The sequence below is a fragment of the Pongo pygmaeus genome, chromosome 5 (genome assembly GCF_028885625.2).
Source record: "Pongo pygmaeus isolate AG05252 chromosome 5, NHGRI_mPonPyg2-v2.0_pri, whole genome shotgun sequence".
NCBI lineage: Eukaryota > Metazoa > Chordata > Mammalia > Primates > Hominidae > Pongo > Pongo pygmaeus.
The window spans coordinates 27008895-27143908 of NC_072378.2; the positions used below are offsets into that span (position 1 = coordinate 27008895).

General features: G+C 41.8%; 5 protein-coding genes, 10 non-coding genes and 1 pseudogene across 19 annotated transcripts; 8 read left to right on the forward strand and 8 right to left on the reverse strand.

Moving 5' to 3' along the window:
- Positions 1-4751: 4751 nt before the first annotated feature.
- TRNAS-GCU (transfer RNA serine (anticodon GCU)) lies at positions 4752-4833 on the forward strand. The gene has a single exon. It is a non-coding gene; the product is annotated as a tRNA-Ser (tRNA).
- Positions 4834-16655: 11822 nt separating this feature from the next.
- On the reverse strand, positions 16656-16847 carry LOC129039831 (U2 spliceosomal RNA). Its single transcript, XR_008503516.1, has one exon. It is a non-coding gene; the product is annotated as a U2 spliceosomal RNA (small nuclear RNA).
- Positions 16848-26042: 9195 nt separating this feature from the next.
- On the reverse strand, positions 26043-32739 carry LOC129038067 (histone H2B type 1-J-like). Of its 5 annotated transcripts, none has more exons than XR_010126606.1 (3): positions 32311-32739; positions 27233-27362; positions 26043-26429 (listed from the first exon to the last, which is right to left on the reverse strand). XR_010126606.1 is itself a non-coding variant. In XM_054490609.2 (2 exons), the coding sequence occupies exon 1, from the start codon at positions 32692-32694 to the stop codon at positions 32314-32316; it is 381 nt and encodes a 126-aa protein (XP_054346584.1). In that variant the 5' UTR covers positions 32695-32739; the 3' UTR covers positions 26043-26429; positions 32311-32313. The 5 variants fall into 5 exon arrangements, 2 of the variants coding, with proteins under 2 accessions (XP_054346584.1, XP_063521971.1); XR_008503067.2 differs by adding an exon at positions 31894-32113 and having other exon boundaries at positions 26043-27362; XR_008503066.2 differs by lacking the exons at positions 26043-26429; positions 27233-27362 and adding exons at positions 27383-30482; positions 31894-32113 and having other exon boundaries at positions 32311-32725.
- Positions 32740-32976: 237 nt separating this feature from the next.
- Positions 32977-35747, forward strand: LOC129038064 (histone H2A type 1-like). The gene has a single exon (XM_054490606.2). It carries the CDS (start codon positions 33007-33009, stop codon positions 33397-33399), a length of 393 nt encoding a protein of 130 aa, XP_054346581.1. The 5' UTR covers positions 32977-33006; the 3' UTR covers positions 33400-35747.
- Positions 35748-38256: 2509 nt separating this feature from the next.
- Positions 38257-46623, reverse strand: LOC129038066 (histone H2B type 1-K). The gene is made up of 2 exons (XM_054490608.2): positions 46169-46623; positions 38257-38647 (listed from the first exon to the last, which is right to left on the reverse strand). The coding sequence occupies exon 1, from the start codon at positions 46556-46558 to the stop codon at positions 46178-46180; it is 381 nt and encodes a 126-aa protein (XP_054346583.1). The 5' UTR covers positions 46559-46623; the 3' UTR covers positions 38257-38647; positions 46169-46177.
- On the forward strand, positions 38895-42128 carry LOC129038073 (histone H4). The gene has a single exon (XM_054490617.1). It carries the CDS (start codon positions 39274-39276, stop codon positions 39583-39585), a length of 312 nt encoding a protein of 103 aa, XP_054346592.1. The 5' UTR covers positions 38895-39273; the 3' UTR covers positions 39586-42128.
- A 241-nt stretch (positions 46624-46864) lies between the features above and the next one.
- LOC129038065 (histone H2A type 1-H) lies at positions 46865-47337 on the forward strand. The gene has a single exon (XM_054490607.2). It carries the CDS (start codon positions 46898-46900, stop codon positions 47282-47284), a length of 387 nt encoding a protein of 128 aa, XP_054346582.1. The 5' UTR covers positions 46865-46897; the 3' UTR covers positions 47285-47337.
- A 10427-nt stretch (positions 47338-57764) lies between these two features.
- On the forward strand, positions 57765-57836 carry TRNAH-GUG (transfer RNA histidin (anticodon GUG)). Its single transcript has one exon. It is a non-coding gene; the product is annotated as a tRNA-His (tRNA).
- Positions 57837-61891: 4055 nt separating this feature from the next.
- TRNAT-AGU (transfer RNA threonine (anticodon AGU)) lies at positions 61892-61965 on the forward strand. Its single transcript has one exon. It is a non-coding gene; the product is annotated as a tRNA-Thr (tRNA).
- A 3982-nt stretch (positions 61966-65947) lies between these two features.
- Positions 65948-66021, reverse strand: TRNAI-AAU (transfer RNA isoleucine (anticodon AAU)). Its single transcript has one exon. It is a non-coding gene; the product is annotated as a tRNA-Ile (tRNA).
- Positions 66022-94730: 28709 nt separating this feature from the next.
- Positions 94731-94803, reverse strand: TRNAV-CAC (transfer RNA valine (anticodon CAC)). The gene has a single exon. It is a non-coding gene; the product is annotated as a tRNA-Val (tRNA).
- A 5055-nt stretch (positions 94804-99858) lies between these two features.
- Positions 99859-100304, forward strand: LOC129038060 (large ribosomal subunit protein uL16-like; annotated as a pseudogene).
- A 2312-nt stretch (positions 100305-102616) lies between these two features.
- TRNAR-ACG (transfer RNA arginine (anticodon ACG)) lies at positions 102617-102689 on the reverse strand. The gene has a single exon. It is a non-coding gene; the product is annotated as a tRNA-Arg (tRNA).
- Positions 102690-103980: 1291 nt separating this feature from the next.
- TRNAR-ACG (transfer RNA arginine (anticodon ACG)) lies at positions 103981-104053 on the forward strand. The gene has a single exon. It is a non-coding gene; the product is annotated as a tRNA-Arg (tRNA).
- A 15250-nt stretch (positions 104054-119303) lies between these two features.
- Positions 119304-119386, reverse strand: TRNAL-UAA (transfer RNA leucine (anticodon UAA)). Its single transcript has one exon. It is a non-coding gene; the product is annotated as a tRNA-Leu (tRNA).
- Positions 119387-130756: 11370 nt separating this feature from the next.
- Positions 130757-130830, reverse strand: TRNAI-AAU (transfer RNA isoleucine (anticodon AAU)). Its single transcript has one exon. It is a non-coding gene; the product is annotated as a tRNA-Ile (tRNA).
- Positions 130831-135014: the final 4184 nt, after the last annotated feature.

The window sequence follows — 135014 nt, forward strand, 5'->3', positions numbered from 1 at the left end:
TGCTTTCCCCGGTCAGAGTTCATTCCTTTATTTCTTCAACGGATGCATAGCCAATGAGTATGACATGTCACCCTTCAGTGCTGAAAGCTATGGAGGCAGTGATGGAAAAACATGGTTTTATTTCTACAGAACTTAATATTACAAGTAATTAATTATTTACCATGATGACGCGTTTTGAGAAAGTATGGAATTCTCATGGAAGTATATAGCACCAGGGCTGACTATTGACTCTTGGGAATATTGCTAGCCCAGGTTCGTCTAACCGGAGAGAGAGACCACGAGGAGCAGTCATTAAGGCTGGAATTTCAAAGTTTTTCTCATCCCATGCTCTGGAAATTTGCGGGTACTTTGTTGAAAACGCTCAGGAGAATTGATTAACACTGGAATTCGAAACAGGGAAAAAATGGAGAGGAAGATATCAATCCAGTTATTTTGCTCACGCTGTCTAAATTAAAATATTTCCTCAGAATAACTGTTTTGTTTGCTTTCGTGGCCAAGACTGAAAGTGGACACCCACTCCTCGACCCCAATTTCGTTCTAGCTTCATGTACCTCACAGAGGCTCAACTTGCTCTGCTCATCTTGGTATTCTGAAAGTGTGGATCTTTTTACCTTTCCTTTTTCTGACCAATTTTAAGGGCCATTGAGCATGAAGATGCAGATCCTTATTCATAGGCAGGGTGTAATATATTGTCTCTTTTTATAAATAAAATATAAGTGTATAATTTATTTGTAAATTAATGTGTATTATTTGTAATTTAATTTTATAACTTGGAATAGTGTTACTTATTAAGTTTGAAATTCAAAAGGAACTTCCTCTGACCTCTGTTCATTAAGAATTTTCTCTGAATGCAGAAAGCCAGTTTGATGTCATCTAGGCAGAAGAGATTGAATGACCCTTCTCTACAAGGAATTTTACTATCCTAAGAGGGATAAGTTGGACATTTTGACATGTAAGACTCTGATAGTAAATGACACAGGCAGGCCATTCTAAAATGGTTCCCAGAGTCAATAAATTGGACTCATGGTCTTAGTTTCCAGTTATTTTTAGGGCTTAATTATAATTATGGACCAGCAATCAAAGATCACTAGGCATCATTAGACCCTGAAGTTGGTGTCTAATCTGAGAAACAGGGATTTTTTAAAAGCTTTTTTTAGAAAGGGAGAGAAAGAATGCTGTACAAAAGGATAACTCTATAGAAGTCTCTTGAAATTAAAATTATGAGAGTAGAAAGAAAAAACTTAATAGAACAATTGACATAAAACCTGAAGGGTATCTCCAAAATGTGGAGTAAAAATATAAAGGGAAACTCCAGCAATTGTGATTCTTGATATATACTCAAATGAGTTGAAAAACCATGTCCACACAAAAACCTGCACATCAATGTTTATAGCAGCTTTATTTGGATTTGTTAAAACATAAACAACCAAGATGTACTTCAATAGATGAATGGATATATTTAATGCAAACTGTGGCACAATGGATGCACTATTAATTCATGATAAAAAGAAAAGAGCTATCAAGACAGGAAAAGACATGGAGGAATCTTAAAAGCATACTGCTAAGTGAAAGAAGCCAGTCTGAAAGGGCCACATACTGTATATATGATTCCAACTATATAACATAGTGAAAAAGGTAAAAATACGTAAACAGCAAAAAAGAGCAGTCATTGCTAAGAGGGAGGGAGGGAGGGAAGGATAAAGAGGTGAAGCACAGGGAATGTTTAGAGTGGCGATACTATTATACATGATACAGTAATGATGGACACATGTCATTATACATTTATCAAAGAGGAAAGAGTTACAACATAACCCATAAGAGTTACAACAATAGTGAACCTAAAGTAAACTACAAATTTTAGTTAATATTAATGTATCAATATTAGTTCATCAGTTGTAACAAATGGACCACAATCGTATAAGATTTAATAATAAGGGAAACTATAGGAAGGCGAGGAGATATATGGGAACTCTTTGTACTTTCTCTTCAATTTTTCTGTAAATAAAAAAACTGCCTAAAAATGTCTATTAATTTTTTAAAAGTAAAAAGAATGTAACCAGGAAACAGCAGTAAAAACAAAACAAAAGGTAGAGGAAACATACTGGAGATTTAAAATCCAAGCAAAGGAAGGGAAGGAAGGAAGGCAGGAAGGAAGGGAGGGAGGGAGAAGAGGGAGAGAAAGAGAGAGAAAGAAAGAAAAAAGAACAAAAGAAAAGAAAAGAAAATTAGCTGAGTGTGGTGGCACACGCTTGTAGTCCCAGCTACTTGGGAGGCTGAGGCAGAGAATCACTTGAACCCAGGAGGTGGAGGTTGCAGTGAGATGAGATTGCTCCACTCCACTCCAGCCTGCGCAAGAGAAAAAGACTCTGTCTCAAAAAAAAAAAAGGACAGAGAACACAGAAATCAGAAAACTAGCAACAACAAAAAACAAGCTAATATCCCTAACCGAAATACATGATTTAACGATGTAATAGAGTTCCCAAAACAAGGAATGGAAACAGAAACACACTAAAGCATATCTTTCAGACATTGCAGAACATTGAGGACAAGGAAATTATCCTGAAATAGATAAATAAAAGCTAACTGCAAATGTAGACTCCGTAATTAGAATGACTTTGTACTTCTCAAAATGAATACTGGAAGCTAGAAGAGAATAGAGAACTCTCTCAAAATCCTGAAATAAATTTCAAAAACCTGAAAAATATTTCCCAGACAAACATTCAATCAAGTTGCTGGAGAAGTATTAAAAAGTCTCATCTACAATAAACTCTTTCTCAGGAAGCTGCTTTACAATATACTCCACCAAAATGCGAAGGTATATTTAGATAGAAAATACATGAGAAATTGGGCACACAGCACCAGTGGCAGGGAAATAAAATGTATAGTACAATGGTGAAAGAAGACATCAGGATTGAAAACCCAATATCAAGTTTAGAAATCACTCAGTTTATTGTTTTGGTAAGGCTTTTATGGTTATTTGTGATTTTTTTTCTAAAAATAATGTTCAGGAAACAAAATAGGAAAGATAGGTAAATAATATTGCCAAACATAATTATATATAGGGTGATTACTCATTCAATAAAAATTCTGATATAACTATATCTGAAGGAAAAATTGATAAGAAGAATGTCTGTGGAGGTGTTTACAGTGAGGAAGAGAAGTGAATCTTCTATTTGTATAAGAAATCAATGGAAAATACTAAGCTTAAAATTAATATGTAGCATATGTATTAGAGTACAATTTTGTCTCTGTAACAAAGACCCAAAAGAACCATAGCTTAAAAGAAGCATTACTGATCTGTCCTGTGACTGTCTGAGGATGTAATCAATGCCAGGGTGATGCTTTGGCTTCATGGTGTTGGTTCCAGTCTTCTATGTCATGGCTCTCTCCTTCCTACAGTGTGCTGGGTCCAATCACTATTTCATGAAGCCTTCATTCTCAAAAGCAGATACATGAGGAAGAGATAAATAGAGGTTATTTCCTTCTCTTATGGACATAACCTGGAAGCTTTACATACATTTTCTCTCTTATGCCTTTACTTAGAAATTGGTCACGTGATGACGCTGACTGTCAAGGGAAGTCACTGTAATCTTTTCATGGGTGGCTATGAGCTCAGCTAATTTTCCATTTCTTGGAAAAAACAAAAATAATGATTGGACAACTAGCCATCTTTGCCATAGCATGATATTTGGAGACATGCAGGTAAAAACAACACAAAATGCCAAATGGCTGAAAATGTTTGCCTCTACTAAAAGGAATAAGATAGGAGAGACCACTGCTTCGCACACACATATTTTTTGAAGTAATTGAGCTTTTAAAACATGTATGGTTAACTTTGATTAAAAATTTTGTTAATAATAAAAAAAAAGCTTTAAACTAAGAACCAAAGTATGGATAAATAATTCAGCCAGGCTAAAGTGAGAAAGGGAAAGAGCATTCCATGAGGGAAAATCACTTGTTAGAAGAGGAAAACTAGATCCGTCTTCAGGCAAAAACCCAAATGGGACTGAGCATGGAAAACAACGGGTAAGGAAGTGGGTTGAGTTGAGGTTGAAGATTTCAGGCAGGTCAATGCAGCAAACACTACAATATAAGGGCTCTTCCTTATATTGTAAGAAAAAGAAAAGGATGATTCTTTGTGAAGTCACAGAAACAAGCAAAGGTGGTATTCACTCAAGATGTTAGTGCAATCGAACGTAAAATATCCTGACGCTGAGAGTGTGAAAATACAGCAGGAGTCCATTCCTGCAGGATTTCCCCTATGTTCCCTGTTGTTTAGCCTGTGATTGATTTGCGTGGGCTTCTGAAGAGACACCGACTCCGGTGTGAACGGTTTTGGGAACCTCCGTCTCCTGCTGGCTCCCAGGTGCGCTGTCCGACGCAGCGAGACGCGGTGAGCCGACAGAAGGGCTGACCAGGCTCACCTAACTCCCCAGGTCGAAGGCAAACCCCGTGCGTCCCGTCGGCCCGGTCACGCCCGCAGCCTGCTCGGGCGCCTCCTGCCTCGGGACCAGGAAACGGAAGAAAGGGAGAGACCGGCCCGGCAACTACGTTTCTGTCGTGTCTCGAACATTTGTGTGAGTCCCACGAAAGCTAAGCCCGTTTATTCCCCCTCGAAGCGTTTCCACTCAGTTCTTCATCATTCACGTGAAAACGAGCCATCTCCACGTCTCCCAAAAGTCTTGTAAGGCCGCCTTTGGGTTCCTATTACAAACTCTGAAATAAAATACTCGGGAAACGTGGGGTACCAAGACGAGGTGGCCGAGTGGTTAAGGCGATGGACTGCTAATCCATTGTGCTCTGCACGCGTGGGTTCGAATCCCATCCTCGTCGGGTGAGGTCTTTTAATACGAATAGGAGGAAACAATACCCAAGTCAAGCCAACTTCCCTTTCAACTCTCCTGGAATTCAGGCCCCTGGCCTCAGAGAGGAAAAAGGAGGTCTCGTAATTCTGTACCATCAGTATTACGATGATGTTGCTGGGTTTTTTAACTTTATGGTTGATTGGGTATTGATTGTCAATATTGTGCGCGTGATCAGTTTAATGAATATTCTTCTGGTGGGCTTCCTACCTGATGACTGCAAAAACGCCTTCGAGCCTGAGAAAGGGGAGAGGGCAATAGAGAGGAGAGGAAGGTGACGGTGGGGCTAGAAAGAGAGATGAAGCTGCCAAAAAGGGGGAAAAACTCCAGGTGTGGTTACCCCAGCCCCTTCTTTTAGAAATCATTACTACTGTGAACATTAAAATAAATTCATCAAAAAGATAAGCAGAAAAAAACAAAAACAAAACCACACGACAAATACACCAAGACAGAAATTCAATTACTTAGATTCTCAAGACAAATCGAGGGACCAACATTGAAGAAACGTGTAGCAGTGACGACATGGCCACAAGATTTTTGTTTTGTTTTGTTTTGTTAAAAAAAAAAAAAAAAAAAAAAAAAAAAAAGCAAGCCGGCCACAGTGGCTCAAGCCTGTAATCCCAGAAATTTGGGAGGCCGAGGCGGGTGGATCACCTGAGTTCAGGAGTTCAAGACCAGGCTGGCCAACTTGGCGAAACCCGGTCTCTACTAAAAAATACAAAAAATTAGCAGGGCGTGGTGGGCGCCTGTAATCCCAGAGACTCGGGAGGCTGAGGCGCGAGAATCGCTTGAACCCAGGAGGCGGAGGTGGCAGTGAGCCGAGATGGCGCCACTACTCTCCAGCCTGGGTAAGAGAAAGAGACTCTCTCAAAAAACAAACAAAACAAGTTATGAAATTTGGAGGTAAGTTATTTTCAAGTCTTATTCATGATAATCTTAATAGTTGCATTATAGTCACAGGAGTTGACATACTTTAGCAATTCTTCTGTTTTCGAAATGTATTTTACGAAAATTAATGAGTCAAAGGATTATTGCAAAAATCGGTCAAAGGCTTTGAACGTCTTCTGGTTATTGTTGGTAATTAGTGATTTCTATTTCAGTGTATGTTGTTTCTCTTTGCAACCAACAGTGCAAGAGGGACCCAGTTACCCCACTGACACTTTGACGCAGGATAGGTATTCAAGGAGGTGACCATGTTCTTGGGACACAACAACCATAAGCCTCAGCATTCACAATGAAATTGAGCTCATTCAAATGAACAGCTATCAAGAGGAAATTTCCCCTAGAGACAGCATGCGCATTTTGACTTTACCTGTCCTTAGACTGAGCCTTTGCTCATTACAATAGTAAAAAACACACCTCTGGCTGGAGATTTAAGATGCCAATGAGACATACCATGTATGAACAAGCATGTACAGCTACTGCGCATGTGCATTCAGAGGACCACCCAGAAGATGATTACTAGTAACATTTCTCACCTCCTTCTAAATAGTCACGTAAGACTCCCATATAGGGAGCCTCCCTAGCGCCAATCTTTGCTGTCTCATCCTTAGGAGCAGCCCGCCCTGAATTCTCTCTCTCTCAGGGTGTGCTGTCTATTCTGCACCTAACTTACAAAATATTCTTTTGCCTTTGCAATAAATTAATCTACGCTGCACTTCTTTTGCTGTGTGTCTCTGGTTTAAATTCTTTAAAACTAAGAAGACAAGAACCCCCGGGCGCGGCGGCTCACGCCTGTAATGCCAGCATTTTGGGAGGCTGAGACGGGCGGTTCACTTCATGTCAAGAGTTCGAGACCAGCCTGGTCAACATGGCGAAACCCCATCTCTGCTAAAAATGCAAAAATTAGCCGGTCATGGTGGCGCACGCCTAAAATCGCAGCTACTCGGGTGGCTGAAGCAGGAGAATCGCTTGAACTCGGGAGGCGGAGGCTGCAATGAGCCAAGATCACGCCACTGCACTCAAGCCTGGGCAACAGAATGACACTTTGTTAAAAAAAAAAAAAAAAAAAGACCTGAGGTCTTACAACAGCCATCAACAACTTGACAAGCTGAATTACATTATTTTATTTATTTATTTATTTATTTATTTATTTGAGACGGAGTCTCCCTCTGTCACCTAGGCTGGAGTACAGTGGCGTGATCTCTGCTCACTGCAACCTCCGCCTCCCGGGTTCAAGCTATTCTTCTGCTTCCGCCTTCCGAGTAGCTGGGACTACAGACACCCAACACCACCCCCGGCTAATTTTTTTTATTTTTAGTAGAGACGGCGTTTCACCATGTTGGCCAGGCTGGTTTGAACTCCTAACCTCTAGCAGTCCGCCCGCCTCGGCCTCCCAAAGTGCTGGGATTACAGGCATGAGCCACCATGCCTGGTCAACAATTATTTATATACTTTATATAAAATCACATATATGTTACATATTTATATATATTTTGGATATATCAAGTAGAATGGCAAGAACTTTTCCATATTCTGTTCTTTAATTATGCATTTACTTGCTATAAATCTATCAGTCCTTAGAATTATTTACCTCAAATATATTTCCTTTTACTTTTCAAATAGATTTTTAAAACAATTAATTCATAGAAAATTTTTAAATATGTCAAAATTTATATTAGTTATAAAATATCCCTGTATCTATCTCAGAACTTCCATTTTATCCATTTTTGAAAATTTCTATTCTACAAAATAGCACTTTTTTAATTTTTAAACTTTTTTGTGAAAATTATCACCCACGCAGAAAAGTACATAAAATATATATGCAAACTTAACTTTATGTACAGAAAAGTATATAAAATATATATGCCAACTTAAGTAATTACAAAGCAAGCGCCTGCAGAATTGTGACAAAGGCCAAGAAGTAGAACATGGCAAACATCTAATAAGGGAACCCTCTCAGTCACTGTCTCCTCTCTTCCCCAAATGTATTTATTATATATAAATATAATATATAATTATATATAATATATAATATATAATTATATCATATACATGATATATTATAATTATATGTTATATATAAATATAATATATGACATATGTTATATATAAATATATGATTATTATATACTATATATATTATATAAATATAATATATGAAATATGCATAAATATATGAAATATGCATAAATATAATGTATGGTACATTATATATTATATATAACATGATATATATTATATATCATATAATATATGATATATTATAAATCATATATCATATATTATATATCATACATTAAATGTGATATATATGATAACCAACCTGACTTTTATTACTTCCTTGCATTTTTAAGAATTATTTTATCACCAATTATTTTATTCTTAAACACCATTGCTTACCTATGTCTGAACATTATATAAATAGAATCACATCTCTAGTATTTTTTCTATGTTTTTCCTTAATAATATTCTATAAATTTCATTCTTGTTGTTGTAGATAGTTCATCCCTGTTTTTATATAGTATGTCATAACATAAACATACTGCAACATATTTATCCTTTGAATGCATTTTCCATTGCTGTGTAAAAAATTACCCTAAAATGTAGTTGCTTAAAACATTTGTTGGCGGCTGGGCACGGTGGCTCACGATTGTAATCCCAGCACTTTGGGAGGCCAAGGCGGGTGGATCACAAGGTTAAGAGATCGAGACCATCCTGGCCAACGTGGTGAAACCCCGTCTCTACCAAAAATACAAAAATTAGCTGCGCGTGGTGACACGATCCTGTAGTCCCAGCTACTCGGGAGGCTGAGGCAGGAGAATCGCTTGAACCCGGGAGGCGGAGGTTGCAGTGAGCCAAGGTCGCACCACTGCACTCCAGCCTGATGACAGAGCAAGACTCTTGTCTCAAAAAAAAAAAAAAAAGAGAAAAAAATTGGCTTCTAATTTCTGTGGGTGAGGATTCTGGGAGTGGCTTAGCTGGGTTCTCTGGCTCAGGGTCGCTCACAAATCTACAATCAAGGTGGCAGCAGGAGCTTCAGTCATCTCGAGGCTAGACTGGTGAAGGACTGGCTTTCATGATCACTGACATGGTTGTTAACAGCATGTCAGAGTGAGGATGTAAGTACTCACCAACTATTGTCTGGAGGCCACTCTCAATTCCTTGCCATTTGAAGTCTCCACAGGACTGCTCACAACATAGCAACTTGTTTCATCAGAGCAAGCAATTCAGAAGAGCCAGAGTGAGTACAAGCAAGAGAAAAGTCAGAATCTTTTATAACCTAATTTTGGAAGTGACATCCTATCACTTTTGCTTATGCTGTTCATTGAAAATGTTTCAGTAGGCCTAGCCCACCATTCAAGGGGATGGAATTACACAAGAGCATGATTAACAGGAGCTGGGTATGGTAGGGGGCTCTCTTAGAAGCTGCCTACCACACATTTTAGGTTAATGAAGATTTGTGTTTCCGTTTACTTCTAGGGCCCTTCTTGTACATTTCTTCTGATGCATATGTGCTCACGTTGCTGAGTCATAAATTATGGATATGTCATGGGTCTGGCTTTGTTCAATATGATGTTGGTGAGATAGATCCATGTAATTTTAGTTCATTTTCATTGTGCTGTACTGTTCCATGGTTTGGACCCCCACAATTTATTTACCCATCCTACTGTCAATTGACCTTTTTTTCAAGTTTTGCCTATTATAAACTACATTTTTGGGGATTTTTCCACATATCTCAGTGCACATTTGCACTGGATATACATACAGAAATGAAATGTTGAGTCCTATGATATGCATAATTTATTAGATAATTTTATTAGATACCCCCCAAATTTTCAGAGATAGTATCGTGCACCTGCAGCATACATTAAGTTCCTGTTGCTTCAACTTCTTTCCAAAATTTAATATGGTCAGGCTTTTTAATTTCACGATTTTCCTGGGCGTTAATGGGTCAAAATTGCTTATTTATTCTGTAAATACCTGATTAGTAATGCCGTTAAGTCCTTTTTATATTATTATTACTACTCAATATTTCATTTTGTGAAATGCCTCTTCAAATCACTTGATTTTTGTTTTTCTGTTCCTTTCTTACTGCTGTGTAGTAGTTCTTTCTATATTTTGACAAGCTCTTTGTTGATTCCATGTGTTATAAACATAATTCCCCTACACTGTAACTTGCCATTTGAACCTCTGAATCTCTTAATAACTTGAGGAACAAAAGATTGTTTTAATGAATCCAAATTTATTTATATGTGTGTATCTGTGTCATATATATGTACATATGTGTTAGTGTTTTGTGGGTTTTGTTTTACAAATCTTCTGTTCCCTAGAAGTCATAAAGATATTTCCCTTTATTAACATTTAGAAGCTATCTTGTTCTACCTTTTACATTTAGATCTAAAATGCACCTAGAACTGATATTTATGTATAGTGGGAGGGAAAATCACCTGGAATATCTATCTATCTATCTTTCTGTCTCTCTCTCTCTAAATTCATTTATCTAGAGATAAGTATATTCATTTTGGTATTAAAATGACAAGCACTTGGTGGGGCACAGTGGCTCATGCCTGTAATCCCAGCACTTTGGGAGGACGCGGCAAGTGGATCACTTGAGGTCAAGAGTTCGAGACCAGCCTGCCTAACATGGTGAAAGCATATCTCTACTAAAAATACAAAAAATTAGCTGGGCGTGGTGGCACACACCTGTAGTCCCAGCTACTCAGGAGGCTGAGGCTCGAGAACTGCTTGAACCCCAGGGGGCAGAGGTTGCAGTGAGCCAAGATTGTGCCACTCTGCTCCAGCATGGGCAACAGCACGAAACTCTGTCTCAAAAAAAAAAAGAAAAAGACCAATCACCACTTGTTGAAAAAAACCATCTTTTCCCTCTTTGCTCTTCAGACTTACGTATTCTATCACCAGATGCCCATATATGTGGTCTTTTTCATTTCTCCACTCTCTTCCTCTTGTCTATTTATCTAACTTTATAATCCCCCACACTCTTATTTACTATAGCTTTATAAGTCTTGATATGTGGTAACAGAAAACTTGACCTATTCTTCCCCTTCAAGATTTGCTTGTTCTGTATTGCCTCTCTGTACTTACATATACATTTTGGAATTATTTTGTAAATTTCTGCCAAAAAAAAGTAAGCTGCTGTGATTTTGGTTAATATTTCCTGAATCTGTAGATCAGTTTGATTATAATAAGTATCTTTAAAATTATGAGATCTGGCCGGGCACGGTGGCTCACATCTGTAATCTCAGCACTTTGGGAGGAAGAGGTGGATGGATCACTTGAGGTCAGGAGTTCGAGACCAGCCTGGCCAACATGGTGAAACTCCATCTCTAATAAAAATATGAAAATCAGCTGGGCGTGGTGGCACATGCCTGTAATCCCAGCTACTTGGGAGGCTGAGGCACGAGAATCACTTGAACTTGGGAGGCGGAGGTTGCAGTGAGCTGAGACCACACCACTGCACTCCAGCCTGGGTGATAGAGTGAGATTCCAGCTCAAAAATAGTAATAATATCAAAATAATAAAATAATGAAATCTTACAATGCATATATTACCTTTCAATTATTTAGATTTTCTCTAGTTTATCTCAATAGCATCATACTATTTTTCTACATAGAAATATGGCCAACATTTTACTAGGTATATTTCAGATATCTTTTGGTTTTTGTGCTACTACATGTGATACTATTTTTTAATTTTTATTTTATTAATACAATTCAACTCATTTCTTATATCTGTTATAGAAAGCCTGATATTGGTTCATTGTGTGGATGCTGATATAAGGAGAAGCAGGCCTGCAGTTAGAAACATCATATTAGGAAGAGTTAGCCCCACATCAGGTGAAGCAGGATATACATATGTGTACAAGACCATAGACCACTAGGAAAACTCAGTCTAAGTTATGACTGAGGCTTCCCTGCTCAACCAGCGTGCCTCTTTCATGAAGGATCTAAGCAGTGGTCCTCAACCCATGGTGATTTTGCCCCATTAGGAGACATTTGACAATGTGTAGAGACATTCTTGTTGTCACAACTGGAGAGGAGATGCTACTGGTATCCAGTGGATTAAGGCCAGGATGCTCCCAAACATCCTCCAATGCAAAGGACAGCTCCCCACGACAAATAATTTTCCAGCCCAAAATGTCAATAGCTTCAAATTTGAGAAACCCTGATACACTATGATATATATTAATATATACACATATATAGACAGAAAACATATCAAATGAAAATTTTACTCTCTTTTGGATCAATACCCAACTCCTTTGCTGACACTCAAGACCCTCCATGCCCTCTACTTACCTTACTGCTCCTTAGAGTGAAGTTTCAGTCTCGCTCACCCATGTCATATGAATTCCTATCTCCAATACATTTCTTAGGATCTTTATGTAACCTACCCTGCACCTTTAGCTTTGACTAATGTATACTTCTCCAAAGACTATTTCCAGGTCTACTCTTCTACATAGACTATAGAGAAAAGTGATTATTTGCTTCTCTCAACTCTGATATGTGATGCTTCCTCATATACCCAGCTAATAGGACATTTGCCCAGGTTTACCTTCTTTTGGATGATAGTTCTCAAACTACCCCACTCGGTTGGGTAGAGTTGATCTGCTTCTGTCAAATATATACAGAAATATGTAGATCTCTTTTTCCAGCACATGATATCACTGAATAATAATTTGTTCCCAATGTGGTATCTTCTGATAAAATGAGAACTCTATGGATTGCATGTTTGTATCCCCCCCAAAATTCGCACATTGAAATCCTAACCTCCAATATCATGGTATTAGGAGGTGAGGCCTTTGGGAGGTAATTAGACCATGAGGGTGGAGTCCTCTTGAATGGGATTAGCGCCTTTGTAAAAGAGACCCCAGAGGGCTCTCTTGCCTTCTTTCTGCCAGGTGAGAATAAAATGAGAAGTCTGCAACCTGAAAGAGGGCCCTCACCAGAACCTGACCACACTGGCACCCTGATCTCAAACTTTTGGCCTCCAGAACAGAGATAAATAAATTCCTATAGTTTATAAACCACCCAGTCTATGGCTCTTTGTTATAGCAGCCTACACCGACTACAACATATACCAATCAAAACTAATTGTAGGCTGGGTGTGGTGGCTCATGTCTGTAATCCCAGCACTTTGGGAGGCCAAGGCAGGTGGATCACTTGAGATCACGAGCTGGAGTTTGAGACCTGCCTGGCCAACATGGTGAAACCGTGTCTCGACTAAAAATACAAAAATTAGCCAGGCATGGTAGCAGGTGCCTGTAATCCCAGCTACTCAGGAGGCTGAGGCAGGAGAATCACTTGAACCTGGGAGGTGGAGGTTGCAGTGAGCCAAGATGACTCCACTTAATTGTATACTTATACACTGTGGTGTTCTCTTTCTCTTCTATACATTCTCCACTAAACAGCTTTAATGCAACCCATCCTGGGGCCATAGGAACAAACTCATGCTATTAGACACAACTTGAATCACATATAATAATACTAACAGAACATTTAAAAACACTAACAGAGACCTAGAGTGACACAGAGACAGATTAGCACCTAGAGACACACCATGTGAGAAACAGACATGCCATAAAACAGACGCAATCACACCCCCACACATTACAAGGGCCAACATGTACCAGACACTGTGCTAAGCACTTCCTAGTCAAATTTACGTAACATTCTCATAAAAAATTATGAGACAGGTACAAATAATTTCCACTTAAAAGTGAATAAATCCAAGGCACAAAAATATAATTTTCCCAAGGTCATCAGATGATAAATTGGGGTCGGGGTAGGAATTTTACCCGTCTGGTCTTTGACCTTAATTACTACTCTGAAGTGTCCCCTTCCCCAAGTTATAATGAGGCTGGTTTCTTCTCTTTCTTCAGATCTCAGGTCTAAGAGGCTTTCAAGATTCCACATTTAAAGAGCCAACATTGCCTTGCTTCATTGTCGTTAAGAACTCATGACTATTTCAAAGTATTTATTATCCTCTACTTTTGTATAGCTGCTTGCCCTTCCAAGAGTTAGGCAAGAGAGACTTCCTTCATCTAGGATTGCCAGATATAGCATATAAAAATATAAAATGCCCACTTAAATTCGAACTTCAGATTTTTAACATATCTCATGCATTATTTGAGAGTTACTTATATTAAATGCTTATATTCATTGTTTATTTGAAATTCAAATTTAATAGGGCATCCTATATTTTATATGGCAACCCTCTCCATCACAGTCAACTCATCTATGAAGTCTTTCATATAGTTGGTTTTTTTGTTTCGTTGGTTGGGTTTTTCTTTTTTGTCTTTTTTTTTTTTTTTTTTTTGAGACAGTCTTGCCCTGTCTCCCAGGCTGGAGTGCAATGGCGCAATCTTGGCTCACTGCAACCTCCACCTCCCAGGTTCAAGCGATTCTCCTGCCTCAGCCTCCCAAGTAGCTGGGATTACAGGCATGTGCCACCAGGCACGCTAATTTTTTTTTTTTTTTTTTTTTTTTTGGTATGTTTAGTAGAGACGGGGTTTCACCATGTCGGCCAGGCTGGTCGCAAACTCCTGACCTCGTGATCCACTCGCCTTGGCCTCCCAAAGTGCTGAGATTACAGGCGTGAGCCACCACACCCAGCCTCATATAGTTGTTTTTAAATGTATACCTTCAATGTAGAAATACAATAAGTATTTCTATGGCTATTGTTCAGGAAATCCATGTAACTGCTTGAATTGGGTGCAGGAACTGGCATTTTTACAGATTTGCAGGGAGAATGTTCATAGATATTTCTAGATAAACAAATGGATCAATGCTTTCTACCTTTGCTCTCTCACCAAGTGAGAACTAGCTCCTTTTTATGTAGGATTTTTCCTTAGAACTTTCTCAGACTTTGTGATTCCCCAGCTGTTCTTACATAAACCTCCTCCTTAACTCCCTTTGCCTTATAGAAAGACATAGAAAGACAATGTGTGAAAGCAGTCTGAAGATGTGGATCCTTATGGTGGACTCACCGCCCACTGTGTCTTGTTTCTCTTTTCATTCCAGGCTTCTAGTTCCTAATTTTTCTCATATGCAAACTATTATAAACTGTTCAGATTCTTGAAGCAATAAGCAAAATAATTCATACAAAATTATTTGTAGGTTCTCAAAAGCAAGAGAAGTGCCACTAATTGCTATTATATGATATGTGCCTCTCACATTCAGAAACAGACACACAAGAAGGCATCAAGCACAGAACAGGAATTGAAGTTATTGCCAGGACTAGTATCTTTTGGAACTCAATTGCCTTAATACAGGTCCAGGAAAATGTATACCCACAAAATAAGCATATCCCTACAACCAGCAGACTAGGTGGAAATGGTAAGAGGAAATGTTTTGGGAACTCATTTCTACAACTCCCCTGATGTGGTTCTTAAGTGTGGTGGCAAATCCAGAATGGATGATATGCCCAGGCATCTGCTTGACCAATACTGGGGCCTATTGCTGAGTTGGGAACAGAGTTAGGGAAATTACATATTCTCCTGGGATACAAATACTAGATAAGTAATTAGATTATTTGATATAATTTTCCTTTGTGTTGTGGAGAACCAAATGAGGCCATAAGTACATAAACAAGGGAGGTCCTTAACCTGGGAGGTCAGGAGAAATATCCCAGGGTAGGTGGCATCAAAGCCATAAACTGAAGGAATGAGAAGATGTGGAAGCATAAATATTCAATACTTTTTGACCAACATCTGTCTGATAGGATCAAGTCCCTACTCTGGAGAAGCCTCCATCTTATTGGGAGTTACTTTTTCAACTTTACATAGTAGAAATATTTTCTAGTTTGTCATTTGTTTTCTATCCTTATTAGCTGATTATCTGTTAAAACATTTTAAATGCATACATACTAAACTTTCCTTTTTGTGTATTATGTTCAGAATGAAATGCAAAACACAAATCAAAAGAAGCAGTTTTCTGTATTTTTCAACCTGAATAAATTATATTACCATTGCATGCATCAAGTCTTTCCTTTTCAACATTAAATGCTTTGCTACTGTTTGCACACTTCCTATACAAAATAGGTGCTAAGAAAAATTTGGGGTGACAGAACATATATAACCTGCAAAAGTACCACCCACAAATCCTATAGTCCTATATAGGCTATTTATTGACTTTTTAATGGAAATCCAATCAAAGGAGAATGCAGTTGAGGTGGGTGTGGCAGAATGTGAGTGAAAGGTGTGATCTCACCAGTCCCAACAAAAGGAGAACATCAGACCAGAGCCCTTCAGGCGCAGTTGGGAGGCTTCAAAGTTGGACGCCTGAGGAGAGCTCCTCAGTGTAAAAGAAGGTGAGTTTTAATTCTTGCATTATTTCTATGTTTTATTAGAAGTCACTGTAATGAAGGATATGTGTTTATTATGGGGATTTTTTTTTTCCTTTTAAAGACTAAGTAGACAGTCTAGGAAGTATAGGAATTGTCTCACATCACTTTTTCAAATGAAATTCCTGTCCCCTAAACCTTGAAAATTTTTTGGATAAAACATTACTAAGGATTCTGGGCAGTTGTCCTTAAAAATATAAATGCTTGTATCACATCATGGAACTATTTAATGTTTTGTCAATATTATTTGTTGGACCTAGACTAAAATGGAAAGTCATAGAAACATGGACCATAGTTTACGGAGCTTAAAAATCTTATAAGGCACTCAGGTGTTAGGCAAAAATGACACTAAAGAATAGTATAATTATAAGTAGATGTGGTTAATTAAATAAAAACAAGACTGGCCCCTTTCTAAAGCAGTTATTTATAGGTATGAATCATATTTCACTTGTAATCTCTTGCTAGCATTTTTAAAAAATTTCCCCCAGAGGAGGATGCACCATTTATGGAAGTACTGCAATAACAAGATAACGTGTGGAGTGGACAGAGGAAGTTGCTATTCTACCTCCTACTTCCAAAAGTCCATTTAATATATTGTTCCTTGGATACAGGACATATCAGATATTAAATTGATAAGAACAAACATTACACTTGATGTTAGCCAAAAGGCCGAGAAGCAATTTGTTATATTTAACTCCTAATTTTGGCCTAAGTACTGTCAAAGTCAAAATAAAATATAGAGATAAATCTCTAAACATTTTATTTGGGAATCACAAAATTGCAATTCGAGACATATGCACAGACTGGGGTGGTCCTCAGTATGTCTGAAGAACAGAGAAAGTTGGAGATTTTACTAGAAAGAGAAACGTTATGTATTGTTTTGAAAGAAAGCTAATTGGCACTAGAGAAGCTCTTGGGAGCTGGCAAGCTCTGACCTGCAAGTGACAGTAGTAAGTAAAATGTCTTAGAGTCACCAAAAGTCATTTCAGCAGCTACTAGGTAAAACTAGTCTTAGGAATAAAGCAAGCCATTTCAGCAGCTGAGCTTATGGAAAAGGTAAGAACCACATGAATGATGGTAGAGATCCCTTTACTGAATTCCATTAGCAGGGACAAAAGAGGTCTTTACTAGGAAAAACTGTCTGGAATGGTAGAGCAGAAAAATTACCATTAAGAAGAAGAAAATTTATGCTTTTATGCTGACCCACAGCATCATATTTCCACCTCTGGCTGCATGTTGGTTCTTTTAAATAGGTAGTGGAGGTCTTCTACCAGTTCACAAGTGTAGGTATGCTGGTCAAGTGTGCTCAGCTAATAACTCCATGAAGTTTAACATTCCAAGGTTAATAGCACCTAATAAGAACCTTTTTAAAACAGCTAGAAGTGGAAGGATCACTTGAGACCAGGAGTTCAAGACCAGCCTGGGCAATATAGTGAGAAACCGCACCCCCCCGCAACCCCTTGTCTCCACAAAAAAAATTTTAAAAATTAGCTGGGTGTGGTGCCACACACTTATAGTCCCAGCTACTCAGGAGGCTGAGGCAGGAAGATGGTTTGAACCCAGGAGTTCGAGGCTAGTGAGCTATGATTGCACCACTGTGCCCCAGCCTGGTGACAAAGGGCGACTCCATCTCAAACAAAAAAAAGAAGAGTAACGTATTTTGAATCAACAGTTTGTTTCTTTTGTTGCTTAGTAGTACTTCTTTGCAGGGATATACCACAATATTTTAGCCATTCATCTATTGATGAACATTTGGATTATTTCCAGATTTAACTAATACAAATAAAGCTGCTATAAGTATTTTTGTACAAATCTTTATATGGACACATATTTCCTTTTCTCTTGAGTAGATACCTAGAAGTGTCATGGCTGAATCATATGGTAGTCAGTTGTATGATTAACTTTTTAAGAACCGATTAAAATGTTTTCCATAGTAGTTTTTACATGCATAGGACAAATTTATGAGAGTTCCAGTTCCTCTATGTCCTTTCCAATACTTCACCTTCAGTCTTTTAAATTTTAGGCATTCTAATAGATGTGTAGTGGTATTTGATTGTGATTTTAGTTTGCATTTCCCAAATGACTAATGATATTCAAAGTATTTTCCTGTGCTTATTTGCTAACAACACATTTTCTTTGACGTGTCTGTTCATATCTTTTGCCCACTTATTTAATTAGGTTGTTTATCCTTAGGGTTGAGTGTTGAGAATACTATATTAAGTATTGTTCATTCTGGATACCAGTCCTTTATCAGGTAAGTGCATTTATAAGTATTTGCCCGAGTTTGTGGCCTGATTTTTCATTTTCTTAACACTGACTTTCAAAGAGCTATTTTTAATTTTGAAGAAATCCAATGCATCAGTTTGTTCTTTTATGGATTCTGGTGTCATATCTAAGAAATCTTTGCCTAATCCAGTGTCACAAAAATTTCTCTTATATTTTCTTGTAGAGGTCTTGTAGTTTTAAGTTTTATGTTTAAATGTATGAACGGTTTTAATTTTTGCAAGGTATAGACACAAGTTTATATACATATATTTTATATATATTTTTAATATATATTATATATATATTTTATATATATATATTTTTTACATGTGGATATTCAATTTTTCTAACACTATTTGTTGAAGAGACTATCCTTTTTCCACCAGGATGCCTTTGGGCCTCTTTCAAACATCAGTTGTTTATATACATGTTGGTTTGCTTCTGGATTCTCTATTGTGTTCCATTGACCTACTTGCCTATCTTACAACCATACCATGCTGTCTGGGTTTCTGAAGCTTTATAATTCTGTGAAATGAGGTAGTTGATAGCCATCCAGCTTTGTTCTTCTTTTTCAGAGTTGTTTTGGCAACTGTAGATCCTTTTCATTTCCATATTAATTTTGGAATCAGATTGTCATTTCTGCAAAGAAACCTCCTGGGTTTTGACTGGGTTAGTGTTGAATTTGTATATTAGTTTGGGAATAATTGTTATCTTAACAATACTGAGTTTTCTGGCCTATAAGCAAGTTTTATCTCTCCAAGTATTAAAATCTTCTTCAATTTCTCTCAGAAATATTTTGTAGTTTTCAGTGTATAGATATTTCACATCTTTTCTCAAACGCATCCCTAAGTATTTCATATTTTAATTATAACATTTTTAAACATTTTATTTCTGATTGTTGCTAGTATATACAAACGCAGTTTTTTATATTGATCTTGCATCCTACAGCCTTTCTGAACTCAAGGCATTAACTCTAGTAGCTTTTTGTACATTGTCTGATTTTCTACATGAGATGGCCATGTCATTTGAGAATAACGGTAAGTGCTATCTTTACAATTTAGATGATTCTTACTTCTTTCCTTCCATTGTTCCTTCTTTTCTTTCCTCTTTCTTTTTTCCCCTAATTTCACTAGCTAGAATTTCCAATACAACATTGAATAGAAGTGGTGAAAGCAAACATGACTATCTTGTTTACGACCTTAAGGGGACAACATTCAGTCTTTAAGTATAATGTTGTAGATTTTTTGTAAATACCCTTTATCACATGAGGAAGTTCTCCTCTATTTCTAGTTTACTTAGAGTTTTCATCAGTAATGAATGTTGAATTATGTCAAATGCTTTTTCTGCCTTATAGTGTGACAGTCCTCCACCAGCTTGCTTAAGGGTGATATCTGCTACTTGAACCCTGAAGGCTGGGTGATAAGCCACGATACCCAGCCGAGGAGCAGGTATCCCTGAGAACCCAAACATCCCAGAGAGTATCTGAGAATCTACCAAGGAAAACAGTCTCCTTGCCTAAACACAGTAGGCAAAGACCAGAACATTAGCTTAAAAGCAGCTTAGAGATGGTGGCAGCACAGCTCTCTAGAGCTGTCTTGCTGCCATCCAGGAATGCCCTCTATGTAAGTCCTAATAAACTCATCTACTTATCAAGCTGAACTTGTCCAAGTAATACTTTGGTCTCTCGGTTCCTTCCGAGTTTGGGAGAAATGTTACAGTCCCAAGTTTTTCTTGTAACATTCCTCTGTTAAGATTTCCTAGTTTGTTAATATGGTATATTATGTTGATTGCTTTTCTAATGTTTAACCAACTCCACATTTTTTGGAAAAGCCAGGAATACTTGATCATGATGTATTATTCTTTTTACATATTACTGAATTTGATTTTCTAAAATTTTGTTCAGAACTTTTGTATCTCTGTTCATGAAGGATATTGGTAAGTTTCTTTGTTTATAATATATTTGTCCAATTCTAGTATCAAGATGATGTTGCCCTATGGAATGAATTAAGATAAAAGTTAACCAATATTTTAAGAAGCCAGATAGTAAATATTTTAGGCTGTGCAGACAATAAGGTCTCTGTCACAACAATTCAACTTTGCTGTTCTGGTGGGAAAGCATAGATAATACACAAATAAGTGAATGTGATTGTGTTCCAATAACACTTTTTTTGAAAATCAGGTGGTGGGTCATATTTGGTTTGTGGGCCATAGTTTGTTGACCTCTGAGTTAGGAAGTATTTCTTCCTGATTCTAACACTTCTATGAAAATGAAAAACCAATTATAAAGAAGAACACAGTTGGAGAATTTACACTGTAAGTTGCCAACTCCTATCTTAAACTATGGTAATAAGAATGATTGCTATTGAGCCAGAAACATGTGTGTAGTCACCTGATTCATGAGAAAGGTAACACTGCAGTGCAAGGGTTGTCTTTTCAACCAATTGTGTTAGGTCAATGATATGTCCATATGGAAAAGTCCATATGGAAAAGATTGTTACAAATCAGTAAGTAAAGTACAAATAATTTAAAAATGGGCAAAGACATGAACATTCTCTTCCACTAAATGACATTCAATGTATATGAAGCATATGAATAGGTACACAATATTATGACTCATCAGGAAACTGAAAATGAAAGCAACAGTGAGATATCACTAACACATCCTATTCAGAAAGGCAAAACTTAAAAAGCCTAACAAGATAAAGGAAAAAATTAGAAGCAATTAAAATCATCTTATATTATAGGAGTTTGGTTTATACATTTTAGAAAAATATTTGTCAGTGTTTATTAAACCTAAATATATGGTTACTTTAAAAACTGTTAATTCCATTCCTATTATATGCTCAAAAGAAATGAGCGTAGGCTGGGCGCAGTGGCTCATGCCTGTAATCCCAGCACTTTGGGAGGCCGAGGCGGGTAGATCACAAGGTCAGGAGATCAAGACAATGCTGGCTAACACAGGGAAACCCCGTCTCTACTAAAAATACAAAAAATTAACCGGGCGTGGTGGCACCCACCTGTAGTCCCAGCTACTCGGGAGGCTGAGGCAGGAGAATCTCTTGAACCTGTGAGGCGGAGGTTGCAGTGAGCTGAGATTGTGCCACTGCACTCCAGCCTAGGTGACAAAGTGAGACTCCGTCTCATAAAAAGAAATGAGCGCATATGTACACCAAAAAACATACACAAAAATATTCATAAAACTTATATTCATAATAGGGAAAAAGATAAGCTAAAAGCAACTGAAAAGTAACCAAGGCCATTACATTTTAAATTGTTAACATTTCCTGAAATTGTCTTCTAAAACAATGTCTTCTTTTAATTCTTAAAGTACAGATGAACACTTTAGTCCTAATGACATCACCATTTACAGAACATGGTGAGTTAACCAACTATTTTAACATGTATGTATACATCTCAATAAAACAAATTTTAGAATTCAAATCTATAAACTTTAAAGTATTGACTTTGTAACATGATTAATTTAAAAGTAAATTAAAATATGTGAGTTTGTGCCTGGCATGGTGGCTCACGTGTGTATTCCCAGCATTTGGGAGGCTGAGATGGGCAGATCACCTGAGTTCGAGTTCGAAACCAGCCTCAACAACATGGAAAAACCCTGTCTTTACCAAAAAAAAAAAAAAAAAAAAAAAAAAAAAAAAAAGAAAAAAAAAATTGGCCAGGTATAGTCCCAGGTACTTGGCAGGCTGAGGTGGGAGGATCGCTTGAGCCTGGGAGGCAGAGATTTCAGTGAGCCAAGAATGCGTCATTGCACTCCAGCCTGAGCAACAGAGCCAGACCCTGTCTCAAAAAGAAATATATATGTATATTAGTTTGATAAACTCCAATATAACTTTTTTACATAAAATTGACTTTTTTTAAGTTTATAAATATTTAAATATGATATTTAAATCCAATTTTGCTGGAAAGCCTAAACACAATGTGGAAGCTATTGACTTGTCCTATTATCAATCTTACATACTATTATAAAACAAATGATATACCATTATGGTTTCTCCCAACTATCCAAATGCTTATGGGTCAGGTGTGAAACCTACAAGATGAAGCAAATGAGGCTTTATCTAGGGGTGACAGTTTTGTGGAAAGAAATGAGTATCAGGGAAGGCTACACAATGAAAAAACAAAATTCGGTGAGGACTTGAACCCAAGGCATTTTGCTTACCAGACAAGTAAGTTGAATGACAAAGCAACAATTCCCTGTCATAAAAGTTAATTTATCTGATATTATAGTATAGACATTTTAAAACACACCAGAAGAATTTTAGAGTTTGAAAATGACAAGTCACATTTTGTTTTGAGCAGGAAACATATCAAGACAAACTTCCTTCATACAAGACATTATTGTAATCCCAGCGACTCAGGAGGCCCAAGCAGGAGGACCACTTCAGGCCAGGAATTTGAGATTAGCCTAGGAAACATAGTGAGACCTCGTCTCTAAGAAAATAAATTAGTCATTGTAGTAGCACACACCTGTAGTTCTAGCTACTTGGGAGGCTGAGGTAGGAGGATGACTTGAGCCCAGGAGTTTGAGGCTGCAGTGAACCATGATCACGCCACTGCACTCCAGCCTGGGTGACAGATCGAGACCCCATTTCTAGGAGGGTGGGAAAACCAGACATTGACAAGGCCTGAGCAGAGGAGGCTGCCAACTGTAGAAATTGCAAGTTACAAAGAAATTCTCTGTTTTCTACCTTAACGTCTATAAAAAGTTGCTCTAAAGAAAAAGAACCAGCTCTGGCCAGGCTCACACCTGTAATTCCAGCACTTTGGGACACCGAGGCAGGTGGATCACTTGAGGTCAGGAGTTTGAGACCAAGCCTGGCCAACATGGTGAAACCCTGCCTCTACTAAAAATACAAAAATTAGTGGGGTGTGGTGGTGCTCGCCTATTGTCCCAGCTCTTAGGAGGCTGAGGCAGAATTGCTTGAATTAGGGAGGCAGAGGTTGTGGTGAGTCAAGATTGCACCACTGCGCTCCAGCCTGGGTGACAGAGGAGAAAGAAAAGGAAAAGAAAAGAAAAGAAAAGCAGTTATTTCCAATGTTTTCAGAACAAATCAACAGACGGAAGTTTACTCGTGTCAACAGCGTGTGAGGTTACAATGTGATACTATTCTTGAGGAGATGGAAATGTTCAGAAAAGAAGCCACATAAAGTTCATGGTGGAAGAGCAAAAATGTAAAACAGGCTTAAAGAACTGTGAGAGTTTAGAAAAAAGCAATAGATCAAAGGGATCAAGAATGGGCATTAGAAGATGAAACTGAAGACAGAATAGGGAGTAGGGGGTTCCAGGCATGGAAATAGGACATTCTCTATGAGGAAAAGAGAAGAACCTGTTTAGTTGCGCATGAAACATACATTCTAGGTAGAAATTTTTTTTTCTTTTTTTTCTTGAGACAGCATCTAGCTCTGTCACCCAGGCTGGAGTGCAATGGCACAATCTTGGTTCACTGCAACCTCCGCCTCCCAGGTTCAAGCGATTCTCCTGCCTTAGCCTCTGAGTAGCTGGAATTACAGGCGCCCGCCACCACAAACAGCTAATTTCTGTATTTTTAGTAGAGACAGGGTTTCACTGTGTTGGCCAGGCTGGTCGCTAACTCCTGACCTCGTGATCCACCCGCCTTGGCCTCCCAAAGTGCTGGGATTACAAGCATGAGCCACCGCGACTGGCCCAGTAGAAATAATTTTTAAAAACTTATCTGGAAAAATGTATATAGAAACAAGTAATGGTTTAAAACCCAGACTAAAAGGATAGAAGCTCTTTTGAAAAACTTTGAGTAGATAAGTTACTTTCTCAGACTAAGCTTTGAAGTGTATTTCTTATCTGTCAGGAAGGTTGGAAGATGGTGAGCCTAGAAGTGGAGAAACCAGAAACTTTTCAAACAAGGAAGGGCCCCAGATGCTAGGTCATGTTCCTTCAGCCTCTGAAGTCAGCAGTGAATACATGTGACACAGCATTTCCTCCATAGTGCTATGTGCCACGAATGCATGAAGGAATGAATGAAAAGAAAGCAAATGTGCGGGAATAATCTACAAGAGTCGGCAAGTCACTGGAGGTGGAGATGTATGTCTAATGGGTGGGAATGCACAAATCTGTAAATATGTGTCAAGTGAACCGTTGGGTACATGCAGACAAGGAATGTGGAGGGAACATGAGCTGATACGTGAGAAGCACATTTCAGAATCAAAACTATTCTGCTTTCTAATACTGGCTTTGCCACTTATCAATCTTGTGACTTAAGGAAGTTTTCTACTGAGTCTCAGCTTCATCTCTAAAATGAGGATAATGATACCTGTTTCTGAAAAATATTAAGTTGGATAAAATGAAACAATGTAAATGACTCAATTTTTTTTTTCTGAGAGTCTTGCTCTGTCGCCCAGGCTGGAGTGCAGTGGCGCGATCTTGGCTCACTGCAAGCTCCGCCTCCCGGGTTCACGCCATTCTCCTGCCTCAGCCTCCCCAGTAGCTAGGACTACAGGCTCCCACCACCACGCCTGGCTAATTTTTTGTATTTTTAGTAGAGATGGGGTTTCACTGTGTTAGCCAGGATGGTCTCAATCTCCTGACCTCGTGATCCACTCACCTCGGCCTCCCAAAGTGCTGGGATTAGAGGCATTAGCCACCGCGCCTGGCCATGACTCACACTTTATTTTCCCCTAATACATAGCCCTGAATAGATGGTGGTGATTTTTTTTGATAAGGTCCTTCTGGTGATATTTTCAAGAGAAGTGTCTCAGGCCATGTGGTTCCAAGTGCAGATTTAAAATAAGGGGAAATCTAGGCTAGAGACAAGTTTGCCAGCATTCATCCTTTCAGCTGTACTACGTCACCTACTCTGCACTAGGGCCAGAGAGGAAACAATGGCTGGTGAAAGAGCAACTGATATTTCTGAAGGCGGGAAGACATAAATAATTAGAACAAGAGAGGGTGAGCAAGGAATAGTGTTGACAGCGCAGCCCTCAAGTCTTGGGTCCTTCTAAGTGCAGGATGGAAAAGGAAACCTTGATGACACAAATTCTTACAAGCCAATGTTTCTCTTCTAGGAGAAATGGAAACTCAGAAATCAGTGCTCTCAAAGAAGGGAAATTAGGTATGATTTCTTGGGAGCCACAACCCAGCAAGGCTTTCCAAATAATACAGTCCTGAGTTTGAGCCTCAGAGAAGGCAGGTATATTTTCAAGTCATGCACTGTATCAATTGCCTTTTTTTGGTACATAAAAGAAAATACTGTATATGCTAATAATCATTAACAAAAAAACATTCAGGTAAAAAGAAAAAATCTGAGTTTTAACAAAACTGAAAAACACTCAGAAGAGGACTATATAGAATGACAATTTGTTTTTCATCTTCTGGATCATCCCCTGAGGAAAGTAAAGAAAGTTCCCTCAGGATATTCCAGTTGGCAACAGCAGAGCAGAGGAATATTATTTTATTCATTTATTCAGAGAAGTACTTTGCTGGGCACTGTTCTAGAAGCTGGGAAATACAAGTGATCAAAATATAACCTACCCCACAACTCCCAAATCCAGCTCCAAAAAACTTTTAGTGTGGAGGATGGCATAATAAAGATAATAAGCCAATGAATAAGGAAAACATAGCATTTCAGATCTTTATATTATGACCAAAAAAAAAAAAAGTCCTAAATTGGAACAGGAAACACAGATGGGGTGGCTCAATTACAAGACGGCAGTTAAAGAAGGCCTCACTGACAAGATGAGTTCCCAGTGTTAGGACCCCAATATCCTTCCTTACAAAGAGTAGGGATTCCCACCCTAGAAAAGGAATAGCAGTTCAGCCACCCCACAGCAGCTCTGGCACGGCTGTTTCTGGATACCTTCATGGAGAAATGCACACACTGCCCTTCATTTCAAAGATGAGCATCAGTCTCGTCTTCAGAGAAGATGCAGCCATTGTGGGGTTAGGGTTTCTCTCCTCAGGTCACCAGTGTAGGTGCACCTGCTGAGAAGTTTCAGCCACTCCACCTGAAATAAGAAAGATAGTTAATGAGAAAAGCAAGAGACAGAACCTGTGAAGAACATGTGACCACCAGCCATTTGAATGAAAGGGGGCAAATTCGAATGAAAGGGGACACATTTGTTTATTTGTGTTTGTATAAAGATATTCCAGACAGGTACACAGGAAACGAATAAAAGTGGTTCATTGTAGTTTATCAAAGATAAAACACCAGGCCTTACTTTAAATGACGAAAACAGATTTTATTTAGTAACCACTGACAGTGGGGAACCATCTGGGTTTCATAACTGGCACATATCAAAATCAGGCTCCACTCCTACCACAGAGAGTGGCAGACGAGGGCCCTATCTTCAGACGTTGACTGAAACAAACGGTAAATTCCTTTGGCGGCATCAATTGAGTTTTCTCAGGCAGGCACTTGAGGAGACCGGCGCTATTAGTAACTATGTTCAGGTTTGTTCAGGTCTTTATAGGCCAAGGTGGCCACCTAGTCCAGAAGAGGGCTTAGAAGAAGCCGCCTAGAGTTTGGTCAAAAAGAGAATCTTTGCCAAGTAGATGGGGGAACTGGGCGGCGGGGGGCTGTTGGGGATGGGATGGTTTATAGTATTTTTTGTATATTCAATTATTAAACCGTAGCAACGAAATGCCTAATCGAAATCATAAAACGAAACAAAGTTTTAGCTACATTATCCTATCCGTTATTGCCACAAGATGGCGACAGCGCTTCTCAACTCATAAAACTAAACAAAGTTTTAGCTACATTATCCTATCCATTATCGCCACAAGATGGCAATAGCGCTTCTCAACTCGCCTGCGGGACGGAGGGAGGGTGCGGCCCGGAGAACTCCTCCCTGTGCCAACAGCAGCTCTCCAGCCCGTAGCGCTTCCTGTTAGTTCAGTCGCCTGAACTTCTCTGCATGTAGATTCCTCTCAGGGTAGCCCTTTGTTGACCAAAAAAGAAATATGTTCACTGATTAGCCAGTTTTTTTTTTTTTTTAACTTTTTTTTGGAGGGGAAAGGGAGTGGTCATGGACATCCTGAAGTAGACACAAAAATATAGAGAATCCTGCACTTCCCAAGTCTCGTCGCACAGGTTTCAACAATTACCAACATCTTGCCCATTTTGTTTCATTATCCGCACCCACACTGACAGATGAGGGAGTCTAAAAAATATCTGAAACATGAAATCCCAAATATGTGATTTTAATCATGAATATTTTCACAAGTATCCTAACAGATATGGATATAAAGAAAATACGCTAAGATTTTACACCTAAGAAAATTTAAAAAATGATGTGTAACATTATCCAATACCTAGCCCTTAAAGAAAGAAAATCCGGAATTGTCTCAAATATTTTTTATATTGATTTTATCTGAATGAGATCCCACCAGATCCAAATATGGCATTTGATTGCTGTTCCTCCTGAATGTATTAAAATCCATAAATTTACCCAAGTCTCCAAGTAGCCTGACTGCCCCTTTGAAAAAGGAATTGAGAGACCATAGTCTGGGTGGGAATTCTCACTGATCATGGATTGTCATTGCTTTTAAACCATTCTTTGAAAAGTGTTGGGGAAAAAATGTTTTGCTTTTTTTTTTTTTTTTGAAACAGAGTCTCGCTGTGTTGCCCAGGCTGGAGTGCAGTAGCACGATTTCAGCTCATTGCAACCTCTGCCTTGCAGGTTCAAGTGATTCTCCTGCCTCAGGCTCCCAAGTAGCTGGAACTACAGGCACGCACCATCATGACTGGCTTATTTTTGTGTTTTTAGTAAAGACCAGGTTTCACCATGTTGGCCAGGCTGATCTCTAACTCCTGACCTTAAGTGATGTGCCTGCCTCAGCCTCCCAAAGTGCTGGGATTACATGCGTGAGCCACTGCACCCAGTCGAAGGTATATTTTTTATGAGAGTATTTTTAAAAACACTCAAATTGTCTGTCACGGCTCCTTGCCTATGGCCCTAAAAAGAGAGGGGAGGGGTGGGGGAAGGGGGGGAAACAGAAACAAAAAGAAAACTGACAGAGGAGGAGTCCAAAAGCCCAACACCCATTAAGTCAAGACTTCCCACAGTTCTCTAAGCCAGCAAATGAATGTAATTTAAACTGCTTTAAACTTCATATAAAAATCAATCATTTTTGGTAAATCAATAAACAGAGGCATCTCCATGACTACTGGTGGGAGTATGTACTCCTCCTTTTCTAAAACAAAAAAACAGCAGAGAGCCCTGAGTTGGAAACATGAAAAGCATAACTTTTTTGAGTTGGCTATTATTAAGTGTAATATGAGAGGTACCACTCCATTCCTACCTCTCCTTTCTTTAACCAATGCATTTTGGCTACAGAAGAAATTATGCTTTTTCTTAGTCACTATTCAGCTCATCTACAACGTCCAAAATTGAACAGTACTCCAAGAGGGTGCTAAATGACTACATGCCACTTTAACTGAGTCTTCCAAAAATTCAGACTTCTGCTTATAAGGAATGTGGTACACATTAGGACTACCAAGTCCCATGGTCATCCATGCATTACCTTACCCTTTCTGTATAATGTATAGAAATGGGTCCAAAAAATGTTGAGATATGAGGTATAAAGCGTTCAGTAAGTTCACAGATGGTCCTGCTAGCAATAGCATGTAAGAAAGTGAAGCATATCGAAATCTAGAGTGTTTATCTCAGTGAAGACAAATCCCTGCCTCATCCATGACAAAATACTTGCAAGAATGCAAGAATACTTCCCCTGACATATGGGACACTTAGCAGCATCAGTATCCAGAGGTCAGCCTTGGTGAGCTAAGTCTATACTACAGAGCTCAAGTATCACCTCTACCATTGCCTACCACCCTGGTCACATTGTTTACAAGTAAATCACTTGGGCAATAAGTGGGGTGATAGGAAAAGAGACTACATGACAGCCATATGGTTGATGTGTACCTGATTGTTGATAGCCTCCTCTGAAGAGTGGGAATTTAAGTTAGCATTCACGTGGGACATTATTCTCATACTCTGGGACCATTCTGAGAAATTCATCCATATCACTGTTCCCCAAAGCTTCTTGTCAACACAACCTCCACTTTTGCCCACTTAAAAAATCTCTGTCTATCCAAACCATTAGCCATGTACATTCAGTTTAGATCAGTGTCTTAGGTCACTCTCCTTCTAGAAAAAGTAAACAATGACATTCAATACTCCAAATTGTGCTGAGTGGCAGCAATTCTTTTCTCTATTGCCATTTATGGACATACTTGAGTTCCGGCTTCTAATACTACTGTTACAACAGGCATCAGTAGTATTAGCCAACATATATTGAATGCTTACTATGTACAGGACATTGTTCTAAGTATACCAAAACTATTTGCTCAAGAGGCACTATTACATCCCTTTTTAAAATGAAGGAAAAAGCCAGAGGGAAAAAAGCCAATTCTTCAGGAACTGGTTAGTAATGGGTTGAACTTGCAGCATTCAGTTTTTCTTTTTTTCTTTTTTCTTTTTTTTTTTTTTTGAGATGGAGTCCCTTCTGTTGCCCAGGCTGGAGTGCACTGCCATGATCTCGGCTCACTGCAACCTATGCCTCCTGGGGTCAAGTGATTCTCCTGCGTCAGCCTCCTGAGTAGCTGGGATTACAGGGTCCCACCAGCACATCGGGCTAATTTTTGTATTTTTAGTAGGGATGGGGTTTCACCATGTTGGCCAGGCTGCTCTCGATCTCCTGACCTCAAGTGATCCACCAGCCCCGGCCTCCCAAAGTGCTGGGATTACAGGCATGAGCCACCCCGCCCAGTCCCATTCAGTTTTTCAAGCAAAGTATTAACTCTTTGTCCTTATTCTTAAGGGGACACTAGCAAGATGAAAATAACGCATAAGGTGATCATTTGTTTCATTACCCCTTAGGCAGTTTAGTCTTCTGAGTAACAGGAGAATTAGCTGGGTTCTTTTCAACTTAACTTTGTATAGTTTTCGAAAACCTAGCCTTTACAAATTTTCACCTGTGGCTGTACAATATACCCATGAGTCAGTCGCAATCCTCCTTTTCTTACAAACCCTGCTTTTTATTCTGATTTCTATATCCTGTAAGACAAAGAAGCAAGTTATTTAGCTTGGAAATTATCATGACTATTTGGACTAATAGAGAGGGTCAGAGGCCCATGTAACTTAACAATAATGTCATAAAAGTAATTTAAGTTCTGTTTATTCACAGAATTGGTAACAGTTCAGTTATCCTTAGTATGGGATGATTATGGTGAAAGAAAAGAACTTGAGTGTATATTTTCTACATAGAAATATATACAACAAACCAGATAGCAATTCAAAGAGATACATATTTTAGAAACTCTGTAGAGACAGTTTTCAAAGGCTGGACAAGTGTCGAAGAAAAAGCTCAAAAAATAGAAGAAATTTCATAAAGCAGGCAATATTTAACTGGGCTTTGAAAAAAATAGGTAGGACTTGGGTCAACAACGGAAGTGTATTTGACAGTGGATTTAACAAAAATACTAATTGTTTTAGATGTTATTACTGTGTTAAATTTAGATCCATTTTACATAAACTAGATAGTAACTCAAGTTTATATACAATTACTACCTTTGAAACCAAAACCCAGTCATAGTGGGAGCTTCCAAATGCTTTATAGACCTTAGATTTTTACCTAAGAGACACATGACTGAAGTTACAACCTAGAGCAACATCGTTTGTTGGGTGACTGGTTCTCATTTGTGACAACCTGAATAAGGGGGAACTTGTTTTTCCTCACTTCTTCTAGGCAAAGTCAAAAACAGTAGTTAAAATACTAATGAAAGGAGTTTTAAAATTGAAATTGACTAGTTTCAGAAAAGAGTCTGGGATAAATGTCCTCAAGCTTTCTGCCTTCATTACGCCCCGAATTGTCTTGTTTAGGCTTCTAATGCCTTTGCTTAAATAGATATACCATAAAGGGAAAATAGTATTCTAATTAGAAATAAAGCATTGATCTTTCTCATGCTGAAAACGACGGCATTCAAATTCTGTTGTAGCCGGGCTTGATGGCTCATGCCTGTAATCCTAGCACTTTGAGAGGCTGAGGCTGGTGGATCACCTGAAGTCAGTTCAAGACCAGCCTAGCCAACATGGTGAAACCCTGTCTCTACTAAAAATACAAAAATTATCCGGGCGTGGTGGCGCATGCCTGTAATCCCAGCTACCCGGAAGGCTGAAGCAAGAGAATCGCTGGAACCCGGGAGGCGGAGGCTGCAGTGAGCTGAGATCGCGCCACTGCACGCCAGTCTGGGCGACAGAGCAAATCTCCTTCTCAAAAAAAAAGACTGATTATGTTGCCATAAAGTGTCCCTTTAAAAAAAAAAAACAAAACGCTCTATCCAACGAAAACTAAGAAGAAATAAATCTCCTTCCCGAAAGCGATAAAATACTAAAGAATGAGAAACTGAGTTTACTGAGTTTGTAAGGAAGGTCAAATAAAGGCGGGGTTTGGATTCCTTTGGCTCACCCAAGCCGACCGTGGACTTCCTGGACACAACAACCAATCAGGATGCAAAGAGGAAGGGCAGGCGTTGCCCGGGCAAATTCAAACTGACAACCGCTGCAACTTGGCACTGTTCCAAATCACTATCCGATGGGGGACCGACGAGTATTTTAATTGGTTTCGAACTTACAATAGAAAATCTCCCATCTCCTTACTTAACTCTAAGGGGATTAGAATGGCAGATCTAAAAAAAAAAAAAAAAAAAAAAAATTCATTTAGGATTAGTTAAGCAACTGCTCTACTTCAGACTAAAAAACATAGTAGCGAGTTACAAGGGCTTGCCAGTGGCCAGCACAAGAGGAATACAAGCACCAGCTCTTTCTTTGAGAAGATGGGTGGCTCTTAAAAGAGCCGTTAGGGTTGAGTTTGCAGCCAACTCACCGTTTACTTAGCGCTGGTGTACTTGGTGACGGCCTTGGTGCCCTCGGACACGGCGTGCTTGGCCAACTCCCCGGGCAGCAGCAGGCGCACAGCCGTCTGGATCTCCCTAGAGGTGATGGTCGAGCGCTTGTTATAATGCGCCAGGCGAGAAGCCTCACCTGCAATGCGCTCGAAAATGTCGTTCACAAACGAATTCATGATGCCCATGGCCTTGGACGAAATACCGGTGTCAGGGTGGACCTGCTTCAGCACCTTGTACACATAGATGGAATAGCTCTCCTTGCGGCTGCGCTTGCGCTTCTTGCCGTCCTTCTTCTGTGCTTTAGTCACCGCCTTCTTGGAGCCCTTTTTCGGGACAGGAGCGGACTTCGCTGGCTCTGGCATAGCACTGTCTAGCTACAAAGCTCCAAGAAAAAGGAAAAACAGCGTGAGCAGGGTATGACAAGGCGCTTTTATATAGAATCGCTTATGCAAATAAGGTGAAGAGTTGAAGTCTTGTGTCTGATTGGTAGTTATTCGGGGTAACGTCAGAGGTCAGTTCTGCCCAATCAGAATTCGCAAATCCAGAAGACGCACTACCATTGGTTGAAATTAAACTGCAGCCCTAACCAACAACACGTCTTCTTTTTCGCGCCCAATAGTGTTTATAAAAAGCGCCGCGTTTACTGTAGTTGCTCGAAGTGGATTACGGCCGATATGTCTGGACGTGGCAAACAGGGAGGCAAAGCTCGCGCTAAAGCTAAGACCCGCTCTTCTAGGGCCGGTCTCCAGTTCCCCGTGGGCCGAGTGCACCGCCTGCTGCGCAAAGGCAACTATGCCGAGCGGGTCGGGGCCGGCGCGCCGGTGTATCTGGCAGCGGTGCTGGAGTACCTGACCGCCGAGATCCTGGAACTGGCGGGCAACGCGGCCCGCGACAACAAGAAGACCCGCATCATCCCGCGTCATCTCCAACTGGCTATCCGCAATGACGAGGAGCTCAACAAGCTGCTGGGCAAAGTCACCATCGCACAGGGCGGTGTTCTGCCCAACATTCAGGCAGTGCTGCTCCCTAAAAAGACTGAGAGCCACCCCAAGGCGAAGGGCAAGTAACTACCTGGACTAGTTTGTGGCAACTCAAGTAAAACCGAGTCCAAACCAACGGCTCTTTTCAGGGCCACCCACGTCTTCTCTAAAAGAACTTAACATTTATTCCATGTGAAAGAAAAAGTGAGACATGGACAAGACTCTAGTCACAAGTTACCCATCTTTATCCTTTTTGAAAACAGAGTAGCGAACACCGCAGATTTAAAAGAAAAACTAGAGGGAATGTCCAGATTCTACCACGCTTAAAAGTTAAGATGTGAACAAATGTATTAGGCCATTATTTAATTTTAAACTTAGTGTGTCCACAGAGCACCAGTGGCTTCGTGAGTTCTTGAAGCACTTTGGTCCAAAAGAGTTATCCCCCTGGCTAGAATTTAGCAGACAGCTGTTCCACGCGGGCTAGGGCGGCATGAAGAAGTCCCGCCGCTACGTGCCCGGCACGGTGGCCCTGCGCGACGTCCGGCGCTACCAGAACTCCGAGCTGCCGATCAGCAAGCTGCCGCTCCTGCGAGAGCTCGGCGGTGACGCAGCTGCACGAGAGGGAGGCTGCAGAACTTTGACACGATAGTCCACCTCCCTGCAAAGGCTCTGTCAGAGACTCACATCTTTCATGATGGATAGCTGTGAAGCATTCTCTTACCAAGCCCACTGCATGTTGCAAAGTATTCCTTTAAAATGAAGTGAGTAAAATACTGGGATGACGTTATCTGGAGCCCAAGAAAGATGGCTTATTTGGAAAGGCCTAATATCCCAAGTTGCTTATCTAGAAGAACTTGACAGGATAATTATTTCTAATAAACCTTAAAACCCATCAAGAAATCTGAGGTAAAGTGTTAGCACACAGACTGTTAAAACGTCTGCCTCGCAGATATGGGGGAAAATATATAGAGGATTATAATATGGTTCAACAAATGTTGATGAGTATTAGAAATGTACATTAGAAATGAGTATTAGAAATGTTTATGAGTATTAGAAAAGTACAGGGTATTGGGCATTCCTGACACAAACTGAGGCCTAGCAAGACAGTTTTCTGTGGAGGAGGGTTATTTAGTACGATAACTTATTTAGTGCAAATAACTTTTGGTGTTGTAGCTAAATAAGGAATATTCATGCCAAGATTGCACAATCATGCCTCCTACCTCTGTTCACTGAACTCTGATGTAATTTTTTTTTTTTTTTTTTTTTTTGAGACAGAGTCTCGCTCTGTCGCCCAGGCTGGAGTACAGTGGCGCTATCTCGGCTCACTGCAAGCTCCGCCTCCCGGGTTCACGCCATTCAACGGCCTCAGCCTCCTGAGTAGCTGGGGCTACAGGCGTCCGCCACCATGCCCAGCTAATTTTTTGTATTTTTAGTAGAGACGGGGTTTCACCGTGTTAGCCAGGATGGTCTCAATCTCCTGACCTCGTGATCCGCCCGCCTCGGCCTCCCAAAGTGCTGGGATTACCGGCGTAAGCCACCGCGCCCGGCCCACTCTGATGTAATCTTAAGAAAAAGACGTTAACTCATTTTTCTTGTGTATTGTAGACACTTTTGGCTGTCTGGTAACATGGAAAATCTCAGAATGATGTTTTAAGTATATAAAATGCCAAACAAAGTTAAATTACAGTTATCAAAGTATTTTTAAAACTTCATAGTGATAAATGAGCCTATATGTATTGTTAATATAGTTAACACATTACATGATTTAGTGAGCCTAATTGCTGTTACTAATTAGAGGAGTAAAAATGTTTCAAGATAATTCAGGAATTGTAATGAGAAATGAAATATCTAATGTCTTTTGGGTTACAAAGTAACAGGTACTGAGATTTGTGGCCTAAATTCATAATAAAGTGAAATGTTCAAGTTCAGTCAAGGTTGACTTTTTAAAAATAGATATTTTACTACCCAAGCTCACGGACTTCCCCTTCAACACCCTCCAATTGCTGAATTTTTTCCTTAGGGGCATTGTGACATGTAAGTATGGACCTCAGGTTAAAAACTCTTGCTCTAAAATTTGGTCAACCTACCCCATTTCTTTTCAGCTCCTTTACTCTGGATACCTCCTCTTCCTATCTGGAATTTATTTAGCACTTAGTCTATTGACAGCTCATAACCTTTTACTGTTTCTGTTTCTTGTTCTTAAAATATAACTACTTCCAATCCTAGTATAAATATGATGTTTTGGAACAGAAACAAGTGCTGACAATATCTAGCAAAAATAGGTACTTGAGAGGCCCCCAAAATAGTAAAATATTTGGCTTTTTGATGGATTTTTATACTGTGTAACCCAAATAATAATTTTACTCATTTTTGAATTGCTCTGTCTTTAAAGGTCTTTCAACTTATTTAAACTAATATTTAATAAAATTTCACAATTAAATGTACCGTGGTTGGACACAGGATGTACTTTGCAAGTGTAACTGTTACTGGAAAGGGGTCCCAATCCAGACACCAAGAGAGGGTTCTTGGGTCTCTCTCAAGAAAGAATTCAAGGCAAATCCATAGAGTACAGTGAAAGCAAGTTTATTAGAGAAGTAAAGAAAATTCTTTTGTTCTATTCTAAGGATATTTATAGTTATTTCTTGATTACATGCTAAACAAGGGGTGAATTCTTCATGCGTTTTCTGGGAAAGGGGTGGGCAATTCCCCAACTGAGAGTTCCTCCCCCTTTTAGACCCTATAGGGTAACTTTCCGACATTGCCATGGCATCTGTAAATGGTCAGTGCACTGGTAGGAGTGCCTTTTAGCATGCTAATGCATCATAAGTAGTGTATAATGAGCAGTGAGGATAACCAGAGATCAATTTCCTCACCATCTTGATTTTGGTAGGTTTTGGCTGGCTTCTTCACCGCATGCTTTTATTAGCATGGTCTTTGTGACTTGTACCTTGTGCCGACCTCTTCTGTGACTCATTCTGTGACCACAAATGCCTTAAGCCTCTGGGAATGCAGCCCAGTAGGCCTCAGCCTTATTTTACCCAGCCCCTATTCAAGATGGAGTTTCTCTGGTTTAAACGCCTCTGACATAATAAAGTTTGCTGCCAGATTTGTTTTGTAATGTGAAAGAATGTGAGAACTCAGAGTTACTCTATTTGAACTAAGTTTATCTTGATAGTCAGTTATCCTGTTAGAAAAGACTGATTAGCATAACATTTTTTTAAAAATGTTATACTGTGTGTATGTTTACTATCGATTTCAGAACTAAATTTACCGTCAATTTCAGAAACTAAAGAGTCTGACAAACTCAAATATCCTTGTAGGGGAGGCAAAATTTTACCTCTATCTTAAGAGTTTTTATGGCTGGGCCTGATAATTAAACTGACATAAGACAGATTAAGAGAATAGCATATAAATTTATTTAATATAAATTTTATGTGGCATGGGACATGGGAGCTCTAATAATAGACCCCAAAAAAGTAGCAAAACCTAAATGCTTTTATAGTAGGTTGAACGGAGTAAATTGTGGAAACGTAACTATGTAGGAAGGCTAAAGGAAAACAAGAATTTTAAGATCTGCTTGTATAGAATTCTCTTGGTTTCAACATCCTGTCCTTGATTAAAATGTTCTTTTCCTTTTGGTATGGGGAGGACATCTTCCACATGGGAATTTTAATTCCTGCTTTTAAGGAGTAAAAGGGAACGGTCAAAATGCCTTTCTTGTACCTACTGTTTTTAAAATTGCCTGTATCTCAGAATAATTTATTCCAAAATGGCATATTTTGGGATGGCATGCTCTGCCACATTTTACCATTCATTGCTATCCTTGTCACTAATTGCTATGCGAAAACTCATGAAATCAGATACAGAAAAAGGTTTCTGATTGGTGAGAAGCTCAAGTAGAGAAATATACTTGTTAACTAATGTTGGGGAAATACAATTTTAAAATCTCCCAAAGAAGAGAAAGGAAATAATTTTATCATTGAATAAGCATTAAACCAAGGAGAGTTGCTTATCACAGGAAATCTTATGAAGAGGTTGCAAAAGCAGAAAGAAATCGTTTTCTTATTATGTATAGCTACATTGGATAAGTTTTGCAGTTCGAAGTCAGGTGACAGCTAAAGTTGGGCCCATTTTCTCGCTGGAAACTGGGAGACAGACCACTATCTTTTTTAATGATTAACATTTCAAAGGGATGGCTCTCCAGGCATTGAGAAAATATTCTGAGTTATAAGGCCTATTTAGCCATTAAAAGGATTTACATACATTTTAAAAGGACAGAGAAAGACATTTTGAAAGTGATGGGAAAGGAAAGGGAAGTCTTTTGTTTTCAACAGATAATTAAGCCTCTCATTTTTAATTTGTATTTACCCTTAGATTAGCATATTCAATTAACCTATGCTACCTTACTCTCTTTACAACATATACTGAATTCAGCTACAGCAAGTTACAACCAGTCATATCAATTTTTTGTTTTCCAAAGGTGTATGGCAAGTTTTCTTTTATTGCAACATAAATGCAAAAATGTCTAAAGTATTTTAATGAAAAGTTTATCTTCATTTACTTTATGACATTTAAGTGGAATACTTTGAAAATACTTCAAGCACTGCTGTAAGGAACTCATTGAAATAAAGAGTAGCAAGAAAATCACCAAATGGGCCGGGTGCGGTGGCTCATATATTCAGTATATGATAAGAAGTTACTCAAATCAGTGGGGGAAATAGTTAATGTATTGTGCTGACTAACCAACTGATTAACTTTTTGAAAAGTTATTTCTATATACAAGAAATCAAGTCCTTATTAGTACAGTTAGATTACTTAAAATGGTTCTACCCAGCATTAGTTAAGGTCGTAGGCATATCAGGAACTGCTATTGGTGCAGGGGCCAAGAGAAAACCTCCCTTTTGGCCTCTGAAAGTTCACTGAAAATCAACTGACAAGAGAAGATTAAGAGAAAAGGCATACAAATTTATTAAGGTTCAGGGCTGAGGACCACAGAATAGTTACCCCAACCCCCCAGTGGGGTACAGAAGCTTATATACCCTTTCTCAGAGGCAAAAGAGGAGATGGGTAATGTAGACAATTCTTTGAGGAACAGTAAATGATTATTAGGGAGAAGGAATGGACCAAGGAGACAGAAATTAACTTGTGAATGATTCTCTTTGGAATCTGAATGAGATCAGGAGGCCAGCTTTATCTTGTGGAAAAGTCCATCTAGGTATGGTTGCATTCTTGTCTTCTTTTTTGCAGTAGATAATGAGGTAACCGAAGGCAATTGTGCTTCTTTTGATAAGAAGCTTTCTTGGTCATATCAGGAAATTCCAGAGAAAGTCCCTCCCTGTATTTGGGGAAGAGAAACAAGACAAAGTTAGAGGGACCTTGATTCTTAGACTTGTTTCTGAGAACCCTCAATTTTCAAAAGCACCCACCATTACCAAGCTCGATATTTGCGGGGATAATTCTCCACCCCAAACACTGGAAATGAAAATAAGTAGAAGAGAACTTAGCAATATACCTGAACGATCTTTAAATTCTATGAGTCTATCTTGTTCTGTTGCTAGGAATTTAGCATATGGAGTATATTTCCATGGTATATTAAGGAGAAAAATGCCACAAAATAGCATAGTTCCACACAAATAATGTTAAAGAAAACATGCATGTATGCAGAGATAATATTCTTTTTGCTTTATGTATCTTCTATAATGTTAACATTTTTGTTATGAGGCAGGCATCATGTTAAGTGAAAAAAGGAAAAACAGCCTAGGTCTTGAGGATTAAAAAGGACTGAAGGAGAACAAAAGGGAGTAGAGTACAGCAGGCCTGTTTCCCTTTTAGGTCCCCTCCCCCAACGCAGAGGGACTTCCCGCCAAAGCTCTTCCGGTTTTCAGTCTGGTCCGCAGAGGTTACCCATAAAAGAAAGCTGCCATCACAGGCAGCAGATCTTTGTTCTCTGACCACTTGATAATGTCAGGACGCGGCAAAGGAGGTAAGGGCCTGGGGAAAGGGGGTGCCAAGCGCCACCGCAAGGTGCTGCGCGACAACATCCAGGGCATCACCAAGCCAGCCATTCGGCGCCTTGCTCGCCGCGGCGGCGTGAAGCGCATCTCTGGCCTCATCTATGAGGAGACCCGCGGGGTGCTGAAGGTGTTCTTGGAGAACGTGATCCGGGACGCCGTGACCTACACGGAGCACGCCAAGCGCAAGACGGTCACCGCCATGGACGTGGTCTACGCACTCAAACGTCAGGGCCGCACCCTCTATGGCTTCGGCGGCTAAATGGCATTTTAAAGCCCAGTCATTCTCTAAAAAGGCCCTTTTTAGGGCCCCTAAGCTTTCAACAAAAGAGTTGAAATGACTGCAAACTGAGTCTCTTAACAGGGCCTTTGTCAGTGAGTTCTGCCATCCTGTTTTACAAGATTAACTCGGGATGCCGAAAATGGGCTGATGACTACAGGTGGCCCTGGGCGAGATTTTCCAAGGCCAGAAGAGCCTCTGCTGGCCAGTAACTTCTGGCGGCTGCCTGTAAATTGCCTGCAGCCGGTTTACCGCTTGGATTAGTTTAGAAAGCCAAGGGGTCTGGGGTCTAAATAGGGGCGGGCTAGACAATTAAATTCCCTCTGGACCTTCAAATACGTCTCGGGAGAGATGAGTTTAATGGGCTCCATTGCCTTTTAAATACTGGAATATGTCAAGTATACAAAATGCGCTGGTGACCACACCACTTATTCAAGTGCAGCTAAAATCCTTCCTCATGTCCCTTTCTCAGTAACACAGCCCTCCCTTTTTTCTATCTAGAATTAACTAATATTCTAAGATAAACTGATATTCTGAATTTGGTGTTTACTGTTCCCACGCATTTTATTTTTAACTTCAGATGCACATACCCCTAATCTATTTTAATCGTCTTCATGAATTTTTACATTTGCTCTTGAAATATATCCATGTTGAAATGTGCAGTTCTAGGTTATTTTTACCATTAATCTAGTTTTCCAATGTGTCAGTAAATACTTTATTCATTTCTCTGTTAATTTTTTTTTTCCTCATTACAAAACAGCACTGTATACAGCTGTGCGTTTTCTGGTTACATGGAAGTGGAATTATTTGGTAAAAGTATGTGCATATTCAACATGAATAAAAATGAACAATTTGCTTTCCAGGGTAGTATTTTAAATTTACACTCCCATATTCCACCAGCACTGCTTGAGAGTTATTGCTTATCAGCATTTCCTAATGTCACATCGGAGTTTTTTTAATGAGATTTTTGGCTATTTGGAGATTTTCCCACTTTTCTGGGAATGGTCTATTCAGATTCTCTACAGTTTTTATTTTATGAGTTTTGATTTGTAAATATTCTTTATATATTTGAGTTTTAACTTTCTGTCAGTATGACAAATATATTCTGTCACCTTGTGGGTTTTTAACTGTTCGTGATATCTTTGGACGTGCAAAATTTTAATAATGTTGGATTTATATTTTTTTATAGTTTTTGAATGCTGCCTTTTCATAAAGGAGTTATCTGACTTCCACTTTCCCCAGGAGCTGCAGGCATCGATCTGGAAAAAAATTTAGGCTGCTTATCTCCTGATTTGGCTTGAATTGGATAGTAGGACTTTTCTGAAATCGCTGTAAGAGTAGCATTAAGAGCGAGCTAAGGGAAGACCTGATAAAAGATTGATCTTACTCTCTAAATAAGCAATGATTAACAATACCTAAAATTTTTACAAAAAGGACAAAAGAAAGGGTGAAAGAGGAAATTAATGCCTAAGATACACTGAAAGTTTGTTGAAAATTGTGTTAAGTGCTTTACATGGATTATCTCATATCTCATATTCTTGTGAGATAGATTTTATTACTCTTATTTTAAAATGGCAAAAGAGGCCAAATCAAATAACCAATTCACAAATGTTAGATTTTATGACCCAAACTTGTTTTTCTTTAATTTTTATTATTCCAGGAGCATAGATTCAAATTGCCCCGAACATACACTCACTCAAACCTGTAATATTCTTAATCACACTCTCTTAGTAGATAGAGAAGCCATCACAGAGAGTAGTAGTGGTGCTAGTCCTATAATGGAGAATTTGGGGAAATGTGTCAGGACAGGTACAAAACCTGCCTGTCACTTATCCCAATTGGAATGAATTATTTTCATGTGTCAGTTTGTGGGCCTACCTAAGAAAGTCATTTTTGTGTCTATATAGTTATGTTATTGTTAAATCTGCAGCAACGTAACATGTCCTTCCCTGTCATTTTTCATGTTCCAAGCCCAATGGATTAAACACTCCCTTAGGAAAAACTGTAGTAGGTGGTGATGCCAGAAGGAATTGTAATCCTTTGCATAGTGCCCTAGGGGGTTTTAGGTCAAGTTCTGCTCATTGAGTGTCTTACGGTATAGCACTAGCCATGCATGGAGTTTGAGCGCTTACAATGTGGCATGTGACTGAGGGAATAAGTGTTTAATTATATTTTAATTAGTTTACATTTAAAAACTGGTGCTGGATTCAATTAGATAACATTCAGGTATACTTGGAACACCTTAGGGACATGAATCAGAATCTTCTTATTCTAATTACAGATCAAGAATTCCCCATGAAAATTTATTTTGATGTACTGTAAAAGTGTAAAATACACACCAGATTTTGAAGATTTGAAATGAAAAAAAGAATGCAAGATATTTAATACATTCTGTATTGACTATATGCTGAAACTGTATTTTTGATATATTCTGTCACATAGGATACACTATTAAAATTAATTTTTTTAACTTTTTTTTTTTTTGGAGACGAAGCCTCGCTCTCCTCCCCCAGGCTGGAGTGCAATGGTGCGATCTCGGCTCACTGCAACCTCCGCCTCCCGGGTTCAAGCGATTCTCCTGCCTCAGCCTCTCAAGTATCTGGGATTACAGGTGCGTACCACCACGCCAGACTAATTTTTTGTATTTTAAGTAGAGACAGGGTTTCACCATGTTGGCCAGGCTGGTCTTGAACTTCTGACCTCAGGTGATCGGCCCACCTCGGCCTCCCAAAGTGCCAGGATTACAGGCGTGAGCCACTGCGTCCAGACAATTTTTTTTTTAAACTTTTAAAAATGGTTACTGGAAAGATAAGAAGTACATGTATGCCTTGTATTATATTCCCGCTTTTTTTTTTTTTTTTTTTTTTTGAGACGGAGTCTCGCTCTGTTGCCCAGGTTCGAGTGCAATGGCACAATCTTGGCTCACTGCAACCTCAGCCTTCCGGGTTGAAGCCATTCTCCTGCATCAGCCTCCTGAGCAGCTGGGACTACAGGCATGCGAAACCATGCCCAACTAATTTTTGTATTTTTAGCAGAGATGGAGTTTCACCATACTGGCCAGGCTGGTCTCAAACTCCTGACCTTGTGATCCACCCGCCTCGGCCTCCCAAAGTGCTGGGATTACAGGCATGAGCCATTGCACCTGGCCACATTATAGTTCTATTTGAGTAGTGTCTTATATAAAAGAGTAACAAACTGGCTTTCAGACACATATAATAAAGACAAAAAAATCCTAGTTCAAGAAAGAATGAGAAAGTAGGAGAAAGCAAATGAAGAACAAATTTCCCAGGCCCGGTGCGGTGGCTCACCCGCCCGGTTCACGCCAGCACTTTGGGAGGCCAAGGCGGGTGGATTATCTGAGGTCAGGAATTCAAGACCAGCCTGGCCAACATGGTGAAATCCCATCTCTACTAAAAATATAAAAACTAGCCAGGCATGGTGGCGGGAACCTGTAATCCCAGCTACTCAGGAGGCTGAGGCAGGAGAATTGCTTGAACCCAGGAGACAGAGGTTGCAGTGAGCCAACACAATACCACTGCACTCCAGCCTTGGCGACAGAGTAAGACTCTGTCTCAAAAAGAAAAAAATTAATTTGCTTTCCTTCACTTATATTCCTGAAGATAGAGATAAGGTCTTCTCCCAACTGTACTTATACCTCAGGTAATATCAAGAAAGCAGTGACATGATATATTACACTTCATAGAGTTGTGAGACTTGCTCCCTTGTATTAAGCACTTGAAGGATTACTAAGTTTTTCCAGCTCATCTAAGGTAGAAAGCCATGCCATTTTCTTAGGTCCATTGACCTCTTTACTTCCAACTTCTAGACTTAAAGATACTAGATAACAACAGAGACCAAACATATGATTGCCAAGTCCCTAACCACAGTTAAATAAACCTCCACTTTTCAATCCCAGAGCTACTCTCAGTTTCCCAAAGGATGGGAGAATCTGAAACAGGAAATTATTCTGTGCAAGCGTTCTTCAGCAGGCTGTAACAATTGCTAGATTGAATTGCTGTGGTCCAGAATCACACAGTAATTATTGCAAAGCACTGAACTACTCTTTAAAAAAAATAAAATATTTTATGAGACAGGAGACAATTTAGCACATTCAACTTTTTAACAATTTAAAAGATTATGAAATATACAAATAAGTTAAGAGCCCTATTGTTCCAAATTAAGTCAAATTAATACATGTGGCTAATGAGAAAATAAATGACAAAGAGATATATGGTATAATGGAAACAAACAAGAGCATAATGGAAATCTTGTTCTGAGTCTAACGATTTGAGCAAATTAAGCTTTGCATCCATTTAGCTATTTGTAAAATAACATTGATCTGAACTTTTTGATTCCTTCAAGCTGTTAAATTCCGTGCTATCAGCCAGGCGTGGTGGCTCACACCTGTAATCCTAGCACTTGAAGGAGGCCGAGGCAGGTGGATCGCCTGAGGTTGGGAGTTCGAGACCAGCCTGGCCAACATGTTGAAACCCCATCTCTACTAAAAATACAAAAATTAGCTGGGCGTGGTGGCGGGCACCTGTAATACCAGTCATTCGGGAAACTGAGGCAAGATAATCGCTTGAACCTGGGAGGCGGAGGTTGCAGTGAGCCAAGATCTCACCATTGCACTCCAGCCTGGGCAACAGAGTGAGACTCTGTCTCAGGGCAAAAAAGAAAAAAAAAAAAATCTGTGCTATCAAGAGAAATAACATGAGATCATTTTGAAGGGAGAAAAGGGGTGAGGGTGAAAGCAGGAGAAAGTTATGGCCACTTCCACCCAGTATTTCTATTAAAACACAAATGCACTTCCAGAATTTTGTAAAAAGAGCAAAAAGGACTGAAAGTAAATTGTATAAAATCAAGATGATATGTCTATTTGCAAAAATGGTTTGTAAGTCTAAAGGTAATAACAGCAGATAGCTCCAGAGTAAAAATTTTAGTCTATAAAGAGTAGTCAGGTATACCTGAAGGTAGAATTCATTGGCATAGTGTATTTTAGTTTATTTTTTGATTTTATTTGCGACGGAGTTTTGCTCTGGTGCCCAGGCTGGAGTGCAGTGAGGTGATCTAGGCTCACTGCAACCTTTGCCTCCTGGCTTCCAGCAATTCTCATGCCTCAGCCTCCCGAGTAGCTGGGAGTAGCTGGGACTACAGGCACATGCCACCACGCCCAGCTAATTTTTGTACTGTTAATAGAGACAGGGTTTCACTATGTTAGCCATGCTGGTTTTGAATTCCTGACTTCAAGCGATCTGCCCTCCTATATAGGTCTAGATATAGACCAGTGCCTTCTATACAGGTAAACAATAAATATAATTATTTGTTGATACATTTCTTCAAATATTAATGTAACCCCAAAATTACTGGTAGGATAAAGACTTAGATGAACAGTGAACATATGCTTTGCATGTATGAAGTTTTCCAATATGACCCTGCTAATCTCCATATGCCCAAGGGCGGGCAATATCCCCAAAGACTAGAACAATGCATGGCCAAATATGTTAAATATATATACACACACACATAAAAAATTTCCCTGTGAAACTGGCTTACATTTCTAAATCACAAATTTAGCCAGGTTACAACCTAGCTTAAAATTCGTAGACCCTTTCTTTCACTTGGTTCTTCCAAAAAAGTTTCACACTCATCAGCGGCATAGTCATTCTAGCCTCTTATCACACAATAAAACCCACCACCTAACTCTAACCCACCACCTAACACCTAGCTCAGACCCTGTGCTGCTGGGGGAAGTCCCCTTCTCCTCTACTCCAACTTCTTGCTTCGGGGCGGACTGTCTCTAGTCTCAGTCTATTGTCTCCCCTCTGAATCCACTTGCTTTTCATTTTCCTTTTCTATAAGCTTTCCTGACAAAAGGAAAAATTACTGATTGAACCAATTGACGCTGAACATGCCTTAAAATCTCATGTTCCGTTTCTTCACTCAGGAGAAAAGCTGTGCTCCTCCCCTTACCCTTGCAGACTATCCTGCCTGGTGGTCTGGCATCTTCCCGATGTCCTGTGGGCTGGAGAGATGGAATCGGGGGTGAAGGGGAAGCAAAGCAAGGCAGAGCTGGGTACAGCCTAGAAGGGGTTAAATAAGGTAACTGCTCAAGCGAAAGCCGTACGTACTGGAAGGACATCAGGAACCAAATTTACTAATATATAAACTCACGTTAGAATTCCTTTACATGGTGGAAAGTACACGTGACACAATAGGCTTTCAACAAGTTCTAACAGGAAGTCACAGCACTCGACACAACGGAAGTATCCATTTTCGCGCCAAGAGCCAGGAAGCACTTTCTGTTAACACAAGTTTCCTGCACATCCCTAATTTTTTAGGCGCCATATTCCTCACTCAGTACTAACAAAGTGCATGTGGCTTCTCGTTAGCCAGACTCGATTACAAGCACTGCACGCATTACTCAGTGTAATGAGATCATAATAATCCCTTTAGAGTTCGCCCGAATTTAAGCCTGGATTAGGAACACGTGTTTGCAGCTCTAATATCGACAATTTAAGTGGCTCTTAAAAGAGCCTTTGGGGTTGGGCTTTAAGACGCTTACTTGGCAAGTTTACTTAGCGCTGGTGTACTTGGTGACGGCCTTGGTGCCCTCGGACACGGCGTGTTTGGCCAACTCCCCGGGCAGCAGCAGGCGCACGGCAGTCTGGATCTCCCTTGAGGTGATGGTCGAACGCTTGTTGTAATGCGCCAGGCGGGAAGCCTCACCCGCGATGCGCTCGAAGATGTCGTTGACGAAGGAGTTCATGATCCCCATGGCCTTAGAGGAGATGCCGGTGTCGGGATGGACCTGCTTCAGCACCTTGTACACGTATACGGAGTAGCTCTCCTTGCGGCTACGCTTGCGCTTCTTGCCATCCTTCTTCTGCGCCTTAGTCACGGCTTTCTTCGAGCCTTTCTTGGGCGCGGGAGCGGATTTTGCTGGCTCCGGCATGTCGAAGGCGAATGACGAGTCGGAGGCGAGCAGCAGATCGAAAAAACGGGAAGTAATGGGAGCAAGGCACCAGGAGTCGTTTTTATATAGGACCTCTCATGCAAATAAGGTGAAGAGTTAAAGTCCTGTATCTGATTGGTGGTTATTAGGGTGACGTCAGAGGTTAGTGATACCCAATCAACCCAATCTGCAAATCCAAAAGACGTACTTCCATTGGTTAAAATTAAGCTACAACCCTAACCAATGACATATCTTCTTTTTCGCGCCCAATAGTGTTTATAAAAGGTGCTGCCTTTCCACTTTCGTTTCGTTGGCTACTCTCATTAAGTTGTGACCAGTATGTCTGGACGTGGTAAGCAAGGCGGCAAAGCTCGTGCCAAGGCCAAGACCCGCTCTTCTCGGGCTGGGCTTCAGTTCCCCGTGGGCCGAGTGCACCGCCTGCTCCGCAAGGGTAATTATGCCGAGCGGGTTGGGGCCGGCGCACCAGTGTACCTCGCTGCGGTGCTGGAGTACTTGACCGCTGAGATCTTAGAGCTGGCTGGCAATGCGGCCCGCGACAACAAGAAGACCCGCATCATCCCGCGTCACCTCCAATTGGCCATCCGCAACGATGAGGAGCTCAACAAGCTGCTGGGCAAAGTCACCATCGCGCAGGGTGGTGTCTTGCCCAATATCCAGGCCGTGCTGCTGCCTAAGAAGACTGAGAGCCACCATAAGGCTAAATAAGTGGCGAGGTTGTGAAAGCTGAAAAACAAAGGCTCTTTTCAGAGCCATTCTACACTGTCCTAGAGAAAGCTGGACACAGTCATGTTTGTTTCACTTCATGTTTGCTTCATTAGATAACATCGTAACGCGCTTCGTTAGCGGTTGGTTGGAGCAACTCTTTACAATGTTTCTAAATGTAACTTGACCCGCTGGAAGGCAATGAAGACTCGCAAGTTGTAGGATACTCCGGAGAAGCTTATTCAGCAGGGGTAACAAGTGAAATCAAACGTACAAATCCCTGAAATCTACTTACTAATTACAGTTTTGTTTTTGTTTTTGTTTTTTTTTTTTGAGATGGAGTCTTTCCCTGTTACCCAGGCTGGAGTGTAGTGGCGCGATCTTGGCTCACTGCAACCTCCACCTCCCGGGTTCAAGCGATTCTCCTGTCTCGGCCTCCCGAATAGCTGGGATTACAGGCACACACCACCACGACCGGCTAGTTTTTTTGTATTTTTAGTAGAGACGGGGCTCCATCATGGTGGCCAGGCTGCTCTCGAACTCCTGACCTCAGGTGATCCGCCCGCCTCGGCCTCCCAAAGTGCTGGGATTATAGGCGTGAGCCACAGCACCCGGCCTCCAGTGTAATAATTCTATTACATTAATAGTAGTGTCAAACAACCTCAAAAATAGGATATACTTGCTACTCTTTGAAGGCAAATTTTGCAATTCTAAGTATTCTTGAAAAGCAAGAAAGGGCAGCCTGATTCTTAAGTGGTTTAACTCTTAAGAGTAACTTTACCCAGGTGATGAAAGTCTAGTGACTCATTTGCATCAGAATTTGATTCCGATGGGAGGAGAATATGGGATGCAGAATTTCCTGAATCCCATATTTGTAAATCCTTAGTCCCATTTCTTTGGAGCAGGTGTATTAATGCACTCTTGTAGTAGCTTGGGATACAACATAGCTTTTTCTGTCTAGCTAATTTGTATTATCAAATTTATTAGATCAGGATTGCTATTGCTTTTGATTGCTTGTCCACATTAATTTACCTATCCTAGGAAGCCTTATGAGTTTCTTTCCTCCCCCGCCACCCCCTCTTGATATTACTTGCCAGCTTTTACTTCATAGCCTCAAGGCTTTCTGGCTATTCCCACAAAATGCCAAACATATTTTCTGTCTTAAGGCCCTTGCACTTTAAATTCCCTCTTCCCCTGATAACTACCTTTCTCACTTTTTTTCAATCTATGTAGGTCTGTGATCAAGTAACACCTATAAAGAGGTCATCTTTGTTTATCTCCTGTCTAAAACGGAGGGCCCCATTACGCTGTCTATGCCTATGGGGATAGGATATATATTAATTGAAATATTACATGTATACATCTTTATTTTTTCTCTACGGAATTCAAGCCACTTAAAAAAGACCAAAAAATAGTTATTAACTTTATGTATTTCACAAAGATTTAAGAGGACATAGTTTGTAATTCAATACACATAGATTTGTTTGCTACTCCCAGTCTTTGCATGCAGAAGCCCAATTGAAAAAGGAATGCAAGAGATGCAGAACGAGAAATTACAATGTAGTGACATATGAGTTCTCCATAAACAGATGCTGAGATGGACTTTGGGATGCAAAATGTTTATTAGGGCTCAATATCTGTGAAGGGGTGAAGGAAATAGGATTGGGTAAAGGAAAATGTCAAACTATGATACAGGCCAGACAAATGCTCAACCAACTCAGTGGAGAACTCTGGAGCCAGTATGCCTGTCAACTTGCCCCCACATTGGGCCAAAGGGGCTCTAGAGCACCCTTTTTAACTCCTTTGTGGGTCACTGAATGAGGACTGCCCTGGGGAAGGATGCAGCCTTGAGTGGGGAGGAGCTCTGCAGCTGAGGCAAACACTGAAGAAGCTAACAGCTGGTGTCTATCTGCTAACTGTGCTCTCTGCAATTGGGCTGCAAGCCCTTCCTTGAAGGAGGATCTGGGCAGTGTATTTCCATGTCTATGACATATATTAACATGAATATAAATATCAATGTTAAGGTCTATGATAGTATCTGTGAGACTGACTTTAGCATGCGTAAGTGCATAGCTGGTATTGCTCTTTGACTTTTTCTTTTCTCTTTTTTTTGAGATGAAGTTTTGTTTTTCTTGCCCAGTCTGGAGTGCAATGGTCTGCTCTCGGCTCACTGCAACCTCCACCTCCCAGATTCAAGTGATTCTCCTGCTTCAGCCTCTCGAGTAGCTGGGATTACAGGCGTGTGCCACCACTCCCGGCTAATTTTGTAATTTTAGTAGAGATGGGGTTTCACCATGTTGGTCAGGCTGGTCTCGAACTCCTGACCTCAGGTGATCTGCCTGCCTTGGCCTCCCAAAGTGCCGGGATTACAGGCATGAGCCTGTAATTACTTTCATCAGGGAATTTAAAGGTGGGGGGGGGGGGTGCGGGGAGGGGGATCTTTTCTTTTTAGAGAAATAAGAAAATGTACAGACTTTCCAAAAATCTTTATTAGTTTGATATCCTCCTGTAAGAGCTTTAAATGCCTCAATCATTGCACATGGAAGGTGATAGAAAACAATTATAAAGGAAATGGGAGATTCTTCCACTGACTTTTCCTACCCCAGATTCAGCAAATCTCTTCACTTTTCCCGTACTGAGAAATAATCCAGTTTTGCCCCATACTGAAGAAACTTCAGAATGAATATTTGAGGCTCAAAGGAGAGGAGAGGAAACGTTTAAAAAAAAATGTGGAATGAGTTTCTGTAGTATAGTGGTTATCACATTAGTCTCACATGTGAAAGGTCCCTGGTTTGAAACCAGGTGGAAACATATTTTAGGCTGGGTGCGGTGGTTCATGCCTGTAATACCAACACAAAAACTTAGCTGGGCATGGTGGCAGTTGCCTGTAGTCCCAGCTACTTGGGAGGCTGAGGCAGGAGAATTGCTTGAGCCTGGGAGGCGGAGGTTGCAGTGAGCCGAGATTGTGCCACTGTACTCCAGCCTGGGTGACAGAGTGAGACTCCATCTCAAAAAAAAAAACAAAAAAAAAACACCTAGAAGATATATTTGGTGCCAACCACTTATGGGCTACATATGCAATATGAATGTGCTTATTTATTTCTCACAACCTTTTGAGGTGGGTATTGTTTGGACTCTAATTTGGAAAAGAAAGTGTGGTGTTACTTATCCAATCAGATTCTCAATTAGTAGGAGAAAAACCTATCAGAATATTATCTACTTAACATGGAACACACACATAATTGCCTTCTCTTAACTATCTGGTCTCATGTGCTTTAGTCTAAAGTATATAGAAACTTGGGTAAGAATTGTTAAAGGGAGATGTTGAAAGGTTCTACCAGAAGAGTATCATGATCATACTTGAATTAATAGATACCAAATGAGAAAGAATAAAACTAGGCTTAATTATTCAAACAGGGTTTACAATAGTTTAAAGTGAATAGCTAAGGATTCCTGAAAATGGGAATCACACTTAAAATATATACTTTTAAAAAATATATTTTTAAAACACATACAATTTTTAAAATGCATACATACATGCTTTTCCTCAGTTCTGCCCTTCCCCCTCATCTTCATACCTATTACAGATGGAGTCGTTGTCTTGCATTCCTTGTAAGGAATAATTCTGATAAAATCAAAATAGTAAAGTCACATCTAAAAATATGTGAAGGTTTATACCCCAGAGGAGCTGCATGATTTAATTAACAATGACAAAATATGGGAAATACATGTGATTATGGATAATGAAGGGTGCTTAACTAAGGACAAAATAATATAATTTTATATCAGGCTAACTATTGACATGGCTTCACTTACCTGGGAAGCTAGAGTCTGTGTGTAATAGTAAACACCTGGGAGGAAAAGTGATTGTTTACAAGGCTGACTGGTATCTGGACTCAGAACTGGCCATCAGTAAATCAACTTGAGATCCCAAATATGCCTTGGAATCACACAAAGGAAAACACCAAAAAAAAAAAGGAGGTAAAATTGCTGGTGTACATTGATATTGCTTGACTTATTAAAAGCTAACTTTATTCACAGCAGAATTGCTAAACTTTTTTCTATTCACAGCAAAATTGCTATTTTTGAAGAAACCAGTGCATTTTGTAATTTACTTGAAGCTATAAGATTTAATAAAATTAACGGACTGGAATTAGAAAGTGTATTCAAGAATTGGCCTGTCTGATTCTATCTGGTACTCCTGTAGCTTTGCACTTGCGATTTCCCAGGCCCAGAGTGTTTGTCCTACCAGTCTCTCCTTGGGTAACTCCTATTCATTCTTCAATTTTCATAATATGGCACCTCCTCAGTGAGGTATTCTCTTATTCCTAGTTCTCGTTATGCCTTCTGGGTTTACCAGATCAGGTTCTTTTTTTTTTTTTTTTTTTTTTTTTTTTTGAGATGGAGTCTTGCTCGGTAGTCCAGGCTGGAGTGCAGTGGTGCGATCTTGGCTCACTGCAACCTCCGCCTCCTGGGTTCAAGTGATTCTCCTACCTCAGCCTCCTAAGTAGCTGGGATTACAGGTGCGTGCCACCACGCCCTGCTAAGTTTTTTGTATTTTTTGTACAGATGGGGTTTCACTGTGTTAGCCAGGACAGTCTCAATCTCCTGACCTCGTGATCTGCTGGCCTCAGCCTTCCAAAGTGCTGAGATTAGAGGCGTGATCTTCCGTGCCCAGCCCAGATCAGGTTCTTAAACTCCATATCATCACCGCTTCTCAGCCTTTTGGCTAAGGCTAAGTGTTTTCAGCCTTTTGGCTAAGATCATCTGTTTTTATGGGTTTAAACTCCATGTCAGTGATTATATTTTGAAAGTAAATATCTTATTTGTCTGTTCATTTAATATCTGTAAACACAGCAGCATATAAGCTAAAAGAGGTCAATATGTCAGTTAGTGTCCCATCAGGAAAGAGATGAGTCCTTCAAATTGGGTACTTTGGGCCTGACGCGGTGACTCATGCCTGTAACCCCCAACACTTTGGGAGGCCGAGGCGGGCAGATCACTTGAGGTCCAGAGTTTGAGGCCAGCCTGGCCAACATGGTGAAACCCCGTCTCTACTAAAAATACAAAAAAATTAGCCAGGCGTGGTGGTGGGCACCTGTAATCCCAGCTACTCGGGAGACTGAGGCAGGACCTTGAACCTGGGAGGCCGAGGTTGCAGTGAGCTGAGATTGCACCACTGCACTCCAGCCTCGGAGACAGAGCAAGACTCGGTCTCATAAAACAAACAAACAACAACAACAACCAATTGGGTGCTTTGAAGATTGACAAAGAAGTGAGCAAGGTGTTAGGAAGCCACAAGAGAGTGCAGTATTTTGAAGCTAATATCATATATAAGTAATTACCACACCTAGGCCCAAAGGGGCAATGGGAGGAAAGGAAATCTGGAAACAGAAAGAACTCCTTCCTCTCTCTGACTTATTTTCACTTTTCATCAGCCAAATTTGACCAGAAGCCAAAGGACAAGGATCAAATTCATGTATAGAACAGCCTCCTAGGGACACAGGATGAAAGAAGGGGACAGTGGGCCGGGCAAGGTGGCTCACGCCTGTAATCCCAGCACTTTGGGAGGCCAAGGTGGGCGGATCACAAGGTCAAGAGATCGAGACCATCCTGGACAACATGGTGTAACCCCGTCTCTACTAAAAATACAAAAATTAGCTGGGCATGGTGGTGGGCACCCGTAATCCCAGCTACTTGGGAGGCTGAGGCAGAAGAATCGCTTAAACCCGGGAGGCGGAGGTTGTAGTGAGCCAAGATTGCACCACTGCACTCCAGCCTGGGTGACAGAGCGAGACTCCATCTCAAAAAAAAAAGAGGACAGTGAATCTAGGCTGGCAAAAGTAAATATCTAGCACAGTCCATCCCTTTTGTCCTTTGGCATGTACTATCCTTTTCTCAAGTGAAAAGTCTGCATTGCATTCCAATATGGAATTTGTGAAATCACAGCTAGCTCATGGGGGTGATGCCAGTTTGTTCATAATCCTACTTTAAAATTAAAATGTTAGTCGTCACCTTCCTAGAATGTACTGGGGTAAAAAGTGAGAAGTACTTAGTTAACATTATACAAAGCTGTTATGAACCTTGCTTCTGTAGCTGATCATAAGGCTTAGGTTAGTAATCACAGCTTCCTTTTAAAATTCATTTCTTAGGCCAGGTGTGGTGGCTCATGCCTGTAATCCCAGCACTTTGGGAGGCCGAGGGGAGCAGATCACTTGAGCCCAGGAGTTCAACATGAGACTGGGCAAGATGGCGAGATTCTGACTCTACAGAAAATACAAAAATTAGCCAGGCATAGTGGTGCATGCCTGTACTCCCAACTATCGGGGAGGCTGAGGTAGGAGAATCACCTGAGCCCTGGAGGTTGAGACTGCAGTGAGCCATGATCATGCCACTACACCCCAGCCTGGGCACCAGCCTGGGCAATGAAATGAGACCCTATCTCAAAAATAAATGAATAAATAGAAATAAAATTCATTTATTGTTATCCTGACTTCTGTCAGCATGTTTGCTGAATTCTTTACATGGTAGTATAAAATATGCCTTTATTGCTGTGGGATCTGTGTCCTTGTGATCTTTTCTTGATCTCATTGTCACAATTTTTAATTGACCATGGCTTGTGGGCAAAAAACATTTAGAGACTTCTCTGGATTAGTAATTTTTTTTTGTTGTTTGTTTGTTTTCTGTTTTCTTTAACCTCCACTGTACAGCAGACACCAAACTACCTCCTAGAAACTGGGAGCAATCACTCCAAGTAGAGGGACACTTTTCCCTTCATATTGGTTCAGTGGCATGAAAAGACTAAAATGGCCAGAAGCAGTTTTCAGGTTTCAATTGATTTGAAAGGTGACAATGCTCTCTAGTGGAAATATTTATCCACTGGACACAAAGACATCCATTCCCTCAGAGCTCAATCAAGGTCACAGGAATAGGATACAAAATTGTCCAAATGGATCACTGAGTAATAATGAGAAGTGCCACTCACACCTCTACTTCTTGACTCCCAGACATGTGCATTCTGAATATGGAGAGATGGCTCTACATATTGGCCACCGTTTTAATACTTATTAATACTATCACATTGGCAATTAACTATCAACATAAGAATTTTGGGGAACACATTCAGACCACAGCAGTTTCTAAGAGGAGGTAGAAATTCAATGTATCAAATAGTATTGAGAAATCATATAAGTTGAGGACTAACATAGCCATTTCAACTAGTGAAATGTAAAAGATCAGTTTAAGTGGAGTGTTGGAGAAGAAAGCAAAATGAAGGAGCGTAATAAAGAAATGAGATGAAAGAAATAAGATACGGGTTTGATGACACTTCAAGGAAGTATGGCTATAAACTGAAAGACAGTATTATCAATAGCTGAAAGGAAAAGTGAAAGCAAGAGAACATAATAATACAGGAGAAAGAGGAAAATATTGCTGGAATTATGCCTTGAAAGAAAGAGGGTTTTTAATTATTTCTTACAGAAAATTTAGAAATTCAGAAGTAGAAGAGTACATGGCATTGGTAACGGTAGAACTAGTAGGTTCAACTGTGCCATCCTGTCTCTTATTCTTCCTAGAATCACTGTAGTGAATGTGTCAGATGAAATCTTCAAAATGGCCTTCCAAAATAAGCACAAGGAAAGAGGCCTTTTTCTAGGCCTATGACATCAAAGATACAGCTTTTCTCTCTTTTTGTGGAGAAACACATGAAGATCAACCCAATTTCCAAAAACATCCCAGCAGAAAATGCTGAAAAGCACTTTCATTCACAGCAGCTTTCTAAATGGGGTTGGAGAAGGCCCTAAGCAAAGAAAAAGGAAAGATCCAACTCAAAGAGACTTGAGACAGAGGCAGCTTGCATTTCCTTCTTACTGGCTGCATTTTCTTTGATGGAGCTCATGTCTTTGAGACCGAGAAAGCCCTTAGGTCACTTCCCTGATCAAACAAATTAATGTTAGGGCTGGGTGCGGTGGCTCACGCCTGTAATCCCAGCACTTTGGGAGGCGGAGGTGGGCGGATCACGAGGTCAGGAGATCCAGATCATCCTGTCTGAAACAGTGAAAACCCGTCTCTACTAAAAATACAAAAAATTAGCCGGTCGTGGTGGCACCTGCCGTAGTCCCAGCTGCTCAAGAGGCTGAGGCAGGAGAATCACTTGAACCGGGAGGCGGAGGTTGCAGTGAGCCAAGATGGCACCACTGCCCTCCAGCCTGGGCGACAGAGCGAGACTCCGTCTCAAAAAATAAAATAAAATAATAATAATAATAATAATAATAATAATGCTAGGAAACAGGTAATTCTTCATTCAGTAAACCTATTAGTAATTAGAATACTTTTGTGTAATCCAGACAGAGGAAAGGAGATAAAGAAAATTTTAGGAAATTAAGCACATTATTTTGGCTCTGCTGAGAAGCTTTATTATGGATAGCTGCAGGGGTGATTTTGAACTCCCTTCATTTTTAAATTTATTATTAGTATTTTAGAGGCAGGATCTTGCTCTGTAGCCCAGGCTGCAGTGCAGAGGCACAATCATAGCTCACAGCAACCTCAAACTCCTGGATTCAAGTGATCCTCCTGCCTCAGCCTCCCTTGTAATGGGGACTACAGGCATGCACCTCTGTGCCTGGTTAGATTTTTTTTTTTTTTTTTTTTGGAGAGACAGGGTCTCACTATGTTGCCCAAACTTGATTCAAATTCATGGCCTCAAGCAATACTCCTGTCTTGACCTCCCAACCTTTCTTTAAATTATTACCAATCTTTTCCCATCAAAGGTCAAAAGGCGAGCCTGCTGAACTAGGCCAGATACTGCTGGGAGAAGTTGCTTTCATAGAGCTTTGGATTGTAATCTCTGCCCATCCATTCATTCATTCTGCAGCCAAATTATATTGATAAAGAACCTACCAAATGGGGAGCCCTAGTGATACATTATTGAACAAAATAGATATTCCTCATCTTGGGGCATATGCAGAGGGAGGAGGGAGGCTGACATTAATCAAATAACTCTGGTATTATACATTACAAACTGATATAAGAGCACTAAAGGAAAAGTGAAAAAGAATCAAGTGGCCGGGCATGGTGGCTGACGCCTGTAATCCTAGCACTTTGGGAGCCCAAGGCGGGTGGATCACTTGAAGTCAGGAGTTGTAGACCAGCCTGGCCAACATGGTGAAACCCCCTGTCTACTAAAAATACAAAAATCAGCCCTGCGTAGTGGCTTACGCCTGTAATCCCAGCTACTCGGGAGGCTGAGGCAGAAGAATCGCTTGAACCCAGGAGGTGGAGGTTGCAATGGGTCGAGATTGTGCCATTGCCCTCCAGCCTGGGCGACAGAGCGAGACTCTAAGAAAAAAAAAAGAAGAAGAAGAAAGAGAAAGAAAGAAAGAAAGAAAAGAAAGGAAGGAAGAAAGAAAGAGAATGAGAGAGAAAGAAAGAAGGAAGGAAGGAAGGAAAAAGAGAGAGGGAGGGAGGGAGGAAGGAAGGAAAGAAGGGAGGGAAGGGGAAAAAAAATATCAAGGAACCATGTGTTGCGTGGAGACTGGAGGTCAAGAAAAGCTTCCTTGATTTGAAAACTTCCTTGAGTTGAAGCTAAAGCATTAAACAAGTTTAACCAGGTAAAGAGAAGAGGCCGGGCGCGGTGGCTCACTCCTGTAATCCTAGCGCTTTGGGAAGCCGAGAGGGGCGGATCAGTTGAGCTCAGCAGTTTAAGACCAGAATGATTTTACAGAAAGAAAATCATTTCGTATCAAGGGGAAAACACGACCAGGACCTTGACTCTAGAGGCTACCTTCCTAAAACAGCAAGCGGGGCAGGAGGGAAGTCCCACGGAGCTTTGGAGCCACAGGAGAGGCACTCTTATCTCCCCATTCTGGCAAACTAGGTATGAAAGGGAGAAAGAAGTTTCACTCTGAGGTGCGAGCGCCGCCGGACATTGCCTGACGGCTCAGGTGGGCAGGCTGAGTGCGCGAGCGCCTCACTGGCTTCTCATAGGTACCTGGGTCAGGACGAAGCCACATAGTTCCTCGTGATGAGAAACTCACTTCTGGCACCTGTCGAGATGCCAGATTCCATGCCAAGCCCCCGAAGATTCTGACTAGTTTGGCAAAAAATGGGATCCGGCAGGTCCACTTCAAAGCAGCGCCCTCTTCCTTTTGTTGCCAAAGATCTGAGGACCACACTGCTAAACTGAGCAAGAAACATGCGTGGGTTGGAGATGGAAGTGAGAGTAATGAGTTTACAAGCACAGTATTACCAACCCCAAAAAACAACCACCACTCTGGGAAAATTCCATATAATGAAACTTAATGTGTTACCTTTGGCTTGTTTGCCATAAGCAAAATATTGGGGACGGGGGGTGGATAAGGAAGTAAACTGGGTAGGTGTGTAAATAAGGACGGAAGACAGTGCACCATTCTTTAGATGACAAAAACAGACGTTTCTGAGAAATGAGGAAAGGAAGAACCCCACAGGCAGCGGCCTCTGGTGGCGTGCCGTGATCGTATAGTGGTTAGTACTCTGCGTTGTGGCCGCAGCAACCTCGGTTCGAATCCGAGTCACGGCAGTACCTTAACATCGCCTCAATTTTTCAACGTACTGGAGTGGAGACAGTCTCGGAAAAACCCTTGCAAAATTGAGTTGACTCATGATCTAATCTGTACACAAAAAAACACTAGTATTCATCATGGTGCCCCAACCAGTCAGCCAAGCAGAGAATGTCTACGCTTGTTGCCTTGTCTTTTTTTCCCTCTCCAAAGATTCTCTTCCCAACCCTACCCAAGCCCTACAGTCTTGTTGGCATTGACTGTATGTGAAGAAACTGAGGTAATTTTTTTTTTAATGGAAAACTTTTACTTTCAAACACTGGTAGGCATGAGGAAAGGAGTGTTCAAAAGGGGATCCAGGTTTGTTGTGGAGATCTTTCTTAAAACACAAACGACAAATTATTAATCACGCGTTTCTAAGTATCCTAGCTGGACCAATGCTGAGAAACTGTAACCTTTGATGGTCTGGAGAAAATTAAAGAAATTTGAGTAATTGAAGGAATTTGGGGGGCGGGGGGAATAATGGCCCGGAAGAACAGCCCCCATTTCTAGCCCATTCAGTTTCTAGAATGAGTTCTAAAGGGCCAAGTAGACTGGGTGAGGCGGGAGTGGAGGAGAGGTGATCTGAGATAGGGAGGTGGCTGGAAAGAAGTAGTTGGTGCTACCTGGGACCAGTAGGAGGTGGCTGGAGACAGGCAGATCCCCAGAGGCGCTTCCATGAGCCCAGTTCTCGTTAGTAGCACAGCACTCTGAGAACACATTAATGGCACTTCATCCCTCCTGGCCCTGGTGGATGGTTAGTATTCAAACAGGTGTGGTGGCTCATGCCTATAATCCCAGCACTTTGGGAGGCCGAGGCGGGCAGATCACCTGAGGTCGGGAGTTTGAGACCAGCCTGGCCAACATGGTGAAACCCCGTCTCTACTAAAAATACAAAAATTAGCTGGGTGTAGTGGCATAGGCCTGTAGTCCCAGCTATTCGGAAGGCTGAGGCACGAGAATTGCCTGAACCCAGGCAGTGGAAGTTGCAGTAAGCCAAGATCACACCACTGCACTCCAGCCTGAGTGACAGAGTAAGACTCTGTCTCAAAAAAAAAAGAATACTCATACTTTTAGCAACTTATCAAAAATTTCAGCAAAAGAGATTTGTTCTTTCCTTCTTGGGGCTAAAATAGTCCCCATTTCTTCTCCAACTGTCCATCCAACTGACATGGATTCTGAAACTCAGAGATATTGTAATTGAGCTGAGCTGCCTTATACCGTAGGATATCATCTCTCCAACAGGACAGGTTCTAGGCCTCTTCTCAGTAATTTAATAGCATTTGCAGTGGTTATTCATGTTCACTTGTATCACGCTCCACTTCAATTTTTTTAGTCTATTTTATCTTGACTCAGTCTTACAAGAGTGAAGACAGGGATAAAGTATGTATTGACCCTAAAGGATCAGTTCTTGTCAATTATTTTGCCACAAGTGAATGATAAAACTGCTAAAGCAATAAACATTTTGATCTTGCAATTCTCCAGAATACATTTTCTCAGATCTTACTGGCCTGAGTAGCAGAAATCTATGGACTCTGACTCAGAGGCTACCTCTTAGTGAGAGAGCTAGGGTCCTAGATCTATTACAGAATAAAATTGTAGTGACAAGTGAGTAATAGGGATCAATAAAACCCATGCTGTATGATTTGCTCAAAAAGTAGAGAGCTTGCTTGGCATGTACCATATGATATTCGGTGCAAAGCACATGTTTATCTTAGAGGTGTGAAGTTCTCTGGTTCACAATAATGTTTTGCAGCTTTGAGTGAGCATTGGTAGAAATCTGGTTTAAAGTAAACAGGGGAATTGTGAGATTAAAAGCTTGCATTTTCTGAATGCACTAATATTGGTATGGAAGTATCTTACACAATCTGCCAACCACATTTTCAGAAAGAAAACTGTCTTACTCTACCTATGGCATTCATGGTCTTGAAATGACTTTTTAACATTTCTATATTTTATCATTCTCATCTCTCCATGAAAATTAATGAAAGTTACCACCTTCTAAGATTGTTCTAAAGATTTAAGGGTGTTAAATGCATGATGGCACTAGCTCAGTAAGGTACAAACAAACAAACAAAATGATAAAATAAGCCATTTTTGGAGTTAAATAAATAAATATCATTGCTACTTAAGTGGCGGAAGGCCTTCATCTAGTAGTAATATTGCAAGACTGGTACCAGACTCAGCATCTATTTAACTTGACTACAATCCTCTGCTTCTTTGATGCTGATAAGGTAGTTCTAACAATAACAAGAAGGGTTTTGTCTGTCCTCAGGATTGAGGCTTATTTGAAGATTTGACCAAGCTTTTTATAAGGCAGATGTTGGCCAAAATGTTTGCTATGATAGGCCATAAGTTTAGGGAAGACACAGATGTTGTGGGAAAAGGTAGGTTCTAGAAAGAATAGCCCCCAAAGTCAGGGAATCAGGAAAAGAACTTTCCTTCTAATGTCAGCAGAAATCCAGATGAAGCACGTTAAGCAGGGGTTTGGTAGTGTTAATTTCTCTCAAGGGTGCAGCAATCTATCTGTAGCCACACCACTCCAGCACCTACTTTATGTTGAAATGTCTGCTCGTATCTTGGAAAGATTTCCTAAAGGAGAAACAAAGGGCTTTTCTTCCAGGGTTTTACACCATAGCAAGATTTATGAAACACCTGTCAGTGAGAAACAGAAGTCAGGGAATAAATAACTAAACATCACAAAAAACCTCAGCCAAGAAAGCTGAAAAATTCGTATATCCTGGCTTTGTGATTAGCTAGGTAGTGAGTAGAAGCTCATGACCCACAGGAAATAAATCAGAAGCAACACCAGGCTTGGTTAAAAAATAAAAACTCAACCTCAACCTAAGTAATTTCTCATCTTTCCAGGGTCTTGCATTTTGTGGATGCTTAATGAATGCATATGCAAAGCACCAGGCAGTTATTTAAATATTTCAGGATATTGGTTTCATCTGCTTTTCCCCATGCTAAGCTGCATTCAGCTAAACATTCCATGACTCCTGCATTCATCAAACCGACATAGAACCTGAGATAAAAGGTTATGCAACTCTGTGAGGCCCAAGAGAGAGGTTCCCACAGCATCCTGTGAGGGCTATCACATTGTACTCTACTTTGTTGTCTAATCTGTATCATCCACGCAGTTTTACAATCTATGTGAGTCTAGAAATTGAGACTATTTTAACCCAGCAGGCAAATGAGCAGAACAAGACTATGACAGAAGCAAAGATATCCATCCAGGAGAACTCCCTGTGTACACCTAACTCATCGTTTCTAACAGCAGATCTCCTGTTGAGACCAAAGCTGTCTTTGAAACAGAGGGTCTCAAGGTGCCTAGTTTGGGTAAGTGGGAAGCAGGGTGACCACAGATCTCCATGGCATCACTGTGTCCTCGTCTAGGCTCACTTTCTTGTGCCAGATTAGATAAAATAGAAGGAAGCATAATGGTTTTACTCAATTGCAGTGAATTAGCTCAGAAGGTAGTGTCGTGGGTTCTATAACCCAGCAGTAAAGAGATTGGTTTTCATATCACTTGCGTTTTTGTTTGTTGGATTTTTTTATTTGGTTAGTTTGTTTTGGGGTGTTTTTTGTTGTGGTTTTCCGCAAATTTTTAAAATTTGCTTTTTTATCTCCCTGTAGAACATAAATTCAATAGTGGAAGAAAATTTTGCTGTTTTATTCAATGTTCTATCTCCAATACCTAGAAAAGTACCTGAAATGCAGTAATGACTCAACATTTGTGGACAAAATGAATGCACGAACAGAGAAATAAATTTAAAATATGTTGCGATATCCAATATTTCCTGTAGGGGGAGATAGTCACCATGAAATAGAAATTTCACTCATTTCAATTTGAAATAAATTCTGAAACCTTGCATTGAAGAAAAGTATTTTTTTTAGTGTTGGAATTGCTGCTTTGTTGCTGGTTCAGAAACACAGATGTGCTTTCTTTGTCACAAAATTAAGTACACTTTTGGCAAATTGATACATTTTACAAAAATGTTATAAATACGATATATCTGAACACACACCCAAGAGGGGCCCTGTGGCTTAGCTGGTCAAAGCGCCTGTCTAGTAAACAGGAGATCCTGGGTTCGAATCCCAGCGGGGCCTTAGTTGTTCAATTTTACATTTTCAATAGTATGTTGCAAATACATATGTTGAAAATGCATTAAGGAATTTATAGGTTGTGAAATCTGTATTGAGCAATTAGCACAATCATGGAGAGTCCCTTGCCAGGTAACTGCATCACAATATGAAAGGGTTAGGATGAAGGGAAAAATGAATAAAGTTTCTGTTGGTAAAAAGCAATGGGTTTGCTGATGACAGGTAAGACTGGGGATACACAAGTTGTACCAAAAAAATCTTGTAATACATAGTAGAGAGTAATATTTCAAATTCTGTTGTAGACATTCAGTCTCCAGCCTCTTAACCTTGATAGCCATCATTTTCAGCTATATGATAGATTTTGATTATCAGTGTCAAGCCATGGCATTTTGTTTGGAGTCTGATTCACTTTGATTTTTGAAAACAAGAGAGCAATGGTGCAATTTATATTCTCACCATTTCGGTTTTGTATGACCCTAAGAATTGTCTTATTTGTGGATCTAGGATCTAGGGACTCAATGATATCTTGAGGAAATAAATCGCAAATGAATGAAGAATTTCCTGAATCTTAAGTGGCGTTGCAGTTCATAAACTAAACTGTACCCTCTACAGCACTGGCCTACTCATTAGGCTTCTCAGTTTTATCTAAAGAGATTTCAAAGGTTATTATCGGATTTCCACCAGAGTCATTGTCTTTTCACTGCTGTAAAAGTAGTCCTGCACTGTGCCTGAAATCATTTATACTTCAGAGTAAATCTGAATTCTGCTTTCTCATTTTATTCATAGCAGTTCTCTCCACCTACTTTCAAAGGAATGTGAGCAAAAAAGATTGTCACAAGCCTCAGCTTCACTTCTCAGAAAACTGATATTTAAAGGATCCTGAAAATTGGAATGCTGCTATTGAAAAATTTGTGAACAATTTATTAAGCTATGTCTTCAAAGTTTAAGTATCTAAAAATACAAACTTGAATACTACAGTATTCTCTCTCTTGCAAACTAAATTCAAAGAAGGCTGAAAATATCTTAAGATTTATATATTACATGTTATAGTGTTATTCTTGCTCTATGCTTACTAAAAGCTCAGAGAGGAACAAATATGTTCTCAGGTACATTTCAGTTAAGTGGCCCTAAACAACTTCTGTCTGAAATATTAAGTGGAACACACAAATCACATACCAACTCTCACATACCTGACACCTGTCAGTTACTCCAAACTCAACCTACACATTGAAAGGAAGCTTCAGGTCAGGTGTGGTGGCTCACGCCTGTAATCCCAGCACTTTGGGAGGCTGAGGCAGGTGGATCACGAGGTCAGGAGTTCAAGACCAGCCTGACCAACATGGTGAAACCCTGTCTCTACTAAAAATACAAAAATTAGCCGGGCATGGTGGCGGGTGCCTGTAATCCCAGCTACTCGGGAGGCTGAGGCAGGATAATCACTTGAGCCCGGGAGATGGAGGATGCAGTGAGCCAAGATCACACCACTGTACTCCAGACTGGGTGACAAGATGGAAACTCTGTCTCAAAAAAAAAAAAAAAAAGAAAAAGAAAGAAGTTTATTTCTGTACAGTATATAATGCTGTTTGAAAGCATTACAAGTGTTGCTAAATTAGACATCTCCAAGGCAAATCAAGTGAAAAAAGCAGAATGTAAAATAGTGTGTATAATGTTATATTTTACATAAGTAGAAAGGAAAAGTAAAATGTATTATGTATATTTGCACCTATTGCACGAAGAACATTAGGGAGAATACATAGGAAACTAAGAAGAATTGTCATATATAGGAGGTAGTGCTGAGAACTGAGCAGATGTGAGTTATGAGGAAGAAGAAAATGTTCACTTTTAGTTACTGTTTATGTGAATGTATTAACTTTTCATATATATGCATATCTATGTCCTTAATTTTTAATGGATCAAAAGAAGATCCCTCTTTTTTTCTTTTCATTCTTACTGTGTTGATGTTGAAAATTATTGTCCCTCATTTTAAAACCATATTTCATCTTACACTGCACTGAAGAGAGGAAGATAACCCAGGATAGATAGTAGGAAGTGTGGGTGGGTTAACAATTTCTTGTTTTGTTAGTTTTTCTATTACTTCCTTAACAAAGTACCACAAATTTAATAGCTTAAAACAACATCCATTCATTATCACACAGTTCTGTGCATTATAAGTCTGGCAGGGTGTCATAAAACTAATACCAAAATGTCAGCAGGCCCGGCCATGTCCTTTATGGAGGCTCTAGGGGAGAATTCGTTTTCAACCTCACTCAGGTTGTCAGTAGCATTCAGTTCCCTGCAGCTGTAGGACTGAGATAACGGTTTACAGGTTGTTCACAGTTGCTAGCAGATGCCTGAGTTCTCGACTGGTGGCTCCCTTCGTTTTCAAAGTCAGCAACTGCCTGTGGAATCCTTCTTATACTTAAATCTGTATATATCATCTAATATACAATGGACTAAGTAGTAGGTACTCTTTATTAATTCATTCTAAAGAAATCTTTTTCAGTCGCTGACTTTGAGCTACTTACTGTTCTTGACGTGAAAAATCACAGCACTGAGCAAAACAGAGGGAGCCCCTTCCCTTTGTGATTCGCCCACGATGTCCTTGGCGCTGTTTTTGAGCCGTTATTTACCGCATTATTTATCAATATTGTTAATGTCATTTTCATAGCAACCCATGTTTTAAAATAAGAGAAGGGTAAAAACATGTTGGGAGGATGAGGAGTGAAGGAAGAAATGTAAATGAGACACGTGGCAGGCACACGGGGACCCAGTGACCAGACTCCAAGAAAGCACAGGACAGAAAGAGCGAGGTGCTAAGACTTAGAGTGGACCCAGAGGCTCTGGCCCTCCTATCTCCCATCACGCACTCAATTTTTGTCACATTTCAAACCTATCGCTTTTACGATATATGTTCAAAAATTGTTTAATGAATTGTTAATGGCTTGGTAAGGGCCGCATTGTAAATGGCTTGGTATGGGCCACATCGAGAACGGCTGTCAAATATAAGCCTAAGGCTAACCATGGATCCATTTTGACGCTGAGCAGTTGTGGCTGCAAGTCTGGAGCTTGGCAGAAAGCAACGTCACAAGTCTGGCTTTTTCCCAGGTAGACTGAACCCTCGCCCTCAAAGCTACAAACATAACAATTTAACCAACTGAGTGATCAACTAGGGGAAGAATCAATATGATCTCTTTCAAAAGCTTAAAATATGTCAAAATAGTATTATCTCAGAAAGTTTTTTTCCCAAAATAATACAAGACATTATCGAATTCTTATTTTCCCCTTTCTAAAATCACCCACCCACCTCATTGAATTTCCTTTAAAAAATCTTCATCCTGGCCGGGCGCGATGGCTCATACCTGTAATCTCAGCACTTTGGGAGGCCAAGGCAGGCGGATCACCTGAGGTTAGGAGTTCAAGACTAGCCTGGTCAACATGGTGAAACTCCGTCTCTACTAAAAATACAAAAATTAGCCGGGCGTGGTGGCACACGCCTGTAATCCCAGCTACTTGGGAGGCTGAGGCAGGAGAATTGCTTAAACCTGGGAGGCGGAGGTTGCAGTAAGCCAAGACCGCGCCGCTGCACTCCAGCCTGGGCGTCAGAGCAAGACTGTCTCAAAAACAAACAAAACAAACAAATTTAAAAACCTCTTCATTCTAACTCGTATATTATTTCTTCAAAAGAATAAAAAACGTGCAAATCTAATGCTTGTCTAGCTATTGCAACCACATTTACAAATGGATACGCAGGGCTCCGGAGTTGGATGTAAAACCGTAGTATACAATCCAGGTGTGGTCGATTTAAAAAAAAAAAAAAAAGTAAAGTAAAAAATTCCTGTCTAGCTAGTGCAACTACATTTATAAATGGATAGGCGAGGCTCCGGAGTTCGATGTAAAACCGAAGTTTACAAGCGGGGTGTGGTCGGTTTAAAATAAAAACGAAAACGAAAAAAAAAAACAAACAAACAAAAACAGAAACCCGAAGAAGTGGCCCGTACGGGGATCGAACCCGCGACCTTGGCGTTATTAGCACCACGCTCTAACCAACTGAGCTAACCGGCCGCCATGGTGGGTGGGCCTTTTCTTATGTTTATTTAAATCATAGCTGATCCATGCCCGCTGGGTTTTGCTTTTTTTTTTCCTTTGTAATAGAAGCGTTACTTTCCCTTTTATTAATAAATTTTTTTTTTTTAAGAAAAGGCGAATTCCTCACTGTAGGCACAGGTAAACCATGCTTTTTCAGGGAAAACAGTCTCAAACCACTGATTCTGACTGGAGAAAACTCAGATTCAACGACCCCAAGCAGGGCTTCCTTCCCCTCACCAGGTGAAGGACTCAGAACAAACCAAAAAGCAGCTCCAGGCTTGCGATCGCGGCCAGTTCCTCACGGAACCAACCGCAGAGCCGCCGCAGGTTCGGAGGGTTCGGAGGACTCGGAGGGTGCGGATTCCTCTTTGCTCCTTGAGACCATTCCAGCCAGGTGGGCTCTTCGGCCTAGGAACCTGGGAAAGTTCACTCTCTCGCCTCCTGGCCTCGCGGTGGTTCCGCAGTCACTAGGACCTGAAATTCACAGCTGTGCGTCCTAAGCTTGCAGCTCCACAAACGATAAAATCAGACTTGGCCCTGCAGTCTTGGGCACCGGGCCCTTGGTGATGCTCGAGTGCCGGGCTGACATCGGCGTAAATGAAAGGACCAGCGGGACGGCTCCTTTCGAAAGTCTCTGACTTCTTCCGTCCCGGGAAGACCAAGACACCCACATCTAAGACAAGGGAAGTCACCATTATCTACACCAATGATAAACGCCGGTATCTGGGAGGAACTGAGCCCAGGACCGGGTCAGGCAACTCAGAGTGTTGGGACAACTAAGTCCCTCTTCAAAGACTCAACTTTCTGGTCATAAGTTGCAAAAGTTGTACATCAATCCTACCCGCCCCCCACCACACACATACACTCCTTGTTTTCGCAAATCCAGGGTTTACCCTATTTGCCAAAGTTTAAGTCTTAGCCAATCGGGATCAGCTTAGATTGTGCGGTCCAACCCCAGCCAATAGGGGAAGGACACAGAAACAGGAACTGCGTTAGGATTAAAAACTCCTTCCCTCCTTTGTTTGGTGTGCTCTTGCAATTGTAACAGGCAAGGAGCACCCTTCTGCAGAAGTAAAGATGTCTTGTTGAGGAATTTTCTGTCTAAGTGCGGGTTTCTTTTGGCTACACCGAGCACTTGTTTCCAGCAAATCTTAGGTACTCGTCCAGGATCCTATTCTCCTTCGGGAGGGGCTAGCGATTATCCTTCATGGGGAGACACGTCCCATTGCCTCGTGGTGGCCCCAGGAGCGGAGGATCGAGTCCCGCCCGAAATGACTAATAAATCCGGACTCTCAGCAACGCGGACGGTAGGGAGGATCCTTAAGAATTCTGTGAGACCAGCCTGGCCAATATGGTGAAACTCGTTTCTACTAAAAATACAAAAATTAGCCGGGCGTGGTGGTGCGCGCCCTCAGTCCCAGCTACTTGGGAGGCTGAGGCAGGAAAATCACTTGAACCCGGAGGCAGAAGTTGCAGTGAGCCGAGATCATGCCACCACTCCAGCCTAGGCAACAGAGCGAGACTCCGTCTCAAAAAAAAAAAAAAAAAAAAAAAAAAAAAGAATTCCATGGCGACCACAGGTAACTCTGTGCACAGACCAAGGTAAGAAACGTCGCTATTGGGGCGGCAAAGCATTCCTTGGTGGTTGGGGTCTCTGGAGGTTGAAAGTGTGTGAGTGAGACGTAACACTGGGCACAAAGCGAGTGCGGAGTCCGGACTTGGTTCCGTGGTCACCTCATACGGCTTAGGGCGGTTTTCCAATCTGGGGATTCCACCTACCCGCCAATGCTAAGAGGTGCCTAAAATTCCCGCAAGGGAAGCAGCCAATAACGACGAAGTGAGTGCTCACAAGAGTGCAAGAAACCTCCAGTGGAAAAAGGGGAGGTTGAGCCTCTAAGACACGGGAGTGCAAGAGATCTCTAATATTATAGATTAAGCCTCACCAACCTCCAGGATGGGAAATACCCCAAGTAAGACAGAGACTCTAAAAGGCCAAGCAGACAATCAAATTTCCCTCACAGTCCCCTAGGCCTTATGTTAAAATACTGGAAGGATAATGAAAGGACCAAACACAAGAAAAGACAGCAAATGATAAAGTATTGCTGTTTTATTTGGGCTAAGGAACTCATCGTCTGACCTTCGGTCTTTTGGCCAAAGTTTGGGTGGGACGAGGACTGGATATGCCAACTCCTGACCCAGTATGTCAATGATAAAAGCCCAGTTTCTCAAGAGGAGATAGATTATGCTCTATGTTGGAGACAAAGACCTGTCCTTCTCTATCCCCTAAAGGACGAAAAAGCAAAGCCAAACTCAAAACTCCCCCAAAGACGACCTAGCTAAGTCATATTCTATATCCAAAGATGCACGAGATCCTCTAGACCACCTTCCCACGCCTACCTCTCCGTCGCGACTGAACATCAGCCCTTCCCTCGCCTACCCCTCTGCCCCAAGCTAAAACTCGGTCCCTCCCCCATATAACCCTGCCCCATGGGCCTTGACATCACACACCCCCGTTGGACAGCCACTCGAACATGCCCCTCCCTTAGGAAAGCTCCAGTGGCAAACAGAACAATGCCAAAGGGATATTCAAAACTTTCCTTTCCTCTTTTCAAAGAAGTCTGCCCCAACCTCTCTTCCCTTGAGGGAAGTACCACTAGGAGGAGGGGATATTGGCTTCGTAAATGCCCCCCTTAACTAGTGAAGAGGTTAGAAATCTAAAAAGGAGACTCAAACCACTGTTAGATGACGCTTTTGGAGTCTCAGATCAAATTGACCAATTTATGGGGCCACAACTGTATACCTGGGCTGAATTGATGTCTATTCTAGGTATTCTCTTCTTAGGAGAGGAAAGAACCATGATCCGCAAGGCTGCTATGATAGTCTGGGAGTGCAAGCACCCCCCTGGTCAGAATGTCCTTGCAGCAGAGCATAAATTCCCGGCCCAGAACCCTCAATGGGATAACAACAGTGCGGCTCACCGGGAAAACATGAGAGATAGGGATATGATAATTAAAGGGATTCAGGAATCAGTTCCTCCAACTCAAAACATTTCCCAAGCATTTAATGTACAGCAAGAGAAAGATGAAGGGCCCATGGAATTCTTACAGACTTAAGGAACAGATAAGAAAATACGCAGGTTTGGACATAGAGGACCCACTAGGACAAAGGATGTTAAAGCTCCACTTTGTCACCAATAGTTGGCTGGACACTACAAAGAAATTACAAAAGACAGAAAATTGGAAAGACTGTCCCATAGAGGAACTTTTAAGAGAGGTCCAAAAGGTATATGTGCGGAGGGATGAGGAAAGGCAGAAGCAAAGGCAAAAATTATGCTGTCCACCCTACAACAGGGAACTTTTCAACAGAGATCCCAGGGAAATAGAACTTGTAAACCTTCTGAGTACCAGGCTGCCAGACCCTATACAGGAAGCAAAGGGATGAAACCTGAGAATCAGGGAACCAGGAGGGGGAGAAGGAAAAACAGATGTTTCAGGTGTGGAAAGCCAGGACATTTTAAGAGGGAATGTCCCGAACTGGAGAGGGAAAAGAAAGTCCTTTCACTCATGACATTTGAAGAACAGTGGGCTCAGGGGCTCTACATCTTCCATCTTGAGTCCCACGAAGAGCCCTTGATAAATTTAACGGTGGAACCCAAATTGGAAATAGTCACTTTCCTAGTCAATTCGGGAGCAGCTGGCTCCTGCCTATGTTTTCTCCCATCAGGTTTATCCTGTTCAGCCAAAGACCTTACTGTCTCAGGAGTTAAAGGGGAAGGATTCAGAGCAAAAATTCTAGAGGAAACTGAAGTCAAATATAAGAATAAATCGGTTGCTACTAAGTTCTTCTTAATTCCTGAAGCAGGAACTAATTTATTAGGAAAGGACTTAATGTTAAGATTAGGCATAGGCCTATATGTTAATCAAGGAAAACTCCTTACTTCCTTAAACCTACTCACCACTTCAGAAGAAAGCTGCATCCATCTTCAATGTATGGTTGAAGGAACGTAATCGAGGACGGGTTCCTCCAATCCACGTCAAATTAAAAACTCCTGGGGAAGCAGTGAAACGAAAACAATACCCTATTCCCTTGGAAGCCAGGATAGGTTTAAAACCAGGATAGTTCTAAAACCTATAATTGAAAGACTTGAACCCTGTATGTCCCCTTATAACACTCCAATATTGCCTGTAAGGAAGTCAGACAGGTCATACCAGCTAGTGCAAGACCTCCAGGCTATTTACCAAATAGTTCAGACCATCCACCCTGTTGTTCCCAATCCTTACACCATTTTCAGTAGAATCCCACATAACCACCAATGGTTCACAGTGATAGATTTAAATGATGCCTTTTGGGCTTGCCCTTTAGCAGAGGACAGCTGGGACAAATTTGCCTTTGAGTGAGAGGACCCTCACTCTGGTAGATGGACAGTCTTGCCCCAAGGTTTACAGAGTCCCCAAATCTATTTCGTCAAATTTTAGAGCAAGTCCTAGAAAACTTCTCCCTGCCTTCATCCATATGCCTACTCAAATACATAGATGTCCTGCTCATTTCAGGAGATAACAAGGATCAAGTAACAGCAATTTCAGTTAATTTCCTAAATTTCCTAAGGGGACAAGGATTACGGGTCTCAAAGAACAAACTCCAATTCATAGAATCTGAGGTAAAATATCTAGGACACCTAATCAGTAAAGGTGAACGAAAGATAGGATCTGAACGAATTGAAGGTATCCTATCTTTGCCTTTACCTGAAACAAAGCAGGAACTTAGGAAATTATTAGGATTGGTTGGATATTGTCATCTGTGGACTGACTCTTATGCCTTAAAAACAAAGCCCCTATATCAAAAACTCACTCAAGAAGGACCAGACCCCCTCCTTTGGACCCCATCAGAGATCCAACGGTAAAAGAATTAAAACACCTACTTGTAACTGCCCCTGTTCTAACCTTGCCCTCCTTAGAACAGCCATTCCATCTTTTCGTTAATGTAAGCAAAGGAGTGGCCTTAGGGGTACTCACCCAAAAACATGGAGGCCACCGGCAGCCTGTAGTCTTTCTGTCAAAAATCCTTGACCCAGTAACCCGTGGATGGCCCGAATGTGTCCAATCCATAGCAGCAACTGCCTTGCTAACAGAAGAAAGCATGAAAATAACCTTTGGGGGAAACCTCATGGTAAGTGCCCCTCATCAAGTCAGAACCATTCTTAATCAGAAGGCAGGGAGATGGCTCACTGACTCAAGGATTTTAAAATATGAAGCTATCTTATTAGAGGGAGATAATCTAACACTAACCACTGACAATTCACTCAACCCCGCTGCTTTCCTAACAGGAAATCCAAACCAGGAGGAACGTGAGCATAACTGCTTAGATCTAATCAGTTTTTAAACTAGAGTCAGACCGCATCCAGGCATGAAACCCCGTTCCAAACAGGGCATCACCTCTTTATAGACGGCTCCTCCCAGGTCATTGAAGGAAAAAGGCACAATGGGTACTCCATAGTTGATAGGGAAACCCTCACAGTGGTAGAGTCAGAAAGACTGCCAAATAAGTGGTCTGCCCAAACATGTGAACTCTTTGCATTAAACCAAGCCTTAAAATCCCTGCAGAATCAGGAAGGAACTATTTACACTTACTCCAAGTATGCCTTCGGAAAAGATCTGAACTGAACGAGGCCTCGTCCATAGTAAGGGCCAAGATTTGGTCCACAAGGAATTAATTATGCAAGTGCTAGAAAATCTTCAGCTGCCGGAAGAGATTGCAGTTGTCCATGTCCCAGGACACCAAAATAACCCATCTTTTGAAAGCCGGGGAAATAACTTCGCAGATTAAGTAGCTAAGCAAGCTAGCGAGCTGCCTATTCCCAAGAGGCACCCATTTTCCATCTAACCCCTTGTCTTCCCCCTCCAGCTGTGATCTCCATCTTCTCCCACACAAACCAAGAGAAACTAAAGAAAACAGGAGCTAAGGAAAGCCCAGAGGGGAAGTGGGTGTGGACAGATGGATGGGAAATGCTGTCTGAACCCCTCATGAGGGAAGTATTGTCACAGCTTCACCAAGGAACTCACTGGGGTCCTCAAGCTATGTGCGATGCAGTCCTTAGAGTCTATGGGTGTGTAGGGATATATACCCTCACTAGGTAAGTGGCGGATGGTGCAGAAAAACTAATAAGCAAACCCTAAAGAGGCAACCTGTGGAGGGGAAGAAACTCAGGGTTGAGGCCGTTCCAAAACATCCAAGTTGACTACACTGAAACGCCGCCCCCAATAGGCTGTCTTAAGTATTTACTAGTAATAGTAGACCATCTCACCCACTGGAGAGAGGCCATCCCCTTCCCAAGCACAACAGCCAGTAATGCAGTCAAAGCCATTTTGGAACATATCATATGCAGGTTTGGACTAATAGAGAATGTTCATCCGGAAAATGGGACCCACTTCATCGCACACATCATTAAGGGGCTAACCCAAGTACTAGGAATAAAATGGGAATATCATACTCCCTGCCACCCGCCCTCATCAAGGAGGGTAGAAAGAATGAATCAAACTCTAAAAAAATCTCCTAACCAAATTAATCTTTGAAACCCGGTTACCATGGACAAAATGCCTTCTCATTGCCTTACATTGCCCTCGAATTCCCAGTTAACCAACACCAGCCTTATCAAAAGTTGGAAAGAGGGAAAGCGCGAACCAACATGGGAAGGACCTTATCTACTACTCCTAACCACCGAAACAGCAATCTGAACGGCCGAAAAAGGATGGACCCACCACACTTAAGTAAAAAATGCCCCATCCCTTGCAAAGTCATGGACTGTCTGTCGACAGCCCCCAAACTAACATTCAAAAGGGTTTAATCTGTCTTTTTCTTCTTCCTTTAGCTACCCAAGGACATCTTATCATCAATATAACCCAATCACCCTCCCCCAAAACAATTACATTTGATGCCTGTCTTGTCATGCCCTGCAGGGATCTCCGAAGTGAAAGACAGCTAGCCTCTTCAGAAAAGTAACTTTGTCCCTCTAAGATAGACTGTACTGTCTACAAAACTGACTCTTGCACTTAACAGGCATGAATCTGGCATTAGTGGTTTTGCTATACTTGGGGAGATGTTATATGGACTACCAAGTATCAGGGCTGGACCTCCTCAGAGGGTTGCACCGCCCTAAAACCCTACCTCCACTTCACCAAAGGAACCACCCCTTCTAATTGCCAATCTCACCATTGCAACCCAGTACTTATCTCTATTAATATCCCTACCTCCACCAAACCTACACCCACTTTAGAGCGCTTTTACGGCCTAGGAGCAGATATCACTGGAAAGGACCCTATAGGCTTCTTTGAAATGTGCTTTGTTCCTCCTTCTCCATCTTCTACCATTACCCCCTCCCACACAATCAAACCATTTCTCGCTTCATGCCAAATGACAAAACCAAAGTAGCTACAGTAGATGTCAAGGACTTGAAGAAAACCCTAGACATAAAAACCAGGTATCAAGATATCAATGCCTGGCTGGAATGGATTAAATATTCCATTCGCACTCTAAATAAAAGCAATTGTTACACTTGTGCAATGGGCAGGCCAACAAACCCAAATTGTTCCTTTACTCGGATGGGCCAAACAACTAGGCATGGATTTTACGGTAGGCCTCTTCCAGCACCCCACAGCCTGGGGAAACAAGTCATGCACCACTCTTTCACTACTTTTCCCAAAGGTAAAGAGCCCTATGGAACTGCCCCCAAGGGCCATTCAATCTCCAGCTCTCGATGCCAATTTTACCTTGTGTCTCTCACAGCAAGGGAAACATTTGACATTCCTTGGAAACCCGACGGGATGTAGTTGGCCTAAACTTTTTTAAGAACTAACCACTCAGTCAGCCCTAGTCTATCCCCAAGCAGATGTGTGGGACGTCGTCTATCCCTGAGCGGTATTGTGGGGGACCAACATTGGGTACACTGCCAAGCAACTGGAGCAGCACTTGCACTCTGATCCAATTAGCCATCCCTTTCACCTTGGCATTTCATCAACCAGACAGGAAGCAAGTAACCCGAAGAAAAAGAGAAGCCTTTCAGGGGTCCTTTGACCTGCACGTTACATAGACAGTATCAGGGTCCCGCAGGGGGTACCAAATGAATTCAAAGCTTGAAACCAAATAGCCACTGGGTTCGAGCCTATCTTATTCTGGTGGTCCACTATTAACAAAAATGTAGACTGGATAAATTATATATACTACCATCAGCAGCAATTTGTCAATTATACCAGAGATGCCATAAAAGGAATAGCTGAACAGTTAGGCCCAACCAGCCAGATGGCCTGGGAAACTAGAATAGCCCTTGACATGATGTTAGCTGAAAAGGGCAGACTTTGTGTCATGATCGGGGTCCAGTGTTGTACTTTTATGCCTAATAATACAGCCCCTGATGGGACAATCACAAAAGCCTTACAAGGCCTTACCACCCTAGCAAGTGAATTAGTGGAAAACTCTGGAATAGACGGCCCCTTTATGGGCCTGATGGAAAGGTGGTTTGGAAAATGGAAAGGACTCATGACCTCAATCTTTACCTTCCTTGCAGTTGTTACAGATGTACTCATCCTTGTGAGCTGCTGTATCATACCTTGTATTCGTGGGTTAACCCAAAGGCTCATAGAAGCAGCTCTTACAAAAACCTCCCTCACCTCTCCCCCTCTGTACTCAGATAAGCTCTTGCTCCTAGATAATCAAGAAGAACAAAAAAACCAAATCCTGTTGAAGAAATTTGAAGAGGAAGAACTATAAAACAGAAGAGGGGAAATAGTTGGGACAACTAAGTTCCTCTTCAAAGACTCAACTTTCTGGTCATAAGTTGTAAAAGTTGTAAATCAATCCTACCCCCCACCCCCCCACCTCTTCTTTTCGCAAATGGTGGGTTTACCCTATTTGGAAAAGTTTAAGTGTTAGCCAGTCAGGATCAGCTTAGATTGTGCAGTCCAACCCCAGCCAACAGGGGAAGAACACAGAAACAGGAACTGCATTAGTATTAAAAACTCCTTCCCTCTTTTGTTCGTTGTGCTCTTGTGATTGTAACAGGTGCAAGCAGCACCCTTCTGCAGAAGTAAAGGTGCCTTGCCGAGAAATTTTCTGTCTAAGCGTGAGTTTCTTTGGGCTACAATGAGCACTTATTTCCAGTGATAGGGAGGAGGTGGTAAATACCTGCCCTTGCGAGGGTTCCTCTCAGGCCGGGGCCTGATCCACCCGTGGGCAGTGGTAAACCCAGGGAGGGGCCAGCAGAGCCCCTGAGTCACCCCGTGCCTGCTGTCTTGTGGACCCTACAATTCTCCTATTTCTTTTCTACTTTTCTACTCCTTTGATTCATCTGAAGTTATTGACTCATTTACTCTCTCTCTCTCTCTGTCTATATACAGGTATGTATCTCAGACTTGAAGGACGTTTTTTCCCTTTTTTTTGTTTTGTTTTTGAGAAAGGAGAGCCATATCTTTCGATGAGCCAGGTCAACTATTTACTTATTTTGTTATGTAATTTGTAAATTTTGTTTTTAATTTAAAGATAGGCACAAGATTGGCTGGCGCGGTGGCTCACGCCTGTAATCCCAGCACTTTGGGAGGCCACGGCGGGCAGATCACAAGGTCAGGAGATCAAGACCATCCTGGCCAACGTGGTGAAACCCTGTCTCTACTAAAATACAAACAAAATTAGCCAAGCGCGGTGGCGCGCGCCTATAGTCCCAGCTTCTCAGGAGGCTGAGGCAGGAGAATGGTGTGAACCCGGGAAACCGAGGTTGCAGTGAGCCGAGATTGCACCACTGCACTCCAGCCTGGGCAACAGAGCGAGACTCCATCTCAAACAAACAAAAAAAGATAGGCACAAGATCATGTTTCTTATCTTTAGCACACTTCATTAACTCTGTTTCTGCATCTACCATGTGAAATAGTAGTTGTCTTTATTTGCTTTGTTGACTAGTAGAAATTTGATGGAAGGTGAATGGTAAAACCAAAATTTTTTTTTTTTTTACTACAGTACTTCTCGGTGGTACTTTCTCTTCTCTGTGCTTTACTGCCCCTCCTGCAGCTTTCCAAACCCTGAGAGATTGAGCTCTGCTTACCCAACAGGGTGTCAGCTGTTTGGGTTGCTGGACATTCTCTTGAAGATCTATTGGGAAAAAGGCTTATGGGGTACCTGCATAAACTGGCAATAAAAATATGGGACAATAAGTTGTGGAAAGCCACAAGAGACCTCTGAAGAGGAAAGCCTTCTTATCGCCATTATGTTCCCATGCTCTGAGTGCAACCTGCTCTCTTATCTATAAACACTGTGTTCAAGAAGAAAGACACTCCTTTGGAGCATTAGAATGTAGATAGACGTGCAGGCTCCTAGTTAAGCCCGCTCCCACTAGCTACTCTCCGATAAGTTAAAGATATGCTGTTTGGGCACAAAGGAGATTCATTTAAACCGCTATTGCTATAGATTACGCCTGTAACACACTGCCTTCCTTTCACCATTTCGCCCTAAATGTCTGCTTTTTGGATCTAAGTGATTGTACTCAATAAATAGTGTGGAGACCAGAGCTGGGCGCCTTTTGCAGCCTCCATTTTGCAATTGGCCCCCTGGCCCCCACTCCACTCTTTATACACTCTTAACCTGTGTCTTCTCATTCCTTTGTCGCCACCGGACTTTAGGTACCCTAAGGGTGGTATTGAGGCTGGTCCCCAACATTCTGGTGCCCAACGTGGGGCTCAAAAGAATCTGATGAAGGAATGCTCGAGCTTGTGAAACGGAGGGCTAATGGACGAAGGACTCCCGAGGACGAAAAAGTTTTTAAGCTCTGCTGGTAAGCAGGTCACTTAGAGAAACCCGGGGACACAATGGGGAAAACTGAAAGTAAGTACACCACGTATTTGAGCTTGCTAGGGCGGCTCTTGAAGCGTGATGGCATAAAAGTTGGTATAAAAAATCTTATGAATTTATTTCATGCTGTGGAACAATTTTGCCCTTGGTTCCCTGAAGAGGGAACTTTGAAATTAAAAGACTGAGAAAGAGTTGGAAAGGACTTTTAAAAAGTATATAGAGAAGGAAAGGAAATTCCTTTGCCTGTTTGGTCAGTTTGGTCACTGGTGCATGCAACACTGGAGCCTTTTCAGGCAAATGATGAGGCTGAGTCAGAGGAGGAGAGAGAGGAGTTTGATAATCCGGACTCTGAAACGCCTCTACCAAGTACTAGTCAAAAGGACAGTCCGGAAGTAATTTATGCCAATCCCCCTAGTCTTCCTAAACCTATTCAGAAACTCATTCAGCCCACGGTTCCTCTAGAGGAATGTCCGGAATGGCCACATCCTCCTCAGCAGAGTGAGTGCAGGCGGAGGGAGCCAGAGACTCGGCTCACCGAGACTCTGCTGGCTGCGTTCATTATTGCCTGACCCGCAGTTCATTATGGAGAGGGGGCAATTCAGGTTCGCCCTGCAGTTCATTACGGTGAAAGAGCAATTTCCCTTAAAATGGATGACCCAGCGCCCTGTCTGGGTCGAACAGTGGCCTAAGGAAAAATTGGGGGCGCTTTATGAAATAGTTAAAGAACTACTAGAAAAAGGATATATTTCACCCACTTTCTCTCCTTAGAATTCCCCAGTATTTGTAATTAAGAAAAAGTCCGGTAGATGGCACATGCTGACCGACTTGAGAGTGGTCAACGCTGTAATTCAACCGATGGGAGCCTTACAACCTGGGCTCCCATCCCCCACTATGCTCCCTAAAGACTGGCTGCTCATTATTATAGATTTAAAAGACTGCTTTTTTACAATTCCTTTAGCAGAGGCAGATTTCGAAAAATTTGCCTTTACCGTCCCTGCCATTAATAACAAAGAACCTGCAGCCAGATATTATTAGAAGGTTTTACTCCGGGGTATGTTAAACAGTCCCACAATCTGTCAAACTTTTGTAGGCAGAACTATCCAGCCTGTTAGAGATCAATTTCCAGATGTGTGCAGCAAAAAATAGAGACCAACTTATTCAATGTTATTCATCTTTACAAAAGGCAATTACAAACGCTGAATTGCATATAGCACCTGACAAAATTCAAACAACCACTCCTTTTCAGTATTTGGGGATGTAAGTACAGGATACAGCCATTAAGTCTCAAAAGGTTCAAATTTAAAAAGATTATTTAAAAACCTTAAATGATTTTCAAAAATTATTAGGAGATATTAATTGGATTCGGCCCACCTTAGGAATTCCTACTTATGCTATGTCTAATCCCTTCTCAATATTGAGGGAAGATTCCAACTTACACAGTAACAGAGAACTAACACCCGAGGCCATAAAAGAGTTAAAAATAATTGAAGAAAAAAATTCAACAAGCCCAGGTCAGTAGGATTGACTCAGACTTGCCTTTACAATTCATTGTGCTCCCTACTTCACACTCCCCAATGGGGGTTATTGTTCAAAATAATGATTTAGTTAAATGGTCATTTTTGCCACATAATACCATAAAAACACTCACAGTATATTTAGATCAGATGGCAATTCTAATTGGACAGGCTCGTATACGAATTGTTAAACTTTGTGGCTCTGAGCCCAATAAGATTATAATTCCAATAAATAAAAATCAGGTAAAACAGGCATTTATTAACTCAGTTACATGGCAAGTTAATTTAACAGAATTTGTTGGATGTATTGATAATCATTATCCTAAAAATAAAATTTTCCAGTTCTTAAAATTAACTACATGGGTTCTTCCAAAAATTACTTGTGATGTTCCTTTGGAAGGAGCTGTGACTGTTTTTACTGGTGGTTCTAGTAAACATAAAAAAGCGACAGTCTTGTGGAGACCACATAATCCAATCACTCGATCTGAATTTACTAACATTCAAAAAGCTAAGGTTATTCTGTTTATTTATTAAAGAACTTTTACAGCCTTAAGTTCGCTCTGGAGCCCAGTCTGTGTGCTCTTCTTCAACTTCAGCAATTGCTAGACCAAGGTAAACATCCTATTTTTATTACACACATTCGAGCCCACAGCTCTCTGCCTGGCCCATTGGCTTATGGCAATAATCAAGCAGACCTTCAGGTTATGACATCACTGCTTGACCAAGTCACCCGATCACATCAATTTTCCCACCAAAAGTGAAAACTTTATCTAAATAATTTCAACTTACACAGAGGCTGGCTAAGCAAATTATCCTACAATGCCCAGATTACCAGCTCACAGGCACATCCCCTCCTTCAACAGGTGTTAACCCTAGAGGATTAGAACCTAATCCATTGTGGCAAACAGATGTTAAACACATCCCTAAATTTTGGAAACTAAGATATGTACATATATCCATTGTTACCAACATTCATCTAATTATTACACATTAAAAAAAAAAAGAAAAAAGTAAAGAAAAAAGACTAAAAAAGACAAAAATCAAAACAAGATGCAAAAAAAAAAAAAAAAAAAGTGTGAAAAAAACGAAGTAGAGGCCGGGCGCGGTGGCTCACGCCTGTAATCCCAGCACTTTGGGAGGCCGAGGCGGGTGGATCATGAGGTCAGGAGATCGAGACCACGGTGAAACCCCGTCTCTACTAAAAATACAAAAACTTAGCCGGGCGCGGAAGCGGGCGCCTGTAGTCCCAGCTACTCGGGAGGCTGAGGCAGAAGAATGGCGTGAATCCGGGAGGCAGAGCTTGCAGTGAGCCAAGATCGTGCCACTGCACTCCAGCCTGGGCAACAGAGCGAGACTCCATCTCAAAAAAAAAAAAAAAAAAAAATAGAAAAAGGAAAAAAAAATCGGCTGGGCTCAGTGGCTCATGCCTGTAATCCCAGCACTTTGGGAGGCCGAGGCGGGCGGCTCATGAGGTCAGAAGATCGAGACCACCCTGGCTAATATGGCGAAACCCCATCTCTACCAAAAATACAAAAAATTAGCCAGGCATGGTGGTGGGCGCCTGTAGTCCCAGCTACTTGGGAGGCTGAGCCAGGAGAATGGTGTGAACCCAGGAGGCAGAGGTTGCAGTGAGCCGAGATCGTGCCACTGCACTCCAGACTGGGCGACAGAGTGAGACTCCATCTCAAAACAAACAAACAAAAATAAGTTATAAAAATGTACCTTTAGTAAAAAAAGTTATAAAACAAAAATTTAAGACATGTTAAAAATTGCCTGTGAAAGTCGTGAAAAATGTTATTAAAAAATGTATGCAAAAAATGTTGTATAATTTTTGTTTCAAAGGTCTAAGCAGGCCGGGCGCAGTGGCTGACGCCTGTAATCCCAGCACTTTGGGAGGCCGAGGCGGGCGGATCACAAAGTCAGGAGACCGAGACCATCCTGGCTAACACAGTGAAACCCCGTCTCTATTAAAATACAAAAAAAAAAATTAGACAGGCGTGGTGGCGGGCGCCTGCAGTCCCAGCTACTAGGGAGGCTGAGGCAGGAGAATGGCATGAACCCGGGAGGCGGAGCTTACAGTGAGCCGAGATCGCGCCACTGCACCCCAGCCTGGGCGACAGAGCGAGACTCCATCTCAAAAAAAAAAAATTAAAAAATAAAAATAAAGGTCTAAGCAAGTTTTAAAATGATAATTGTAAACAATTATGTGTGTAAACACATTTGCTAAAGTTAAAAAGGTATCATCCACTTTTTCTATAAACATTAAAATAAAACACAAGTTTTTCTGCTTTTTTATTTATTTCTTTCTTTTTTGAGACAGAGTAGCTGGGACTACAGGCGCCCGCCACCACGCCCAGCTACATTTTTTTGTATTTTTAGTAGAGACGGGTTTCACCGTGTTAGCCAGGATGGTCTCGATCTCCTGACCTCGTGATCAGGCTGCCCGCCTTGGCCTCTCAAAGTGCTGGGATTACAGGTGTGAGCCACTGCGCCCAGCCCACAAGTTTTTCTTAAAACACTAACCTGCTCTTTAAAGACTGTAAAAAGTCTCTTAGCGCAGGCACCACCACTAAAATTTCTAGTATCAGCCTAAAGACTATGTCCTCATCAAAGGATGAAAAGAAGAAAAAAAAATTTGAGGCAGCCTAAAAAAGACCCTACAGAAATTGCAGCCTCAACAATGTGACTTCCACAAACAACACAGGCCCCAGACATTATGCTGAAAAAAGAGAAGATTAAGCCAAATAATTTACTCATTTTTAATTATCTCATTTTGCCTACTACCTATACCTGCTACACTCTATTAAGCTCATATCTTAAACCTACCTTTCTTCTGCCCTCTTACTTTAACAAACACCCCCTTCTCAGCTTCTAATAACATAACCGCTTGGCTAAAATAAATTAACATACCCCCAGTGGGGTTCCTCATTAATAACATATAGTAAACTAAGATGCCAAGTAACACTACAGGTCACTTTTTGACTGGAAAAAAATGTTGCTAATTATACATGTTTGTCTTCTGTTATTTACTAATGCTAGGATGCGAAGCCGAAATAAGAGCAGTGAACTCCTCACCTGAAAAACCTGTGGCTACAACAGACCAAAATTATACCTATTGGGCAGATGTCCCATTTCCACCTTTAATTAGGCCTGTCACTTGGTTGGAACCCCCGGTTGAGGTTTATGTTAACGATAGTGTTTGGATACCTAAGCCTACAGATACTCATAGGTCCTCTCACACAAAAGAGAAAAAAATGTTAATAAATGTGTCCATAGGTTATTAGTTCCCCTCTCTTTGCCTACGGCTGGCTATCAGTTGCCTAAAAGGCTACTGACAACATTGGCTAGTTAAAATTCCAGGTCATAATCAAAGACCAGTATCCTATCATTTATTTTCTGGATACAGCCTGGATCATTCACAGAGTTTGGTTTAATTGAAACAGTTTAAGCCCAAAAAAAAGAGGTGTCAACAATCTCCACAATGGTCAAAAGATTTATAAATATTAATTTAAAAGAATTGCATCTCTAATCACACTGAGGAACTGCAAAATAATTCCTATGCAATCGTCATTAATTGGTCCCCTAAGGGGACCTTTACAGTTAATTGTACCAATCAAAATAATAGATGCAAAACAAAACTAAAACAAATTCTATACTATCAAAGAAATGACACTAGTGTCAAAGAAATGACACTACTAAAAATCATGCTCATTTTCCCATAATTTGGACCAATTTTAGTACGGCCGGCCCACATCCAAAAATGATTAATCCAATAATAGACCCTACACATCCCAAATTATAAAAGTTAATAATGGCCCAATCTCATATTCAGGTTTAAAGAGAAAAATATTAACTTGATAGAGAAGGTGAGAGACTTCAATTTGTGTATCAGTTTTCTTCCAACCGAACGGTGCCCATTCAGAGTTGTGTCAAGCCTCCTTTTATGTTGATCAAAAATATTAATATTCAACCTAATTCTCAAACTATTATTTCTCAAAACTGTCACCTTTTCACCTGTGTTGATTCCACATTTGGTGTGAAGCCATCTGTGTTGCTGATGAGGGCTATAGAAGAAGTTTGGATACCGGTTTCCCTCAATAGACATTAGGAAGCCTCTCCTTCCATTCATATCGTCACAAAAATGTTAAGAGGAGGGTTTACCAAAACAAAAAGATTTATTTTTACTCTTATAGCAGTAATTATGGGCCTTATTGCAGTCACAGCTACTGCTGCGGCTGCTGAAATTGCTTTGCACTCCTCTGTTCAAACTACAAAATATGTAAATAATTGACAAAAAAATTCCTCAAAATTGTGGAATTCTCAGACTTGGATAGACCAACAATTGACAAATCAAATAAATGATCTTAGACAGAATGTTATTTAGATGGAAGATCATATAATGAGCTTAGAGCATCGATTACAAATACAATGTGATTAAAATACTTCTAATTTCTACATAACTCCCTGTCCGTATGATACTACTAAACATCATTTAAAAAAAGTTAGACGTCATCTAGAAAAAAAGAAATAAAAATTTAACATTAGATTGTAGGGTCCAGCCCTACAGGGCCTATGGGTTTTTTCTTTGTGTGCAGAGATGAGAGATCGTAGAAAAATAAAGACACGAGACAAAGAGACAGAAGAAAAGACAGCTGGCCCCAGGGGACCGCTACCACCAATATTCGGAGTCTGGAAGTGGCCCCGAACACAGCAAGAGAGAAATCCTCATTGGGTGCCAGATGTAGGGTCCAGTCCTACAGGGCCTGTAGGTTTTCTCTTCATGTGGAGATGAGAGATAGTAGAAAAACAAAGACACAAGACAAAGAGATAGAAGAAAAGACAGCTGGGCCCAGGGGACCACTACCACTTATGTGCAGAGTCCATTAGTGGCCCCAAATGCATGGATGCACTGCTATTTATTGTATACAAGACAAGGGGGCAGGGTAAGGAGGGTGAGTCATCTCAAATGATTGATAAGGTCAAGCAAGTCACGTGTCCATGCGACAGGGGGCCTTTCCCTTTGTGGTAGCCGAAGCAGAGAGGGAGGACAGCATATGTCAGCATTTCTTCTATGCGCTTATCAGAGATTGATCAAAGACTTTAATACTTTCACTAATTCTGCTACTGCTATCTTCTAAGAACTTAAAAGGAGGAGCCAGGTGTACAGGTGGAACATGAAAATGGACAAGGAGTGTGACCTTTGAAGCACAACACCCCAGGGAGACGGTTAAGCCTCCAGATGACTGTGGGCAGGCCTGGCTAATGTCAGACCTCCAACAAGAGCTGGTGGAGCAGAGTGTTCTCTAACTCCCCCAAGGAAAGAGAGATTCCCTAGAGATTCCCTTTCCCGGCCTGCTAAGTAACAGGTGCCTTCCAAGGCACTGACGCTACCGCTAGACCAAGGAGCCCTCAAGTGGCCCTTATCTGGGCGTGACAGAAGGCTCACACTCTTGTCTTCTGGTCACTTCTCACAATATCCCTTCAGCTCCTAACTCTGTATGGCCTGGTTTTTCTTTGGTAATTATAATAATACAAAGATTAATACTAAAAACTAATGATTGATAATATCCATTATAATCACCCTTATTCTGTTTCTAACATAACTTTTTCTTATGGTAACTATTTTCTTTATTATATTGGAACAGGTTGTGCTTTCAGTCTCTTGCCTCAGCACCTGGGTGGCTTTCTGCCCACATAAGATATGGCCAAATTAAAAGACCAGGTTTTTAAAGCATCTCAGGCTCATTTAACTCTCCTGACTGGGACTGACATTCTCACTGAAGTTACTGACGGACTTTCAAACATAAACCCTCTTAAATGGATTAAGACCATTAGAGAATCAACTATTGCAAATTTTGCTTTAATGTGTGTCTGTTTATACTGTTTGCTTTTAGTCTACAAATACAGAAGACACCTCTGGAGAGAGACCAGACACCATGAACAAGCCTTAATAACAATGGCGGTTTAAAAAAAAGTTGGGCATATTGGGAAAAAGGCTTGTGGGGTGCCTGCATAAGCTGGCCATAAAAATATGAGACAATAAGTTGTGGAAAGCCACAAGAGGCCTCTGAGGAGGAAAGTCTTCTTATCGCCATTATATTCCCATGCTCTGAGTCCAAACTGCTCTCTTATCTATAAACACTGTGTTCAAGAAGAAAGACACTCCTTTGAAGCATTAGAATGTAGACAGACGTGCAGGCTCCTAGCTAAGCCCGCTCCCACTAGCTACACTCCGATAAGTTATAGATATGCTGTTTGAGCACAAAGGAGATTCATTTAAATCGCTATTGCTATAGATTATGCCTATAACACACTGCTTGCCTTTCACCGTTTCGCCCTAAACGTCTGCTTCTTAGATGTAAGTGATTGTACTCAATAAATAGTGTGGAGACCAGAGCTTGGTGCCTTTTGCAGCCTCCATTTTGCAATTGGCCCCCTGGCCCCCACTCTTTATACACTTTTAACCTGTCTCTTCTCATTCCTTCATTGCCACAAGACTTTAAGTACCCTATGGGTGGTATTGAGGCTGGTCCCCAACAAAGATCTCTCTCCACTTAGAAAGCTTTGGAGGGGCTTCTCTCAGCTCTCCAGTCCTGGCACTTGGCAGCAGAAATACAAAGTGCCCTAGATTGATTTCTCTTAGTTTTGTGGCTGTGCTCCCCAACTTCAAAAGACTTTGCACCTGAGGATGCCTCAGTGGATATTCCTCTCCACTTTCCAGCCTGCCCATTCACCTTCTTTTGGGATGCTCTCCTCTAGCAGAGACAACTGGCAGTGGTTTTTTGGCTACTTGGAATTCTGTGCTTGGATCAAGTAGGCCCACAGGCAAATCTTAAAAATCTTTTTGAGTTTTGATGGCTTTTTCCCTCATTTAGTATTCAAGGGTTTCTCTTCCTCTGCTTCTCTGCCCATCTGCCAGGAACAAGGACAGTAGAAAACTCTTTTCTCATATGAAGACCTCTTCCTAGGTGGAATTTGATTAGATTCCCTTGCATCAATTCCCTGGTGGGTTCAGAAAATCTACTATTTTGTAGTTTATGCTCTTGCTTTAGTTATTAAATAGAGAGAAACAGACTCTTGCAATTTTCTACAACTTAACCAGAAATGGAATTCAGTGGGGTGTATTTTTAAATATATTTCCTGATTTCTGTGCCAAAATGCCTTATGTCATGTCTTGAAACTATTTCCTTTAAGACACATAGCAACAGCCTAGCCACTCTCACTTAAAAAACTAACAGTTTGAGGGTCCACTTCATGCCAGGTGCTTTGCATGTTGTTTTAGGTAAACTTTAAATCACACCTCATTGATCCAATGGATATTAAGATAGCCATTATTGTTCTTGCATTTAAGTTATGCAAAGTCACAAATAATGTCAACATGATGATGCAAAAACATCAAGAAGTGAAATGGCTAACTACCTACAAGTGCATTCGTAAGCTTTACTTAGACTTCTAGATGAACCTGCTGGTCACATGCAGAGTGACAGGATGTCACATAAGCGTTTGTTTACATTTCAGAAAGTTACCTTTAATAGTGTCCATTGATTACACAGATGTTTACTGAGAACGTGACATGATCCAGTCTAGTCTTTTTTTTTTTTTTGGAGACAGAGTCTCACTCTGTTGCCCAGGGTGGAGTGCAGTGGCACGATCTCAGCCAACTGCAACCTCTGCCTCCCAGGTTCAAGCAATTCTCCTGCCTCGGCTTCCCAAGTAGCTGGGACTACAGGCGCATGCTGCCACACCTAGCTAATTTTTTGTATTTTAGTAGAGACGGCATTTCACCGTGTTGTCCAGGCTGTTCTCGAACTCCTGAACTCAGGCAATCTGCCCGCCTCCGCCTCCCAAAGTGGTAGGATTACAGGCGTGAGCCACCACGCCCAGCTGATCCAGTCTATTCTTTACTGTGGTCATAATGGCCCCGAAACCACGCATGGTCTCTCCTCCACTCTTCCAGACCTCAAAATCCAGAGCACCCATGACTTCTTAATAATTGCTTAAGTATCTAGATGGTCTTCTCCACCTACGGAGTGTCTTTATTTTACCTTACGAAAGATCTTGGCTGGGCGCTGTGGCTCACGACTGTAATCTCAGCACCTTGGGAGGCCACCATGGACAGATCATTTCAGGTCAGGAGTTCAAGACCAGCCTGACCAACATGGTGAAACCCCTTCTCTTCTAAAAATACAAAAATTAGCCAGGTGTGATGTCCCATGCCTGTAGTTCCAGCTACTGGAGAGGCTGAGGTGGGAGAATCACTCGAACCCCGAAGGCAGGTGGAGGTTGCAGTGAGCAGAGATCACACCACTTCACTCCAGCCTGGACAACAGATTGCCACTCCATCAAAAAAAAAAGGGGGCCAGGCGCAGCAGCTTATGCCTGTAATCCCAACACTTTGGGAGGCCGAGGTGGGCAGATCACGAGGTCAGGAGATCAGGACCATCCTGGCTAGCATGGTGAAACCCCATCTCTACTAAAAATACAAAAAATTAAATAGGCGTGGTGGCATGCACCTGTAATCCCAGCTACTCAGGAGGCTGAGGTAAGAGAATTGCTTGAACCTGGGAGGTGGAGGTTGCAGTGAGCCGAGATCACACCACTGCACTCCAGCCTGGACGACAGAGCAAGACTCTGTCTCCAAAAAAAAAAAAAAGAAAAGAAAGAAAAGAAATGTCTTGGCTGAGCATAGTGTCTCACACCTGTAATACTAGCACTGTGGGAGGCTGAGGCGAGTGGATCACCTGAGGTCAAGGGTTCCTGACCAGCATGGTGAAACCCCCTCTCTACTAAAAATAGAAAAGTTAACCAGGTGTGGCGATGCACACCTGTAATCCCAGATACTTGGGAGGCTGAGGCAGGAGAATCGCTTGAACCCAGGAGGCAGAGGTTGCAGTGAGCCGAGATCACACCATTCCACTCCAGCCTGGGCAACAAGAGTGAAAGTCCATCTCAAAAAAAAAAAGAAAGAAAGAAAGAAAAAGAAAAAAGAAACATCTCATCATATGTTTTCCCCATTCTCTAGTTGGTTCATATGTTTTATTACTGTTGCACTCTGAAGAGTGCTTTATACAGTATATTCTAGATACTAGTCTTTTACTGAATATGTTGTTTGCAAATATTTTCTCCTATCTGTAGCATGTCTTTTCTTACTATTATTAGACTCTCCAGCAGAGCAAAATGTTTTTTATTTTGATGGAATCTCATTTGTAAGTTTTTCTTTTTATCGGTCATGTTCTTGGTATCAAATCTAAGAACTCTGCCTAGCTCTAGATCCTAAAGATTTTCTCCCATGGTTTCTTCTCCTCTTTTTTTTTTTTTTTTTGTAAAATTTTTCTTGTATTACATTTTACATTTAAGTATGTGATGCATTTTTATGTATTATTTGTATAAAAAGATTTCGGTCAAGATTTATTTTATACTTATTTATTATTTATTATTTATTTATTTATTTGAGATGGAGTTTTGCTCTTGTTGCCCAGGCTGGAGTGCAATGGCGCGATCTCGGCTCACCACAACCTCCGCCTCGCGGGTTCAAGCGATTCTCCTGCTTCTGCCTCCTGAATAGCTGGGATTACAGGTGTGCACCACCACACGCGGCTAAGTTTTTGTATTTTTAGTAGAGACGAGGTTTCTCCATGTTGGTCAGGCTGGTCTTGAATTCCCGACCTCAGGTGATCCGCCCGCCTCAGCCTCCCAAAGTGTTAGGATTACAGGCGTGAGCCACCATGCCCAGCAAGCTTTATTTTTGTTCCTATGGCTGTCCAATTGATACAATAAGTACAATGTTAGTGTGAACCCCAAAAATCTGAGACAGGTCTCAGTTAATTTAGCAAATTTATTTTGCCAACATTCAGGATGCACACCCATGTCACAGTCTCATGAGGTCCTGATGACATGTGCCCAAGGTAGTCAGAGTACAGTTTGGTTTTATACATTTTAGGGAGACATGCGACATCAATCGACATATGTAAGATGAACATTGGTTCAGTCTGGAAAGGTGGGACAACTCCAAGCGGGGAGAGGGCTTCCAGGTCATAGGTAGATAAGAGATAAATGGACCGGGCACAGTGGCTCACGCCTGCAATCCCAGCACTTTGGGAGGCCGAGGCAGGCAGATTACCTGAAGTCGGGAGTTCGAGACCAGCCTGGCCAACATGGAGAAACCCCGTCTCTACTGAAAATACAAAATTAGCTGAGCGTGATGGCGCATGCCTGTAATCCCAGCTACTCGGGAGGCTGAGGTAGGAGAATCGCTTGAACCTGGGAGGCAGAGGTTGCGGTGAGCCGAGATCGCGCCATTGCACTCCAGCCTGGGCAACAAGAGTGAAACTCCATCCCAAAAAAAAAAATCCCTGTCTCAAAAAAAAAAAAAAAAAAGAGATAAATGGTTGCATTCATTTGAGTTTCTAATTAGCCTCTCCAAAGGAAGCAATCAGATATGCATTTATCTCAGTGAGCAGAGGGGTGGCTTTGAATACAATGGGAGACAGGTTTTCCCTAAGCAGTTCCCATTTTCCCTTTAGCTTAGTGATTTTGGGAGCCCAAAATATTTTCCTTTCACATTTGCTATAGAGTTTTTATAAAGATGCTCTTTACCAAATTGAGGAAGTTCATGTATTCCTATATTTTTTTAGAATTTTTCTTTTAATTAAGAATTGGTATTGAATTTTTCTCCTCATCAATTAATATAATAATGTGATTTTCTTCCTTTGCTGTGACTATGGTACATTAATTACATTGACTAATTTTCAAATGTTGAACAACTCTTGCATTCTTTTTTTTTTTTAGACAGAGTCTCGCTCTGTCATCCAGGCTGGAGTGCAATGGCGAGATCTTGGCTCACTGCAACATCAGCCTCCCAGGTTGAAGTGATTCTCGTGCCTCAGCCTCCAGAGTAGCTGGAATTACAGGCATATGCCACCATGCCCGGCTAATTTTTTGCATTTTTAGTAGAAACAGGGTTTCCCAGCGTGGGCCAGGCTGGTCATAGAACTCCTGACCTCAAGTTATACTCCTGCCTTGTCCTCCCAGACCTCCGAAAGTGCTGGGATTACAAGTGTGAGCAACAACGCCTGGCCATAAACCACCCCTGCATTCTACTTGGTGATTATCCTGGTTTGCTAGGGCTACCATAGATGGGTGGCCTTAAACAATGGAAATGTATTTTCTCGCAGCTGAGCCTAGAAATCCAAGAGCAAGGTGTCAGCCGGTTTGATTCCTTTTGAGGCTGCTCTCCTTGACTTGCAGAAGGCTGCCTTCTCCTTGTGTCCTTCCATGATTAACCACTCAGTCTGTGTATTGCCTGTGTCCTAATCTCTTTTTTTTTTTTTTTTTTTTTTGAGATTGAGTTTCTCTCTGTCGCCCAGGCTGGAGTGCAGTGGTGCAATCTCGGCTCACTGCAACTTCTGCCTCCTGCTCAGCCTCCTACCTCCTGTCTCAGCCTCTCGAGTAGCTGGGATTACAGGCGTGCGCTAATTTTGTCAGGCCTGGCTGATTTTTATATTGTTTTAAAAGTAGAGACAGGGTTTCGCCATTTTGGCCAGGCTGGTCTCGAACTACTGACCTCAGGTAGTCCGCCCGCCGCGGCCTTCCAAAGCACTGGGATTACAGGCGTGAGCCACTGTGCCCGGCCCCTAATCTCCTCTTATAAAGACACCAGTAATATTGTATTACAGCTCACCCATATTCCTTCATTTTACTTTAATAACTTCTTTAAAGATCTTATCTCCACATATAGTCACATTCTAAGGAACTGGGAGTTAGGACTTCAGAATATACATTTTGGGAGAACACAATTCAGCCAGTAACAGTCATAGTGTATAATTCTTTTTCTCTATTACTGTATTCTATTTAATAATATTGTGTTAAAAATTGTTGTATCTGTGTTGATGAGGTGTATTGGTCTGCAGTTTTCTTTTTTGTGCTGTCTTTGTCTGCCTCTATTTATTTATTTATTTTATTTTTTTTTTTTTTTTTGAGACGGAGTCTCTGTCTGTCACTCAGGCTGGAGTGCAGTGGCGCGATCTTGGCTCACTGCAAGTTCCGCCTCCCGGGTTCACACCATTCTCCTACCTCAGACTCCCGAGTAGCTGGGACTACAGGCGCCCACCACCACGCCCGGCTAATTTTTTTGTATTTTTATTAGAGAAGGGGTTTCACCGTGTTAGCCAGGATGGTCTCCATCTCCTGACCTCGTGATCCGGCCAACTTGGCCTTCCAAAGTGCTCGGATTACAGGCTTGGGCCACCGCGCCTGGCCTATTTTTATTTTTTTGAGACAGAGTTTCGCTCGTGTTGCCCAGGCTGGAGTGCAATGGAAAGATCTCGGCTCACTGCAACCTCCATTTCCTGGGTTCAAGCGATTCTCCTGCTCAGCCTCCCGAGGAGCTGGGATTAAAGGCGTCCTCCACCATGCCAGGCTAATTTAGCAGAGACGGGGTTTATCCATGTTGGCCAGGCTGGTCTCGAACTCCTAACCTCAGGTTATCAGCCCGCCTCGCCCTCCCAAAGTGCTGGCATTACAGGCACGAGCCACCTAGCCTGGCCTTAAACAAGTTCTTATAAAAAGAGAGAGGAAAAGTCTCGGAATTCATACTCTTGGGATGTAAATAAATGTCTCCAGAGTGGAAGATAAGATAAGCATCTCCATGTTTATAAGCCTTAAAATGTCTCCATGGTTCCAGGAGAGAGAAATTGTATTATCCTTCAAATGAGATAACACTTTTGAAATGTGAGAAGCAAATTGGTCTAGGGAAACCAAGACATTCACTAACGTGTCAATTTCCCTTACCCAGAAAGCCAAACCATGCAGAACATGAAAATATTCACTTCCTGACAACACCTTTTAAAAAGAGAGATTTAAGGTAGTCTGATGTCTCATTCTATTTTCACTAATTCTTTAAATATGAAGACTTTTTCTTTTTTCTTTTCTTTTTTTTTTTCCCCCCCCCCCAAGATAGGGTCTTATTCTGTCACCCAGGGTGGAGTGCAGTGGAGTGATCTTGGCTCACTGTTGCACAACCTCCAACTCCCAGGTTTAAGTGATCTTTCCTCCTCAGCCTCCCAAGTAGCTGGGACTACAGGAGTGCTCCACCACACTCAGCTAATTTTTTGTAGAGATAGGGTTTCGCCATGTTGCCCAGGCTGGTGTTAAACTCCTGAGCTCAAACGATCTGCCGGCCTCGACTTCCAAAGCATGCTGGGATTGTAGGTGTAAGCCATCATGCCCAGCCTTGAGGACATATTTTCAAATGTATTTTACATTTTACATTTGCCCAGTTTTCCAATTTTTAGGCAAAACATTTATCATACAAAAGATGGCATCTTAAGCAGTTTTTTCTTTCTTATTTTATTGGTCCTTAAGGCTGATTACTTCTTTTGTGAGTCATTTCTGAAGACAGTTATTTGTCAGAAGACTGTGGGGATTTTTCTCTTATACTTATTCATTTATACAATCCAGAAATTAGCAGGATCAAAACTAGTGGAAACACATACACACTTACAGCTTTTTATTTTAAGGTCAAAGTACTTACAACATTTTAATTTTAATTTTAATTTTTTGAGATGGAGTCTCGCTCTGTTGCCTAGGCTGGAGTGCAGTGTCATAATCTCAGCTCACTGCAACCTCTACCTCCCAGGTTCAAGCAATTCTTTTGCCTCAGCCTCCTGGGTAGCTGGGATTACAGGCGTCTACCACCACATCCAGCGAATTTTTGTATTTTAAGTAGAGACAAGGTTTCATCATGCTGGCCAGCCAGGCTGGTCTTGAACTCCTGATCCTGACCTCAGGTGATCCGCCAGCCTCAGCCTCCCAAAGTGCTGGGATTACAGGCGTGAGCCACCGTGCCCAGCCTTAAAACATTTTTAATAAGCCCACAGTCATTTAGCAAAGGAAGCCCACTCTTCCTTCACCCCACAAAGTTAGTATACAGCTGCCAGAAAGAAAGACCGCTAAACTTCATCCTCTGCAAGCTATCTGTTTTTTAAACATTATCCTTATGGCCTATGCAGGGGAGAAAAACAACGTCTTTTCTCACCAAGTTCATGGCTGAGGCCTCTATAACAAAATACAGATTAAACAAGAGGAAAGCATACAAGTGTATTTAACATAAGTTTTGTGTGATATGAAAGACTAGAAATGAAGACCCAAAGAAACAGGGAAACATTTGTAGTTTTATGATAGGTTGACGAAGAGAAGATAGTTATGCAGAAGTATAATTGTACAAAGAGGGTATGATGTAATAATAATAAACTGGGGGAATTTAGCAAGGCTTACTTGTTCAGGTTCTTTTGTGTGTCCCCGTGTCTTCAGAGAAAAACATGTTTCTTTCCTCCAGTTATAGGAAGGGCACCTCTGGAATGAAGATCTCATGACCTGCTTTAGGGGAGAAGGGCTAGGGAAAGGTGAGAGTGACCTACTTGCTTCTGTGGTTTTGTCAAATTTCAAGATGTCATATCTTGGGGTAGCATGTTCTGAACCTCATCATCTGAATTATCTTATTTAGTTATTTACTTGGTGGTTGCAAGAAAGCTCCCCAAAGCAGGAACCCTGTTTTGTTCATAACTGTATCTCCAGAGCTTTTTGCCACAAATTCCTATGTAGTGTTTGCATTTCTGACCATTTGCTTGAATTACCTCTACTATTGTTTATTCCAAAACTACTCCTTTGGCTTCTGTGACATCAGTTGTCCTGACTTTCTTTCTATTCCTCTGATACTTGTGATAGTCTTCTTCATAGGACCCTCTTCTCATAAAACTGCAGGATCGAAACTTTTTTTTTTTTTTTTTTTTGAAACAGCATCTTACTCTGTCACCCGGGCTAAAGAGTGTAGGGGTGCGATCTCGGCTCATCGCAACCTCTGCCCCTCAGGTTCATGCGATTCTCCTGCCTCAGCATCCTGAGTAGCTAGGATTACAGCACGCACCATGACGCTAGGCTGATTTTTTGTATTTTTGGTAGAGACAGGGTTTCACCATGTTGGTCAGGCTGGTCTCCAGCTCCTGGCCTCAGGTAATCCACCCACCTGGGCCTCCCAAAGTGCTGGGATTACAGGCGTGAGCCAAGGCACCCGGCTGAAACTCCTTTTAAACCACTTAGATTGGAATGCTGCTGTTGAAATTGAATTGGGTGATATTTACTATCTCTTGAAGAGCTACTTTTAAAAAATAGTAACAGTTGTATTAATCAGGGTTCTCCAGAGAAACAGAACCAATAGGAGGTGTGTATATACAGAAAGATATTTATTTTAAGGCATAGGTTCACGCAACTGTGGAGGTTGACAAAGATTATTTGTTTGGTCAAACTTTAGTCAGGCTCCTGAACTGTCTCCGGGGCCCATCTGTGCTCTTCCTTGTAAAACCAGTTTTAGCAAGAACCCTGATAAATCAGTTTAACAAGAATTCCCTGCCCTTGATATCTGCTCCCCCTCCATAGCTGATCAGGTTCCTCATCCTCCACCATCTCCCAGGTAAGGTCTGATGGCCCTGGCCTGTCTTCAGCAAGGATCCTGTTAGGTCTGTTCAGCCAGAATCCCCTTACCCCTGATGCTTCCTCTTAGTAATTTTCCATCCACTAACCACCCACCACCCTGATCCTTGGCTATAAATTCCCACTTGTCCATGCAGTATTCAGAGTTGAGCCCAATCTCTTCTCTACTGCAAGACTCCTTTGTGGGCCCTATTACCTACCATGGTGGTCCTGAATAAAGTCTCTCTTACCATGATTTAATAAGTGTCCTTAAGCGAAGAGCCTCAGATCGCAGCCCGCTGCCACCTGCGTTCTGGGCTAAGAGGCAGCATCAAGGATAAGGGGGATTCCGGCTAAACAGACTTCATAGGATTCTTGTTACCTGCCCGAGGTCCTTGTCAGTTCTTAAAGACAGGTGCTTTGCATTATCCTCCAGCACTCTCCCACCCACTGCAACATTCCCCTCTCACCATGCAGGCGGTAAGTAGATTTTGGTTGAAAATATTTATCCAGCAAGAGATAAATTGCCAGATGGCGGGCTAATGTCACTGCCGGACGCCCGGGTAGTCGCCACTTCGTTTAAAGGCGGAGCTGTTCTTGCATTTCAAAGAAATTCAGATTCCGAAAGTAAGTAACAACCATTCCCGTGGCCCGGCTCCTTTCTCTTCCACTCTTCCAAGGACCCCTTTTAGACCTAGAGGAAACCCCGCAGAAGTAATAGAGAGAGGGGGAAAGATGTTTTACAGTGGCGAAACCACGCGGCTGCGAGGGCTTCTCAGCGAGATTTCCTGTTTTCAAAGTGTGGCGAATTTATCAGTTTCATTTTTCTTAAACATTTATATTTTGATGGAGTAGAAAACCTACCAAACCAGTAAAGAATGTTTCCGCCCGGTTTCGAACCGGGGACCTTTCGCGTGTGAGGCGAACGTGATAACCGCTACACTACGGAAACAACTTCGGGAAAGGATTCTTCCGCCATACTTAACTAAGAGGGCTTTGCTTGAAGGGCCTAGACTGCCTTATACGTCTGTCTAGAAAATGATCGTTGTGGTGCAGTTCTCTCCTTTTACTGTTTTCGAAAACAAAAGCAATTCATAACCAAGCTTCCCCAGGGCTCCAATTCCCGCACAAATTTCAAACACGGAAAGCTAGAACAGAATGCTAGAGAATTTTATTTCAAGACCTCCCTGTGCTGTCTATGCACGTTTCTTTATCTGCAAAATCCGCCCCGATAGTCATATCTTGGTGACTTTTGGGAAAACCACGACGGAGCGACCTGAGACCAGGAGATGATTGGAGGCCATCAGCACTTTCTGCCATAGCTGCTCTCATCATTTTGTTTGCAGTCAATTAACTAGAAGTAGTCATGGCTTCTGGGAAATATAGGGAAAGAGATGAAACATGCAAAGAACACCACTAACTCTGCTACAGAATGTAAATGCAAAAAGATACAGTCTTTGCCCCCAAGGAAATCAGAGTCTAGTAATGTCTTCCTTATAAGATCATGATGATATATTTTTTGTATTGTCTTATTGCCCAAAGGTATAGCCATTGAAGACAAGAATCAAAACAAGATTATAGTTCATCTAACTTTTGAATCTCATGCTCTTTCTAGCACAATTGTACTGGACACATTATATTAAGGCAAAATATTTTAAGTCATCTTGGACTTGTAGCCTCTAGAACTGTGAGAAAAATAATTTTTGTTCAATCCACCCAGTCTGTGGTATCTTATGGCAGCTCAAGTTTACTAATACAGATGTGTTTACTATAATTAGTACAAGCAGTAATCAGAATAGTCCGACTCAGAGATCTTTGACATTGATGAGTATACTACATAACATCCCTAGAATTAAAATAAATGTGCAACTTATTAATATCTTACTTGATCTATATAAGCAGAAAAGTCTAGTAGATAGAAGTCTGACCTGAATCAGCAAAACGGAGAATCATGGCCTCCCAACCAATTCCCAGATATGAGCCAGCTTTGACTGAGGAGAAGGTCAGCTTCCCTTGAGAAAGAATACTCATAGCTTGGTACAAATTTATACTGTTATTCTTCCTCCCTTCTCTAAAGGGGCCTGTGTCCATTTACCAGAGTGACTGTGCTTTGGGAAAGGGGAAATAGGCAGATTTTTCAGGAATTACTAAACAAAGATCCTGAACTGACATTAATTCCTAGAGATACTAAGCATCACTATTGTCCACCTGGCAAATTAGGGACTCAGAGAGGTCAGACAATCAACGAAATTTTGCCTCTGGTGCATTTCACTATAGGCACAGGAGATCCCTGAACCTACTCTGTAGTTATTTTCCCAATTCCAAACAGAATATTTATATTGTTTCTATGAGTGATAGAGTGCAGGCTATTATGGTATAAAAGGCCAAGTGGAAGCCACTGGAAATTCCTCTACCTATGAAAATTATAAACCAAAAGGAATATCGTACTCCTGGAGGGATTGCAGAAAGGATGGCACCATCAAGGACTTGAAAGATGCAGGGGTGGTGATTCTTACCATATCTCTATTCAACTCATTATTCAACTGTGGAAGACAAATGGATTATGGAGAATGATAGTGAATTATTGAAAATTTGCTCGGGTAAATATTCCAATTGCATCTGCTATTCCAGATGTGGTTTCATTAATGGAAATATTAACACATCTCCTGGTACCTGCAATGCTGTTATTAATATGGTTAGTTCTTTTTTCTCTATACTTAATCATTAAGACCATCAGAAGCACTGGTCTTTTAGCGGGCAAGGCCAGCAGTACACCTTATCTGCCCTACTGTTGCAGGACTTTTCCTTAGTTCAGCTAAAGATGGGGTTCTTTGTCCCACGGCCATGAAAATTCAGGCTTGTAGACAACTTGGTGAGTAAGACAGGGTTTTATTGGGTGAAAAGGCAAAAAGGGGGAAACAGGGACTCTCGCAAGGCCAGAGTCCCTCCACTAGAGCGCTTCTACTTCCCGCCCAGCAGTTGGAATCCCAGGTTCCACATAGGAAGAGGAAGGGCCAGGATCCTCCGAGCTGCAAACGTCATGAACTTCCTGAGGCTCCACCTCAGTGGGCAGGCTGGTTGGAATCCAGGGACCCCCTCCCACCTGGCTGTCTCACTACCTCAGGGATATATTGAGTCTCTAACCCCATGTCACCAACTAGTCCACAGGGACCTTTATCACCTTACCATTCCATAGAACATCATACTGCTCTCTTACATTAATTATATTTTTAGTGACAAGAAGGTAGCAACTACTCTATAACATTGGTAAGACATTTGTATGCCAGACGGTGGGAAATAAACCTCACAAAGAATCAGAGCCTTACTACCTCAGTGAAATTTCTAGGGGTCCAATTGTCTGAAGCATTATGAGTTGCTGCATCTGATACCTTTTCTTATTAAGAAAGCGGTGGCCGGGCGCGGTGGCTCACACCTGTAATCCCAGCACTTTGGGAGGCCGAGGCGGGCGGATCACGAGGTCAGGAGATCGAGACCATCCTGGCTAACACAGTGAAACCCCGTCTCTAATCGATAAAAAAAAAAAATACAAAAAATTCGCCAGGCGTGGCGAGCCCCTGTAGTCCCAGCTACTCGGGAGGCTGAGCCAGGAGAATGGCGTGAACCCGGGAGGCGGAGCTTGCATTGAGCCGAGATCGTGCCACTGCACTCCAGCCTGGGCGACAGAGCGAAACTCCGTCTCAAAAAAAGAAAGAAAGAAAGTGGTACAATACTGAGTAGAACATACTGAGTAGAACTCTTTGGATTTGGGAGGCAACATTTGGGCACGCTACACCAAACCATTTATCAAGTAACCTGAAAATATCCCAGTTTTGAGTGGGGGCCTAGAACAGGAAATGGTTCTGCAACAGGACCACGTTGCAGCTCAAGCGACTCTGCCACTGGCACCATAAGAACCAGAAGAGTTGATCTTGCTTCAAGTGTCAGAGAAAAGGGATGTTATCTGGAGGCTTTGGCAAATTTCTACAGGTGAATCACAGCACAGAACTTTAGAATTTCAGAGCAAAGTTATGCCATCCTCTGTGGGTAACTACTCTTCTTTAGACAAATAGCTTTTGCCAGCTTTTTTTTTTTTTTTTTTTTTAACCAGATTCTTAGTACAGTCTGAATGCTTGACCACATACCACCACATTACCATATGGCCTCAGATGCAGATCTTGAACTGGATAGTGTGTGTTACCAAGCCATAAATTTAGACATGCACAGCAGTGTTCCATTATCAAATGGAAATGGGATGTATTAGATAAAGCTTGAGCAGGTCCTAAAGGCACAAGTAGGTTGCATCAGGAAGTGGCACAGCTGTTCATGGCATCTACTCTTGCTACATTGCCTTCTCTTTATTTGTGTGTGTGTGTGTACGTCTACATCTATGGCCTCATAAGAGTTCTAAATGACCAGTTGACTGAAGAAGAAAAAACTGAAGAATGGTTTATAGATGTTCTGTACAATATGCAGGCACCACTTGAAAGTAAACAGCTGCAGCCCCACAGCCCCACATACAAATAAACAAGAAAGGCTAGCAATGAGAATTACAGCATGCAGGGCCCTATGCGTATGTGTTTTTGATGCATGAATATAGGTGGTTAGCGGGCTGTGATGGCCGAGTGGTTAAGGCGTTGGACTCGAGATTCGGTGGGGTGCCTGTGCGTAGGTTCAAATTTTGCTCACAGCGTTTCTGGGTATTTGTTTTTTATTTTTTATTTTTCTCTAAATCACAAATCGCTGTGACTCTCAGCCTTTCATCTTATTTCACATACAAACTGAGAAGAGGGCCGCGTCCTATCTCGAGCTCTGTGTTGGACCGCCCACCTTTACCCTAAGCACCCCGACCTGCTCCTCCCAGCTGAGCCTCTGTGAATCCCTGAGCTCCGGGCGGTGCTTCCATCAAAGATCTACCTACTCCTCAGGGTCCACAGGAAGCCTGGGGCTTCTTGGGCTTTCACAACAGTTGCTTGCTTTGTTTTGAGATTGCTAAATGGGACAGATCCCAATGGCAAAGAGGAAATTTTGCTTTAAAAATACAACTCCCCTCAGTCGGGCGCGGTGGCTCACGCCTGTAATCCCAACACTTTGGGAGGCTGAGGCAGGAGAATTGCTTGAACCCAGGAGGTGAAGGTTGCGGTGAGCCGAGATCAGGCCACTGCAGTCCAGCCTGGGCAACAGAGGGAGACTCCGTCTCAAAAAAATAAATAAATAATAAAAATAAAAATACAACTCCCCAGGCCGGGCGCAGTGGCTCACGCCTGTAATCCCAGCGCTTTGGGAGGCCAGGCGTGGTGGCGGGCGCCCGTAGTCCCAGCTACGCGGGAGGCTGAGGCAGAGAATTGCTTGAACCCGGGGGGCGGAGGTTGCAGTGAGCCGAGATCGCGCCACTGCACTCCAGCCTGGGGCTGGATGACAGAGGGAGAAAAAAATAAAATAAAAATAAAATGATAATTAAAAAAACACCAAACAAACAACAACAACAAAAACTCCCTGTACTGATAATAGAAATGTAGGTAAGCATCCTTAAGTAGTTCTCTGGTATTAAGAACAAACCAGGCTGATGATAATTTGAAAGATCTAAGATCATAAATATCCATTAGTATGTGTGTGCCTGGCACTCTTAAAAAGAGCGAACAGGCCGGACGCGGTGGCTCACGCCTGTAATCCCAGCACTTTGGGAGGCCGAGGAGGGCGGATCACGAGGTCAGGAGATCGAGACCATCCTGGCTACCACGGTGAAACCCCGTCTCTACTAAAAATACAAAAAAAAAAAAAAAAAAAAAATAGCTGGGCGTGGTGGCGGCCTGTAGTCCCAGCTATTCGGGAGGCTGAGGCAGCAGAATGGCGTGAACCCGGGAGGAGGAGCTTGCAGTGAGCGGAGATCGCGCCACTGCACTCCAGCCTAGGTGACAGATCGAGACTCCGTCTCCAAAAAAAAAAAAAAAAAAAAAAAATGAATAGAGCTCTTTCCCTTCGGCGCGCCACTGAAGATCCTGGTGTCACCATGGGCCGCCTCCGCGCCCATTGTTACCGGTATTGTAAAAACAAGCCGTACCCAAAGTCTTGCTTTTGCTGAGGTGTCCCTGATGCCAAGATTCGCATCTTAGACCTGGGAAGCAAGCAAAAATGGATGAGTTTCCGCTCCGTGATCACATGGCGTCAGATGAATATGAGTAGCTCTCCTCTGAAGCCCTGGTGGCTGCCCAAATTTGTGCCAATAAGTACATAGTAAAAAGTTGTGGCAAAAATGGCTTTCATATCCGAGTGCGGCTGTACCCCTTCCACGTCATCTGCATCAACAGGATGTTGTCCTGTGCTGGGACTGACAGGCTCCAAACAGGTATGGGAGGTGCCTTTGGAAAGCCCGCAGGGCGCTGTGGCCAGGATTCTCATTGGCCAATTTATCTTGTCCATTCGCACCAAGCTGCAGAACAAGGAGCATGTGATTGAGGCCCTTCGCAGGGCCAAGTTCAAGTTCCCTGGCCGCCAGAAGGTCCACATTTCAAAGAAGGGGGGCTTCACCAAGTTTAATGCAGATGAATTTGAAGACATGGTGGCTGAGAAGCGGCTCATCCCAGATGGCTGTGGGGTCAAGCACATCCCCGATCGTGGCCCTCTGGACAAGGGCGGTCTTTGCACTCATGAGGGCTTCCACTGTGCTGCCTCCTCTTAATACTCGCCGTAAATCCTACTTCCTGTCCAAAACAAAACAAAACAAAACCAACAAAAAAAGCAGTGAATAGAAATGAGGAAATTGAGACAAAAGGAGGATGCACAATTTAGCCAAGGCTACGAGGAAGGAGTCGGGATAAAGGCGCTGTGCACTGTGGCTGCAATGGGGCCCAAAACTACTGAGCTTCTCACTTTCAGAGGAGAGGACCACCCACCCCCGTTTATAAATATTTTTGCATTTTCACGTGCCTATTTCGCCTACATTGAGTCCTTAAATAATATTTAGCCAATTTATCTAATGATGACTGTTATAATTTATATTAACTCCAAGTTTCTAGGTTGTTAAATGAATTTTGTTGTTAAAATGTTTACCTTTTTTTTTTTTCTTTTCAGACGGGCAGGGCGGGGGTGGGGGTGGGGAGCAGCGCCGTATCTCGCTATGTTGCCCAGGCTGTTCTCTAAATCTTGGATTTAAGCGATCCTCCCGCCTAGGCCTTCCAAAGTGCTGGGATTACAGGTGTGAGCCACTGTGCCCAGCCAAAATGTTTACCTTTGTTGAATTATTACATCAATTTTACCTAATTTGGGGAAGGGAGATGTTTCTTTTTTCCTTTTTCTTTTTCTTTTTTTTTTTTGAGACGGAGTATCATTCTTGTTGCCCAGGCTGGAGTGCACTGGCGCGATCTAGGCTCACTGCAACCTCCGCCTCCCGGGTTCAAGCGATTCTCCTGCGTCAGCCTCCCGAGCTGGATTACAGGCATGTGCCACCACGCCCAGCTAACTTTTTTGTGTGTTTTTAGTACAGACTGGGCTTCACCATATTGGCCAGGTTGGTGTCGAACTCCTGACCTCAGGTGCTCCACCGCCTCGGCCTCCCAGAGTGCTGGGATTACAGGCGTTAGCCATCGCGCCCAGCCTGAGAGATGTTTCTTAAAATCTTTTCTGTTGCATAGAGTCTGAAATTATTTCCTCTGTAATGGTTTTGTGGTTATGGTTCTTTTGTTATGATTCTTTGGAGAATGAGATGAAAAACATATGATGTATACCCCAAGAATGTATTTAATTCCATTTTCTTTTTCATTATCTCAAAATTTAAAAGTATTTGGATCTCTACTGTTCCGCACAAAGCATCAGTATCCAACATAAGTATATTAAAAAATGAAATTATTTAATGAATGAACAGGTGAACCGACTGCATAAATTAATGAAGCTTTCACAAGTGCAATAGACACAATGGGGCGGTGGCTCACGCTTGTAATCCCAGCACTTTGGGAGGCCGAGGCGGGCGGATCGCCTGAGGCCAGAAATTCGAAACCAGCCTGGCCAATATGGTGAAACCCCGTTTCTACTAAAAATACAAAAATTAGCCGGGCGTGGTGGCTCACGCCTGTAATACCAGCGCTTTGAGAGGCTGAGGTGGGCGGATCACCTGAGATCGGGAGTTCGAATCCAGCCTGACCAACATGGAGAAACCCTGTCTCTACTAAAAATACAAAATTAGACGGGCGTGGGTGGCGCATGCCTGTAATCCCAGCTACTCGGAAGGCTGAGTCAGGAGAATCGTTTGACCGCGGGAGACAAATCTCAGCTCCTCGAGAGGCTGAGGCAGGAGAATCGCTTGAACCGGGGAGACAAAGGTGCGGTAAGCCGAGATTGCCCCATTGAACTCCAGCCTGGTCATCAAGAGCGAAACTCCATTTCAAAAAGAAAAACGAAAAAAGGAAAACACACAGGATGACATTTTTCTTTAAAAATTAAAAAAAAAAAAAAAAAAAAAGGCCGGGCACGGTGGCTCCCGCCTGTAATCCAAGCACTTTGGGAGGCCGAGGCTCTCGCATCACCTTAGGTCAGGAGTTCGAGACCAGCCTGGCAGACATGGTGAAACCCCGTCTCTACTTAAAATACAAAAATTATCCGAGCGTGATGGCAGGCGCCTGTATTCCCAGCTACTCGGAAGGCTGAGGCAAGAGAATTGCTTGAATCCGGGAAGCGGAGGTTGCAGTGAGCCGAAATCGCGCCATTGCACTCCAGCCTGGCGGACAAGAGCGAGAATTCGTCCGGGGGGGGGGGGGGGTGGAAAAATAAGCCTCCGCGCCAGCCAGGAGTCGAACCTAGAATCTTCTGATCCGTAGTCAGATGCGTTATCCATTGCGCCACTGGCCCCTCGTAATGGGTTTGTCGATTATCTATTCTTCATTAGGATCACTAAGAAAATAGTTGATTTGCAATGCAACCAGGCATACTTTGAACAAGACTGTGGATTCTGGCAAAGCGCGATTTTCTTTGTGGTCAATTTAAATGTTTCACTCTCTTCAGATATTTATATGTCTAAAGAAATTTTCTGCTTTGGAACATCATCTACGTAATAGAGTTACTGTCGTTCACATTTGTTTCCTTGATGTGCCCGCTTCTTTCTTTTTTTTTCTTTTCTTTTCGTTTTTTTTTCTTTATGAGACGGAGTCTCCTTCTGTCACCAAGGCTGGAGTGCAGTGGCGCGTTCTCGGCTCACTGCAACCTCCGCCTCCCTGGTTCAAGCGATTCTCCTGCCTCAGCCTCTCGAGGAGCTGGGATTACAGGCGCGCGCCACCATGCCAGGCTAATTTTTTGTGTTTTTAATAGAGACAGCACTTCACCATGTTGGCCAGGCTGGTGTCAAGCTCCTGACCTCAAGTGATCAACCTGCCTCTGCCTCCCAAAGTGCTGGGATTACAGGCGTAAGCCACGGCGCCCGGCTTGGGAGATGTTTCTTAATGTCTTTTCTGTTGCATAAAGTATGAAATTATTTTCTCTGTAAGGATTCTTTGGTTATGTTTCTTTTGTTACGGTTCTTTGGAGAATGAAATGGAAAACATACGATGTATACTTCAAGAAAGTATTTTATTCCATTTTCTTTTTTCATTATTTCAAAATTTTTAAAGTATTTGGATCTCTGACCACTGTTCCACACGAAGCATCAGTATCCAACACAAGTATGTTAAAAAAATGAAATTATTTGATGAATGAGCAGATGAACCGATGCATAAATTAATGAAGCTTTCACAAGTGCAATAGACACAAGGGGGCTGTGGCTCACGCTTGTAATCCCAGGACTTTGGGAGGCCGAGGCTGGCGGATCACCTGAGGTCAGGAGCTGGAGACCAGCCTGGCCGACATGGTGAAACCCCGTCTCTACTAAAAATACAAAAATTATCCGGGAGTGGTGGCGCGCGCCTGTAATCCCAGCTACTCAAGAGGCTGGGGCAGGAGAATCTCTTGAACCCGAGAGGCGGAGGTTGCAGTGAGCCGAGATCGAGCCAGTGCACTCTAGCCTGGGCGAGAGAGCGAGACTCCTTCTCATCAAAAAAAAAAAAAAAAAAAAAAAAAAAAAAAAAAAAAAAAAAAAAAAAGCGGGTACATCAATGATAGATAACCTACAGATGCAGACTGACCGGCCAGTGGTCAAAAGCGCAACCGCGGGCCAGTGGCGCAATGGATAACGCGTCTGACTACGGATCAGAAGATTCTAGGTTCGACTCCTGGCTGGCTCGGGCTTTAATTTTGGCTTTTTTTTTTTTTCTTTTTAAGAAAAATATACTGTGTGTTTTCAAACTGATGACAGAAACCGGTTCTTAAGGTCCTTTGAAAGAAAATTCATCTGATCTGGCTCTTCACCTTGCACCGTACTGCTGCACATCACAATCTTGACCTTTAAGTTTGGTTTAAAGTTAAGTACCAAACTGAAATTTGAGACCTTAAGTCTCTTCGGGAATTGCTTTTTTTCTTTTTTCTTTTTTTGTTTTTTGAGACGGAGTCTCGCTCTGTCGCCCAGGCTGGAGCGCAGTGGCTGCATCTCGGCACACTGCAACCTCTGCCTCCCGGGTTCAAGCAATTCTCCTGCCTCAGCCTCCCAAATAGCTGGTATTACAGGCGGACGCCGCCAGGCCCGGCTAATTTTTTGTATTTTCGTAGAGACAGGGGTTTCACCGTGTTGCCCAGGCTGGTCGCAAACTCCTGAGCTCAGGCAATTCGCCCTCCTTGGCCTCCCCAAAGTGCAGGGATTACAGGCGTGAGCCACCGCGCCCGGCCTGGAAATTGCATTTTTAAAATCTGCCCCCTTGCCCTTTTTTTTCCCAACTGATACTGAGAAATGGGTTGATTCAAAGAGATCTCTGGAAAGACAACTCAAAAAATTCAAACATTCGACAACAAAAAGAAGTAAAGTTCTAGGCCGGGCATGGTGGCTCACGTCTGTAATCCCAGCACTTTGAGATGCCGAGGCGAGCGGATCACCTGAAGTCAGGAGTTTGAGACCAGCCTGGCCAACACGGCGCTACTAAACATGGCTCTACTAAAAATACAAAAATTAGCCAGACATGGTAATGCGTGCCTGTAATCCCAGCTACACGGAAAGTTGAGGCAGGAGAATCGCTTGAACCCGGGAGGTGGAGGTTGTAGGTAGCCGAGATGGCGCCACTGCACTCCAGCCTGGGCTGTAGAGCGAGACACTGTCTCAAAATAAATAAATAAAGTAAAATAAAGTTACAATAAGTGCTACAATGTGAATGAACCTTGAAAATATTATGCTAAGGAAAAGAAGCCAAACACGAAAAGCTACATATTGTATGATTCAATTTATAGAAAATGTCCAGAATAGACAAATCTGTAAAGGTAGAAAGTGTTAATATTTGCCAGGGACTGGAGAAAGAGGGTAATGAGTAGAGAGTTTGTTTGGGATGATGAGAATGGTTTGAAATTAGATAATGGTGATAGTTGCACAAGTCTGTGAATACACTAAAAAGCAGTGAACTGTACACCTTCAAAAGTTGGATTTTATGTTACGTTAATTATATCTTAATTTTTTAAATCCAACTTAAAAAAACAATATTGACCGACCGACTTTTTTTTCTTTTCTTTTGAGTCTGGATCTCCCTTTGTCGCCCAGGCTGGAGTGCAGTGGCGCCATCTCGGCTCACTGCAACGTCCGCCTCCAGGTGTAAGCCATTCTCGTGCCTCAGCCTCCGGAATAGCTGGGACTACAGGTGCCCGCCGCCACCCCCGGCTAATTTTTGTATTTTTAGGCGGGTCGTGGTGGCTCACGCCTGTAATGCCAGCACTTTGGGAGGCCGAGGTGGGCGGATCACTTGAGGTCAGGAGTTTGAGACCAGCCTGACCAACGTGGTGAAACCCCGTCTCTGTTAAAAATACAAAAATTAGCCGAGCGTGGTTGTGGGCGCCAGTAATCCCAGCTACCCGGGTGGCTGAGGCAGGAGAATCGCTTGAACCTGGGAGGTGGAGGTTGCAGGGAGCCAAGATCGCGCCACTGCACTCCAGCTCGGCCCACAAGAGCGAAACCCGCCAAAACAAAACAAAACAAACAAAAAAGTAGAAAGGAAGGAAGGACGGAAGGAAATTTTTAGTAGAGACGGGGTTTCGCCATGTTGGCCAGGTTAGTCTCGAACTCCTGAACTGAAGTGATCCGCCCACCTCAGCCTCCCAAAGTGCAGGTATTACAGGCCTGAGCTACCGCGACCGACAGACATTTTTCTTTTTTTACTTTTTTTGTTTTGTTTTTTGTTTTTGTGAGACGGAGTGTTGCCCTGTTGCCCAGGCTGGACTGGAGTGCAGTAGCACGATGTCAGCTCACTGCAGCCTCTGTCTCCCGAGTTCCAGCGATTCTCCTGCCTCAGCCTCCCGGGTAGCTGGGATTACAGCAGCATGCCACCGCGCCCGGCTAATTTCTTTTTTTCTTTTTTCTTTTCTTTTTTTTTTTTTTGGTATAGTTAGTAGAGATGGGGTTTCGCCATTTTGGCCACGCTGGTCTCGAACTCCTGACCTCAGGTGATCCGTCCGCCTCGGCCTCCCAAACTGCTGGGATTACGGGCGTGAGCCGCCGCCTGACCACTTTTTTTAGTATTTTAAGTCAAGTTCTTTTTGTTTGTTTGTTTCTTCTGTGCCTATGCTTACCCAGACAGTTTCTTCATTTATTTTCCCCCGCCTTGGGCAGGCTTCCACTCTTCCGACTGTTTCCTGCACAACTTTGTCCCTGAGCATAGGTCCTGGACGTAAAAGAAGGGACATCGTCTGGAGAAATATTGAATCAAGAAAGGCGCGGCTGAGAAGAATAGAAATCAGTGTCTCCCTTAGGCTCTCAGTTCGGCGATCTTGGTAATGCCCTGTCCCATGCCTGCGAACGCGATTCAGCCTCAATATCCCCGTCCCGTCCCACGATCGCACCAAGAAGAGCGTGCGAGCCTCCCTGCTACATACTGACACTAAGAAACCAGACTTGAAAGGGATCCCAGACAAACGTTAAACATGCAACAAGAGGGAGAGGGTGTAAGGAAGAGACATCCTTGGGACGATGTCTGATAAAACAAATAGCTCTCCTTTCCACGTGTTTCTGAATTTGATCCCCGACGCCTGGGGCATCGTGGAGGAACTTGCATAGGAAATCAAGGTGTCGCAGGAAAGAGAACACGCACAAGCAAAAGATACCTTAATTTGTGGTATACTCAGTATTTATCTTACAGAAGTGTATCGACGATAGACAATGGGCGATGTGATGGGTGCTGGGAACTTAACGAACTCTCCACGCGCCTAGACCTCATTGGATCCACTTTCTCTTGGGCTGTGAGCCGGTAAAAAAAAGGGGGGGTGGGTGTGGAGGACGGTCCAAAGGATTCGGAGCTCCGTAAAATGCTACTCAAACTTTAGCGCGCTGGAGAATCCCTGAGAAGGAGTATTATACCCAGTTTTCCGGGACTTACCTCCAGTGATTCTATGTCGATTCTTTGATGAGGCCCATTAATTTTTAGCTGGGTGATGCCGACCAGACTGTAAGTAGCACTGTATTCGTGCATTTTCTTTTATCGCCCACTTTTTGCAACTAACACCAACAGAGAACTTCCACGGTAGAAGGCGAAAAATTGAGCGTCTACCGGGAGTGAGACTCACAATCTTATGTTACTGGGCTTTAACCAACCGAGGTAATTCCCTTCTACTTTCAAGATTTTTATTTTTGTTTTCATTCTTTATAAACGTGTAGATTTCGTCGCATTGTTTTGTTCTGTTCTGTGGCGGCTTTATCATGGAAAGACAACACCAACCTGGGCGTGGTGGCGTGACCCTGTAACTATACCCAGCTACTCAGAAGGCTGAGGCGGGAGAATCGCTTAAGGCCTGCAACTGAAGGCCGATTTGGACAACAGAATGAGACCCTCGTCTCTAATAAAATAAATAATTTTTTTGAAAAAGACAACATCTCCCCCTTAAACAAAATGTTCTCTTCTGAAATTGCATTCTCTTAATCTCCTTTCTTTTACTGATACTGAGAAAGGGGTTGGCTGAAAGAGATCTCTGGAAAGACAACTCAAAAAAATCAAATAAAGAGTATTATTCGGCCGTGTGCGATGACTCACGCCTGTAATGCCAGCACTTTGGGAGGCTGGGGCAGGTGGATCACCTGAGGTCAGGAGTTCGAGACCAGCCTGGCCAAAATGGTGAAACCCCGTCTCTACACAAGTGGCCTTGTGTAGTGGCGGCCACTTGTAATCCCAGCTACTTGGGAGGCTGAGGCAGGAGTATCACTTGAACCTGGGAGGCAGAGGTTGCAGTGAGCCGAGATCGCCCCATTGCATTCCAGCCTGGGCGATAAGAGTGAAACTCCATCTCAAAACAAACAAACAAAAAAGTATGATTCGTCTATAAAAAGAAATGAAATTCTAATACAAGCTACGACATGAATGAACATTGAAAATATTATACTAAGAAAAAGAAGCCTTTGACCTTTGATATGATAAGCACATTGGGACCCCATCCCACTCCACTGAAAAAACTACAGAGATTGTATTTGAAGATAAAATACATTCTTTTCCAGAGTATTCTAGAGCAGCACTGTCCACAACAGCCACTCACACATATTTCAAAAACATAGTACAAAAAGAGAAAGAAAGAAAAAAGAAATCTCATATTTTCTTGATAACATGTTTAAATGATAATATTTGGAGTTAAAATATATTAGAAGTAGCTGGGCGCAGTGGTATGCTCTTGTAGTCCCAGCTATTCCAGAGGCTGTGGGAAGGGGGATTTCCTGAACCTAGAAGTTTGAGACCATCGCGGGCAATACAGTGAGCCCCCTTCTCTTAAAAAAAAAAATTAAATTAATTTCACTTGTTTAACTCTACTTTCTTAGTATTACTAGAAAGCTTAAAATTACCCACTATATGATATTATATGTTAACTCTCACATCTTCTTGTGGTTATTGATGTGGTAACATCAGGAAAGTGCTATCAATTTACCAGGGGCACAGTCCCTTTGAGCAGACTGCAGACTCTGTAATGCTGTCATATTGCATTTGTTTTTCATCAGTAAATACATATTTTCTTCTCTTAAACCAATTTCTGTTTTTCTTTGTGTGTGTGTGTGTGAGAGAGAGAGAGAGAGAGACGGAGTCTTGCTGTCTCCCAGGCATTCCATGGCAAAATCTCAGCTCACTGCAACCTCCGCCTCCCAGGTTCAAGAGGTTCTCCTGCCTCAGCCTCCCGAGTAGCTGGTATTACAGGCACCCGCCACCATTCCCAGCTAATTTTTGTGTTTTTTAGTAGAGATGGGGTTTCACCATGTTGATAAGGCTGGTCTTGAACTCCTGGCCTCAGGTGATCCACCCCCTCAGCTTCCCAAAGTGCTAGGATTACAGACGTGAGCCACCGTGCCCAGCCTCTCTTAAACCAATTTCTAGTGTGCAAAAACAGTAAACTCCTCATACTAAATTTCTTTTCCTGATTTTCTTTTTTCATTCAAGAGAGATCTATGGGTTGGCTAACGAGCTTGCTTAGTAAACTGAAGATCCTGGATTTCAGTTTGGTAGGGCTTTCTATAGGCTTTGTAATTTTTACAAGTGTAGCTCTATCTTTGTTGCATACAGTTTAAGGAATTTATTCTTGATGACATCTGTGTTATTGATTTGTTCTATGGTGTGGAAAACTAAAAAGCCTGAGGTCTAGTTCATCAATTTAGTTTCTGAGGGTGGCAGGAAGTCGGAAAGACTGGATGGAATATGCTACATGATGGAAGCCGCATGAACAATCATTCCCTATGTGGCGTGACTAAAGCACTGTCAATTATTTATTGGGAACAAAAAAAAATTTAGAATTTTCAGGTCTGGTGCGGTGGCTCACGTCTGTAATCCCAGCACTTTGGGAGGCCAAGGCTGGTGGATCACTTGAGGTCAGGGGTTTGTGACCAGCCTGGCCAACATGGTGAAACCTGTCTCTACTAAAAATACAAAAATTAGCCAGGCGTGGAGGCGGGCACCTGTAATCCCAAGCTACTCAGGAGGCTGAGGCAGGAGAATCACTTGAACCCAGGCGGCAGAGGTTGCAGTGAGCCTAGATGGCAGCCCCTGCACACCAGCCTGAGAGCAAGACTCTGTCTCAAAAAAAAAAAAAATTAGTGTTTTCATCTGATGACAATTTCCTTGTCCTATACAGTAAGATTACTAATGATTTCTTTTGCAATCATTGAATATTTTGTCTTTTATCTATGACTTTACCATTTGAGAACACGCAATAAGAACTCCAGTAGTTACTGGAAATCAACATTTTCAATTTTGTATGATCTCCGCAAAAATTGTTTTGGTTTTTTTTTTTTGAGACGGAGTTTTGCTCTTGTTCCCCAGCCTGGAGTGCAATGGCGCGATCTCAGCTCAACCAACCTCTGCCTCCCAGATTCGAAGTGATTCTCCTGTCTCAGCCTCCCAAGTAGCTGGGATTACAGGCGCCCACCACCATACCCAGTTAATTTTTTTTTTTTTTTCTGTTTTTAGTTGAGACGGGGTTTTGCCATGTTGGTCAGGCTAGTCTCGAATTCCTGTCCTCAGTTGATCCACCTGCCTCAGTCTCCCAAAGTGCTGGGATTACAGGCATGAGCCACTGCACCCGCCTCCACTTTCTTTTCTCCACTTTCATGGAAGTCAATAGAAGGGAGCTGGACACTGGAGAAGTTGAGAGGTCTGCAGGAGCTGCTGGAACCAGAAAGCAAAACTCTTCCTCCTGCAAAGTCTCTCCAGCACCCACAACGGACAAAATTCAGTGACAGCTGGCACAAGAAAAAAAAAAGTAAAGGGCCCAGATCCCATTTCAAAAAGCAGTCTGAAAGGATGAATTGCAGATTGAAATGTAAAAAAAGCAATCATGGGCACAGATGGCTCCATAATGAGCAGGGTCCCAGAGCAGTGCCCCCAAACAGTATCTTCCAACTCATAACACACTGAAAACTGCTAAGTAGATACCATCAATTATGCACTTTTAAATAGTGAGTGATCCACATATGTGCTCTTGTCTTTTTCTTCTGTTCTTTTTGGGTTTTTTGTTTTTTGTTTTTGAGAGACAGAGTCTTGCTCTGTCACCCAGGCAGGAGTGCAGTGGCAGGATCTAGCCTCACTGCAACCTCCGCCTTTCTGATTCAAGCGATTATCCTGCCTCGACTTCCCAAGTAGCTGGAATTACAGGTGCTCGCCACCATGGCCAGCTAATTTTTGTATTTTTCTTAGTAGAGACGGGGTTTCACTATGTCTTAGCCAGTCTGGTCTTGAACTCCTGACCTCAGGTTATCGACCTGCTCCGGCCTCCCAAAGTGCTGGGATTACAGCACCCCGCTTGTTCTTTTGTGTAGTTTTTGTTTTTGTTGTTGTTTGTTTGTTTGTTTTGAGACAGAGTTTTGCTCTTGCCGTCCAGGCTGGAGTGCAATGGCGCAGTCTCGGCTCACTGCAACCTTCACATCCTGGGTTAAAGCAGATCTCCTGCTTCAGCCTCCCAAGTAGCTGGGATTACAGGTGCCTGCCACCAGGCCTGGCTAATTTTTGTATTTTTAGTAGAGATGGGGTTTCACCGTGTTGGCCAGGCTGGTGTGGAACTCCTGACCTCAAATTATCCGCCCACCCCGGCCTCCCAAAGTACTGGGATTACAGGCGTGAGCCACTGCACCCGGCTTCTTCTGTTCTTTCCAACGCACTTTAGATATTTCTGGATGATTGGTTTATCCTTTCCTCCTCTAGTTCTCTTTTTTTCGGGCTAAGCCACATATATGTCCTTTAAAGTTGCCAATCTGACAGAACCTGAAACACCACATGTAGTTTTTGTATACTTTATCGTCAAACACATTTACTTCATATTTAAATATGAAAGTAAAATTAACATAATTTTGATTTCCAAAACCTCTTTTTTGGATTTTTGTTTTGTTTTGTTTTTTGTGGGTTTTTTTTGTTTTTTGTTTTTTGTTTTTTATTTTTTTGAGACAGAGTTTTGCTCTTGTTGCCCAGGCTGGAGTACAATGGCGCGATCTTGGCTCACCGCAACCTCGGCCTCCCGGATTTAAGCGATTCTCCTGCCTCGGCCTCCTGAGCAGCTGGGATTACAGGCATGTGCCACCATGCCTGGCTAATTTTGTATTTTTAGTAGAGACGGGGTTTCTCCATGTTGGTCAGGTTGGTCTCAAATTCCTGACCTCAGGTGATCCGCCTGCCTCAGCCTCCAAAAGTGCTGGGATTACAGGCGTGAGCCACCGCGCCTGTGCTTTTTTTCGGTTTTATGAAAGCTTTTCTTTATTCGATCCTAGTCCTTGTTATTGGATACAGTATTGTTTCTCTCCCTTCTGAAGATATTAGTGAGATATGATATAATATGATACATGGTATAAAGTTTTTGCTGCAGTCTGTGTCCTTAAATTGTATTTTAAAAATCTCTTTATATATCCTTCCTCCCTCCCTCCACCTCTCTCTTTCTCTCCCCCACCTCTCTCTCTATATATATTTGGTGATCCTTGCACTATACACATTGTATTAGTTTGTTATCACTGCCATAACAAAGTACCACAGATTGTGTGATTTAAACAACAGACATTTATTTTCTTACATTTCTGGAGGCTAGAGGTCAGAAATTATGGTGTCAACAGAATTTGTTTGTTTGTTTGTTTGTTTTATGCTTCTTTCCCTGGTTTGCGGATAGCCATTTCCTCCATGTCCTCATATCGTCTTCCTTCTGGGTGTGTCTGTGTCCTAATCATTTCTTTCAAAGACACATCATACTGCATTATGGCCAATTCTAAACACCTCATTCAAAGGCCCCATCTCCAAAGATAGTCACATTCTCAATTAGTACGTGTTAGGACTTCAAAATATGAATTTGGTAAAGAGGGGAGGACACAAATTAATCTTTGACGCATATATTTAAGAATAGGAGACTAAAATGCTGTTTGAGGCTGGGCATGGTGGCTCAAGCCTGTAATCCCAACACTTGAGAGGCCAAGGTGGGTACACCACTTGAGGCCAGGAGTTTGAGACCAGCCTGGCCAACATGGAGAAATCCCACCCCTACTAAAAATACAAAAAAAAAAAAAAAAAATTAGCCGGTTGTGGTGGCACTTGCCTGTAATCCCAGCTACTCAGAAAGCTGAGGCAGGAGAATTGCTTGAACTCCGGGAGATGGAGGTTGCAGTGAGCTGAGATCCTGACACTGCACTCCAGCCTGGGCGACAGAGTGAGACTCTGTCTCAAAAAAATAAAAATAAAATAAAATGCTGATTGAGAAGACAATGTAGTCATATTGTTCCTCTCATTCCCACTAAACACAGTTAAAAACCCTGGACATCATATATAAAACATACATAAGAAGACTTCAAAAAACGGAGAGAAGGCAAACTGGTGGGAGACCTTTCGACCTGAGGAAGGACACAGTGGTAAATTTCCTAATTTTTGTTTTTTTAATTTCATGTATCCTGGACTGAGTGCTGGAGAAGCCAACAACCCATTAACACAGACAAAAATCCACAAGAAAAGCCAGCTTTCTCTAGCCAAATGAAAAGAAAAAGAGCAGCCTAGCAAGACAAAACTTACAGACAATAATTCTCTATTCCAACAGCATACTACAGAAAACGCTGAACTCCAATATCCCTACTCCCTCATTCCCCACCTGAAAGGCCCAGTCGGGAGCCCAAACTCTCACCTTTGACCAGCAGCTGAGGTGGTTTCAGAGAAGGCCAATTGTGGAACTGAGATCTTTAACCTCATTTGGTAGTATCACTGCCCACCTTCACACCTGCTAACCCCAGCCTGATCAGAAGCTCAGAGCACTTGAGTGTGGTTCTTAAAGGGAAAAATAACTTGATTTATATGGCTGGAACACTGTGGTTGGGAGAAACCTCCACTGTCAGGAGACAGTAAGTAATCAGTAAGGATCTGTAAAAGGGTTGGGCAGATTTCCAGAAATCAACTTCCAGTCAACCCGGAGATCATAGTCCTAAAAATGAATTAGAGACAAAATAAGGTAAAGTTCCATTGCTTTGTAGGATGTTGTACACCTTTCTAATTTGTTAGTCTCCTCCAGGCTAGTGAGCCTCCATATTACTCACTTAATAGCATTGTCTTCTAAATATCCTGCTATAAATTTCCTCTATATTCTGAAACAGAGCAAGGGGTTATATAACTCTAAATTTCCTCAAAATGGCATTAAAACGAGATCTATTTTCACTCTCCTATTCACTACATGTACACGAACGCCACCAATACCTGAAATTTTGGGGGCTGGCTTTCACAAGGTAAGTTATATTCTTTGGCTTTTCCCAATTCTGGCTTAAAGTGAAACTTTCCTTGTGTATCACACTAGTCCTTCTGTTATTTGGTTTTCAGAATTTTGCTACTGCTTTCTACTTTCCCATTATTGTCCTTTTGTACTTATGAACGGCTCTCTCTCCTTTTTTTCTTTTTTGTTTCTTTTCTTCCTTCCTTCTTCTCTTTCTTCTCTCTCTCTCTGTCTCTGAATTTTGGGCTAGAAAGACATCAGATGCCTGTCTTCAATACGTGATTATTGTAAACAGGTCTATTTCTAACTTACCATGATTTTTCACAATGCTTGATATTCAGAGGATTAACAAAATAATACAGTAGGCAATGAAGAGGATGCTATCCTTTATGCTCAGATTAAAATCCTAAAGGGACTCCAGCCTCCACCTAGAATATAGAAAGTTGGAAAGAATATTGCTCCTAATCTAACAATGAAAAAGTCCACATAGGCCAGGCGCGGTGGCTCACACCTGTAATCCCAGCACTTTGGGAGGCTGAGGTGGGCAGATCACCTATTACCTGAGGTCAAGAGTTTGAGACCAGCTTGGCTAACATGGTGAAACCCTGTCTCTACTAAAAAAAAAAAAAAAAAAAAAAAAAAAAAAAAAACTAGCCGGGCATGGTGGCGCATGCCTGTAATCCCAGCTACTCAGGAGGCTGAGGCAGGAGAATTGCTTCAACCCGGGAGGTGGAAGTTTCAGTGAGCCGAGATGGAGCCATTGCACTCCAGCTTGGGCGATAAGAGTGAAACTCCATCTCAAAAAAAAAAAGAAAGAAAAGAAAAAAGAAAGAAAAAGTCCAGATAGTCTAGAAAAGCATAATTTTCCTTGAACCCATGAAAAAGTTAAAGTCTCAGAGCAACCACATAGCCTGAAATCTATGGAAAAATAGGTGCTTCCAAGTAGAAATGGGAAATGAATACTGGCTCAACTATAGCAATAGGATGATGATGAGGCTCCATGCAAGAGGGTAAGAAAAATTCAGCAAAAATTCAATATTTTATGACTTGCTGAATTTAGTCTAAGTGTCTATGTCTAAGAAGGAAATTCTTGAACCCCTAGGATCAAGTACTCAAGAAGAGTTTTCACACTTTTGCAGGCTTTTCTTCACAATTCTCATAGTACTGCTGTCCTCCATGTTGCAGGAGAATTGGTTCCAGGACCCGCAAGAATACCAAAATCCACTGATGCTCAAGTCCCTTATATAAAATAACCTATGCACATCTTCCTGTATACTTTAAATCATGTCTAGATTATTTATAATACCGAATATAATGTAAATCCTATATAAACTGTTGCTATACTGTATTTTTTAATTGTTGCACTGTTGTTTTTATTTTTTTCAAATATTTTTGATCCTTGGTTGGTTGAGTCAACAGATGTAGAACCCGTGCTCATAAGAAATGATGGAGCAGGGCAAGAGATCAGAGAAAGCCCCTTTCAGTGGAACAGGACTGACAGAGAGAATAGCCTGTCCCTAAAGAAAGAAAGCTGAAGCACTTAGGGAGTAGCAGCAAACATGGTTATATCCAGGGAGCAGAAAATTCACAGGAGCTGAAGAAAGTAAAAAAGAATGAAAATGTGTACTTCAAAGGAGTATCAGGTACAGAATATTAGAGAATGTCAACTTCTGGGAGCAGGCAGAATGACTAAGAACATCCCACCTCAGAGACCCTGATCACAGAGTCTGCCTGTCTTAGTCTGTTTTGGGTTGCTATAACAGAATACCTAAGCCTACGTAATTTATAAAGAAAAGAGTCTTATTTGGCTTATGATTCTGGTAGCCGGAAGGTTCAACCACATGATCATCTCAACAGACGTAGAAAAACATTCAATAACATTCAACACCCATTTATGATTTTAAAAAAATTAGTAAACTGGGAATAGAGAGGAGCTTCTTCAACTTTATAAAAAGCATCTGCAAAAAAAATGTAACATCATACTTAATGGTGAAAGACTGAATGACTTCTCAAGATAGGGAATGTCTGACAAGAATATCTGCTGTCACTACTCTTTTTTTTTTTTTTTTTTTTTTTTTTTTTGAGACGGAGTCTCGCTCTGTCGCCCAGGCTGGAGTGCAGTGGCGCGATCTCTGCTCACTGCAAGCTCCGCCTCCCGGGTTCACGCCATTCTCCTGCCTCAGCCTCCCGATTAGCTGGGACTACAGGCGCCCGCCACAACGCCCGGCTACCGGCTAATTTTTTTGTATTTTTAGTAGAGACGGGGTTTATAGTATAGACGGGGTTTCACTGTGTTAGCCAGGATGGTCTAGATCTCTTGACCTCGTGATCCACCCGCCTCGGCCTCCCAAAGTGCTGGGATTACAGGCGTAAGCCACCGCGCCCAGCCTCTTACCACTCTTATTCAACATTGTTCTAGAAGTCCTGTTTAATGTAATTACACGAGACAAATAAATAAAAACACACAGATTAGATTGTAAAGGAAGAAATAAAACTCTTTCTAGTCATAGGCAACATGATTGTCTATACAGAAAATGCAAAATAATCTAAAATAAAAAATAAATATAACCTAAAATAAATAAAAATGAATATAACCTAAAAATAAAATATATAAAATAGAATAATAAAAGAATGTAGTAAGACTGTGAGATAAAAGGTAAATAAATAAAAATCTATTGTATTTCTATGTACAGAGGTACCTCCACTTATGGTGGGGTTACATTCCAACGAACCTATTTCAAGTTAAGAATATAAGTCAAGGCCGGGCGCGGTGGTTCACGCCTGTAATCCCAGCACTTTGGGAGGCCGAGACGGGCGGATCACGAGGTCAGGAGATCGAGACCATCCTGGCTAACACGGTGAAACCCCATCTCTACTAAAAGTACAAAAGAATTAGCCGGGCGTAGTGGCGGGCGCCTGTATTCCCAGCTACTCCGGAGGCTGAGCTAGGAGAATGGCGTGAACCCGGGAGGCGGAGCTTGCAGTGAGCCCAGATGGCGCCACTGCACTCCACCCCAGCCTGGACGACAGAGCGAGATTCCGTCTCCAAAAAAAAAAAAAAAAGAATATAAGTCAAAAATGCATTTAGTACCTCCCCCCCCAAAAAAACCCATCACGAAGTTTAGAAAATTTAAGGCAAACCATGGTAAGTCACTTTATTCGAAATGAACAATTAGGGCCCGGCGCCATGGCTCACGCCTGTAATCCTGGCTGGATCACCTGAGGTCAGGAGTTTGAGACCAGCCTGGCCAACATGGCAAAACCCCATCTCTACTAAAAATGCAAAAAAATTAGCCAGGCGTGCTGGCAGGCGCCTCTAATCCCAGCTACTCGGGAGGCTGAGGCAGGAGAATCGCTTGAACCCGGGAGGCGGAGGCTGCAGTGAGCTGAGATTGCACCATTGCACTCCAGCCTGGGCGACAGAGCGAGACTCTGTCTCAAAAAAAAAAATGTCTGATTATTGTAGTTTGCTCAGAAAATATAAGGAGCTCTCAGAACTCAATAATAAGAAAACCAAATAATAACGAATATTTAAGCACACACTTTGCCAAAGATTATATATGGCCAACAGATAAACACATACACTTTATGAAAATATACTTTAATCTTTAGGGAAATGCAAATCAAAATCACAGTAAGATACTAATATTTTTGCTAGAATGGCTAAAAAATTAAAAGATAATTGAAAACAAGCATTGGTGAGAATGAGGGGGAACATAAACTCTAATATGTGGTTCCTGGGAATTTAAAACGGTATGAATTGTTGCTGGAAATTTAAGACGGTATGACTGCTTTGGAAAGCAAGTCAGCAGTTTCTCATGAAACTTGTAAAACAAAAGTGATAAACACTACATGAAGGTCCAATATCACTGTGAAGAAGGACAGGAGAGAATTCTAAAAATAGCAGGGCTCAAACAACAATTGGTTGCTGTCATCGGATGCAAGGACAGTCTCTCACTAAGTATATACAGCAGTCGGATTACACGTATTTTTCTTTTATAAAACTATAACCACACCGAGGATCATTTACTTTCATTTTCCTGTCAAGATTGATTTAGGTTAGCCAATTATCTCCTGCTCGTTGAAATAAATTTAAAAGCACATTATTTACTTATTGATGCTTTCCTATAATGTCTTAGCTGAACATTTCTATTCTGAAAGACTATTTACATTCGACAATCTTGCTCGCATTTGGGATAATTTCTCCTACTTGAGTCTGATTTTTATAAGGAATATTGAGAGCCTTAACCTTAGTGGAGTTGGGCTTCTCTGAGTTCCTCTGTCTGGCAACAAAAAGAAGCAGTGCTTGTGGGATTCGCTTTTGCCTGCCTTAGTGTCAAAGAGAACCTAAACGAAAAATATTTCACAATTTCCTTTCTTTCGGAACTGAATCGCCTGCAGAATTCAGGTCTCTTTAGGTAGAACATCCACTTAGGCTTTCCTCTTCCCACAATTCCTTTTTTTTGAGACAGAGTCTCACTCTGTTGCCCAGGCTGGAGTGCGGTGGCACGATCTCAGTTCACTGCAACCTCCGCCTCCCTGGTTCCGGCGATTCTCATGTCTCAGCCTCCGGAGTAGCTGGGCTAACAGGCGTGCACCGCCACACTCCGCTGATTTATTTATTATTATTATTTTTTTTTTTTGAGACGGAGTCTCTCTCTTGTCGCTCGGGCTGGAGTGCAATGGTGCAATCTCGGCTCGCTGCAACCTCCACCTCCCGAGTTCAAGCGATTCTCCTGCCTCAGCCTCCCGAGTAGCTGGGATTACAGGCGCCCGCCACCACCCTCGGCTAATTTTTGTATTATTAGTAGAGACAGGGTTTCGCTATGTTGGCCAGGCTGGTCTTGAACTCCTGACTTCAAGTGATCCTCTAGCCTCAGCCTCCCAAACTGCTAGGATTACAGGCTTGTTAATGTACTTAAATACATCCCACAGTGATAGGAATGTATTCAAGACTTGAATACACCGTGCTGTTAGGCCATAGGAATTGTGGGAAGAGGCGTCTCCTACTTAACACTGCTCACCGAAGCAATTTCTTTGAAGATTAAAAAAAAAAAAAAAAAAAAAAAGTAGTGTTGGGCAGAATATTGTTTAATAACCCTCGTTATTGTTTGAAGCGTTTACACTAAAATTGAGAGGGGGGTCATATTAGTTGTTATGTAAGCATACCTAGCTTCCAACTCTGCGCCAGAAATCGCAAACGTCAAAATATGCGCCACTGCTTACCGGGAGTGGGGCTCGAACCCACGCAGACACCTGTCCATTGGATCTTAAGTCCAACGCCTTAACCACTCGGCCATCCCGGTGACAAGGTAGCGTTTTCTTGTCAACATTTACTAGGCAAGAACTTGTAGTTTCTGGAAGATTATGAATAATTTTGTATCCGCGAAAACTAGGACCATGTTTAAAAGAGTGTACAAAGTTAATAAATTTTTCTAATATTGCTTGGAAATAAACAAATGAAAAGATATATTTCCAAAAGCATGACTTAATCACTAATTTGTGACAGGCATTATACTAGGTGTTAGGGAAAGACGAACCATCCCTGATTCCTTGAACTTCCATTAAAATGAGGCAAGTTGAGGGAAATCCATGCCTGTCAATGCTGCGATCAGAGCTGAATTCTAAAGATTCAGCAACCTCCGCCTCCCGGATTCAGACGATTGCTGGGTGCAGGAAAGAACATGTCAGAGAAAAGAGTCTCCCATACATTGACATACAGAAGAGTTTTTAATTATTCTATTGTTGTGATTTTTTTAAACATGAACTATACAGTATAATCATCTGTGGATTTTGTAAAATATACTTATCTAGATAGTTTAAATTCCTACATATGACAGATAAAAAAATAATAGAAACATGTAGAAAAATAGCTTTATTATCTAGGGGACAGAACAACATTAAACAAACAAAACTAAAAACACAAACAATAGGCCGAGAGTGGTGGCTGACGGCTGTAATGCCAGCACTTTGGGAGCCCGAGGAGGGCGGATCACCTGACGTCAGGAGTTCGAGGCCAGTCTGGTCAAGATGGCGAAACCCCGTATCTACTAAAAAATACAAAAATTAGCAGGGTGGTGGCATGCGCCTGTAACCCCAGCTACTCGGGAGGCTGAGGCGGGAGAATCGCTTGAACCTGGGAGGCGGAGGTTGCAGTGAGCCGAGATCGTGCCACTGCATTCCAGCCTGAGCAACAGAGCAAGACTCCGTCTCAAAAAAAAAAAAAAAAAAAAACCAAAAAAAAACACAAATAGTAAAGCAAAACACTGATATAGTCTGCTGCACCCAAATCAAAGAAAGCCACAATGGAACAGTAAATAGACAAATACAACCAAAGTAGAAGATACTTGAAATATTTACAAATGAAAATAACTTAATCTACATGTTACAGTAAGAAGCCATTAAAATCAGCAAGATCAAACAGCAAGCTCAATAGAAAATGTGTAAAGAAGCTGGGCGCGGTGGTTCAATCCTGTAATCCTAGCACTTCGGGAGACCGAAGCTGGCGGATCACCAGGTCAGGAGTTCGAGACCAGCCTGGCCAATACGGTGAAACCCCGTTTCCACTAAAAATACAAAAAAATAGCAAGGCGTGGTGGCAGGCGCCTGTAGTCTCAGCTGCTCGAGAGGCTGAGGCAGCAGAATCGCTTGAACCCAGGAGGCAGAGGTTGCAGTGAGGCGAGATCGTGCCACTGCACTCCAGTCTGGGTGACAGAGCAGGGCTCTGTCTCAAAAAAAAAAAAAAGAAAAAAAAAAAAGAAAATATATAAAGAATAGGGACAGGGTCTTCATCAAACCCATGATAAGAAGAACCTGAAAAGATTAACATTTTAAATATTTAATAGTATTATCAATTTATAAAATGCAAGATAAAATAAGTTATTACTCAACCTACATTAGACTGGAAGAATTAGAAAGCTTGATGTGTCCATTACTGCAGAAATGGGAATATGGACGCCCTCATATCTTGCTGGTGGAAGTTTATATTAATGCAGCCACTTTGGAAAGCAGTCTAATACTTTTTACTCAAGATGACCTAGGTATTCAGCTCCTAGGTATACATTCCCCCTCATGTCACAAAGATACAGATTGTATCACATGTGGATGTTAATTGCCTCACTATTTTTCCTCTTCCAGAATCAGATTCAGCCTTGAAGCCAACATTGAACAGTAGATAGGTGAAGTGTGGTAAACACATAATATTAAATATTATGCAACTATGAGATGTACTAGAGTAAATGTACATGTACCAATCTTTTTTTTTTTTTTTTGAGATGGAGTCTCACTCTGTCACCCAGGCTGGAATGCAATGGCGTGATCTTGGCTCACTGCAACCTCCACCTCCCTGGTTCAAGGAATTCCCCTGCCTCAGTCTCCTGAGTAGCTGGGATTACAGGCACACGCCACCACGCCCAGCTATTTTTTTTTTTTTTTTGCATTTTTAGTAGAGATGGAGTTTCACCATGTTGGCCAGGCTGGTCTCGAGCTCCTGACTTTGTGATCTGCCTGTCTTGGCATCCCAAGGTGCTGGAATTACAGGCGTGAGCTACAGCGCCTGGCCGCATGTACCAATCTTAAAAAGAAATTTTTTTAAAAAAGATAATTAACACAGTAAGATTTTCCCTTCTATTAGCACTAATCATTCTGCTCTCTGGCATTCAAAATTTTGCTACTTGCTACTGGTCATCATTGTCTCATCTTTTTGTCCCTGTATATTTATGTCTTTAAACACCCTTAATGCTTTGTATAAGTGTAGTTTGGAATAAAGAGAAAGCAAATACTGTGCTTAATTTGCCATCATTATAATTAGGTCTATCTGTGACTTACTATGATTTTTTATCACCATGGAATCCTAAGGATTGGTAAAATAGTGTGTGGTGATATCCACTTGTGGTGATAGGGAACCATCATTTTATTGGGATCAAATACCAAAGAGTCTAGAAAATAAATTTTTACGTCAAATTTTCTTGTCTCTCATTTCACCACTTCAGTCTATTGAGGTTAAGCTGAAAGAACAAATATCACATCCAGGACAGAACCTCATTTGCAAGCTGCTTGCTATTTTTCTGACCACTTTCCCTAAGTTCTGACAAATGCTGGCTCAGTTACTACTATTCTGCCTTCCTTACCGCTCCAACTTTTCAGAAAATAGAGCTAAAAGCCAGAGCCACATGAGCTGCCCTAGAAAGACACAAATGCCTTTCTATCCTGGGCATTTTCTATTCCTGGGGTTCTGGACTCAAGGCCTTCTCAGGCCATCTGAATCCCTGGCCTACTCTTTGTTGGCTGAAGCTGGCAGCTTTCTACATTTTCACAGCTTCCACGATAGCCTCAGAAATCAGCTGTTAATTCTGTATTGTGAATGTTCAGCAATTGTAAGCACTTGGGCTTTGTGGAGGGCCCTTTATGGAGGCAGAAAAAAATGAGAAAATGTTAGCCAGACCCCAGAACCCTGTAGTCTGCTGGAGCAGGCAACCAGGTGATAACATTGTAAAATAATTCCTTGGTCTCTCTATTATGAAATTTAAAAGGCAGGATAAAGAGATCAGTCCTTGGTTTATTTTGGATCTCCTGCAGAGCAAAACCAGGACCTTCTGCATATAACACACAGTGATAATCACTACACTAACACAAAATGTCATAGCTGAGGACAGGTACAAATGCTAGAGAAAACATTGGCTACAGTAAAATCCAAGGATAGTCTCACTACAAGATAAAGTAAGGAGAGTATTTCAAGTGCTAAACAATTTTATATGCATCTCAATTGGCACAAGTTTGAAAGACCCATCAATTAGAATACACTGAAAAAAGGTAAGTTTAGATATCCAAAACTGAACTCTCGATTCTTACTTGTTCTCATTCATTCATTCACTAAAGGAATGTTAATTAATTCTCTACTGAAAGTCCTAAGCCAGAGACTATTAAGTAGCTGGGAATAAAGCAGTGGACACGACAGACAACATATCCTTTTCCTTATGGAATTTATGTTTTAATTCCTATCAAATAGCAGTTGATGATCAAATATGCTATCTTTTGATGAAAATTTTTACCATAGTTAGCAGAACTCTTTATCACTTCTTTAGGATTTATAAAATCTGGCCTCCTAGATGCTTTTCACTATGCTAAGGATGAGATAATTATGGATGAGGAAGCTTATCCTCATGTTCGTATATATGTATACAAAACAGCAAAAAATACATAGTGTGAGAAGCCTATATACATATATATACATATGTGTAAATATACATATATATTTATTACCAATTACCATGTATGATATATAGATATTTGCTCATTGGTAACTGATCCTAATGAATACGGTTGTTCTGTCTTGATTTTAAATTTCCCCTTACACACCCAAGCTATTTATTTCTTGTTATACGCCTTTGCATGAACACTGCCTCTGCCTTTTGTTTCAAACCTCAAGAAAGAGTCTCATTTAGGAGTAAGCGGGACTTTGAATGAATCTCACTGACAGGCTGCTGGCATGAAGAAAAAAACACTTCGAGGGCACCAATATCCTGCTTAATTTTCAGTCATCGAGAAATGAACATCAGAGCGTCTTATGAGAGCAGAGAGCATAGAACATACCAAAAAAAAAATGAATTGGAATAAAATTTCCCAAGAGACTGCCTGATATTTCCCCGCCCTGTGCTTCTGAAGGAATTGAAGCGTCAGGAGAAGCATTTGCTTGATTGCAAGTTGTCGGGTTTTAAACTGTGGATTCTAACAATTAGAAAATGTAGGGGAAAATATTATCCCTCTGCCAAAGATATACCCTGAAGGAATGGATAAATGTAAACAACCTTACCAAGTAGGTTTCTGTAGTGTAGTCGTTACCACGTTCACCTAACACGCTAAAGGTCCCCGGTTCAAAACCGGGTGGAAACAAACAGTAGTTTTGTTTTTTGGGTTTTTTTTTCTTTTCTTGACACGGAGTCTCACTCTGTCGCCAGGCTGGAGTGCAGTGGCGCGATCTCGGCTCACTGCAACCTCCCACTCCCTGGTTCAAGCGATTCTTCTGCCTCAACCTCCCGAGTAGCTGGGATTACAGGTACGCACCACCACGCCCAGCTAATTTTTGTATTTTTAGTAGAGACGGAGTTTCACCATGTTGGCCAGGATAGTCTCGAGCTCCTGATCTGGTGATCCACCCGCCTCGGCCTCCCAAAGTGCCGGGATTACAGGCCTGAGCAAGTGCGCCCGGCCCATAGTTGTTTTGTAAAATTCTGAATCTGTTTATTTATATATATGTGTGTGTATGTGTATATACACACACACTATATATATATATTATATATATAAAAACATTATATATAAACATTATATATATAAAAACATTATATATAAACATTATATATATATAAAAAATTTTTTTTGAGACGTAGTGTCGCTCTTGTTGCCCAGGCTGGAGAGCAATGGCACGATCTCGGCTCACTACAACCTCCACCTCCCGGGTTCAAGCGATTCTCCTGCCTCAGCCTCCCTAGTAGCTGGGATTACAGGCATGCGCCACCACGCCCGGCTATTACGTATTTTTAGTAGAGACGAGGTTTCTCCATGTTGGTCAGGCTGGTCTTGAACTCCCTGCCTCAGGTGATCCGCCCGCCTCGGCCTCCCAAAGGGCTGGGATTACAGGCGTGAGCCACCGCGCCTGGTCAGTCAGAACTTTCAATTAAAAGAATGGTAATATAACAAGAGCAGAGCTAAGACTGACTTTCTCACCCGGCCCTCTCACCCAGCCCTCAACAAATACTCGAGTTCAAGTAATACCTGTTCCATTAAAGATACTGCGCCTCGGCCGGGCGTGGTGGCTCACGCACGTAATCCCAGCACTTGGGAGGCCTAGGCGGGTTAATCATCTGTAGTCAGGAGTTCGAATCCAGCCTGGCCAACATGGTGAAATCCCATCTCTACTAAAAATACAAAAATTAGCTGGGCTTGGTGGCGCTTGCCTGTAATCCTACTCAGGAGGCTGAAGCAGGAGAATCACTTGAACCCGGGAGGTGGAGTCGAGATCCCACTGCACTCCAGCCTGGGCAACTGAGGGAGACTCCGTCTCAAAAAAAAAAAAAAGATACTGCACCAGGCTGGTGTTGGCCTTCTATAGGAAGAGATGCGGTACTCTTCTGTTGAGGGCAGAAAGAGTTAGTGAAGTAACGTAAGTTTTTAAAGCTCTTTCGACAGTTCAGTGGAGAATATTTTATAGAGAGAAAAGAATGGAATTAGGGAGATCTGTTAAGTTCCTTTCATCAGAGATGACTGTGGCTTGAACAGTATGGTGGCAGTTGAGGTGGTGAGAAGTAGTCAGAGCCTGGTTATATTTTAAAGATAGAGCCAAGAGGAATTTCAGAGAACATGGATGTGAAGAGTGGAAGAATAGAATCGGTGATAACTCTGAAGGTTTTTTTTTTTGTCTGAAAAAATGAAAGGATGCAGTTGCCATTAACTGAAATGGAGAAGAGTTGGTGCAGCAGGATTATTAGGAGAAAAAAATGAGAGTCCAGTTTTAGACATGCTAACTAGTATAGCATAAAACATTTAAGTGCAATGCCGAGGAATCACTTGAATACACAAATCTGGAGTTTAATGGAGTGCTCTAGATCGCAGATTCAAATTTATGAGTGGTAGTTATATAAACATTATTTATGCCATGAAAATAGATGAGTGAGTGTATATAGGAAAGAGGTCCAAGGACCAAGTCCTGAGGTATCCCGTCATAAAGCTGGCTGGTGGGGAAGAGGGGAAACAAAGGCTGTTGAGAAGGAAGAGCCAGTGAGAAAGACAGAAAATCAGGACAGCAGTGTCTTGGAAATCAAATAAAATGTTTTAAGAAGAATAATGTGCCTATTGCCCCTTAGAAGTCAAGAAAGATAAGGACTTGGGAGTGATAATTAATCCTAGACATGTAAAGGTCATTCATGGCTTTGACCAGAAGTTTCCATGAAGTGCTGATACCAAAAAACCTGAAGGTGATGGGTTTCCAAAAGAAAGGGAAGCGAGAAACTGCAGATAGTAAATCTGAATAACTTTATAAGAAATTTTTAAATAAAGTCACCTGAGAAATGGGGCACTAACTAGAGAAAAATCTTGAGTCAAGAGAAGCTTTTGTAAGATAGGGGTCAGACTCCTGACCTCAGGTGATCCGCCAGTCTTGGCCTCCCAAAGTGCTGGGATTACAGGCGTGAGCCACAGCCTGGCCAACGTGGTGAAACTCTGTCTCTACTAAAAATACAAAAATTAGCCGGGCATGGTGGTGCGGGCCTGTAATCCCAGCTACTTGGGAAGCTAAGGCAGAGAATCACTTGAACCTGGGAGGCAGAGGTTGCAGTGAGCCAAGATCCTGCCACTGCACTCCAGCCTGGGCAACAAGAGTGAAACTCCGTCTCAAAAAAAAAAAAAAAAAAAAAAAAAGGGGTCAAATGTCATATTTAAATGTTCATAGGAATAATCCAACAGCTAGGAGAAAATTGCTGCGTTCAATGTAGATAAAATTCTCTTTATGTCATTAGTAATTCACTGATAGGAGTATGGGAAAATTACTCTCCCTTCAGGAGAATAAGGAATTTTTCAAAGCTGTGTAACAGCAACAAGTCACCAGTAAATTTTGATTTCATGCTTCTCTTCTGTTATTTTTTGTTTTCAAGACAAAGATACATAAAGACTCATTCTAGAATAGCTACACTAAAATTTAAAATGATGGAAGGAATCATGAGAAGTCCGCTATAGAGCAACAGATTTGGCAATCCACTAGTTTGCCATGTCATTGGTGTCATTTAATGGACACTGTTCCACCTCCACATCACATCACATCACATTCCACCTCCTATCACAAAAACGATCTATATTCTTCAGAAGTGTCCATATTTTCTTACATGTAATGCTGACTCTCAAGCTCAGGCCATATGTAATTGCCTTTTTAAAAGCAGTTAATCCATTAGCTGTCAAGTAATGTGTGAGAAGACCTATGAGACCTTCAGTTAAGAAAAATAAATAAATAAAAATAAAAGCTCTTCCCAAAAGGGATTCAAGTATTTACATAGGTAGTCCACATGGATTCTTAAAGGGTGCATTGAAACTGGAAAGACTAAAGATAATCAGATAGTAGACAGACATAATAGATTCAAAGAGAAGATGACACTGAAAGAATTACTGATTCACATTCCTCCCCAATTGATAGAATATAGATCAATGAATTACTGCCCTTCAGTGGGGGTTGAGATAATCTATACTTTCTACAGATCTTATTAAATTAAGAGATACTTTGAGCTGGAGTATAGATGACCTTATTGCTAAAACCCAGTGTGGATAACTCCAATTACACCTAGCTTCCAGATATTAGAAGGACGGAAAGGAGATGGAAGGAGGGAGCTTACACCAAGTAGGTCCTGCCATGAACTTTCAGAAAAGGAAAATGGGTCATTCCAGTTCTAATGACACAACGTATCTGAAGTCCCAGACCTAAGGTAATCTTTGCTCCTCTCTGGCAACCTCTCTTCAAGCATGTGTCCTCTTTTCTTTAGACAAAGAATTTAATCACTCATTCATTCACAGTAAGTATTTACTAAATGTATACTATGTGTCACATACTGTACTAAGCACTGGGGTAACACCAATGAACAAAATAAAAAGAAATCTTTCCTTTCTAATGGCAAGGTTAACATGCTTTTTTAAAAAAGTAAAGCATAGGCCAGGCATGGTGGCTCACACCTGTAATCCCAACACTTTGGGAGGCTGAGGCAGGTGGATCACGAGGTCAGGAGTTCAAGACCAGCCTGGCCAAGATGGTGAAACCCCATCTCTACTAAAAATACAAAAATTAGCTGGGCGCAGTGGCAGGCACCTGTAATCCCAGCTACTGAGGAGGCTGAGGCAGGAGAATCGCTTGAACCCAGGAAGCAGAGGTTGCAGTGAGCCAAGATCTTGCCAATGCACTCCAGCCTGGGCGACAGTGAGACTCCATCTCAAAAAAAAAAAAAAAAAAAAAGTGTATATAAAATACATGATGTGATGACAAATGCTAAAGAGAAAAATTAATCAAGGATGGACATTAGGGTTGAGTTTTTATTTTTAATTTCTAAATGGAGTAAATGTTATATTTGAGCAAAAATATTAAGAAAGAAAATGAATTAGCTATGGGGATATCTAGGTAGTCATTCCAAACACAGGAAATCGTGCCCACAAAAATCTTGATGTGTTTAACTTATGTATTAGAATCATAGCAAAAAAGCTAACTTTGCTGATGTAGAATGAATATTTTAGTGTACATATCAGTTATCTATTGCTACAAATATACTTCTTAATAAACCACCTCAGTAGCTTAAAAAAAATCAGATCTATTTAGCTCACTAGTTCATGGCTGATAGGTTGGGATTGACCAGACAGTTTGTGTCCCAGCTGGGGCACAATAATCATCAATCTCCATATTGCATTATATATTTTTCCAAACTCATAGAATGTACAACCCCAAGAGTGAACCCTAATGTAAACTATGGATTTTGGGTGATAATGATGTGTCTATGCAGATTCATATGTACAAATGTGCCACTCCAGTGTGGCTTGTTGATAGTGGGGAGGTTGAGGAGGAGAATTAGGCAGGGTATATATGAAAACTCTCCCTGTACTCTTTCATCCAATTTTGCTGTGAACCTAAAACTGCTCTAAAAAATAAAGGCTATTTAAAAACAAGAAAAAAAAAAAACCAAGCAAGCAGAAAGAGCAAAGGGCTTACTCGAGAATCTTCTTTGTCGGGGCTGTGCGTGGTGGCTCACGCCTGTAATCCTAGCACTTTGGGAGGCCGAGGCGGCCGGATCACGAGGTCAGGACCATCCTGGCTAACACGGTGAAACCCCGCCTCTACTAAAAATACAAAAAATTAGCCGGGCGTGGTGGCGGGCGCCTGTAGTCCCAGCTACTCCGGAGGCTGAGGTAGGAGAATGGCGTGAACCCAGGAGGCAGAGCTTGCAGTGAGCCGAGATCGCGCCACTGCACTCCAGCCTGACGACAGAGCGAGACTCCGTCTCAAAAAAAAAAAAAAAAAAAAAAAAAAAAATCTTCTTTGTCGTATTTGCTAATATCCCCAAAGTCATGATGCTCAGCTTAAAGAAAGAGTGGAACGGCACTACAAGGTCACCTGAAGAACAGCATGGATAAAGGGAAGGGAGCATAGTTGGGGTTGGTTTGTTTGTTTTGGGACGGAGTTTTGCTCTTGTTGCCCAGGCTGGAGTGCAATGGCGCGATCTCGGCGCACCATAACCTCCGCCTCCCGGGTTCAAGCGATTCTCCTGCCTCAGCCTCGCGAGTAGCTGGGATTACAGGCATGCGCCACCACGCCCAGCTAATTTTGTATTTTTAGTAGGGATGGGGTTTCTCCATGTTGGTCAGGCTGGTCTTCAACTCCCGACCTCAGGTGATCCGCCCGCCTCAGCCTCCCCAAGTGCTGGGGTTACAGGCGTGAGCCACAGCGCCCGGCCCAGAACTGGTTTTCAATCAGTTCAATCTGTCAGTAACAATCGCTTCTGTGAGCACACTTTGGAAAACCGATCAGTGTCTGCTCCTGGCTTCCGAAAGTGAGCTGATCATGGATGGACTCACTCCAATAAACATACCTCTGAGTGCCGACCAGACAATGGCAGTCTCTTACAAGTAACCATGCTCCCATAGATTATATCAACCTAATGAAAAAAAGATCAGCCATCTGTTCTGTTTTCAGGGACTGTGTTTTACAATATAGCTCTCCCTTGAATGAGCTTTGATTTGTCTTTTTAAAGGATCGAGCGGTGGTTTCGTCATCCTTTGAAAATGCCCCTTTGTCAAATCTGAAATGTATAAGTTTCGTTTCTTGCTGGGATTATTTTTACCATTTATTTTTCACATCTGTAATTCTGTGTATTCTATAAAATGATATAATCTTTACAACCACTTTGTTTTGCTGTAAATGTAGACCTTGGCAGGCTTTTGCTCCTTTATATATGTTTATCAGTCAGAGTGGGCAAACAAAATTCCAATGTTTGAAAACACACACTAATGGCGAGTCTTCAACAGTCACTCCACAAATATTTACCAAATGCCTACTCTGTCTTCAGAGCCATTCTGAGACCTGGTGATCTAGAAGAAAAAAGAAAAAAATTATGTCCTCAAAGACGAAAATTCTGATGAGAACAGACTGAGAATTTAATATGAAAAAAAAGGAAAGCAAAATATGTATGCATTGTTTCCCATTGTGGTTATCTTAATAAAAAATGTCAATTTCAACAGTGTTCAAAAGATAGCGCCAGAGATGAGGAGACCATCAGGTAGAGGAAGCACGTGACAGGCACAAGCGGACTCGATAGGCTGGATCCTGAGAAAGGGACCAAAAAATCATGGAGTTCAGATGGACAGCGGGCATCAGACACACATCCAACCCCAGTGCTATCCCCCACTCTAACACCCTCATTTTCTTCACTAAAAATTCTGTCTTAGGGCGTCATGTCACTTGTTCCATAAGATTTTCTTTTTTCTTTCCCAAGCTCCTTTAGAGGAATGCAAGACTGAAATGGGTAGGTGTCACTGCTGAAGAAGAAATGACATCAACATTTAATTCCTACTTTAAGTTGAGGAGGATGTTATTTCCAATGTGTAGCTGGATGTGAACTGACTGCCGCAAAATTAGAGAGAAAAGGTGACAACCCCTGTGGCCCGTACGGGGATCGAACCCGCGACCTTGGCGTTATTAGCACCACGCTCTAACCAACTGAGCTAACCGGCCGTCTGGAAAACAGTTGTTCTTTTAGTTTTAAAAAAGCAAAATGTTTGTTGTTTTTGTGTTTCTTAAAACTAAAGGAAATTCTTTTCCTCTCTTCAAAGGGATGTCTTTTAAAATAATTTTAATTGCGACTACGTAATATTGTTTCTTCAAACTTCTGTTGGTGTTTTGCATTTTCCCTTCCTGCACTCCCGCAGGGAAGAAGGAAAACAAAAACAAAAACAAGGACAAGGCCAAAAACTCTACCTCCAGCAGAAAGGAACTTCGCCTCTCCCGTGGGAAATGAGATTTTCTCAAACTCACCTATTCCGACCGGAGAAAATACTACAGAGAACCATTCACGAGAGGGGCTTCCTTCCTTCTGACCCTGGGAAGGGTCCAGAGACCCGGGGGACGATCTGGAAGCAGAAGCTGGTCGTTCTGAGTTTTCCATCCAAATGGTTTGATTATGAAATTGACTCACCACGCGGAATGGCTGGTGGATTTGGCTCGCGGCATGAGGAATCCGCTCCATACTGGAAGGAAGAAAATCTCCGGCAGATATGCCTCGCGGGTTCATAAGGACTGGGGAGGTACTCCTTCTTTCTGGCCCCCTCAAAACGCCCGGTGGTATGTCTGATGCTCCACTACGCGTTATTATAATTAACTGCTTGTGTTACTCTTTGTGCTGTCTTGCTCTTCATTCTCCTGGTATCTCGGGTGCCCGCACAGCATGGTAGGCTGCTCGATAGTTTAATGAATGGGGAAAAGGTGTGCAGAGGTCATTTCTGCTGATTATCAAGACTTCAATTCTTTGAAGTGGAGCACGAGGATCCTCTAGGCGTCAGGCAAATGTCATCAGGAGTCTCAACGTCTTCCCCCCAAAAAACAATATTTTCAACAGAAATCAATTTACCTCCTCATTGGTGGTGGAATGGGAAGATGGTGGAGAAAGCTGTGCTTTAATAACAGCTCGGAGGTCTCCGTTCTCCAACAAAGGACTTCGTGCGTACCTTTTCTCTTCCAGTTCCCGCCGCTATGGCTGTTGGAAGACTAAGGACTTCCACTCAGCCGGGCTTCGGCGCCTCTTCCTGTCCGGGCGCGGCTATGGTTCCTGGTACACGATCGCTGCGCCTCGGGCAGCCTAAGGGTTCTCAAGTTCAACAAGGTCAGCGCCCAGTTCTTTTCAGACAGGGAACACACTGGCGATGCAAACAGGGTTGAGTTGGTTCAGGTATGCATGTGTTGAAATAGACAAGTCTGCGCCCTAGAGCCCTCGCAAAGATCCCAAACAGGCAGCTCTTTTTCCTGGACAATTTCCCAGGAATTAAGAGTCTGGCTCAGCTCTAGTTTGGTGTCCGGCTCTAGTTTGGTGCCCAGCAAATAAATTTCGAGTGGAAAGAGGAATTCAGACCATTTCTGGAGTGACAATGGCATCCACGAGCAAGTGCTCTAAATTTTCCGGCCACTTGGAGGTTTCTCGGATTTCTATTTTGAGGACAAGGACGATACCGCTAGCCTCCATGACCCTGCTGAGTATCTAGGAAAACTTCCAAGAATTCGAGGGAGGCCGTGTTGTAATATCTGGTCTGAGTGGCCCTCTTTGGATTTGGAGGCTGTTTCCAATAGACACGAGATAAAAACTGAAGATTTAACAGAGCTTAGTCGTTAGCCAAGCTGGGCCCTTAGGCTTCAAAATATTGTTACCCACCGTCCTCCCCAATTTTTTAAAACTATGTCCTCCCCATACACATTCTTGACAAATTAATATGTATCTTAAGATTAAGCAGATGTTTATCTTTGTATTATAATTATTGACATTTTTAAAAATTAAAGTGTTGCATCATTCTTGAATACGTTGAAGATTATAAATTTTGAATAATGTAATAGTTTAATGCTTAAAATTATTTTAAGTTTTCCATAGCCTACTTACCTGCAACAACAACAAAAATATATATGTACATGACAATCAATTTGGGGGATCGCACAGGCTTTTTTCTTTTTTTAGACAGCATCTCGCTCTGTCGTCCAGGCTGGAGTGCAATGACGCGATCTCAGCTCACTGCAACCTCTGTCTCCCGGGTTCAAGCGATTCTCCTGCCTCAGCCTCCTGAGTAGTTGGGATTACAGGTACGCACCACCATGCCCGACTAATTTTTGTATTTTTAATAGAGACGCGGTTTCACCATATTGGTCAGGCTGGTCTCGAACTCCTGACCTCGTGATCCACCCGCCTCAGCCTCCCAAAGTGCTGGGATTACAGGCGTGAGGCACTGCTTTCATTTTTATGAGTTCCTCTGCATTGAATTATCATTAAAATTATTATTTATATACAATCAAGCATAACAAAAATATGAATTTGGAAACTAATCAGTGAGTATAAAGGTGAAACTAATTGGATATTTATCTAAATTACACAATTGGGCTTTTCATGTAATTGTTGATAAATAAATGTACACATTGCCATGATAAGTCATTTCAACATTACTTTTATGCCCAATTTATAACCACTGAGAAAATGCATTTTAGTATACAAATAAATGAAAATAGATCAGATTTTGTTACACAAATGTCTCAGAATTATTTAACAGTAAGTTATTTGCCAAAAATCACATAGTAACCCACAATAAATAATTACATTTTACACTCTATCCTAGTTGAGAACTTGATTCTCCCTTAATTTGTTTAAATCAAATAATTGGAAACTTATTGCTAAAGAATAGTTACTTAGCAATTAGAGCAATTCAATTACCCGGGAAAGACTCTTCCCACCCAGGTCTTTCCAATTGTCCCTGTGTTGAAGCCCAGAGTGTTTTTTTTTTTGCACCTTGAGCTAAAGAACCTTGGTCATATTGAGAAGCGTGAGAGAAACACAGGGTTTTTTATTATTTTTGTTTGTTTGTTTGTTCTTGTTGTCATTTATTTGTTTCGTTTTTGAATATAAGAAAGGCCATTGAGAAAATGCACACCTTGATATCAGGAGTGTTCTCAGACAGATCAATTTTAGAAAAAAATCTATATGGTGGTTGATGATAGCGCAGTGGTGCGATCTCGGCTCACTGCAACCTCCGCCTCCCAGGTTCAAGCAATTCTCCTGCCTCAGCCTCCTGAGTAGCTGGGATTACAGGTGCGCCCTACCACGCCCGGCTAAATTTTTTTTTTGTATTTTTTGTAGAGATGGGGTTTCACCATGTTCGTCAAGCTGATCTGGAACTCCTGGCCTTGTGATCTGCCCCCTTCGGCCTCCCAAAGTGCTGGGATTACAGGCGTGAGCCACCGTGCCCGACCGGATCTTGCGCTTTTTAAAATTAGGTCCTCTTGTGTTCCCAAGGGTAAAATTACCCTAGTTTGATAACTGCTGCAGTAGACCACTGGACCTCATTCTCTGAAAAGATATCCACCATCTATCATGTCCCACTACTTTGTGGTACCCATACTCCTTAAGGATAGGTATTATTGAGTATTTAAGTAATTTCACCATGGCACTTGGTTAATAAGTAGCCAAGGCATATGAAAGTCATCCCTTTATTGCCTTTGGAAAGCAGAATTGAAACATGTTTGAATTTGTGCCTTTGTAATCAGTGGAGAGAACGGGACAGATGTAACTAAACTCCGAGTAACACTAGGAAGTGGAGAGAGCGGGACAGATGTAACTAAACTCTGAGTAACACTAGGAAATATATTAAGCATGTGCATTAACAGGGTAAAAGAAACTTGCTATATGAACTACATATATGTAGGATTTCGGTCAGGGTGGTGGAAGAAGTTATAAGAGAAAATTAAAGGAAAAACGCAAATCTTCTTGGAATGCCAGGAGGTTTTGTAAAAGCTTTAGGAAAGGCTTATGGCTGAAGGCAGCCTGATCCTCTTACCTTGAGATAATAGTAAAAAGCAAATAACAAGGAGATGTAAAGAAACTGATCTAGATAAGTTAGTTTACTTAGGCCTCCAACCCTGGCCTTTAATCACCCGCAGGACTGCTCTCTCCGGGGAGGGTGACCATATTAATTAGCCACAAGTGTGTTGACTCAAAGCCTTTGCCATTAAATCTGTACTGAATAAATGCCCGCAGGGCCAGCTTGTCAGGGCCGGGCTGCGTACTCTTTAGAACACCCTACTCGGTGTGTGCAAGCAGGATGCAACAACTCCTTCTGTGAACGCCCGGTCCCCTAGCCTGCTCTTTCACTGGATATCTGTGTCTGAGTGCA

Excerpts from the sequence above, each read along its gene's own strand:
- LOC129038065 (XM_054490607.2), top strand. The coding sequence starts at position 46,898 with ATGTCTGGACGTGGTAAGCAAGGCGGCAAAGCTCGTGCCAAGGCCAAG.
- LOC129038064 (XM_054490606.2), top strand. The coding sequence starts at position 33,007 with ATGTCTGGACGTGGCAAACAGGGAGGCAAAGCTCGCGCTAAAGCTAAG.
- LOC129038066 (XM_054490608.2), bottom strand. The coding sequence starts at position 46,558 with ATGCCGGAGCCAGCAAAATCCGCTCCCGCGCCCAAGAAAGGCTCGAAG.
- LOC129038067 (XM_054490609.2), bottom strand. The coding sequence starts at position 32,694 with ATGCCAGAGCCAGCGAAGTCCGCTCCTGTCCCGAAAAAGGGCTCCAAG.
- LOC129038073 (XM_054490617.1), top strand. The coding sequence starts at position 39,274 with ATGTCAGGACGCGGCAAAGGAGGTAAGGGCCTGGGGAAAGGGGGTGCC.